We start from the raw sequence: 141,856 nt of genomic DNA on the forward strand, positions 1-141,856 counted from the left end.
AGACATTTAAATGAACTAAAATGTATGATATTATTTGTGCTACTCAGTGGTGATTTATACTGACTTTAAATCACCTTATTTCACTAAAATATTTTACATTTAGACAGCAGGATATTGAGGAAATCATCATAAGTCAATAAGGTTGCTGATTAAGGGGCACACACTGTACCATAAACCACTTTTATATATATATAACTGTTAAACAAGAACGTACAATAAAGTGTGCATAAGATACTGCACACTTTATTTTCTAAAATGTTATAGTTATTCAACTTTAAGGGATATTTTACTGCAATAGTCTATACATAGTGTATTTCTCGTAAGGTTTCCTCTCTAATCTAACATAGGATTGCTTTGGTTCATATGTCTTACTTTAACTGTTATAAATAGGAAGAATTGTACTTTATAGAAGTATTGTATACAGTTATAACATTATAAAAGTACGTTTTAAATATGTATATATGTTCACAAATTGTTGGAGATAATTAAAATACAGTAGAAACAGTAAGGGAGACTTCTGATGATTGACAGCTCTCTTGGCCAATCAGGTGCAGCTTTGTGTTTTAATGCTCCAATCAAAACGCCCGTTACGTGAACGGTAGGTTGGTTACTATTGTTGAGTCACAGGGAAAACCTCGGCCGTTAAAGCCGACACTATCGTTAGGAACTGCGCCTCCTGTCCTTTTTTCGGTGTTACAGTAATTATATCCTCCAGATATTCTTCTCGACGGGATTGAAATGTTACATTTTCGGTCAACGGTAGTGCTCAAGGAGTTATTTCAAACCCAGCTGAAGCGTCCATTGCCAGGTAGAGCCGGTGTTAAAGCGACACCTGCAGCCTGCTTCAGCACCGGCCGTCTGGATGGGAGACTGCCGGGCAGAGTGAGAGCGTTAGCCCCGCAGAGCTTTACCAGAAGGCACGCCGTGAGAAGCTTTTGCTCCAAGGGGGACAGCCACAATGAAGCCTCCAAGGACTCTTCGGCGGAGAAGTGAGTAACGTTAAAAACCAGCCGGTCTGTGGACAGATGTTAGCCGCTAGCTCCATTATAGGCCAAACGTAATAGAAAAACAGGCAATTTAATGGAGCGATATTAGCGTGTGGTGCAAACCCCCAGGAAGTGCCGGAAAGTGAAGCAGATTTGTATGAATGGTCGTAGTGGACAAACGTTGGTACTTCAGCTTCCGTAACGTCGTTGTGGCCCTAAAATAGTTACTCCCAATTGAAAGGCCCCGGATGATCCGGGTACTTTCTGACTCTAAAGTCGCTCCATTTTGGGCTTCATGCGCCTCGTAGGAATTAACGGTGCCTCCGACGCTGTATCCAATACATCCATGGTGTGATGACACCTGGGGACTTAAAGTTCATATTTTATTGAATTAAGTCCATGTTAACATACCGAATATATGCCGAATTAAAGAACGACTGCTAACATTTCATTATTAATAGGATGTTTTAATTTCTGCCCTATATTTTACGTTTACAAAGCCCTTTTTTTAATTAGCAGTTATTTACATCGTAGTTCGGCAAGCGCATCACTCAGAGGCTAGCTGTTAAATAGCAAGCTTAGATGCTGTTCTGCTGGAATAACAAACTAGCCGGCTTAGCTAAGGCTACAGTGCCAGCTAGCTGGACTTAAGGATAGTAATGGAGGGGATAGACAGCCAGAAAGGACCGGGGTCAGCAGGCTCACCTACCCAGGCTCTCAGTACGCAATCACCAGTGAACAGCTCCCTGCGTACAGGGGCGTGATGGCTATGTAGCAGCAAGCAAGATCCATTATCGGACACAGTTGCTAGATTGTATCATTCAAATATTATTCAAAACCATATGTTAATGTTATCGTGTGCGTGTAGGAGAAAGGCATACGAGTAAACGTTTCTACAGTAAAAATGTCAAGTGGAAGCAGGTGGTGTGCAGCCATCCAGAAATCGTGACCAGAAGCTGCAGCTTTCATCTCCAGCGTGTTAAACTCACTGAGGCATTAACCTGCCACCAGCTTCTCATGCATATGATCATGACAACATAACTACAACAAATATGAAAAATATATCATTTTAACTGTATGCACCATGCAGACAGACCAAGGCCCAACTCAATGTCTGATGAAGGTCAGTCATCATTGAAACCAGGAAGGCAACCTCCATTTATTTGTAATTATAGATGTATTGCTCATATGTAATTAAATCCATAATATCCCACACATGGCACTAAAGTCAGTTCTTATTTTGATCCCACTGCTATTACAGCATATAATCCTGCTTCTATTATATCATGCCCTGCATTCAAAATTGTAGTTGTTACTGTGTTCCACAATATTATAATACATGCAGTCTCCTGGTTTCTTGTACATAAATGCATAATCAAGTAGCTACTGTAATATGCACCAGCTAATATTCTGCCAACAGACCATTCTGAATGAATTAGATGGCATTATTGCCTTTATAAGTAGATGAGTATCACAGCGTCAGTATCAGTGATTATTTGCAGTGTTGTGAGTCGAGCTGATAAGGCTGTAATTGACTGACAGAGGTGTTGGTTCAACAGGGAAATGAGTGAGTGCAGATGGAGAAGAGGAGAGTCCTCGTGGTGATAGACCGGGGGCTGCACGTTAAAAGCTTTTAATGACCGAAAAGCACCATATCATCACTAACACTTTCACTCAACAGTCAGCCACTGACATCAATTAAGACAAGGATCCACTTCGTAATAGTTTATACTATATGACTAAAATAAGCATTAAAATGGAATACAAAATCTGCAACAACATAGTGATAATTTGATCCTGTCCAAGTCTTTGAACTATCAGTTGACACATAATAATATGCAAGTACTTTAAATGCCTGTAGGCAAGACAAGAAAAGCAGCAAATCCTCACATTCAAACAACTGTGACAAATGATATATATTTGTTAGTGGTACTGTATATTATTATTAACAGCTGAGTCGTGCCAGTTCTCTTTATGAGATGTTTGTGTCTCTCAGATGTGTCACTTTCCCCCCATGTTGCTCTAAAAATGAAGTTATTCCTGCTTTTAGCATTCAAAGCAGCTGTGCCACCAGCCTGTATCTACCCTTCAGACATTTTCCCTGGTGATAAAATGCCTCATTGCTCCTGCAGCCTGGATGTCTCATTTGTTTCCATTCACGGACCATTTGCTTAAGCTGTCAGTAAGGTTGTCGGCCACATCTCTTTTCCCCTGGAGGATCATAGCAGTTTCAGTGACGCTGTTAAACATCCACAGCACAGATTAGTGTTTGAGAAATCATCAACAGGCAGCGTTTGGCTTTAGTGAGTCAGCAGAGGAGCAATGTGCCTGCTGCCGACCAACGCTTTGGTTATTTATCAGCTTTAAGAAGTTTTAAAGGGATCTGATCATGTGGATTTTTGTTGGTGATCAAGGGACAACAAATAAACTACTGTAATGTCAAATATATTTTATCTTGAGTCAAAAGATTATTACTTGTGCGTGCACGTTTTTCTTTTTCTTGTAGGAACTCTCAGGGGCTCTGTACTAATCTACTAATCAACTAATTAAAAAAAGAAGTCTTCAGATAATCCAAGGTCCTTATATATAGAATAACTCTTTAAATATAATATCCAAGGCGTTGCGTTTGAGGTCTTCCAGACGGCCTGCAGCTCTGACTCCAGTCTGTGATTACGAGGGTCCTCCGGAGGCTGTGCTCTGGTTAATAAGGGGTTACAAATGTTGTAATGCAGGGGGAGATTATCCCGCCTACGTCGCTTTTCCGCGCTTTTTTGCACCAAAGCCTGGATGCTGGCGTGCTGCCCGGGAGTTGTCGGGGCCTGCAGGAGCAGATGAGTCACGGATGGATTTGTGCAGCGCCGCCTCTCAACAACTCCCTCTTTAATGTCTGCCTCCACAGCAATTTATTATGACATCTGTGAGCGAGCACTCGGGTCAAACACACTCAGCACAAACTACAGACACACGACTGACTGTGTGACGTGTCAAGTAGGCTGGTGGTGATATTTATTTAACTACATTAAAACTCCTAACTTCATTGGATAATAGGCACCGTTCCCAACGTCTCAAAATAACATCAGAACGATTGATCTGTCTGCTGGATATCATGGTAATCATACACTAACAAATATTGATTCCCACCCCTGCATCTCTACATTTAATGACATTTGATGCAGACTAGTTCCTCGGTTGTGGAGATAATGTAGCATTTCAGAGCAGCAGCAGCAGCAATCTCATGCCACCTTTCTGTATGAGCTGTGTGTGTTGTACCACAGCTGACTTTTAAAAACACATGGCGCCAATGAGAGCGGCTGGATTAATGAGACGATGCTGCAGGATCCAGATGTTCCAACCTCTGACCCCTGTGGGGGGGGGGGGGATACTCCCTCACAGGCCTCATTAACTTAACAAGAATGTTACTTCAATACCGTTTCATGTCATGTGTGTTTAAAATGTACTATACCGAGATAGTTTGGATGTTTTGAAGTGTGTTTGTCGGACGTACTTTTTCCTAATCTGTGTATTACTGCAGTGGATTTAAAGAAACAGATAGAAGCTAAGCAATGCACATATATCTACAAATCTACTGCAGTAATACATTACAAATATAAGTACAACATACAACCCTACTTTAAAACAACTAAGCTTACCCTTTAACATGCCATCCCCAGTATGCAAAGTGCTTATTCTGATTGATCTATTAATGTTATTTTGATATGCCATATTCACAACTCCATTACTTACCTAGTGTAATGGTCTGCTGCTGATGTGTTCATACTGTGCTTTAATGTGGTTTCCACTGTAACTAATTCAGTATTATTCCCTCTGTTCACTCTCTCCCTGTTGTTGATCTGCTTGCTTTGCATTTGTAAGTATGTTTCTATTTTTTATTTTAGTTTTTAGTTGTTGTTTTTTTCTGTTTCCCAGTAGATGTAGAGGTTTTCTGCGCAAAGCCGAATAACTGTGTTCACTTTGAAATGACCTCACTTCCTCCCAGCGGCTGCGCTTGTATTCCCTCCCCTCTACCTCACCTCCGTCCCTTCTGTAAAACACACACACACACGCACACGCACACGCACACACTCTCTGGTGTGTATTCCTTCCTCACCAGCAGCCTTTATTAAGGAGGATGGAACTAGCTATGAAAAAGTGGCAGCGTCTTTAGGGACGCGACAACATGCTTATGCGAAGTGCATGAGAATAACTCAGTAAACATGCAGCGTTCCACATCCAAGTCGGGAATTCAGATATCCTACTCTTCTCAGAACTTTAAAAAGTTGTAATCGTCCACAATTAATGACACCAAAAAAAACACATTCAGGTGCAGAGTAATATAAATTCAAATCAAATCAAATCAAGTTTTATTTATAAAGCACATTTAAAAGCGATTTTTGGTCGAGCCAAAGTGCTGTACATGTAATAAAAACACATTATTACAAATGTTCTGCATCCATATTTGTTTCCTCCTTGTATATCTGGAGCATGCATTGGCTGCAATTACAATTTTCACACTGGGAATTTCTGACTTTCTGAGTGGAATTGTTAATAACAGGGCATCTTGCTCCAGGTTTTAATCTGTATTATTCTGCAGCAGCAGGGCCAGGAAATTGTTTGACTTTCAGATTTTGTTGAAGTGGCTTTAAAACGTATTAATTTAACTGATCCTGCTTACTAGTTTGGTTTTGTTTCTGGTCTTTTTATGGGATTTGTTGTTGACAAAAACGTAGAACAAGCTGCAATCAGCTGACTGATGATGACCAAATGTTTGTCCAATGCTGTTTTATCAGAATCCCTTTACCTTGGTACATCCTCTCCTAGCACACAGGCCAGTGTCCCATAATGCATTGCAGGTCAGGGTGCGCTTGGGCATCCAGAGCTTTGCACAAATCCGTTCTGGAGTGAAAATGAATCACAGCAGAGAGCCTGCTGTGAGCCTGCTGCCTCCTGACATGCTACTAACTTTCTCCCATAGACGACTCGGTGTGGAAGTGCTGCTCAGAATACCAGCCAGACCATAATACTACAAGATGAAAAATGTACTGTTAAGATTATGTCATTTATTGATCTCCATCGGGAACAAAAGATATTAAAGCAGCAAATCAGAGGACTGCAGCAGCACAAAGAACTGAGATAACACACATTGATTGATGCCTTCAGAAGTTTGCCATATAAATACAAAATGTTTCTTAAGCTAAGATAGCATTAGTATAAAATTGTTCAGACTATATTACCCAGCCCCAGTGTGTGAACTGGAAGTCCTTGCTGTGACTTTGTGATGTCATAGCTTGGGGCTTTATTTGAGTCTGCACTGTTGCAGTGTGAGGCTGGCGGTCGTTTCTCCTTCTGCTCCCATCACCCCGTCACCATAATTCACACATTATTATTATTGTTCTTGGCTGAATTACTGACACTGCGACCCTCACACACACACACAGCATAGATGAAGATGTCTGTAAGGCGGCGTCCTTCTCAGACGGTGTTATCTGTCCTTCTGTGCTGCTGCCCACTCTCCCTTTTTGAACACTTTCCTGGCTGGTATTCTAGCAAAATACACAATTAACCGTTTCCATTCCAGTGGCCTTATGGCAGCATATTAACCTATGGAAAAGCACATGTGCACGTCTTTTCCACAGGTTATAATACTGAAGTAAGGTCATGTTTTGCAGTGCAGTATTACTCTCTGCTTCTCCTTGCAGTCAAAACGCTTTTCTTCTCCTCCCTCTGCTGCAGTTCCCCCTCCATGTTTCCACCACATATTCCCTCCGAGTTGTTTTTTCACTTTTCTGTTTGTATTTTCTTCTGTCCCGCAGGAGAAGGAAGGCGGGCATCCTGCCTAGTCTGGAGGACCTGCTCTTCTACACCATCGCAGAGGGCCAGGAGAAAATCCCAGCGCACAAATTCACCACAGTGAGTCCTCAGAGCGGGAATGATCACATGGGATTTCTGTTTAAATATCAGCTCAGATGAACCATGAGGATTTATAGCACGTAGATACATGTGATTCCTCCTTGTCTCTGGTTGATTTATGAGCAGGTTAACTCCTCTTGTTAGCTCTTCAGGAGCCTCTCTTCACGGCTTGTAGATTTATTGATTTGGTGTCCGGGGTCTTAATCATGATGTCACCCCCTCACACCTCCCTCTCTCTGCAGGCTCTTAAAGCCACAGGGCTACGCACAGGAGACCCCCGGCTGAAAGAGTGCATGGAGATGCTCAAACAGACCGTGAAGACGACCTCTGATGGAGCTCTCGACCGACACCTCTTCAAAAAGTAGGATTTCTAACTATTTTTAAAATCCAATGCTCTTGCAATAAAGCCTTGGAAACTGCAGCCTGGTTTATTTGCACACAATTTCTTTGTATTTCCTACAAATGTAAGTCCTAAAGAATTGAAAAACGGCCACACTGGTTAATAAAAGCATTTTACAAATTGTAAATTATAAAAATTCGTAGCTTTATTTGAGGTGACAAGTAGGAATGATGTTTCAGTAAATAAATAGATAAATTACAGGTGTTGGTGCAATGTTAGGCTCACAAATCTAAATCTAAAGTGAGTTAAAGCTGCTGTCTCTCTCGGTTACATTCTGCTCGCTGTCCCACCTTTTTATTATCAGCATCCATGTTTCATCAGTCTATCACAAGGACTGTTGATGCTGGTCGGAGTCCTGCTCTCTCCTGCAGCAGAACAGGGTCACGGCATTAATTATGCATCACTCCTCCGTTTGCACGTCATCAGCATCTTCAGGAGGTTTTCATCCAGCTGCATTCAGAGCACGACTACTGGGGGGGAAACCTAGCACATGTTATTGATTTAGCTTTAATAAAGCATTGAAATATCTTCAAAATGTGCCATAACATTCCAGATAACAAGGCTGTGTAGGAAGCGACATGATTTAGAATTGTGATACGATTGTTCATTTGTAAAAGGCACAAATCCTCTAAACGTCTGGTAATAGCTTTCTGCTAAAGATATGATCTTAGGACAGAGCTGATAGAAGAGAATTTATTCGTTGTACAGTTGTGGCAGCTTTCAGAATGACCTTTACTAACCTTCATTAAAGGTCAAATCAATTATATTGTGCACGTGCTGTAAAATAATTACAAAACAGCAGCATGGCTTCTCTCTATGTTGGTATTATACGCAACGTTTACACATCTAGGTTCGTGTTTTTATACTTAAACAAGTAGCAGCAGATTTGTACAGTAAACAAAGGACATTTTAAAATGAAATAAAGCAAGGCTGGTTGTAGAATAAAATAACTCCTATACTGGGAGCATGGCGGCTGATCCCAGAGGAACGGATGCTGGGTGACAGCTTGGGTGAGAGTCGGGGCATATGAGAGTTCACAGGGAGCTGAGTCCTGGCTAACAGACCGGAGCGCCGCTGATGCTGCTGGCCGGGGTCCATCACTCTGCTGCTGCCGGCTTATTTATAGAGCGCGGCCTCACAGGAAGCACGTGAGCGTTTGTTTTCTCTGCAGGATCCCATGCCACAGGGATTAGACGGAGTGTGATGCAGTGAGATAGCTCAGCCACAAATCTCTGTGCTACCAGAGAGTCACACACACACACACACACACACATACTCACACACACCGTCCTGTCAGGAGGAGTCATGTGTTTACTGTCTGTGGTGCTTAGTAGCTCTGATAAAAAGGATCAGGACCAAATCTGGACAACATTTGGGAGAAAGATTAGTAGAGGAAGGGCTGTATTGTATAAATATGTGCATATTTTGGATATTTTTCAAAAGCAAACTCATTTAATCTAACTTTAGGCTGATAAAATGTGAAGACAGACATTTTATGCATAATGAAATGGAACAAACATTTTGTACAGCTCTCCCCAAAACACAACTCCACTAATGACACGATCTGTAAATTCTGTCAGCTGTAGTGTGAAGATCTGTTCAGCTAGTAAGATCTTGGATACTGCGGAGTGTAAATCCAGTTTGATGATTAGCTTAAGCAAAGGCTTAACAATAAACCAACAAGTGAGACACATTGTAAAATGTTCAGAAGAATAAGCACCTGTTAAGCTGTGTCTTGTGTCCTGTGCTTTAGGTGCGTGCAGAGCAACATCGTGCTGCTCACTCAGGCCTTCAGGAAGAAGTTTGTCATCCCAGACTTCCAGTCCTTCTGCGCACACATAGACGAACTCTACGATAAAGCCAAAAACATGCCAGGAGGACAGGTGAGGGGGGGCCACACACACTCATTTACACACACACACATTGCTGTCGGTATCTCAAACTCCTAAAATGTCTGACTGTGAACCCTGCAGGTGGCCGACTACATCCCCCAGCTGGCCCGCTTCAGCCCCGACCTGTGGGCCGTCTCCCTGTGCACCGTGGACGGACAGAGGTACCACTTGAGAATAAATCCTTTTCACAAAACCTTAAATGCACGAGTATACATCTTTTGTGTGAACATGTGTCCTTGTGTGTGTCCCTCAGGCACACAGTGGGCGACACCAAGGTCCCCTTCTGCCTGCAGTCCTGCGTGAAGCCGCTGAAGTACGCCATCGCCGTGCACGACCACGGCACCGAGTACGTGCACCGCTTCATCGCCAAGGAGCCCAGCGGCCTGCGCTTCAACAAGCTCTTCCTGAACGAGGAAGGTGAGGATCACACAACACACACACACACACACACACACACACACACACACACACACACACTCACTTTCTCCGTACTCAGAGGGTAAGAGGATCCTTGGTTGCTATGTAACTTCAGTAAGTTGTTTACTAAAGGTAGCAGCACAGCACAGAATAAAACAGAGTGGTCAGTGTGTCCTGCTGAAAGTCCACAGAGAATAAAAACCTCTTTGTGTTTGAGATGTCCTGCAAAGTATAGCTGAAAGATATCTGAAACGTACTGAGGAGCTTAGTCGATGTATTCTGTTAAGGATTATTTATTAATATTTTCATATCAGTTGAAATTGATTATAATTTTTGAAGTAAACAGGATCTGTATAATGATTTTTATTTTCTGAGTCTCTTCAAATGTCTAAATCTTATATATTTCCATCAGCGTCTTCAATTAAATCATGTTATCAGTCATTTGTCTGCGTCTATATGCTCCTCTGAAGCTTTCATTTTTGCCTCATCCGGTGCCGCAGACATAACTCCAGACTTGACGCTCAGTAAAAATAACTCCTTTCTGAAAGGAATCTTGTGTGAGAAAAGTTTCTGGTTTCCTCTCTTTGTTGAGATCTAACAGCAGATTATATTCCGGCTGTTTATTTTTGGATGGAAAAACAAAACATTGTCCCGGCCTGTTGCTTAAGAAGATTAAAACCCAGGAGAACATCACTGCACGCTGTGGGTTTTAAATTCTGTGAATGTGTGTTTTTATGTGCAGCTATCTACCACAATCTTATTTTTATTTTATATCTATAATTAACGTGTTGATTCTTAATTCAGATATTTTCCAAGTCCTCCCCTAGTGCATATCAGTAAAAGGCAAATAATATCTTAACATTTATGATCAGATTTGTGTCTTTGCTTATATTAAACCTTACGTTTCTCTCCTGCAGATAAACCACACAACCCCATGGTTAATGCTGGAGCCATTGTGTGTACCTCCCTCATTAAGGTAAGCTGCCTTCACACACCCCACCATTACAAATTATTATTTTAGAAACTCACTGATCAGCTGCGGTAGTGGATTTTAATGCCATCATCCCGTTATATTTCTAAAACATAGATTACAGACTGTGAGGTGTTTTATTTCTATGTCAGGAGTTTCTAACTGCATTCAAATCCAAAAAGAAATAGTCTGAAATGAAATGATAATCGTGTGGAGAACGTGTTTCCGGCAGATTACTGTATACGGGGGAGATTAAGGTTCTAGATAATCACGCTGAAAGGGGATTTGGTTGAAAGCAGCACCGCTCACACACATACACACACACACACACACACACACACACACACACACACACACACACACACACACACACACACACACACACACACACACACACACACACACACTCTCAAATGAAACTGCTCTTCTGCTGTTTTCATTAAACTTCCTCACACACAGGGAGCTGTTAGCACCACCTGCTGATTCAATTAAAACCTTTTAAATGTTAACTCTCACTGACCTGAGGACAGTGAAGCTGTCCCTACAGACTGACGAGCAGTTTAATTATCATTAATATAGAGAGGCGAAGTCCCTCCCTTTCCGGGGGACCTTTATTTCGGAAAAAGTATGTATTGAAGTCAATGGGGAGAGAAAGATTATCTTTCGATCCCGTTTGAATTGTGCCACGAATTACACATATGATGTTTGTCAATTTAAAAGATAATTTTGCAAGTCAAAAAAATAAAAATATGTCGTAAAACTGTGAAGTAACACTTTTTTTGTGTGAAACCGCTCAATGAACTACATCTCCCGTCTCGCACCACACACCAAGACGGCCGTCACGTTGGCACATTTCACTTCTTTCTTTCAGAATGAGGCGGAAAGTATTAAAAGAGGTGAAAATCACTCCAAGTCTGGGCATGTTGAGAGCTGTACATACACACAAGGGGAGTTAGTCGGTTCCGTAAGAGCCAGCATGCGGGACCGGGATTCTGGGATTTGTAGTCTTTCTAGTTGCGTATTTTTCATAGTCTTATATTTCAACAGTTTTACGACAAAACTGTGACTTTTTTGACATGGAAATGATTTTTTAAGATTGACAAACATCATGTGTAATTCATGGCACAATTCAAACGGGATCGAAAGATAATCTTTCTCTCCCCATTGACTTCAATACATTATTTTTCAGAAATAAGGTCCCATGGGTCGGAAGTAGATGGGCGGGACTTCGCCTCTCTATAGAGATGTTGGAATATTAGATCATAATATACACACCGTCAGGAGAGCAGTATTTAATCAAGCTTCACAGTCTTCACATTCACAGAGTTAAGGAAAATAATGTAATCCTTTAAGTTGTTTTAAGGAAATCATAAAAACCTTTGACAAGCTGCTATAATCATCCAGTCATATGTGTGCAGTCTCAGGTTGATTGTTGCTATCAGATAATTAAAAAGCTTGTGTGCATGCCCCCCCCCCCCCCCCCCTATCTGAATCTACAGATAAACTCATGTGCAATGTACCTTTTCGAGGCTCGTTGTGTGGTTTTATGTGTTGTTGCATATTTTACAGCAGTAGGATCTTTGGGAAATTATGAGCACTGCAACAGGTCAATGACGTTGGTAATTTTTCCCTTTTTAATTATTTGTATTTCCCCTCTTTGGTCTGGATTTGCTTTTAGCCTTCACATGGCTGTTTTATGAATGTTTAAATGTGGCTTTATTACTTTTCACCTGCATTACCAAACACTGTTTATACGTCCACATTATAAACAGTACAGCTGTGGCTTGAGTTCAAACAGCGGTTTAATATCATGCTCCATTTTGACTGTAGAGGAGGCGTCTTTGTTTATATTTGTATTTACTTACTCTGACTAATGAATGGCCATAATTCAGTCTCATCATTTTAGTTTGTATTTTATACAATTTAAAGCCCTTGGCTGATAACACCTTGAGCACTACTGTAGTTTGTTGAGTGGATTCACTTTTTTGTTTCACCTCCATCTCATCTCGTCTCCTCTAATCTTAATTCTCCCGATGGTTTCATTGATGATGATTTAAAAACACCAGAGATGCGTCCTGTTGTAGTTTAGTGCTAGTGTCATGACTCGGGTCACTGTTAGTTGCAGTTTGATGTGTTTTTAGATGCAATTTTAGTAAAAAAATGTAATACCCTGATTCTGTTTGTGTTTCAGCAAGGGGCAAGCAACGCTGAGAAGTTTGATTATGTGAGTATGACTGAGGTTTTTGGGTTAAAAGACGTGCATTTTGGTCATCATTGTTAAATAGGCGTGTGGCGCAGTGGGCTAGAGCGTTGGTGTTGGGATCAAGGGAGCACAGGTTCAAACCCCACTGCAGTCAGCATGTCGTTGTGTCCCTGGGCAAGACACGTCACCCCAAATTGCTCCTGTGGGGATTGCCCACAGTATTGAATATGTTAGTCGCTTTGGATAAAAGCGTCTAATAAGTAACATGTAAAAGTAGCATGTAATAAAAGTGCTTTACGAAGGTTCAATAGTGGAGTATTCACTGTCTCTGTTGCTCCTCAGGTGATGAACTTCATGAACAAACTGGCAGGAAACGAGTACGTCGGCTTCAGCAACGCCACGTGAGTACAACTACATATTACTACAGACATATACTTCACGATATACTTCACTCTGCTGCACGTGGTATTGATTTCTCACAAAGAAATCCTCAAGGACACTGCTGTATCACCGAGGAGAGCTTTATATAACAAGCTGAGTCACGCTGTGTGAAGAACAAACCTCTCCCTTTGTGTGTGTCCCAGATTCCAGTCGGAGCGAGAGTCTGGAGACAGAAACTTTGCCATCGGCTACTACCTGAAGGAGAAGAAAGTGAGGCCACAGAAACCTCCCGCCCGACACACTGCACATGTAGCGCCCATTTTGAGTACATTTAGTTTTAAAACTTCAGTTATTGTCGTGCATATCATTGCAAGTTCATTCCTAATGCTGTTTTTGCAATGCTAAAATGATTCCATGAACACTATTTCACATTTGTTGTCTAAATATGAATCTATACTTCTTATATTATTATGTTATGTTATTCATTTTTTTCAGGAGTGTGTGTTGACAGTGTTTTTGTTCCTTCAGTGTTTTCCAGAAGGCACAGACATGACATCCATCCTCGACTTCTACTTCCAGGTAAATGGAGTTGAGAAACATAATAAGGAGTAAATAAAACATTTGTTAAAACCTGTAAACTGAAAACAATAAAATCCCGGGAGCCCATAGCTCGGAGAACTTTGACAGAAGCTTCGATTTGTTTTTACTGCAGCATATTCTAATCTTTGTGTCGACACGTGCTCCTCCTGTTAGCTGTGTTCCATCGAGGTGACTTGTGAGAGCGCCAGCGTCATGGCGGCCACTCTGGCCAACGGCGGCTTCTGTCCAATCACAGGCGAGCGTGTGCTGAGCCCCGAGGCGGTGCGGGACACTCTGAGTCTGATGCACTCCTGCGGCATGTACGACTTCTCGGGACAGTTCGCCTTCCACGTCAGTATCTCTCCTCCTCAATAACATGCTTTGAATGTTCTAACTATCACATTCTAACTCTTCTTGTTCTTCTTGTGTTTCAGGTGGGTCTGCCGGCTAAGTCTGGAGTGGCCGGTGGGATTCTGCTGGTTGTTCCCAACGTGATGGGCATCATGTGCTGGTCTCCTCCGCTCGACAAGCTGGGCAACAGCGTCAGAGGCATCCAGTTCTGCACGGTAACCCGAAATCATTTTACTGTTGAGCATTTTGTAGATTCAATAGTGGTGATAAACATGTTTCCTGGCTATTAAAAGGACACTATCTCTGAAATCATGTCCTAAAATCATGAGTTGATCTGCTGAGTTTCCTCCTGAAGGTCAGACGATGTCAAAGAGCTGAGGTTGAGACTCTATGTTTAATCATAATGTTGCTAAATGTCTTCTCTCAGGACCTGGTTTCCCTATTCAACTTCCACAACTACGATAACCTGAGACACTTTGCTAAGAAGCTGGACCCCCGCAGGGAGGGGGGAGACCAGAGGGTGAGTCCCAGCATTATCCTGACCCTGTGATATTATCATGATGACCTTCTCTGATTTTTCTATTATTATTATAATTATAATTAGTCTAAAACAGCTGCAGTAAATACATGTAATGTCTGCGTCACTCCCTTGAAGCTGCATGACCTTGTGTGTAGCATTTGATCAACAGCGCCACCTGGTGGAAAATACTGCATACAGAAACTGACACATTTCTCAGATTTGAGTCATCTTTCTCGACTTGATACAGTTGTTGTTGTTGTTTGATCCTTACATGTCATGATAGTATTATATATGAATTACTTGGTAAATATCTGGCTGTAAAAGTTATAAGTGGCTCTTTTTGCTTTGACGTGCTTCTCGTTGTGTTTCAGGTGAAGTCAGTGATCAATCTGCTCTTTGCTGCGTACACCGGGGACGTCTCGGCTCTCAGAAGGTGACACAAATGTTCACATTTAAAATCCACACGAGCACTAATAGAAAGATTCTGGAGTTTAATGTGTGTCGGGCGTTTCTCCAGGTTTGCGCTGTCCTCCATGGACATGGAGCAGAGAGACTACGACTCCAGGACGGCGCTGCATGTGGCCGCCGCTGAAGGTAAAACACAGGAGGAGATCACTGTCAGGGGGAGGGTCTGTCACTCTGACTACTGGGATGATAACGTGTGTGTGTGTTTCAGGGCATGGAGAGGTGGTTCGCTTCCTGCTGGAGGGTTGTAAAGTTAACCCAGTTCCCAAGGACAGGTAAATAGCGTGTTTTTATGAACGGTTACATGTCGTGGCGCTCCTCTCACACACCTCTCCGCTGCCTCTGCAGGTGGGGGAACACCCCTCAGGACGAGGCGGTCCACTTCGGACACCTCGACGTCGTCACCATCCTCCGAGACTACCACGCCAAGTACAGCCCTCTGGAGGTGGCCGAGGACAAAGAGAAGAGCGAGACCAACCTGGACGGGCTGCTCTGAGGGAGCAAGGGGGAGGCTGGGAGGAAACGTGTTCATCTGCATCAGAAGGTCAGAGAGCAAGAACCATAACTCGTAGAAAACAGTTAACATTACAACCGTAAAACCCCTTTAGAAACGACTTAAGGTTCCCTTTGCACACAGGACACCCCTCCAGAAGAAAAGCTCCTCCTCATGCTACTTGATGTTGTCGGTTTTGTAATATATTGTATTTACTTTAAGTGAGGAATATATTGTTGTATTTCCCCTTCTGTATTCAGCTTTGTAGCTTTTTAAGAACCAGCCGCCGCATTGAATGCTGGGTAAATTCAGCTGCGGCTGGTAAATCCCCGCACTCTTGTTATTTACTTTATAAATTATGGTTTTTATTCTGAAAAGCTTAAAAAAAACTGGAAGTATGGGGCATTTCGAACCCTGGTTTAAACCTTCGTCACTTCATCATCATGGTGGAATGTATCCTCCCCAACACTCAAGTGTGTGTGTGTGTACGTGTGTGTGATATTTATCTGTTTAAGATAAAATGTAGTGTGTGTATATTCCTGACATGAGTGTAAATACGTACAGGTGTATAGTAGTTGTTGCTTCGATCACAAGGAGTTATATTTCACTGGACAGCGTTTTCTTTTCACCGTCTTCAACTGTCGTTTTATTCTTCACTGTATGATTTGATATTTATTTTTTGTAAGGAAATATTGTCAGCCAAAGTTCAGGCTGTCTGTGGAAAGAGTTTTACATATTATAAATGACACTGCCAGCGCTGACAGCGGCTTGAATTACTGTAAACATCCCAGAGGTTTCATATGTTAACGCTTGCACTCAACAACGGACTACACACAGATTATTATAAATGTAACTGGAGATCATGAAGTTTACTAAGTATATCAAACTGAACTTGTGGAAGATATGTTTAACATGCTGATCAACACAATCACAATATGTGTATTTTTATGAATGCAGCCATAATGAACAATATGGACTTTTTCTTTATTACATTTTACAATTTAATTAAAATAAAATGTACATTTTCTTTATTTGAATTAATGACAAAGACTAAAGATCAAATTTAGTCCAAAAGAGACTTGAATTAAATCGGTGAATTTAACTAGCAGGCTCCACAAAGCTCTAATATTAACCTTCTATATGTATATGTTAAGGTTATGGTCAAGTGGATTTAAAGAGTTTGATGTTCATCCAAGTCAAAGATAATATCCTTGTTGAGTGCAGCTGTTGCTTTTCGTTACTGCTTTGTAATCCAGAGGTGTTTAAATATGTTATCATTGCTATTCATCTGAACATTTGATTGAAAGTGGAGGCTTTAATGCCTCTGTAATGTATCACAGGAAGTACGAGGCGTGTGTCACGGTTCCTGCAGAATACTCAGGAAGGTCCGGATTAGAAACACAAAGAGAAGCAGCTTTATATCGCAGAAGGATTGTTTTTGTTTATTCTGTGATGTGCAGAAGAATCTGATGTAGTGAGAGGTCGTGCAGATGTTTCCAGACGTTGTTCTGTGTTTTTGTAGCGTGTCTGAAGTTTGGATGTTGATTCTGTGCGGACAAACTGAACCAGGCAATCAACATATATTATCTACACTCCAAATGTAGTGCATTTTAGGGATCAGTTCATTCAGTTTGATTAGAATTGTTATTTGGGTTATTGATACCTCAATGAGTGTCCACCCGGTCAATATCGGCTTGGAATTGTTATTTAAAGGTTAAAAATGAGTAAAAGAAGCACAAAATGCAATATTTTGAGACTATTAGCAATACATATTTAATGATTGTACGATCAATTGAGCAATATGTGTTGGATGTGGTCCCGGCCTGCAGCGACTGAAGTATTCTGAATGTAACGTGTTTCTGTTTCATGTATATTTATGCTGCTGAGTGTCGCAGACAGTTCAGATATTTATTCACAGATCAAACGTTTAATAAAGTTATTAAAATCAAAGAAGTTGTTGTGTTTTCAGTGTACCTGCGGGGGCTCACACAGTGTCATCACATTAGGTCAGAGCTGTGCAGTGCAATGGAAGTTCACTTCCTTCAAACTCAGGAGTCACACATTGATCATTTATTCATTTCACATCTAACCAGTATTCAACATTTCAAAATACACATCATCAAACTCTGTTTCGACATGTTTCTACCTATCAAATGTTTCCTTTGCATGTGAAGAGTGTGAAAGTAGATTCTTATTTGTTAATCTAGCAGGTTGCATCCCATCGTTGGCTACAGGCGACTCAATCTGAACATGTTTGGATTAATAGCTAGTCATTTGAAATAGATTATGACTCCATTATTGTTATATGATATATGATTACCTTTCTACCTAACTGTAAGCCAGCGTCAATAAAAAAGCCATTCTAAACTTATTTTACTTGAAGACTACGTTTATTTTAAAACATATTTTTCTGGTCAACTCCTAAATTATGAATTGCAAAGAGGCTTCTAGATTAGCTGAAAATCAAAAGCTGCTGAAATACATTTTTTAGCCAACAACAAACGGACAAATCACTTTCAATATCTGATAGTCAACAAGAGTTCAAAATGAGGCAATTGAATCCAAACCGTGGTAACCAGGTAGTTTAGTTTGTCCTGTAATGGAACGTGTTCACAACTAGGAGCAAATCAGTTTCCCTAGGAACGTAATTGAGTGTACAGTTTGGTTATTTGGGAACATTATTTCATAGGACAAAGACTTGCTAGACATTTATCCTCTAAAATAAAACAGAAGGTGGATTTTAATCTGTGGGTCAGACCTGTTTTGCAGCCAAACCACAGCAGTGACTAGTTTTCCCACAATGCCCTGCAGGTTGCTTGTTGCTAGGCTTATTCTTCTTCTATTGTATAATTTACTGTAGCCCCCCTTGCTCTTTATTCGTCCTCGTGCTCGTGCTCGAAGTAGTCGTGGCAACAGACGGTCACCATGGAGATGAAGGTCATGAACTCCTGGAAGTCACACTCGGAGTCTCCGTCAGCGTCCAGAGTCTCCATCAGGCTGTCCAGAGCCGCCTGGTCCTTCACATGCTGCGGGGGGGGGGGGGGGGGGGCAGGTCAACTCAGGTCAACTCAGGACATACTGACACATTATGATTTAGTTACAAGGTTTATTTCTAGCACTTTATTCTGAAACATTTTTTATTTAGTCACAGTATTTAACTCTCCTAGATCCACAGGCCTGACACCCCTCCATTGGACTCCTTTGTTTATTTCTGTAACACAGTGACATCACTATGTAACACTCGCACCTCTATTGGCTAGCGCTCCAACACATTGAACGTGATAGGCTAATGGACGGGACATCTCAGCTTTAAATGCATATTAATACTTTATCTGGTTAAGGTCCTATTTTTTTAACCTACTTTATTCTTAAAAAAACATCTGAAGTAGTGTTATATGGAAATGAAAAGTAGGTTAGTGCACACAAATAAAAAAATGTTGTACATAGTTCCCTATTTTCCTTATTTCTTAATCCTTTAACTTTGAATTAAAAAGAAAATAGTTAAGTTTCTTCCTTCTTTCCTTAACATTGCATGCAAGTCTTTCACTTGTAGTGGAGTCACATTTTCAAACATAGTTTTTAGGAGTTAACTGCCCAAAATATTGCCAAAAAATCACTAAACTACATAAATAACACTGCAAATATGTTGAATTACAAGCAAGTCAGTTCAAACTGAAGTTATATATTTAGGATTTTGCTCTCACCGCCATGAGGTCCGGCAGCTCGTCGTGCAGCAGCTCCTTCAGCTCGCTCTTCTTCAGCTTGTGTTTGTCTCCCTCCCTCTCGGAGTACTTCTGAAACACAGCGATGATGGTCGACATCGAGGTCTCCAGGTCGGTCATTCTCACAAGTCTTTTACCCTTTTCACTACAAAAAGTACACAAATAAATCGGTATTATTCTACGTTTACTCAGAAAGTATTGCTTTGTTCCACCTAAGTGTGCAGAAAGAGTTAAATAACAGATTTATATTGTTGTAAAAATCAGTTTCATACTTTCTCCATCTAAATATTGACCTTACCTCAGTGGGAGTTCAGGTAGAAGTTATCGGGTCCTGAGGGTGGAGGATGATGATGCACGGCAGCCTTTATACTGCAGGAGGGTGTGTGTGTGTGTGTGTACTGTGTAGCGCTGAGGTCATGCACACTGCTGACCAATCCTGTATCTGTTCCTCCCCTCACTCCACTGCAGCCCTGGTGCTCCGACTCTTAATGTTCATAAGTTGACATTTTGCATGACTCAGATAACGTTTTTCACTTTTTGACAATTTATTTTAATCCTATAAGGAATAAAAAAATAAAAAATCTTCCAACTAATGCAAAACTGACTTAAACTAAGCATTATAAACAAAAATGATGACCAAAAAAATCATTATTTCCTCCAAGAGAGGATGTTCTCAGTTCAGTTTGTCTGTTTGTAATTTTTGCAATACCATTTAATTGAGTTCAGAAGTGTCCCACAGTTCACAGGTCATAACCCTCCAAAAAAAAAAAAAGACACACAAATAAACAACTAGATGTAATAAAAATTACAAAAAAATTGCAAAAACAAATACTAAAAATTACAAAAGTAAATAAAAATAACTAGATATTATAATATATTTGACAAATATTTAAACTCCTTCTGAGTTTGGCGAAAATAAAGCAAATGTATATCCAAACATCCCATAATTAATCATTATTATTTACATCTGTGTGTGTGAGTTTTCCTCTGATCAGGATCTGCCTGCGATGTGTTCAGGGGCTGCGGGACAAAGGGCCGTTTCAGAGGAAGCGGATGGCCGTGCATGTTAATGAAGACGCTCCTTTCTCTGTGGAGTTGGCCAGACGTGTGCCCTCCGCTGTCAAACACACACACACACACACACACACACACACACACACACACACACACACACACACACACACACACACACACACACACACACACACACACACACACACACACACAAAATCACTACAACTGCAGGAGACGTTAAGGTGGCCAAGTTTATACTCTCAAAATGCTGTAAACAATTTAAGGAAAAACCGACGTATTTCTACAGCATTCTTACAAAGACTATCACTGCATACATCTTAAAGAATATGTTTAAGATATCATAGCTGCAGAATAAAGCTAAATTGTGACAGAGTGAGTAAATCCTGTGAGTATGAATATTCTACACAATCTGCTGATTTCCCTCCCTGATCCCCACGACCTTTGACCTCTCCTCCTCTGTGTGTGTTTCAGGAAGAACAGTTTTGTGTATCAGATGATAAACTGAGTCTTTGTCTCGCGGATAAATTCCCTCCTCACGCGGACAAACACAAGCTGTCTCTTTGTTTCTGCAGACACTGAAACTCTGTGAGCAGAAACAACCGAAGATCCTGAACACATCTGTCATCTCTCTTCCTCCGTCTGTCAGTCTGAAGGTTTGTTTGGTCTGCTGAATATGCCTCAGAGTGAGACCTCATTTTTTGTCATTTCAGTGCATTATCTATCATATTTGAAATAAGACACTAAACTTGTTTATTTTTAGATGTTGTCATGTTTTATCTTATTTTTATTATGATATTGTTATTTTTTATTATTTAAATTGGATGTTTTTAGTTTTACTTGGATATACTTTAAAAAATATTTTGTATTAGTTACATTTGGTTTAATTGTAAAACTGTTTTTGTTTTTATTATTTAACAAAAGTGGATGTACTGTGCTGATTGTCATGTTTAAGGTCATGACGTCACCTTTCAGGTAAACTAAATATTTCGATGTGCAGATAATAAGTGCCCGAACATAAGTGTGTTTCACCTTTACTACAAGAAACATTAAAGCTAAAAATAAAGTCAGCCTGCAGGAAAACATTTTCTCAGTCCTCTCTTCTCCTCTGCTGTGTCTCGTTTAGCATTTATTTTGGTCTCCATGGACACCGCGTCCTTAAACGACCGAGGCAACCGGTCAACAGCACCAGAATGCTGAGTAATCACCTGGCAACCACACACACACACACACACACACACACACACACACACACACACACACACACACCCTTTCTAAATACGTAGGCTACTGTTGCAATATGATTACATTAGGGACAGACTACTGACGTTATAACACTGTAGCTCATACCTGGACCCTCTTGCTATTATTATCAGCATTTTATATGTTATTTATTGGACTATACGTAACATTTTTCTAGCATGCTAACTTGTACAATAGTGGGATTATTGGGACAGCACAGCAAGTCTCTCTTTAGATGTAGAACCAGGTAAACGTCGAAAAAATGTAACTTGTAGTTCTCATAGTTCACCACAAGAGGGCAGCAGTGTCATTCATAAATCATAAAGCTCCCAAAAACGTCATCTAAAATCTTTGACTGAGTTTATTTCTATATTATTCAATAATAATCAATCAAAAATATTCAGTATCGAAGTAAAAGTATGAACAAAAACATTTTTTATTATTTTATATTACTGTGTATTACTTTGTTGTGTTTTATTTCATTTTATTTCATTATGTTTTAATTTACTTCTACTTTGTTTGATTTGATTTTATCTTATTTGATTTTGCTTTATTTTTGCTTTATTTTATTTCTTAAAATATACATATTTTTAAGCTATTTAATTGTATTTATTGTATGCTTCATTTGCACTGTGGGGAGCACTGCACATTTATTAAAGATGTTCTAATATTCAGATTTTTTTTTCTGGAAAATAAAACATTAGAATCCCAATGACAGAGGGTAAGTGTCACTTTGCAAAAGGTAAAAGAAAGTGCACAAATGGAGGGTAACACTTCTCCCATGATGCTCCTCCTGGTCCTGTGTGCAGCCTTGGCATTGACTTTAAACCTGGAGGTGTCATGGCGCCCGTCTCGCTCCTCTGGATTACTTCCTGGCATGGCCTCCGTGCGCCTGGCCGCCGATCACAGAGAGTAATCTGGACAGATCCTCAATCTGTCAAATCCCATCTGGCTCATTTGGTTGTTCACTGCGGCGGCGGACAATAAAAGCTGCACAACACAAAAGAGGAGAGTGTTTTCTGCGGGGTCAGGGCCGCTGTGAGGTGTCACGGTGCGGCGTTTTACTCTGAGTTATGGCGGCAATCCAGACACTCAGGTGCTCTGTGAAGGTCAGCTGTTTGTCGCCTGCAGCTCTGAAGATGGGTGCCTTTCTTCCTGTCTGCTCCTGCCTCTTCAACACACTCACCTGCAAACAAACATTCATCCCGACGAGTCGTTGTGTCTCTGATTCGCCCTTTTGAATCAGAGTTCTACAAAACTAAGAAGAAGTGTCAATCGAGGGGGGATTATTCAACATTTTCCAATTGAAATAACTTACTTTTATTAGTGCAGCCCAGTCTGCTCTGATTGGTTATCTGGCCAGCTCTGTTGTGATTGGTCAACACCTTAGAGATCACAATGTGTTGGAGCGCTAGCCAATAGAAGCGTGAGTGTTACATAGTGATGTCACTATGTTCCGTAACACAGGGATTTTAGCCTTTGCAGACTATTTACATAAAACAGACTACAGGAAAGAAAAGAAACCAGAAAGCAGAATAGGGCCTCTTTAAGGGCCACGTAATGACTAAATGAGCATCTTTTCTGTGCACATGGAGTCATTGTATCGGATTTTACCCGGTGACCTCGAACTTGCCATCGTGCAGCTGCAGAGTGGCCATCTCATGTTGCATCTCCTCCCACATAATCCCATAATCCTCTGCTGCCTACACTCTCACCCCCCGCCCCCGCCCCCGCATATCGGATTAGAAGCTCCTGGATCAGAGCAACACACACACACACACACACACACACACACACACACACACACACATACACACACACACACACACACACACACACACCACACACACACACACACACACCTGATGGCCTATATTTTCCACTTCCTCTCTGTGGGCTAATTGGACTGACTGGAGAAAATAAACTGGTTTATAAAAGAGACTGGGCACACAGTAAAGGTCAGGGATGATTCAGCAAACATAAATAACATTATTTATATTATATTTTATTTGTTTTTGCTTCATATTGTTCGTACATCCTTGCATTTTAGGTGATTTGCTTTGGGATGTGGACATTAAAAAAATCACAAAAGTCTTAAGTAAGCTACCATGTTGTGTGAATAATTCCAAATATATCCTAATAAAGTTAATACATCTGACTTTAGAGTAAATATTTGAATACATATCAATATAAAACAATATATAATGTGGTAAGATGCTGATTTAAGACGCAAGACGGCAATGCACAACATTTGGTTTAAACTAAAGAAAGGCTTTGTGGTGTGAAACACCTTAATGCTTTGTGCACGCCACTGTGTGTCAAACGCTGGGTCATTGGGCCATTTTTAGTCGTGAGGTAATTCAGAGAATCAGATCAGGCAGCTGCTGAAATCCTGCAGGACGGGAACAGAGCGCCATGTTTGGAGAAAAGCTTGTCACGGAGATGAGCTTCTCAGGCCCAACAGGAGTGTGTGTGAGCTGAGTGAGAGCAGGAAAGTATTTCACATTCTAAAAACACGTTGGAGAAAATGTACCTCCATTCAATCCACTAAATATTCCTTTAACACACAAGAGAATCATGATCAAAAAGGCTTTAATAGGACATCTTCTTCATGACATGCATTCTTCTTCCTTGGAGCCTGCATTACCCACAATGCAACTCTTGCAGGAAGTTGACATTGCAGGTGTGTTGTGCTAGCAGAAGCTAATGGAGCCTGCAGGGATGAGAAACATGCTGCAAAACTCACTTTTTAAAACTGTACACCTCTAGATTTCATTTATTATCAATCTTGTAGTCTTCAAGTGAATTTATCAGACTTTAAGCAGCTTTCTGGAGCCACAAAATGACTGTCCTCACATTCAATTGTTGCTTCTCGAGGCCTGTAAAGTGTCAAATGAGTGGAGAAGAGAAGATGTGGCTGATCTCAGAAGAGAAGAAAAGATGGATCCTCTGTGGACCCCCGCTGCCAGAGGAGTGAGACGGTACAGGTGAGTTTACCTGTCCCTCTAAAGTCCAGTGACCTACTTCCAGATTTGGAATAAACTGCAAACTTTTCTTTCATTAATAACAAAAAAACTTTACAAGAAAAAGGTCTTGTTTGATGTTAATCTAAATGAAATAAAGAGAGAACACTCATGGTAAACAACAGTCACTTTCTCATTTCTTGTCCTAATATAAATCAGATAATATTGAACAATCCATCACCATCTTTCCATACTTTAGTTTGCACAGTTACATCTGCATCAACTGAAAGAAATGAAGTTATTTCCATCAGCAGTAAAATGGTCCTCACTGTGTTTATGTATGTGAGTGGGTGTCAGCGTGACAGCGACCACACAGAGCTTATCACACACACACACACACACACACACACACACACACACACACACACACACACACACACACACACACCATATGGTGCAGGCTAAGCTCCGTCAGGTCATAACACAACGCTTCAAACTCCCAGAGATGCCGACTTCAGAGGGATTACTGCTGTCAGACTGCTCTTCCTCCAACGCTGACACAACCCTGTCCCTGAACACATCGCTACTGTCATCATCTGCAGAGTTAGGGACCAGTATTCATACACAACTCATCATTTCTTAACATTTAAATAAATTAAATTAAATACAATAAAATAAAAAATGTATAATAAAATATGATAACAATTATTAATTAATTAAAGAAAAGTACATTTAAAATAAATACATAAATAAATAAAAATAAAATAAATAGATGTTATGGCAGATATGGTAGATGCTGAGAAATGTTGCCAATAAACCCACATAATATGTAATTATTTAATAATAATAACACTTATTACAGGTTTTATATGCACTAAAACCTGTATAACACACTACAGGTAAGGGGACACCCCAAAGAGCCGAATTGGGCCCCTTTAACCTTTTAAAAAATACAAACTATGGTTATCAGTGTATTGCTTTAATCATCACAAGTAAATAAGACTTCTTAGAAGGTGTTGTTTTCCTTCCTCTGTTCGTAACCTCTCTCAAATTGAATGTAAATGATGTGTGGACTGATTACTGCCTGCATAAATCCTGAGGCAGATTGATTATTTGAGCAAACAGCTCCAGGATGAATGGGGGACCTTTTCAGAAACAGGAAGTGCTCTGCATGCCCCTCTCATGTGAGGACTTGAAACAGAAGCAGCGAGCTCATTATGATAATAGGACGCTGCCGGGGAGCTCTTTCCACCAGATTAAAAACCCCTTGATTAACCATCTGTCAGTCAGGCAGCCGTAAGCCCCTCCGAACCCTGACAGGGAAATCAGAATCAGCCGAGGAGCAACGCAACAAGTGACACGATGAGGAGAATACACATCACACTTAATACAAGGAGGAGGTTTCGAAGCCTCCAAACTCCAGTAAATACACAACTCTTCATTTTTCATACATTCTTCTACGTTCATTTCTTCAATTTCTCCGCTTAATCTCCTAGTTATTCAAAATCACATCAGGGAATATTATTGGGCCTTTCAAGTGTCAAGTCAAATGTTTTAGCATCCGTTTTATTGTCATTTTTCATTGCATTGTAAATATTTAGCATGTTTTTGCAGTCATATTTTCATTGTGGTTCTCCTATGCCTCGTAAGGGTCATTTCCCATCTGTCTGTCGTCATTTTGTGTTGTTTCGCATCTTTCTGTAGTAATTATGATCCGTTTTTTAAATTTTTTTTCATTGCATTGTCGATTTTTAGCATATTTTTGTTCTCGTTTGGTCATTTGGTGTCTCTTGGTGGTAGTTTAGCTTCTTTTTGTGGTCTTTTGATGTCCATTCTTCATGCTAGCAGCAACAGGCGGTTTCATTAAATACTAACCCCTTCATGTATAAACCTCCTCTTACAGTGAACACAGTGTTCGGTCCGGAGGTGAAACAGATATTTAACCTTTTTACGCAGCTCTAATTCTCATTTGGCCTCGCAGTGAGCTTCCATGCTTCACCAGCTCCCCTGTTAAATCACATTTAAAGGACTTGAGGAGTTTCAACACCCTCACACTCTCACACACACTCTCACACAGGTAACACTGAAAGTGACCGGCCTCGTGAAGCGGACGTCTCCATCAATCAGGAGCATAATTATGATGGATGGGGGGTGGGGGGGAGGGGGGGGAGGGCAAATGAAGGCCGAATAACATTTAGCCGAGCACAGTGAGGAGGTTTGAGATATTAATGGAGATAAAAGAGAGAGACGGGGTGAAGGCGCAGTTTTTTAACATCAGTTCATCATTAGGGCGTTCACAGGGAGCAGGCGAGGGTGAGCAGGCAGGGTGTGAGCAGGCAGGGTGTGAGTAGGCAGGGTGTGAGCAGGCAGGGTGTGAGCAGGCAGGGTGTGAGCAGGCAGGGTGTGAGCAGGCAGGGTGTGAGTAGGCAGTGTGTGAGCAGGCAGGGTGTGAGCAGGCAGGGTGTGAGCAGGCAGGGTGTGAGCAGGCAGGGTGTGAGCAGGCAGGGTGTGAGCAGGCAGTGTGTGAGCAGGCAGGGTGTGAGCAGGCAGGGTGTGAGCAGGCAGGGTGTGAGTAGGCAGTGTGTGAGCAGGCAGGGTGTGAGCAGGCAGGGTGTGAGCAGGCAGGGTGTGAGCAGGCAGGGTGAGCAGGCAGGGTGTGAGCAGGCAGGGTGTGAGCAGGCAGGGTGTGAGCAGGCAGGGTGTGAGCAGGCAGTGAACGCAAAATTCACTGTTTAAAAATGTAATTTGAAGCTGCGTTCTTGCACCTGCCTGCAAGAAGTTGTTTAAAAAGCATTTTAATATCCATAAACATTTGATTAGGGATGCTAAATAACTGCCAGCTATAGGCACTTCTCTCCAAGTGTTCCTATATAAGTCATGAATTGAAAGCCTCTTATGTCAACAGAGTTTGTAATGTATCCCATTGTCCCACTCTTTACCACAAAATCCCTCCCAACCCCACAATGTATCATAAAGAAGCGTCACACCAACACTTTACAATCTGTACAATATACCACACCCTCCCTTAAAGTCTTGCATGGTAACAGAGGAGTGAAAACAGCATTTAAGGTTATCCTGTGTATTTCAGGAACAACTCAAGAGTTAATTGAGTGTACAATATATTACTTGAAACCCCTCGTTCTCATCTGAATTTGTATAATCTTCCTTCCGAACCTCTTAAGGGTTACTGCAGTGATTAATGGTTTGCATTCATTTAAACATTTATCATCAGGAATTACCTGTAAAGCCTAAAAATGCTGCCTAAGGACAGAAGTTGCTGCAGATTCAGGTGTGTGTGTGTGTGTGCGTGCATGTGTGTGTGTGCGCGCGCATGTGTGTGTGTTTGCCTGGAGATACGGACAGCTAATCCATGGCCTTTTCCCGCTGCTGCACCTGAGAAAGTGATGAATAAGTAATTTGCAGGGAACAGGTTGTGCAGCCTGGAGTGTACGGAGGTAGAGCATGGACAGATGGAGCAGAGAGAAAAGGGAACGGTCTGGGGACGAGGACGAATAATAATACTGTGGGAAGAAGTATCCTGCTCCATAAGCAAAATAATAACCTTTCCTGCAACTTAAACATTGTGCAATACTGTTTTCTTTACTGTATGCATGTGAAATTGGCAGCATAATGCAGATTATTCACTTTTATTTTATCATTAAATCATTATTAAGTACTCAGATATTTTAAGGTAAAGTAGAAATACAAATATTTAATCTTTTATTGCACTTTTTAGATTGAACTTTCTTTACATAAATACTTAATCTTCTGGTATCTAATTCCCACCACTTTATTTTCCAAAGATTCCTGTTTTTGCATTCAGGCAGCGTCGGAAATCAACCAAATTCCTGCCGCTCTTCCCATAACGGACGCGGTTTACACGCAGACGCTCTGTTATTCTGATGCAAAGCGGGACGGGCTGATAGCGAGGGTCCTTGATAAAGCTGTGAATAGAGGGGGGGTCCTTTCTTAACATCCCACAGTTCCCATTCACAGCAGATGAATAGACGCGTCGGATCCAGTCTGAGCCCCCAATAAGAGCTGAACCTCAGGGCAGCAACGGCCAAGACAAGTTCTACTGAAAACATTTTTACAAACCCCCCTTCTCATTCAAATGCTTTTTGGAGGTTCAATTAAGCACCATTTTCTTGCAGGGAAATGGAGGATAATCTTGACAATTGTGATCGAAAACCAGATTATCCTGTCGAGATACAGCAACAACACGATATGCTATAAAAAAAATTCAAATCTACATACGTCAGGATTATAACTCTAAACTTTATCAGGCTGTGACCTACATTTCCCCTCTTATCTCAACAACAGCTGGAACCAGAGATAACTTGACTTTATAGTTTAATAATCAATAAACCAATCACATCTACTCATAATTGACTTTGAAAAAAAGCTTTAAAAGGAAAGAAAGGTTCATGATTATGCCTCTTGAACTTTAGAAAATATGTATTTTTTTGTGGTTTAATATCATACTTAAATAGATCTAGAGGAAATTCTCAAAACAAATCTACAAAGAAAGAGGTAACGTGAATATCCAGTCCACTCAATCAATTGTTTACTACATGCAAAGTCAAATCTTTAAAGTAGATGATTAAGATCTTCGGTCCGAAAGAGAAGCAGGACGTTTGACAAACTTTACGAAACACACAAACAAAGACATGACAGGCATCCTGCACGGTGCCGATCCAGTGGGTCGAGCTTGATGGATGAACCCTTCAGTTTATTTGATTTAGCCGCGGCCCCCCTCAGCTGCAGACGCTGAAAACGTGTGAGAAATCTTTTTCTAATCGGGCAGGTCCAAGGTGACCCGCGGGTCCCTTCAGAAGAGGCCTTACAGATATCCATCACCCCCCCCCCCCCCCCACTGACCCCTGACAGTGCAGAATGAGAGAGAGGAGGGCGGTGACATAAATCATAACGCTTTCTGAAGCTGTAGCATCCATCATGGGAAGAGAAGGTATGAAATAGAAAATAGAAAACTTTTTATATATATATCCCAAAGCTTCTGGGATGTTATTGAAGTACAACAGTTTAACATTTCCTGCAGCATTTGACCCATTTTACTTAATTTTTATTGCACTATTTCTTTATTTTATTTTGCATTAATTATTATTATTTTATTTTATTTCACCTTTTACCAATTTTACTTATTTTTAATTAATTAAAAATAATTAAATTATTCTTAATTTGTATTTAATTTATTTTTAATTTCCTGAATATATTTTATTTTGAACTGTCAAACACTAAACCATAGCTATTGATTTAAATTGAATTAAAGCATGAGCTGATCAGATATAAACTCAGAAATTAACATACAATTACAGGAAACATTTCATTGCAGGAAAAGAGATCAAAACAACGTGTCTTAAAGTAAAGGGGTTGTAGAATCTAAATCTGGTGATGCACACTGAAGCTGCACACACACCTGATTTAGTTTGTTGCATGATTAAGTAGGACAGTTGAATTCAATCTGTTAGAGGGGGTTCTCCTCTCCCAGCTGTTGCTCCAATTATCCGCCTTGTTGTAAACTTTGGTCGCTGCTTACAAAAGTTCCCCCAGGCATCGCTGAAGGGGAGCCGATCCTGCAGCATGTTGCAAAAGACTGGATGTATATCTTCCCTGAGTTGAGCAGGACGTTCTCTCATCATTTGTAATGTTTTTGAGGTCATTATATTCAGTAACTGTTTCCGAATGTTGGCTTTTGCTCATTTTAGATACCAAGCAGTTTGAAACTCTTGTCTTTTTTTTTAGTCGAGTGTCTGTAAGTCAAACTCATGATGCACAGAGGTCACGACCTTTGACTCAACCCTTAAAAATACAGTATGAAACAGCAAATATATGTGACTTCAAAGCCAAATCAGTCAGCTATTTCCCTCTCAAACACAACTGTCTTTAGTTCATCTTCACATGCAGGGAATCTTCTCTTCACTGCCTTTCGAAGCTTATTTTGAGACATTTTGTCTTCCTCCTGTCGTCTTTTCGCTGCGCTGTGTGCACTGACAGCAGCTTTATTCAGCGATTGAGTCAATGAGATGAAAGAGGAAGCTCTATTTGGCTAATGTGTGGAATAAAAAACACTCAAACTCCTTTTTATGCACTTTTGAATCTTGTGATTGTCATTTAAAGCGAATAAATATCCATCAGGTACCAAGGTGGTTAAAATATAATCAACTTTCTTAGATGAAATCACACCATTTTTGCATGAAAAGGACAAACCATTTCCAGATAAAGCTTCTGCTGTTATTATTATTATTATGAATAGTGCGCAGTGACAGCGTTTTAATCACCAAAGCTTTAATGAGCAGCGCCTCTTTATCAGAGCACCACGAGTCGTTTCCCTGCAGCTCCACTCCACTTTATTTATTGAGCCTGTTGATCGTTACTGTCTCCAGGGCCGGTTTGATCACGTTTCTAAAGCTCAGTTTGTGGAAATATGTTACTTTATTGATAATAAAAAGCTAAGAAGCAGCCAAAATATGTGCAGTCTGATTTTATTTCAGTTTTTAGCTGTGTTTCCTCTATTGGAAATGTCTTTAAAATCAATCAGGAGTGGATTTAATGAATCAGTTCAGGCTCCATATTGAAATGACCACTATGTATTGACAAGTAGAAGAAGAAATAAAAAGAATATGGAGCAAGAACAGAGTTTACACTAAAGGCCAGGTCACAGTTAAACTTGGGTGAACTTTGACAGGCAATCCGCGCCGTTGACCAACAGCTGACCTTTCAAAGGACAGAGTCCAAAATAAGGTTAGCTAATTTTGGCTTCGCCTATATTAACCATGCATCAAGTAAATGTACTACTGTAGGACATTATTTAACTAATTAATTCAGTGTCAACAATGGGCTTCAACGCCTTGCTTGACAAGAAGTACATCGTATAATGAGTTTCTTCACTTTTTTAAAGCCCTTAGATTATAACAAAATGAAATGTGCAATAACTGTTGAGCACAATTGAGCCCTTTGTTGTATTTTGGTTGTAGTGGCCTATCAAAACAACACTTAAAATAAGTGTGTGTGTGTGTGTGTGTGTGTGTGTGTGTGTGTGTGTGTGTGTGTGTGTGTGTGTGTGTGTGTGTGTGTGTGTGTGTGTGTGTGTGTGTGTGTGTGTGTGTGTGTGTGTGTGTGTGTGTGTGTGTGTGTGTGTGTGTGTGTGTGTGTGTGGCCACGCCCCCTCCCAGTGACGTCACACACTCCTCTCCACCACGGTGCTTCAGTCCTCCGGCAGACCGGAGCAGAGACGGACGTGAACCGGCGTGTGTGCGCGTCTTTCACCGCTAAAAACTTCCAGAACTGTGGAATAATACTCTTAGTTTGACCTTTTAAGTACTAATGTTATTTGTTTTGGTCGTTAAGCCAAATGACACGGGGAAAAAGGAGAAGAATTCTCTCCATCAGCTCTTCACCTTCTCACTTTCCCACTGCGAGCGTCTTCCAGCCAGCAGGAGGTCAGTTCACATTTCACACTAATTTACATTTAATTACTTCTAATTATCTTTTTACACCAAGCATGTGCTCTTTTTGTGGTTAATTTAGCAAAACAGAGTGTGGAGAGTAATTCGGATTCACTCAAGTTAAAATATTCTATCGTATTATTTTGATATTGTCTGTTTCCATGGCATTTTCATGCATCTTTATAGTTACATTAAATGCCTATTATGACTATTTAAGTATGATATCTGTGTTTCTATATTGATATCATGATTTTATAATGGTTTATTCTGAGTGTATGGTGCCTAATAATGACATGTTTTGTTCATTTTAATGTGTTATGATGCTGTATTTATTCTCTAAACACTATTTATATATTTAAATTCAAAGCTTTCTGCACATTTGTTCCATTCTTTACTTATTTTATGAATCAATGTGTCTATCTGAATACACAATATATACAGAGAATACTGGATATTCACATATTAGCATAGGCAAACACCGTTTTCTTTTAGAGGAAAGCTCATTAGCAGATGGAGGCAAAGTGAATTATAAGTTTGATAATTAGCACTATACGTCGTCAAGTGTGTGCACGCGGTCAGGCGCACGTGCACGCCCCCTCAGCCAGTAAGGTCATCAGATAATCGGAAAATCCTCCTCTCTCTTTCTATCAGCAGCACACACACTGCTGCCGCCTGCAACTCTGCCTAATTAGATGCAGAGTGATTTTGTGTGTGTGTGTTTCCTGAAGAAACTCTGATATGGCAAACTCTTCCTCCACTTCTTCTTCTTGTCCTTTTCCCTCTTCCCTCTTTTTGTCTCCTCTTCTTCACTTTTATACCTAGTATTTCTTTATCTGCTTATACCTGTTCTTCGTCGTCTCCTCATTCTCTTTCTCTCATTCCTTTCCCCCATTTTTTTTAAACTATTTGACTGTGGACAACATTTGCTTACTTCCCTCTTCGTTTCCTTTCATCTCCTCTTCATCACATCCACTTCCCCTTCCTTTCTCTTTTTCACGTTATCCTCCTCTTTCTCTGCTAACCAACACATGCACACAAACTCATTTAAAAGTGACACAAAACACCTTCACACACACAGCAAACAACTCATAGTATACCCCCCCGCCCACACACACAAACACACACACTCTGTTGTCTTTCCCCCCCTCGAGGCTAAGCCTGAAAACTAGCATGTCATCGTTTTCCTGCTCCGCTCGAAGGTGCGCTCCATTTTGTAATTAATGCCCTCTCAGCACAACACACACACACACACACACACACACACACACACACACACACACACACACCCCGCTTACACACACAGTATTGTTTTTCTCTGTGTTGATATAAAACTCATAAACAAATATATCTTGATTATAGTGATTAAGTAAGATGTTAAATACGAAAACTAATGCTATAGAACAATGATAATATACACAAACACTTTTGTAAGGTTGAGAACAACTATAAGAATAATGCAAAATTCAAATTAGGGTGAATAATTTGGACCAACTGGTGTAATATATCTTCTTTAAAACTGCGCCGCATTAGGGCGTAATGATTTAACAACACAAGTTCTCCTCACTTCATTAATCCCCATTATTACACCATCAGTTAAAAACAGTCTTTTCATGGAATTATAAATGTGAAATCTAGCTGTTTTTTCAGAATTAATTACATTTCCATGCACAGTTTATCAAATGAATGCTTTCCCCCCTGCTGAGAATAGACTTTGGAAGTAAATTATAGCTTTAAAAACTCATTTTCTGCCCTAAAGTTGACTTGCTGACTTGTTAAAGGGGACATGTTGGGCTCATTTTGGGTTCCAGTCCTGCAGCTCAGAGGTGGAAGCAGCACTAAAACCAGGCACTTAGCGGCCTCATTTACCTGGAAATCCATCCTGAGGAGAGCGCAGAGATTGTAATATTTTACGGATGAATTTCCCCGGTGATGAATGGTGGCACACTAATGTAGTTGACCACATGCCAACTGCAGATTTTTTCTTTATTTCTTTATCTTCTGATACTCTGCAGAGTAAAAAATAAAACCTGGTAATGTTACAAAGCTGCAGCAGGGCAGTGTGGACACAATCTCCTGGAAATAATAGATTTATTTGGAAATAAATCCTCAAAAATGCATGAAATTAAACTCCTCAAAAGTCACATGTATGCAGAGTTCACTCATAAGCCTCAGGCAACGGTGGCCCATAAGGGACAATCTGTTGCAGACAGTTATCAAACTTCCAAGGACATCATTTCCCTGAGCCCCTTTTTCCATCCATTTCTTCTGCTGGTTCACCGCCCCCACATTGGAGGTGTGAACACTGACCAGATGCATGCTGGGAGCAGAGCTGCATCGCCTGAGGCCACAACAGGGCAGTCGTTTAGGTACCTGTCTCAAAGTGGACCTAATGTTTTTATTTCCCTGAGGAAAGGACAGAATTAAACCCAAGAGCCTGCTCACAGTTTCCTGCAGGATAAATGAAAGAGCTGACCTTTAATGGACTTTAAAATCAAAAGGAATTTTTGTTGCATCACGTTTAAGATAATTTATTTGGTCTTGAGGCGACAACCTGCAGCAAAAAAGAGGGAAAGACTGATCTTGCAGACCTCATCACACTGACTAAAGAGTATTTTGGTTTGTTCGATGGTGATTTAACTGTAGCTTCCTCTCTTTGATCTGGGATTCGTTTTTGTTGGTACGCTTCAACAGTGGATGAAGTCTGAATATTAAACACTGTTGGTTAGGTTTGACACGATTCTGTTGTTTCATTCCCCCTCCTGTAATCTGCTCATTTTAAACAGCTGTGATGGCAAAGTGATAAACTCTCCTCGAGCATACGGAGGCTGGAAATGGTTATTATAGTGATATTCATCCAGGGATTAGACCAGGCCGCCGCTCGGGTAATTAAACTTTCTACTCCCCGCTTCGCCTCTCCGTCAGCCTGACTGAAATGAGTTTATAACGCAGTGTATTTCACAAACTCGTGGGGGGGAAACATATATTTCCAATCTTGAGGAAGGCTAACCAGGAGCCCTGCAGCAGCTTTCTTAAATCTCCTGAGAGCATCTTTCTTTTCCTCCTGTAATAGAAATGTCTCTTCCAACGTGAAGTAAAGCACGTTCATTTCCCCAAATGCTGAATACACTTTGTCTTGTTATTCTGTATCCATGCAGGGTATCACAGTCTTGTTTTTGCAATTATTATAATTTTCACTCTGCTACATTTATTTTACTTTCATATCATGTGTTTACATATAAACTATGCTGATAAGATCTCATGCAGTACTAACTAATAACCCAGTATTTTATATAAAGCTGTCTCCCCATTGACAAACTACAGCATTACAATGCTCTTACATGCATGTCATGGTAATGAAAACATAAAAAACGTTGTTCTGCACACTGAGGACTTTTACTTTACCCAAAAGCATAATAGGGCCTCTTTAAGTAACATTTTGAATGCAGGACTTTGATTTGTAATGAAGTAGGTATTTCTACTTTTCTACCTCTAGTGTTTTTTATTGTAGCTTGTGTCGTCTCTCCTCTTCAAATCAAGGAAATGAGTTTTCGAAGAATCCAGTGTGCTTTGAACTGAACCTCCTGCTGTTCCCAGCTCCAGTTCCTCCTCTTCCCTCACCTCCTGCTGCATGCAGCGGGGATGGCCTCCATGTTATATCAAAGCCGGGGACGCTGTCTTTGTCTTCTTATTGATCGCAGCTGCCCGCTGAGTGTTCATTTTAAACTAGAGGGGCTTTTTTTTTATCGACGGGCAGGCGACACGCTCCCTGATGAGCAAGAAAATAAAATGTTTGACTGGATTTCAGCTAGAGCTCAAACAGATGCAGCCATTAAACAAAACCTACTTCAACTTCCCAGAGTGCACCTCTGCTCTAAAACCATTCCACTTTTTCACTGTTTGTCATTTTGAGGTAAGAGAGATAAGAAATATTACTGCATCTGCTCAATGGGAGGGGTTTCAATAAAGGGTGAAGTTGGCTGGGAAGCAATGAAAGCACAAATAGTCAAGCTTTTCGTAGACATGGATTAAGATTAATATGGCAAAAAAAGCAATTTCTTTTAATATCTCTCCTCTACTGTGTGTTATTCTCAGTTATGTCTGGAAGCTGCTATAACAAAGTATACTGCTGTCTTTTATGAAAGGCAAACACCTGCAGCTGAATTAAAAAACCTCAGCATTTAATGTGAGCAGAAATTCCTCTCTAAGATAATGAGTGAAAGGGACGTGGCAGCTTCTGCACTCTGTGTTGCTTTAATCAGATTCAAATGGCATCATTAGTGTGGCAATGCAAATGTTCTCAGTGTCGCAGCTCAACACTTCCTGCAGGAAGAATACAAGTCTCTGGTGACTGAAGGAACGGCGTTTTGCTGCAAAACAATTTCTGGCTGTCTCTCTAATCAGATTACTGTCCTCTGCTGACTCGGTGTTTTCATACACAAATTGAATCACAACTCAATTCGGACAAGGAAATTGGTGACTTGCTCAACACAATCAGAGATGTAAATAGTGAAAACACAGAGCAGCCGGAGGGAGAGATGTTTGCTGCTTTTAATCCCGTGTTGGAAAATATTTTGCAGCTCACAATAATGTGTCACACAACAGTGTTTCCAGCTTTGTGTGATAGTTTGATGCAGAGGACATTTTTTGTATCATCTCCCCTTTTCTTGACAAGGTCCCTTTGCTTTTTCAACCCCTATTCAAGCATTCAAAATAAGTTGTTGAATGCAACTGGCATTAAGGAATGATACTGGCACATCCATAATGGGGATACCATTTTCAGCTGTAAAGAAATACGGTTTCCTGAGATGTGTTTGCCTCATTCTGCACACTATGTTTCTGACCTTCCTCACTGTCAAATCACTCAGAAATTCAATCTTGTTTTGTGTCATATATTTATTTATTCTCCATTGCACTGCTCCTCAATCAAATCTCTCTCCTTCTCCTTCTCCAGCGTACTGCTCATGCTCTTTGCATCGATTTAGAAAAAAGCTGCAAGTCATTTCTTTCCCTCAGAACACCCTTCATAACGGCAGTGATATTTGTCAAGCTTATTTTCCGCAGCTTTGACCTTAGCAGACGTAAACTCTGTTACTGATCTAGAAAATGATACTTCATACAGTAGCGTTGCTTTAAAATTCATTTGGGCATCAAACTGATCGATCCCAATTGAAAATGCTTTGTTTGTTTCCAATCCAGATGAAAAGCTGCCGATGAGCGAATTCTGTGCTAAGTAGCGGCCATGGCTGCCCATCGCATCGTCAGAGTGACGAGCAACAGTCACGTCCTGCCTCGCTGCAAGTCTGAAGGGACGCTCATCGACATTAGCGAAGGGGTCAATGGGGCCAGTCTCAACGATGTTAAAGGTCAGTTTTTTACTGTATTCACAGCAGTTTTGATGTCTCTACTCTACTCAGTCATATGTGGAAATGAAACCCTATTATCCTCTCTCTGGCTCTTTCACTTCACTGGTTGCACTGCATTAAAGCTTTGTTTACATGCTCCATATACGCTAATGATGTCAACTAAAAATAGAGAATTGTGCAGTACATTATGCAGTTCATTTGCTCATATGTTTGCTTAGTGATCTAGAAAATGTGTCCTTGCTTTCGGAATGAGTAAAGGTTTAGTTTTTTGGGGCAATTTTGACTGTTTTTTATCACATATTTCGTACTTCCTGAACCCTTTGTTAGACCCCTGTCTGATCTGTAGTGCCCTCACCTCATTACTGGCCCATTACATGTGTCTGATTAAGAGCATTTAACTGCAGTAGTTTGATTAATCAGCCATTGAGTGCACCACTTTGTAATCAAGTTAGAAGACCATCACTCATTTTAGTAGATTATATCTGTCTAATATCTTCTTTCCTTTTCAGTGCCTTCTCCCAGTGCCTTAAGGCTGGACACTTCCTCCTCCTATGGAGCAGCGCAGGAAGTGGTCGCCATAAAGGATTACTGCCCCAGCAGCTTCACTACGCTGAAGTTCTCCAAAGGGGACCGCCTCTATGTGTTGGACACGTCAGGGGGGGAGTGGTGGTACGCGCACAACAACACGGAGATGGGCTACATCCCTGCCGCCTACGTGCAGCCGCTCAACTTCGGGAACTCTTCGCTCAGCGACAGCGGGATGATTGACAGTCTTGGGGAAGGGTACGAGGATGGGTCGAAGGAGTTTGGAGGCCGAGGGGAATGGACAGGGGTTTCCCTTAAGCCTTCCCCAATTTACAACAATACTCTCTTTGCTGTGAACCCCTTTATCAAAGATCAAAACTGCAAAGATTCTGGCGTTAGGAACTCAACGGACCTTATTCTGTTTGATGCACTGGCATCTCCGTCATCTTGCTCAAACTTGACCTCTAGTACAATCATGACCAATGGGTTCAGCAGCTGCCACATTAACAGTACAACCCCCACAAGCCCAAATCAAGAGGTTGTACCTAACCTCCACAGGGATAATCCATTTTTCAGGAGCAAACGTTCCCACAGTCTCTCAGAACTGTCCGTCCTGCAGGCGCAGTCCAATCCATCCTTACCTTCTTCGGGGTTCTTCTCAGGCCTTAAGGCTCCTTCCCCGGAGCAGTTTCAGAGCCGGGAGGACTTCAGGACTGCTTGGTTGAACCACAGAAAGCTAGCCAGGTCTTGCCATGACCTTGACTCTCTGGGTCAGAGTCCAGGGTGGGGCCAGACGCAGCCGGTGGAGACCAACATCGTGTGCATGTTGGACTGTAACGGAGGCGTTGTTCAGCTCCCGGACACCCAAATCAGCATTCACATCCCTGAAGGCCACGTCAGCAATGGAGAACACCAGCAGATCTCCATGAAAGCCTTGCTAGACCCTCCTCTGGAGCTCAACACCGATCTCTGCTCCACAGTGAGCCCTGTGGTGGAGATCAAGCTGAGCAACATGGAGACAAAGTCCTTCCTCACGTTGGAGATAAAGGTATCGGTAACGGTCAAGAAGGAGAGTTGTCACACTGCGGATGTGCTTTGCGTTCGCAGTGACTGCAAAGAAGGGCCTTACACGCCGATCCCTAATGCGTACCTTTACAAGGACACAGTCCAGGTGCAGCTGGATGGTCTGGAGCCGTGCATGTATGTGGCTGTTGTTGTTAAGTCCCAGTACATCAGCCACAATACAACTGTTTGGGATCATGTGCAAAGGAAAGTAACTTTGGCCGTCTACGGACCCAAGCACATCCACCCGTCGTTCAAGACAGTCGTGGCCATGTTTGGGCATGACTGCGCCCCTAATACCTTGCTGGTAAACGAGGTGGGTCGCCTGGTGAGTGCTAGCCCGCCGGTGGCCCTCCAGCTTTGGGGCAAGCACCAGTTTGTGCTGGGGTACCCTCAGGACCTCCTGCTGGGGTTGTACTCCAACATGTCTAACTACGAGGTGAAGTCCTGCGAGGGGACGGGGGTGATTCGGGGGTTTCAGGTCAAACTGGGGAAAGTGAGCAGGCTCCTTTACATGATCACATCGCACAGTCCAGACAGCATTTCAGATTTTACACTCAGGGTCCAAGTTAAGGACGCACTTGACTGCATCCTCACGCAGTTCTGCGTCCAAACACCACCACCGCCACCCAAAACCGAAGCAAGGATATCAGGCCAGAGGAGGTTTCTAAAAAAGAGAGAGGTGGATAAGATCGTCTTATCACCGCTAGCCGCCACTTCCAAACACCCAAAGTTTCAGGACCGGTGCATCATCAACCTGAAATTTGGCAAATTGATCAAAACAGTGATCAGGCAGCACAAGAGCACGTATCTGTTGGAGTACAAAAAGGGGGATGTTGTTGCTTTGCTCAGCGAGGAGAAAATCAAACTGCGAGGGCAGCTGCGGACTAAAGAGTGGTACATTGGATACTATCAGGGGAAGATGGGACTCGTCCATGCCAAGAACGTTTTAGTTCTGGGTAAAGTCAAGCCCATTTATTGGATCGGGTCGGATCTAACGACCACAGTGCTGCTGGAGCAGATCCTGAAGCCTTGCAAGTTTCTTACGTACATATACGCAACAGTGAGGACGGTGTTAATGGAGAACGTGGGCAGCTGGAGGGCGTTTGCAGATGCACTAGGATACGGGAATTTGCCGCTGAATTATTTTTGCAGAACAGAGCTGGACAACGAGCCGGAGAAAGTGGCTTCGGTACTGGAGAAACTCAAAGAGGAGTGTACGGACACGGAGAGCAAGGAGAGGAAGTCCTTCCAGAGAGAATTGATGATGGTAAGAGCAATCAGGTTTTTATTTCTTAAAACTTTCTGTTCCTCAACCAGATTGTGTTTTTTTGAGAAACAGACAAGTCTTTTTGAGCAGCAGTTTGAATACATCTAGGACATATGGATATCCAAGCTTTGTGTTTTGGTCAATGAGACTTAGGAATCTCTTGCCTTCCAGGTGGTATTAAGCAATCATGAACTTTGAAGCTGAATCCTTATTTCCCTTAAGTTTGAAAGTACACAACTGACCTTTAAAAGTGTTTCCAGGGGGATGAATACTGTACTGCCCCCTGCATAAAGCAATGGGATGCTGCCTAAATGAGGTCTACATTTCAATAGTAATTCATCCATGTCTTGAACAGTGAATCCGATGATATTAAACAGAGAAAAGCTGTAAATGCTCCCACTTGAGACCTGAAAACAGGCTGTATATTGCATCTTTGCTTATTGAATTACTTAATTTGTTATTCTCTTTGTATTTGAGTGTAAATTCAGGATCACTAATTTGTCCTTGAACAGAACAATGGCAGTCATTAAAGTCCTAGAAACACTATCATTGCCCTCCAACTGTTAGATTGCTGTAAAGGCATTCATGCTTGGCAAAAGCATTTCCTGCACCGATAAATGTTAAAGTAAATTGTCCAGCATTATTGTGACACTGCTGCAACAGCTATTATGCTCAAATGATGTCCATTAGAGAGAGAGCATTCCTCGGATGGCTGCTTCATCGTTAGTTAAGCTTTGTTGGAGCGAAAAAAGAACAAAAATGTAATTTCATACACAGTCAGAGTCAATCGCTGTCTGATTGATTAAAGCTTCTCTGCAACATGATTTCTTTCCCCTTCAGCAGTCGAGACACAGTCTGAGTGTAAACTGGAAGGATTTCATTTTAATGCTCCATCACGTGAATGGTAAATAACTTGTGTGCCTGAGGAGGCTGACACAGGAGGAGTGAAGCGGGGAGAAAATCCTTTAAAGGGAAGCGAAGAAATAAAACTTCAATCTGCAGTTTGAGAGAAACACACGTCGGCCTTGATGTGTTTTTCTAAGTCAGCACCCACTCCCTGCGGGAAGCAAATAGTCCTGGGATTTACACTGCATCTGAAACTTGTTTCCCGCAACAAAAAGTTGCTGCTCAGTTCCCTGCCGCACTATCAACCACTCCTGGATCCGGATGTGTGTGTGAAAGTGTGTGAGTGTGTGTCCCCTGCGACATTTTCCCCAGAGAGCATTAAATTGTCATCATGCCGCAGGATCAGGGTCCAGTGAATCACACAGGCTTGAGTTACTAAATCTTCCAGAAAGAGAGAAAAGCCGTCTTATGTAATTGTTGCTCAAGAATAAAACCCTGCAGTGAAGAACCTCTGGGTTCAAAATCCTCGATTAACAAACAAACCTTTCATTCTTCTAATAATGAGGCTTTTATTCTGCACTTCAAAAATTCACTGAGAAATGTTCAGAATAAAAGTTACCCAATATATTATTCTGTGTTTCCCAGGAGATATTATGTTGCTTTATTTGAGTTTATTGGAATGAAATAGTCTTTTAGAATCAAGGAGTGATGTGTTTTCTGTAATGAGAGAGGAGGCAGACACTCTGTTGTGATTGGTCCCACCCCTTAGCCTATCACGCACAATCTGTTGGAGCGCAAGTGTTACACAGTGATGTCATAATGTTACAGAAGTAAACAAAGGAGTCCAACGGATGTGAGGGAAGAATTTAAAGTAAAAACGAGCTATAAGAGAATACATTTAAAAAAGATATTGATATGATCAGTTGAATCAGTGTGTTGGTGTTTCTGTGGGAGAGGTTCTCAGGGTTTGTGTTTTAAAAGCAGCGACAGGTGTTCTCAGGTGAAATGTGAGCAGGCATTGATCAGGACGGGCTGGGGGCCTCGGGGGCATCCGACACCGCCCTGTGGATCTTTTATCACCACGGCTTGAGTTACTGGGGCAGAGGACAAAGTAGAGAGCCTCCGCTGTTTTTCAGCTGGAGGAGAGAGCTGTTTAATAAAACATCCTGCAGGCCGTAATCCATCCTCTGCCTGGAGACTCCCGTTAAACCAATGACTTCAGTCAGAAGACTCAACAGATAATTATCTTTCTGCTGTGACACATAGTGAACATGTTGATCAAGCGCTGAATATTTCAGTTAAGTGCACCAAACAATAAAAATGTGTCTGAGAAATTTGAGCTCTTCTGCATAGCTTCAATGTGAAGTATGTCATATTACAATGAAACTGGGGAGTTTCAGAATTGCAAAATAACTTCTCATTCTTCTGGGTTTTCCCTTTTCTTTGCTTCTCTACCTGTGAGTGTTATCCCATAATAGCTTTTGGAGATGCAGCTCGCTCAGTGACAGGCGTGCGGTCAGCTGTCAGCTCCGTCTGTCCGTCTGCTCCGAGGCTTCCTGCAGGTCTCAGCATATCGGATGATTTTCAGACGCTTTGGTCTCAAACGGAGCAGATTTATCTATTTTTAGAGCAGAATCATGTTGTCAGCTAATAACGTGGACCACACCGACCAAAACCAGGCTGCAAACGGAGATAAAATATGTGTGATGTGTTTACTTCTAAATGTATGGCATGATTCATACATGCAACAACCTTATGTCATATATCAACGTTTACTAGCATGAATTAATAGTCATGCATTGGTCAAATTTGGCATTTTGCTGCTATTTCGCTTCCATAACATGTCGTCTTTCAGGAAAAGCAACTCAAATACACCTTTATTTTAAAATGTCTATTTGCTTCTGATTCCACATTTTCTCTATTATTTGCTCAATGTTTTCATTTAACAAATGACCAAAAAACACAAAAATATGAATGTAACAAGGGAGGGACAAATCAGTATAAAGTGTTGTCTTTTTAAATCAGATTGGAGTGATTGAGGACATCTCTCGAAACAGACCCTGAAATAAATGTATTTTCTATATTCTCGTGGATGTGAGTAATCAGACGGGATGAATCACATCGTGATGCGTTCAGGGTGCTGCTGTTTATTATTTTCCTAAAGGCCATTAAGACAAATCTTTTCTGAGGAGTTTCACGCAACTGCTGAGCTGGAATGAAGAGTTATTTATTTCATAAAGCAGCGCATAATCCATCAATATGTTCCCATGCTTATTATGTTGACAACTGAAGTCCCATTACATTTACCATCACTTCAGATTCCTCCATTTTTATTAGTGCATCATTTGATTCCTGCATTTTATTGCTCCTTTGCAGTATTTTATTTCTTCTTGTGCCATTTTATTAACGCATATTGAAATTCTTACATTATTGTACATCCTGCATCTTTTTGACTGCCATGCTTTAAGCACCAACACTGTATAATTGTCTGCAAAACTAAATGCCGCACCTCATCTGTGAACTTCCCTGGAGTCTGGGCTGCCTTGTTCTTGATATTTAGTCTCAATTTCTAGCTTTTCATGTATATTTTTGAGTATAATTTGAAATATCTTTTAGTAAAATCCCCTGAAATGTTTGTTAGAGCTTGGCCGGATCACAGTGAAAAAGGAGGAGACACATTTCCAGAGTGTATCCGCTCGCTTGCTGCTTTCTGCAGAGAGAAATCTCCTGCAATGAGCCTGAAAGGTATCACTGCAGGACACAGCTTCACTTTGAAGTGTGTGTGTGTGTCCTTGTGTGTGTGTGTGAAGATACAGTATGCCTGCAGCAGCTGCTTTTTTATCTTATCTCCGGGTGGACACACGCTGCCTTTTCTGCTTTTGATAAAACTTTTTTTTTTTTTAATCTCGCCTACAGTGTGTTTTGCAGTCAGCTGCTGTTGTTAACTCTCAGACTCTACTTTAAACCGGGTTAGCTGCATATTTACAGCCTGAGGGTCAGCACTACTTACAGCAGGGGGATTATATTCATAAAGAGGTTTTTCTTTAGAAACTGTGTTTAACCTCTTAACGTTGACATTTAGCCCTGTGACAAACAGGACTCTATCTAATGAGGCATCATGCAGGATAGGAGAGGACCACAAACACACATTTCCTACACAAATGTTGAATGTATCCCTCTGTGTCTCTCCCCTCCTCCAGGCGCTGCTGAAGATGGACTGTCAGGGTCTGGTGGCGAAGCTCGTGCTGGACTTCGTGCTGCTGACCACGGCGGTGGAGGTGGCGTCCCGATGGAGGGAACTCGCAGAGAAGCTGGCCCGAGTTTCCCGACAGCAGATGGAGGCGTACGAGGCTCCGCACCGAGACAAGAACGGACAACTGGACAATGAGGTGAGTGCTATGTATTGATTTCTCATTCAGTTTGTGACTGCTGCGGTGTTCCTGTATCGGTAAACAATACAAAATACAATCCCCTCTGTCTCCTTCACCGTTTAGTCCATGTGGAAGCCGGCCTACGACTTCCTCCTGACGTGGGCCGCCCACGTGGGGGACAGCTACCGGGACGTGATCCAGGAGCTGCACCTGGGCCTGGACCGGATGAGGACCCCCATCACCAAGAGGTGGAAGCACCTGACGGGGACGCTGATCCTCGTCAACTGCCTGGACCCGCTGCGGGGCGCCGCCTTCTGCCCCACCGGGTACGGCGACTTCGCCGTGTGAACATCCACCTGCAGAACTTTTGAAAAGCCTGTCTGCTTCGAGGGACACTGGAGATCAGCGTCTTGGACTTTGAAGACAATTTCAGGGCGGAAAGTCTTCAATTTTCAGGTCAGATCTGCAGGTCCTGGTCTTCTTTTTGGAGTATTGGATTCAGTATCATCGATTAATAGATGTTCAAACACCGTCGAAAGGTAGTTGGTAATGAAAAAGTCAAAGTGAAAGTGATGCGTCTTGTTACATGAATCCTTCTACCTTTTTACTCTTCTTCATCTCTTTGTCAACTCACTGTTTGTCTGTATATATTTTTCAAGATTTCGAATTTATTACAGTTTGTTTAAGTCGTTTTTTCCGTCTCCAAACCTTCCTCAGGACAACAGCAGAGACCTCAACCACTGCAATACATAACCTCACAAACTGTGACCTTTGGCCATCTGTAAACATTCATTTGATCCCCATACTGAACATTTGTTTGCAAGCCAAACAATGCTAACTCTACATGTGACCCAGTGTCGTTTTTACAGTTTATCTTATGCAAGATATACTTAGAAGAAGAACAATACAGAGGATGTGTTATCCACAGTGTTATTGTGGACATGTTTTGTGATTCACACCACGTTTCAGCTGTGTTACAGAATCACAATCGAAATTCTAATATGTTCTTTCCAACTAAAAACCAAAAGGAGCATGCACACCTGGATGTTAAGCCAACAACATCCAGATAATAAAATGTTTGAGTATTAAATTCTTGCATTTATTCGTAGTGCATCCAATATTTTCCAGATTTCCAACTTTTGCACACACAAATGTTCTCTTTAATTAAAGATGATGTGATAAAGATAGACCTTAAATGCATTTAAGTCCTGCTGAAGGTGATTTCATGTCACTTTTTTCATGCAAAATCAGTATTTTCTAAACTTCTGACTTAAAGTGCATCTTAAAAGTGCAGCATGAATACAATTGTTATCATTTCATGGAGAGTTCATGTTTGAATTAAAACAGTATAAGTCAGAATTAACAGGCGACCACAGTTTATTGCTTAAATAAATGAAATATGTGACTTTAAACTGTGAAAACTAGTATCAGAAAATATCTAGTTTTTGTTAACTGTATATTTAAAGAAGCTTAACTTGTGTTTTTGAGCATTTTCTCTGATTTTGTGCTCTCAGCAAGTATAATGAGTTGTCTTTGATGCTTTTGTTGTTCATTTCGACATCTGTTTTCATTTCTCATTCAGTATTTGTTGTTCTTGTTTCATTTCAATATGTTTTGTGACTGCTGCAGTGTTGCTATCTGTTTGGATTATGAACAGAGAAATGTGCGAGGAGTTTATATATTTGTACTAAAGCCTGTCTCTGATCTGTTTCTGTTCAGAAAGTTTCAATAAAACTGGAAATGAAAAATAATATGCAAGAACAATCACTGTGTGCATGCAGAAGAGGAAAAGGCCATTTCAACTTTATTTTAAGTTTATCTGGACATTAAATCACGCTGATATTTTGTAATATTTGTAGTAAAACTACATGAAGATCTAATGAAATTGTCCAAAACAAAGTTGGCTGTTAAAGTTCTTGTTTTTACACCTTTTAAGTGTTTTTATGACTGGAATACATTTTTTTGCATACTATAATTGCATTTGAAGTTTGCATGCATTTTGCATATGTTCTTGTTGCCATGCTAGCAGTTTCCCTCCTATGCAGTCTTTATGCTAAGCTTATACCGACATCTCTGTATTTATGAGATGAAACTGAATTCCATCTACTCCTCTAGCTGTGCCTAAAACAGCAAACATATGTTGCTAAAAATGTGACTGACAAAGGGTTGCAGAATGTGCAGATTATGCCTCCACTGTGACTGCCTGCAGGAGAGCGTTCATGAGTGAATTGTATCATGTTTTTCTATCAAATCCTCACAGACAATACAGCACATTCCTGCATGTAAACACACACAGAAAACACGTCAAAATATCACACATGCACAAACACTACATGTGAACGCACCCGAATCCATCCTCATATGCTCTCTTTCCCAGCCACACAATCATCCTCTACACACACTCACACACACTCAGACTTAATGTGCTTTAATTAAAGCAGATAATTATTCACCCTGAGAGGACAGGCCACCTTGACCGAGCCTCGCTGACTCACCCTCAGCATTCCTTCCTGTTGCCTGGATACTTGAAACCCTTTTTATTGCATGCACAAGGGAATAAAAAAGACACTTAATAAGCTGCTATATATTAAAAAGAGTGCATCAATCTCCTCGCACTGTGCGCAGACAGGCATGCTGTTTACAGATTCCCTTTGCACCCAAAAAGAAATATGTATGTGGAGATGGAAACTTAAACCTGGTGCTTTCTCACCTCCTGAAGATTCTGCATGAATTAAGAAGATGCACATTGTGCAGAAATCAATTAATTGATCACAAAATCTACCCACAGGCTCACAGGTATTAATCTGCAGTTCATCTAATCAGACGATCAGAGTGATGTGAGAGGGGACAACGTGATTTTTACAAGCCGCTCTATATTCTGGACAAATTGGAGACACAGTTGAAAAGGAGAGCAGGTGGTGAGATGAAAAGCTTTGGGGCGAGCCGCCGGCCTGTTTCATCTGCTTTTATCAAGTGTTTGTGTGGAAGCAGGCCAGGCTGGTTTCACCTTGTGGGTCTGGAGAAAGAATAAAGAAAAGCCCTTTATCTGCTAAAGGAGTATTGGTGCTGAAAACTTGACTTTGAAGGGGCCCTATTCTGCTTTTAGGATGTTCCCTTTCCCGTGGTGTGTCAGTAAGGTGTTGCTGGTCTGCAAAGGTTCAAATGCTTTTGTTCCCTCCAGGTTTAGTCTTTAAATCTTCTTGTGCTTTTTTGTATTGCTTTGGGTTTTCTTTCAAATATTTCCAGTATGATCTTAATTATTTGTATATCCCCCCTTGTTGCATCAGGTGAAGCACAGAGGGTTAACCTGCTTGTAGTGGGAGAAGCATGTCGTGTTTTAACCTTTCTCAACATCTGCCAGCCGCTTGTCGTCTGTTACCTGAGGAACAGCGAGGACGAGTGGAATACATTAGAGGTAAATAGGCCTCTTGTTTTATGGATGAGACGATGTGTGGGCGGTGGGTGAGGAGACACATTCAGGAGCCTTGTTAGAGGGAAAGTGTGTGAGTTTATAAAAGCAGGGTGTGTGTGTGCATGTCTACGCCCTGCTTATAATTCCTTTCATCGATCTCACACACTCTCATTAGCAGGGGGATCGATGGAGGAGGAGGGCAGGGGGGACAATTAGCGTCAGTGTTATTGTCTGTTTGTGTGTGTGTGTTCAGGGACTGCTTTAACTTATTAGAGCCTCTCCAGGTGTTTTACTCCATTCTTCAACATAATGAGAGCGTGTTGAAGGTTTCATTTGTGCATTTGGAGCAAACGTAATGTACAGATGGCTGCAAAGACACTCGAACCTGCTGTAATGCAAAGCAGTAGTCTGAAAGTTGCTGTTTAAATAAAGTTATAAATCATCTAACAGGAGTCTGTCAATCAAGCCGGATCTGACCACGCCCACATAGGCCAATGCGGAAGTAAATAAGCCAGGTGAAAAAATCCTCCGTGTGTGTGTTTTGGGGGATTTAAAGCTACATTAAAGTCAAGTTAATAACAATTATACAGCCTTAGAGTTTATTTACAGTCTGTGTCCTGCACTATGAGGCCCCATCTATCTGCAGACCCTCGATTTGGACACGTCTTCAAACACCAAAGAAAAACTTGACAGACAGGTGCTGTATGAACACAGAATTCACATAAATGTTGTTTTCACATTCCCAAAATCTCCCCAGGTCGATGTTATCATTTTAAGTCTAACTTTAATGCAAAAACTTAAAACTTTGAATCAAAAATGGTTTGGTTTCCTGTGGTTGATAAGGGTCTAATCCTGTTATGCAACATACTGCTGCTCTCTAGTGGCAGACACATGCAAGGACACTGAACAAAAAAAGTGACATTTTTAAATTAGATGGTTAAAATCCTTTTTATTGTTGTCAGATGTTCCAGTATTGTATTATATGCATCCTCGGCAGTTTATTTCATGTACGACAAGGTCATTCCCCCCCCCAATAGTATTAGTTAGACCAGTGCAAACTGATAAAATGTATTGACCTGTATTGCCTAGACTAGAGGATATGAGCAGCAGAACAATTCTTCCTATGGAAAGAGTAACTAAATGCGTTTTCCAAATAAACTAATACGAATTCAATATAATTATATCTATTACAAATGCGCAAACTATAAAACAATTGTTTAAAAAGTATTTCCAACTAGTTTTGTCCTTTTCCTTTTCATGCAAACATGGGGTCCTAACTGGTTCTTTGTCACATAAACTATTTAAACGGTATGTTATTATAAAAACACACAGCATCAGCAGCCTGCAGTTTATATAGTTCACCACGAAGTGTCAGACTTTAGCAACTCATAGTGCGCAGAGGAAACACGAAAACCAAAACAGGAATGAATGCTTTCCAAAATAAAACCCTGTCCAAGATGCGTCAGGGAGGTTTACATCAGAACAGGAGAGGCTTTTATTTTTTAGGAGCCATTGCTTAACCAGAAGTCTTATTTTGTAGTGTTCTACTTCAGCTTTACGCATCTTTTCATGGCATAATTTAGAGGCTGATCCACGCGTCACACACCATCACTCGTGTTTGTCTGTGTGTGTTATTACACGAGGACAGCTGCTACGCACTTGGAGACACGATGTGACATTTGGCCACGCGTAATTTGGCGCATTTGGAGAGCTGTGCGCACCGTGCATGCACCGCTTTGCATGCGATGTTTTGACTGTGTCTGTGCGCCTGTTGGAGTGAGTCCAAGGATGCTGCGGCTTATCTGGCTGCCGGAGTGCCGCCGCGCAACACGGGGCTGCACCATCCACATGTGCTGAGCAGGAGAGGCGCGGATCAGGCGCGTTGTCACACCTTGTGGTCTGGTCGCACTATGGATCACTCCCGGGACATTTGAGCATCTCCTGCGTGTCCTTCCCAGGCTGCACCATGGGGAACAGCTTCACTAACCTGGGTGCCTTCCAGTCTTTGCACATAGTCATGCTCGGTTTGGACTCTGCGGGGAAAACCACCGTGCTGTACCGGCTCAAATTCAACGAGTTCGTCAACACGGTGCCCACCATCGGCTTCAACACGGAGAAGATCCGGCTGGGAGGAGCGGGGGCCTCCCGGGGCATCAGCTGCCACTTCTGGGACGTGGGGGGCCAGGAGAAGCTGCGGCCCCTGTGGAAGCCGTACAGCCGCTGCACGGACGGCATCGTGTACGTGGTGGACTCGGTGGACGCGGAGCGGCTGGAGGAGGCCCGCACCGAGCTGCACAAGATCACGCGTTCAGTGGAGAACCAGGGCACCCCGCTGCTGGTCATCGCCAACAAGCAGGACCTGCCCCGGGCTCTGGATGTGGGGGAGATCGAGAAGCAGCTGGCCCTCTCAGAGCTCCCCCCCTCCACCCCCTTCCATGTCCAGCCGTCCTGCGCCATCATCGGCGAGGGGCTGGAGGAGGGCATGGATAAACTGTACGAGATGATCGTGAAGAGGAGGAAGTCTCTGAAGCAGAAGAAGAAGAGGCCGTGATGGCGTAGACATATATAGAACTTTGCAGAAATATAGATACAGCTCCAGTTAAAATAAAGTGACCACTGCAACTGGTTTGACTATCTATAGGAATCTATTTGAGTAAATTAACATTTTTGTTTTATTCTCTAAACTTCTGACAACATTTCTCCCAAATTCTCCTTTTTGCTTTAACGTCAAATACAGTTATGTTTACAATTAATATAAGTATGTTTTTATACATCTATATTTATTTATCTTTTATTTTATTTATGCAATTTTGATTGGCATCATTGCATTCATTTATTTATGCAAATTGAATTACTATTTTTGGAAATGTGGGAGCGATGTCAGTAGTTTAGAGAATAAAACAAAAACGTTAATTTAACTCAACTTTATACCTATAGATAGCAAAAAAGTGGTTTCTTAATTTCACAGCTTTACATATAGCAGATATATTAAAAAAAAACACAATGAAGCAGAAATATCATCATAGTCTCCATATATTACATAAATATATTAATATAGTGATGCTAAAACATATTGTCACTCATTAGGATATATGATTGTATATGAATGTTTTAGAGGGACATAAGGAAAGAGAGCTGTCTTAACTCCATTTACCAACATTTAAATGGACAGAAAACAACTAAATCAAAAATATGATTGACAGAAACACACAAAAAAGTGATTATAAATGTCATCTTCTTGCCTTGTTAAACAGTTTGAACCTTTCCTTACAGGCAGATAGTGTCTCTAAGTCCCTGATGTAGAAATATACAAATAAGACTGTTTTATTAGGGATACTTTATAGATAATATAACGAGACTGTTGTTAATGTGATGCTGAGAGATGGTGTTGCACCAAAGAAGATTCCCAGAGAAGACAAACCTCTTCCATCCATCCTCCACTTGTATTTGTTCCTGTCTGACTTTGACTGTTTCCCTCAGTCCATAACAAGCGTTTTATATTTTACATGAGCATTTAACTCCTTGATTTTAGCAGCAACACTTCATTTCTTCCAAGAAAAGTAACAACTAGTCGCACAATCTGAATTTGCTGCACCATCAATTAATGCTAACTAATCTCCAGAAGCAGTTTGCTGCCAAATACTTGCAGAGAGCTCATCCAGTGGCCATCAAAAAAAGCTTGATTTGTTGCAAATGTATATACAGGGATATGGAAACTCAGATTAATGTAGCTATATGTGCAGAAGATTCTCATTTGTACGGTTTCCAACAGGTGCAAACGCATTTGAACAGTCCTTACATTAGGAGAAACACACTGCAGCTTCAGAAGCGATGCAAATAGAAAAACACAAAAGTGTCAAAGTACATGCAAATGAGGAAACATCTTCTGCAACTTGACAAAGCATGCGCAGCGTTTACTAAAAGCGCTGCATATAAACACTGCAAGAAGGAAACGGGGACGGAAACGGGGACACTAAAAAGTGACGCACACAGCTGGGAGCGGCTTGTTGATGTTCTGGGATTATAATGTCGTCTAACTATCAATGTTGGCAGAGTTAGTCAGTCTCTCAGTATATTTGAAATGATTAAGTTAGTTAAATTAGCTAGCTAGCTTACAGCGGCTATTATATCTGAAGGACATTGTTAAAATAAGACCATAAAACATTTTACAACAGTGACAGCTGGGCAGCTTTCGAATCTCCGAACCTCAACAAGCGCTCCGCTCCCAGCTGTGTGCGTCACTTTTGAGTGCAGTGTTTTGTTTATCCAGCGCTTTTAGTAAACGCTGTTCATGTGTTGTCAAGTTGGTGAAGATGTTTCTCCATTTGGATGTGTTTTGGCACTTTTTGTATTTGCATAGTTTCCTCCTAGTGTAAATGTTTTGTATTGTAACACGTTTGCACTTGTCGGCCACCGTACATGTGAGCCAAAAATGCAGGTGTAAAGATTAGTGCCATGGCTGGGAAGGGTCTTTTTATTCTTGTTTAAATTACCATTTTATCTCATGATAAGCTTCCGAACAAATGGACTTCAAATGCAAACTATGATTGTGCATTGTGAGTGTTTCACACAAGAAGAAATCACAGTGTAGTCGTGATTTTATCAGAAAGATCAAAGTGTCTTCCTGTAACGATGAAACACAGCGACAGGCTGGAACCTGTTCTCTTATTGAATGATATTCAATCATAAAGTGGTCTTCCAGTTGAGTTATAAACTAGTTTTAAAGTTAAATGAGTACCTGTAATTCAGTCCACAACCCTGATAATGTTGCAGCTTGCAGAAAAGATAAAGAAATGTCACAGAAAATAGAATTAGTCTTACTGACAGGACTGTTGAATGTCTCAGATGGAGTCATTTCTAATGCCGTGTTCACGTCAGAATAAAAAGAGGAATTGCTGCAGCTCCATCTTCACAAAATAATATGGATTTTAAGTGATAAACTGCAGCATGTTTTTAGGTTAATCTGGTAATTTAATATTTAAGAATGCTGAAAAAATGCCCATTTATAATAACCACAAGGGGCAAGATATTTCATGATATTCCCGACATGAATCCGACGTGAACGTAGCATCTTTTTCTCTGAAGTAATCGAGCTGTTGTCAACATTGCATGACACACAATGTAAATTATACAGTACAGTGTTACAGCCAAGATACAGCAAGACCAAACAATGTGCCAAAAATGGAAAAAAGTAAAAATATTTTTGGGATTAAAGTCTTTGTAATTAACGTGTGTGTGTGTGTGTCTGGCGCGTGTTTTATTATTCTAAAGCTTCAGGGCGGGAATTTCCCAACAGATAAGTGCCAGTTGTGTGTACTGTTGTAAGTTATTATTAAACATTATTTACTTTATTACTCACAATATAAAGTACATTCTTCATATGACCCACTTTAACAACATGCTATAACTTTCAAATTGAATAAAATAGTAATACAGACATAAGAAATTAGGTTAAAAACGTGGACATGTGCAAAAATAAAATATTTAAATACACATAAGAAGATCTGATCAAAATGTGTACGCTGTATAACAGTAAATGTAAAATATATGTATGCTACAAATATGCAGTGTCAAGAATTTCCAGGAACATGAATAACATGTTTTCTGTCTCGAGATAAATGTGCCTCCCCTCCGTCTCTGCAGTGTCTGCTGCGTGACTTCCTAACCTCTTATTATTATGGTCTGTGAGACTGTGAGCCGCTGTCATGTCAGAGTGGAACCACTGACGTGTGAAACGACTGTTATTTACTTGTTTTGGGAAATTGCACCATGTACTTTGTGTTCCTAGAATAAGACGTTTTATCTCTCCTCAGGGATGTAAGTGTCTGGAAGTAAAGGAGGGGACGCATTTATCTGGAAATCAGACATATTTAAAATCTCAGGAACTGTGTTTATAGACAAAACAACACTGGTTTAAGTCTAGAAAAGGCAAAGAAATCTGCTTTGATCGCTTTTTGGAGAACTCACATGCAACCTTATTGGGAGTCAAAGGTCAAAGCAGTGTTTTAGATTCACAGATTACACATTTACACAGAAATGATCTACAATATCATCATATTTCTCCATTAAACTGCAATTTGATTAGTTAGCGATTCAAGTTTTTTCCCTAAGCTTTTCTTGATCTTGATAAACGTTAATCTCTGCTTTGCTTCTGTTTCGATGATTTCTCCAATAACACTGTCCTAAAAATAACCAATGTTGCATATACATATGGAGAGAAAATCCTCTTTATTGTGCAGGCTGTTTAAAACCCACTCTGAAAGCTTTACAGACTCTTGTTTGTTCCAAATGGAGACACGTTGGAAATGAACTCTGCGTATTAAAATGCAAATTGTGCTGCAGATAGATCCAGTTGGTTTTGCATCAGAATTCATTCACACACACACAGAGTGAGGAGTGTGTGTGCAGTTCAGGCGGAGGATAATCCAGCTGAGTTTTCAGGGTGAACCCAGAGTCAGTGCTGACGTCACGCTGCATTTAAAACACGTTCATTATCATTTTAATTACAGGCTGCGAGCAGAGGAGAACGGGAGGCGCTGAACGTTTACAGCTGAAAAATGTCACTTATTTTTTAAGTCAATTACTGTCTATAAGAAAATAGATCAAATCAAAATTGCAAGTTTAAGATGTGTTCAATTCTTAATGTTTTAGCATTAGATTTTTTTTGTATTGCTTTTTTACAGTGTATGGCGGGCCAAAAGAGGACAAACAAAAAAAGAGATAACTTAATAATTTAATATATTTTTATAGAAAACACAAAGTATTCAAATTTAAAAAAGAATATAACAAAACATTTTTTTTAATATAATATATAGTCCAATCTAAATCCTTTTTAAGACTGAAGATGTATGACTTTAATGACGACTGTTTTGAGGAGCGTGTCATTAGCGTGTTAAATTACACGGCACACCTCTGTAACCCAGAGGGCGGGACCCTCTCCCAAAGGATGCTGGGAGTTGACAGAAACAAACCTCAGACTGTCTGTCACTGCGTCAGATTATTTTAAGTGAATTTGTCTGGAGAGGATACCGTCTCTGAAACAGATTTATGGCTATATATATAACCTGTATTTTAAACCAAGAAGGGCTTTATCATGATTGCATAAATAAATGTGAAAAACTGAAGACATATCTTAATAGCTGCAAAAAGTCCAGAAGGAAAGTAGCAGGGGTAAAGTCACATAACTGATCATATCTGCAACAGGAAATACAAGAGGAGGAGAAGGTTTATTCATATTAACTGATGACAGATAATATTCAACTAAATCTCATCCTGGAATAACTTAATGTGACGGAAATGGAAAAACAACCCCCCACAGGAGCGGACAAATAATCACAAATGTACATGAGCAGTTTGTTTATAATGTAGGCCTACTTAATGTACGGAGTGAAGGTAAAGAAAGCATCTGTGCATATACAAACTTTATATTTGTTTAGATTTGAGGGGTTAGAGTTCACTGTGACCTCACAAAAACATCTGTATGGACCATAACTTTAAAGATACTTGCTCATTATGACAATATCCCACAAAATATCTAATAACAGGATGTAATGATAAAGTGAAGTCTTCCCCAAAGTTGCACAGTTTGTATACATAAAGTAAGACTTAAGCATTAATCAGTGAAACAACAGAATAATAGAATATAAATTCTATTATTTGATTTATTTGGGAGGCGTGTGGTGCAGGTTCAAACCCCACTGCAGTCAGCATGTCGTTGTGTCCCTGGGCAAGACACGTCACCCCAAATTGCTCCTGTGGGGATTGTCCACAGTATTGAAGTCGCTTTGGATAAAAGCGTCTAACAAGTAACATGTAATGTAATGTAATATTTCTATTTACATTAAACAGACTTATGATACTTTAGCTCCTTCTTGTGGCCACACTTATGTCCCGCACCCCGAGTGGCAATAAACTGCCCTATGTTGTTTCCCTTTATCTTAAAAATATAATAATATATTATAACAATGCATTATATGAACCCTGCAAGGACAAAACAGGAGTATAAAATAAGGTTAATGTCAGGAATGAACAGGTTACTTTTAATCGCAGGATGTTGCTTTTGTTTAAAATCCTGTTGTTATTATGATAAATTGCACAAAACTACTTTAATATGTGCATCCTAGATTATATGTTACTATCAACTGGAAAAACAACATAAAAAACAATTGTTCTTGTTGGTTTTTGTTGTAAGCTTCACTGTCTGGATGTCAAAGCTCACTTTATTAATAAACTGCCTAAAGTCACTAGCTATTTGCAAATGTCTGATACTGTTTTTCTTTCTAGGGTAGGGTAGAGATACGATATAAACTGTAATTTGATAATAACGGATGTCTTAAGATCAATTATTTTGGCATAAATTGGCATTTTTGTTCTCATGACACACAGCAACATAACCTCAAATGACCTGAAAAAGACTGATGTTTGCCTGCCAAACACAGTGCAGGTTAATTATTTATTTATTTTATCACATAACATGCTGCAGAGGAATGTAGGCCATCTACAGAAATGTTTGTAGGCCTATAGGTATATATTGTATAACAATCTTTAACTCACAGAGCCAAAATAAACACTTTAAGCAGCAGTGAAGGGGACGTGAAGCGCAAAAGCATGAGATAAAAAAAGTACAAAAACACTAGAATTACAGTGAATGTAGTAATTCACTGTGAATCATTAAGCTAATTCTGTGTCTTTGCAGGTCCTTTAAGGTGAAAGGTGGGCGTTTGTGGATCAAGTCAGAAGGAAGCAGCCGTTCAGTTATAAACAGGAAGTTGACTGAGAATGAATCCAAAATAAAAGCATCAGGTTTTCACTGTGAGCGCTGACCAAAAAGATACATTTATTTCACAACAACATACACTTATGGTTAAATAGTATAGTTTAGTGTATCATGTAATGAACAAATGAGTGAACATTGAAATGAATGTCACTAAAGAATACTTAAGAAAAGTTCCAGTGTCGTACAGTATTTGAAAATGCTGGACACAAATTAATGTATTTCCCAGGTTCGTTGGTTTTATTTTGAAAGTTCCGACAGCCAGAAGTTCTGTTTTATTCACACTGACTTTATCTAGCGTTGACAAAGTCGTGTCTTGCATTTGGAAGATGTCTGCAGAGAAAGAGGGAGATATGTTGTGCTTTTTTATCAACGGGAAAAAGGTACGCATTTAATAAACAGATAACCATGTTTGAGGTAGTTTTAGCTGTTAGCCAGTAATTTTTTCAGCTAAAGTCTGTCACAAATGCTGCAAATTAGTTTACACGAATGTTAAAAGTTGTATTTTTGACTCATAAAACAGTGTGAGGGATTTAGAGAATTAGAATACACGCTTAAATTGAACTAAAAGTAGTTTTTAAGTCATGAACTGCAAACGGTGACCCCTCAGAATCTGGGACGGAAATGGATTTAAAAAATAATAGCTCCAGAAAAACAGTTTTAGCATCACACAACTGTTACATTTTATGAAGAAATACTTATATCTGACAAACCTAAACTACTTTTTGTTATATTTTCTGAGAAAAAAAAGGCCCTTGTGATACAAAAACCACAATAAAGTTAATATTAGATTGCAATATATTACATTAGGTTCAAGGCTCAAGGCTTGTATTGTCTTTATAGCTACAGTTAGGACAATGATATTCTGAGGTCACAGGCTCCTCCAACAGTGCAACACAATACAACAGATAACATAGTACAGGTAAATAAAAATAAAATACAATATAATAGAAAATGCAGAATAGCAGAATTCATTGAGATTAGATGTAATTAATTGATCTCAGATTGGGAAATTATATTGGTATAAGAAGCAGAATTTAAGAAAGCATTTAATACAAACATATCAATATAAATGTATGTGTATCTATTGATTATATAGACATCCTTGCAATACTTTAAGCTCGGGAAGCTCTGGACATTGAGCATGTTTCTCAATGTTGTTCTTTTTTTTACTTAATGATAGAGAAAATATGTTTTGTCTCAACTGTATTCAGTTTTCTGTCAAGGTGGGATTTGGTTTGCATGTGTGATATTTTCTTTGGATGCAAAGTAAGTTTAATAAGAGAAATATTTACCTTGTGTTAAACAGGTAACAGAGAAGAATGCTGACCCTGAGACCATGCTGCTGTCCTTCCTCAGAGAGAAGCGTATCCTTTCAGACCAAACACACACACACACACACACACACACACACACACACACACACACACACACACACACAAAATAACAAACTGTAACACTGTGCAATAACAATGAAATGTGCAATACACAGGCTTCTGCAATTAATTTGTATTACTGGCTGCAACAACACTACTTTGTATATGTTCCCCTACTTTAAAAAAAAAATAATGCTGCTACTTATTTGTTTACATTGCATGCATAGTTATTTGATTTTAGTTTATTAAGTGTGCTTGCATCTTGGTTATTTCCCTTGACGGTGGCTGCAGTGAGGTTAACGGGAACTAAGTCTGGCTGCGGGGGGGGAGGCTGCGGGGCGTGCACCGTCATGGTGTCCCGCTACCAACCTGCCACCAAAACCATCATGTATCCTTTCTGATAACAATGGAGGACCACTGGAGTATATTGAAAGGTTTTCTGCAGAACACACAGTTTCCCTTCACCTTACTTTCAGGCATTTCTCAGCGAACGCCTGCCTGCTGCCGCTCTGCTCACTGCAGGGAGCCGCTGTCACCACCGTAGAGGGGGTCGGCAGCACCAAGAGCCGCATCCACCCGGTGCAGGTCAGTGAGGGACGCCTTGCTCATGAGCACCTCAGCATTAAGTGCTGAGGGGGAAGAGAGCGATCATTTGCTTCCTCCATTTCCCAAAGTTATGTGCATGCATGTTACAGCAACTGTAAATGCCTCTGGATGTACAGCCCCAAACACACTTCCCTTTTAATGCAAAACACACCTTCGTCAAGGAACAAATGTATGAGTTAAAGATTTTCTTTTTGATGCTGTGCTTTTTTAGGAGCGGATAGCGAAGGCTCACGGCTCTCAGTGCGGTTTCTGCACCCCGGGGATGGTGATGTCGATGTACACCCTGCTGAGGAACAAACCTCAGCCCAGCATGGAGGACATCACACAGCACCTCGCCGGTCCGTCTGCTGGATTTTTATTCATAATAAGCATATATAGCGCACCTTTAAAAATACAACACACAACAAGAATTACATGTTAAAAGCAGATCTGAAAATGTGATTTGTGATTTTAGAAATTGGTGCAGTCGTGCCTTTTCCATGAATCCAGCTATTTATATCCATGTGAAAACACCAGGTGATTATTAATGAAGTCTCACAAATCTGTCATGCCTCCTTATTCTGTGTTTTGTTTTTCCAGGAAATCTGTGTCGCTGTACTGGATATCGGCCCATTATCGACGGCTGCAGGACTTTCTGTCAGGTACAAAGCTCCGCTCTGCAGGGAATACAAGTTATATCATTCTGTTTTTGCATGACTGTGTCACCATGCATGGGCTAGCAAACACAAGGAAAAACATTAACATAAGTATGTGATTAATTTAACTGCAACTAAAACCAACAGGAAGAAAACTGCTGTCAAGCTAATGGAGCTAGAGACTGTTGCCTCAATGGAGACACAAATGATGATGAAGCAGAGCATGTAAGTTTAAGTAAAAATAAATGTCTTGCTTTTCTAGTTATTTGTCTTTTTTCTATTTCCCTTTTTTTAAGCATTTTGAAAAACAAATAATGTTTTTTAAGGATCTGAGGAATGAAAAAATACATTCACTTACTAATCTTGCCATGGTGTCCCATGTATCATATTAAATGCTTGTTTTATCTCCTCTCTCAATGTTCTGCAGGAAAAGCCACGGTTGTTCAACAAGGATGAGTTTCTTCCTCTGGACCCGACCCAGGAGCTTATCTTCCCTCCTGAACTGATCGTAAGACATGAGATCTTTTTTCAGGCAACAATAAGTTCAAATGTAACACACTGCTCAGAGTGTTTACTCACAGAGGGTCATTCCAGGTCGTGTTTATCCAATATTGTTCCCATCATGAAGCTGCAGTATTAAAATGCAACTTTCTCCACAGCTGATGTCAGAGAGCGCGAGCCCACTGAGCCTCACCTTCCAGGGGGAGAGGATGCGCTGGGTGTCCCCCTCCTCCCTGCAGGAGCTGCTGCAGCTGAAGACCAGAAACCCTGCAGCTCCTCTGGTGATGGGGAACACAAACATAGGTCAGATTGTTTTTAGGTTAATTCAGACTTTCTGCAGCTGTTCCTTTGACAGTTTATCACAAGTACAAAACAGTCATAGGATCATAAGTAGGCATGATGTAGTGAGTCATTACTGTCCAAGTTGACCTACACTCTGATTCCTGTTAAAGGTCCAGATATAAAGTTTAAAGGCACCGTGCATCCGCTGATAATCTCTCCAACCAGAGTGATGGAGCTGTTTGAGGTCACTCAGACTCCACAAGGTGGGTAAAACACATTTACAATTTATATTTGTACATAATTATCATACAGATAATAATTCTGCCTGCCAGTGCAGAGTATAAAAGTACAGAGTTTTTTTTCTAAACTCCTCTCCACAACTTTTCAGGTGTTTGGGTGGGGGCGGGCTGCAGTCTCTCTGAGCTTCAGTCTCTCCTGGAGAAGCTGCTGCTTCAGAGTCCGCAGGAGAAAACTGAGCTGTTCAGAGCTCTGATCCAACAGCTGGGGAACCTGGGAAGCCAGCAGATCCGTAACGTTGCTGTAAAAACACTCTACTAATTTATTATCTAGTATCAGAGAAATATTAGTCCCTTCGATTTAGAGGATGTATTTACAAAGCATGAAGAAGAATTATAGATAATATATTTTTATTTTTGCTTTTACACGTTTAGTCTCTTGGAGGCAACATCATGAGCGCGTTCCCAAACTCAGACCTGAACCCTGTTTTAGCTGCTGGGAGCTGCAGAGTGAGCGTCATTTCTAACGGTGAGTAGATTTCTGGTAGAAGATCCGCAGTTCAAACTTTCAAAAAATGAAGATTAATATCAGACACTTTTGCTCCTTTTTACCAGGAGGAAGACGAGAGGTTCCTCTGGATCAAAACTTCTTCGTGAGCTTCGGTAAAACCATCCTGAAGCCAGAAGAGATTGTGCTTTCTGTCTTTATTCCCTTCTCCAGGAAGGTACACATATCGTTTCTAAGAGTCCTCCCATTTGCAGTGTATTCAAATAGATAAGTAGTTTTTTTGTAACAGCTGATAAGAAGGTTAAATCTGATCTCCTCTGTGTGTTCCTGCAGGGGGAGTTTGTCCGAGCTTTCCGTCATGCTCCGAGGAAGGAGAGCAGCTTCTCCACGGTGACCACCGGGATGAGGGTGTTCTTCTCTGAGGGGTCCCGGGTGGTGCAGGACGTCAGTATTTACTACGGTGGGATGGGACCCACCACTGTTAGCGCCTCCAAAACCTGCCAGGCTATCATCTCAAGGTGTTTGATTATTAGAAGTAGATAAGCAGGATTTTTTTCATTAGTCATCCTTGATTTCTTTATTCCATAAAATGACCAGGCATGACTATAGAGCGTGTTTCCTTCAGGCGTTGGGACGAGGAGACCCTGAGCCGGGCGTATGACGTCCTCCTGGAGGAGTTGGTGCTCCCTCCTTCGGCTCCTGGAGGAAAAGTGGAGTTCCGTCGCTCTCTGACTCTCAGCTTCCTCTTCAAGTTCAACCTGGAGGTCCTGCAGAGACTCAGAGACATGGTAGGACAAGGACTGATAAAAAAAAACATGCTTTAATTCCCTCGAGAAACCAGTAAGATATGTATACTAGAGTTTCTGTGTGCAGAATGTGATTACAGATGAGGTTCCTGAGAAAATGCAGCCTCTCCCCAAAGAGATCCAACCCAGCCTGCAGGAGTTCCAGGTGAGAAAATAAATGTTAATCTAAAGCATTTTGCATTTTGATAAACCACTTTTAATATGCAAACCTGACTTCTTCTTCTGCTTGTTCTTCAGCATGTGTCAAAGAGCCAGAGCGAGCAGGACCCTGTGGGGCGTCCCATGATGCATCGCTCCGCCCTCAGCCAGGCCACAGGAGAGGCGGTTTACTGCGACGACATCCCGACGACAGACGGGGAGCTGTTCCTCGCTCTGGTCACCAGCTCTCGAGCCAAGGCTCGAATCACGTAAGGAAAAAGTAAGGATCTCTGACTACAATTTAGATTTCTTGCATCGTTTTTAAACTTTAACTTTTAATCCGACAGAGGGCTGGATGTGAGCGAGGCTCTGCAGCTTCCTGGTGTTGTGGATGTCATCACAGTCAAAGACATTCCTGGGAAGAAAGTCCGTGAAATGTGCGGGTATGAAGAGGAGCTGCTTGCTGAGAGCGAGGTACAGTGTGAGCGTGTGCACACCTCTTTTTAATGGTGTGTGTGTACACTTTGAAAACAGTGATAGTTAGAAAACTGACTGATGACATATCATTTACACTCAAGTCTTACGGTACGTCCACACAGCAGCGTTAAAAAAATCTTCCAACGCTTCTGCCCATTCACTTTGAATGGGGTGACGTCACTTTGCCTCACTTTTCGCCGAACTGCATTGTGGGAAGCAGAGCGGAGCTTTGCTGGCGTTTCAGGTTGCAAAAGTTGAGCAATGTTCAACTTTTGAAGCTTCTGAAGCTTCGGTGGAAGCGTCAGCCAATCAAATCCTGTTTATGCAGCCAATCAAACCGTGTGTATGCTGGGAGAGACACACCGCAGGTCATTTCCTCATATTCCAAAAAATGGAGCAAGCTTCAACGCACGCCGCTGTGTGGACGGGCCATCACACCCTCTTTACTAATAATACTGTGTAGATCCTTCAAAAAGCAAACAGAATTCCAACTTATTTATGGGAAAACACTTGAATTTCAAGGTTCCCCATGTTTATACACTGATTAATGTGCTTTTTCTGTGCAGGTGTCGTGCGTGGGGCAGATGTTGTGTGCGGTAGTCGCTGATACGAGGGCTCACGCCAGAAGAGCAGCAGCGGCGGTGAAGGTCGGGTACGAAGACCTGCCGGAGCCCATCTTCACCACAGAGGTGAGTTGAGTCCAGATTTACTGACATATAACAAATCCAACCCGAGATGCGCTTTTTATGTGGATTTACCACGACAGTTTGTATACAATTATGGAGTTTCTTGCAATAATGTAAACACAAAAAGGCATAGTTAAGACAAAATGTAGTAGCTGTAAAAAAAAAAACTATCTCAGGAGTTGTAAATCGATTCAAAGTCTTAGAATATCCATTAATCAATTTTCTGCACAATCAATTTTTTTCCATAATTTTTTATTGTCACTCCCTGTGACAGGAAGCCATTGAGAAGTCGTCTTTCTACGAGCCTCTGAGGAGCATCGAGAGAGGAAATGTGACCGAAGCGTTTAAAACTGTCGATCAGATTCATGAAGGTAAGAGTCTGTGCTGAAACATATTAGTTATATTAATATCTGAACATAATCAAACAGAACCAGGTTTTGTATTTGTCCAAAGTGTTTGCACGTCACTGTGTTTCGCTAATTGTTTCCACAGGAGAGTTTAGGATGGGAGGTCAGGAGCATTTCTACATGGAGACGCAAAGCATGCTGGTAGTTCCCGTTGGAGAGGAGACTGAGTTCAACGTTTACGTCTCCAGTCAGCATCTGTCATTTACTCAGGTACACAGACGATTTTTAGACCTTTTAACAATTAACACTTGATGACGGCACATACAAAAGATATCTGGGGTTTGATGGATTTGTCTCATTTTCCTGGGCGCAGTCTGTGGTTTGTACTTGTTTAACTTTTGTCTAGTTTCTGAACATATATGAGGAGCTGTGAGCTCTGAGTGCTAACAGCTAACGGCTGTGTTGTTTTTCTGGGGTTTCTCTGAAGATCACGTCACGGCTCCGCCTACACTGCGTTACTATAGATACTACCCCAGTTCCTAAACTGTAATGGAAATGCGCCATAAAGTGAGCCAGTCCTAACGAGGCCCAGCCATACCGAGCGGGGCCGAGCGAGGCCGTGTAGTGGAAACGCGCCATTAGTGATCATCAAAACATTTCTATTACCAATCTTTTAACAATTAACACTTGAAATGATGACGGCACCTACAAAAGATATCTGGGGTTTGATGGATTTGTCTCATTTTCCTGGGCGCAGGACGCTATAGCAGAGACGTTGGGCATCCCGTCCAACAGAGTCACATGTCACGTCAAACGGATCGGAGGAGCTTTCGGAGGGAAGGTCTTCAAAACCGCGATCCTGGCTTGTATTACGTCTGTGGCTGCGTGGAAGTAAGTCACAATGGAAAACAACAACACACAGCATCAGAATATGTCTGTTTAATACAAAAACAAATAGGTGTATTGAAATTAAATGAGAAACAGAGTAGACTTAAATTCTTCTTTTTATTTATGGTAATTGCTTTGACTGTTTCTGTTTAGGACTAATCGAGCAGTGCGCTGTGTTTTGGAGCGAGGAGAGGACATGTTGATCACAGGAGGCCGCCACCCTGTCCTCGCCAAATACAAAGTAATAAAAAACACTTGCCAGAAGTTGATGGATTGAACATTGTGAATGTTTTCAGGAAAAGTGATAAAATATTGTTGGTTTTTTTCAGGTGGGTTTCATGCAAGATGGGAGGATCGTGGCGGTAGATATCCAGTACTTCATCAACGCTGGAAACGCAGTGGATGAATCTATCCTTGTGCGTAAAATATTTTTATATTTATTTACCAGATGAAGAGACTAAATGTAACCCTCGAGTTTCTTCTTCTTCTTCTTCTTCTTCTTCTTCTGGCAGGTAGTCGAGAAGATTCTGCTCCACTTTGACAACGCCTACAACATCCCCAACCTGTGGGGCCGTGCCGCCGCCTGCAGGACCAACCTGCCCTCCAACACCGCCTTCAGGGGCTTCGGCGTGCCACAGGCCCTCATGGTCATGGAGAACATGATCAACGACGTGGCCATGGCGCTGGGACGCCCTGCAGACCAGGTCATTATCCAATCAATATGCTTAGTATTAATCATCAGTGGTACAATCACTAATTCCTGTTTTCAAATGGTGTATCAGATCAGGGAGATGAACATGTACGAGGGTCCGTCCATCACTCACTACAAGTTTGCGTTCAGCCCGGAGAACCTGCGGCGCTGCTGGCAGGAGTGTAAGGAGAAGTGTGAGTTCAGCGCCCGCCGCAGCGCCGTGCAGGAGTTCAACCTGCAGCACCGCTGGAGGAAGAGAGGCATGGCCATCGTCCCCGTTAAGTTCGGGGTTGCATTTTCAGAAAGCTTCCTAAACCAGGTCAGTTTGTTTTTTTTTAGGCATGGTTAGGTTCAGCTTATTATGCTTTATATCAGTATATCTCCTAATATACACTGATGGTGATTGTGTGCTTGTTTGTGTGTAAAGGCTGCAGCTTTGGTGCACATCTATAAAGACGGCTCTGTTCTGGTCTCTCACGGGGGGACGGAGATGGGTCAGGGGCTGCACACTAAGATGCAACAGGTACAGGAAGTTCTTCAGTGTGAGTGAAAAAGACTCAAAATGTGTGACATCTGCCAGCCCAAAATAAGTCAAGAAACACGATTTTGAAAACAAAAAAGGTCCGGTTCTGTTCCCTTTTTCCTGTCAGGTTGCGAGTCGGGAGCTCCACATCCCCGCTTCTAAGATCTACATCAGTGAGACCAGCACCAACACCGTCCCCAACACCACCCCGTCAGCTGCGTCCTACGGCACAGACGCCAACGGCATGGCAGTGAAGGTAACATCACTTCCTGTTTGTTTGTTTTAGTGTTTTTTTTATTTTTATTTTTTTAAATGTCTCTTAAATGAAACGATTTAGTTGTAAGTTGTAGTTTATTTGACATATCATTTACGTGTATTGTTTACATTTTTCTGTTATTCAGGATGCCTGCCAGATTCTGTACCAGCGCCTGGAGCCAATCAGGAAGAAGAACCCCAAAGGATCATGGGAGAGCTGGGTACAATTGCACAATAATGGAAAACATGAATTAGATAACTCCTTGATTGAGCTTTAAAAATAGGTATTCTACCCAACAGTAAATAGCATTTTTATCACAAATTCTGTTTTCTTTTATTTATTCTCAGGTCATGGCAGCATTTATGGATAAAATCAGTTTATCAGTTACTGGATTCTACAGGTACGACTTCACATTTTTGATCATTTTATATGTATTTATTAAGTGACGGCAGAGGTGGGGGTCAGACTCGAGTCGCATATTTTTGGACTTAAGACTTGCTTGAATAACATTGATAAAAGACTTGACTTGACTTTGACTTGATATTCATGACTTGAGACTTGACTTGACTTGAGACAGATGACTTTTTAATTAAATATTTGCATTTGTTTTTGTATTGTACGGAGCCCCTAAAGGGCAATGAAAAAAAAACATACTGTATCTCGTTCGCACGAGAAAGTTACCGCCCAGTAGGAAGTGGAGCACACAGGAGACAACCGTTTCATTACAGACTGTTATGTTTATGTTGGGAAATGGCAGTGCATACATTATTTTAGATATATTTTGAACTCGGACTCTCATTCACTTCATGAAATCTCTACAGCACCAGGAGGCAGCGGGACGTGTAACTCCGCCTCTGAGAAGTGCAGCACCAGCGCGCAAAGAGCTGTGCCTTTTACGCAACGCCTTCACTGTGTTTACTTTCATTAGAACAGCCAAAGAGCGACCGCAGGCTGCTACGTTTAACCACACACACACACACACACACACACACACACACACACACACACACACACACACACACACACACACACACACCTTTACACACATCGAACTGCCCGATTAATCCCCCTATTACTCGTTTTATGAAGGAGATGTCCGGTCACTAAGGTGCATGATGTGTGTGTTTGTGCTCTGCTCAGCTCTGCTCTGTGTGTTTGTGTGTGTCCGACAACGGCATTTGTTTTCAAATGACCATGAACAGTAATTTACACACATCTGGCCAACTCCATATGTATATGTGGGTGTTCCCAAATTAAAGAAATTAGTTTAATCTTAATGTCGCACTGTCTGCACACAAACACACACACACATATCATGCACCCTACATATTCCGTTGTATTGGCTTTGATGCAATATTTCTTTGTGCACAGACACAGTTAGGAAAACAATGAGACAGTGTCATATGGGAGCACCTTAGACAGACCATGGAGAAATGCTGTGACCCTGCTGAAGGGGAGCCAGGGCAGGAGGCTTAACATGTTGATGTAAAATATTTGTGTTGTACTTCTGTTATCACTTTAGAACCCTTTTAGAACTTATAGGGTTATCATTTCAGCGCCCCACTCTCCATTGCTGTTTATGTTGAAAATAAAACTAAACTTTCCATAACCACAATATTTTAACTGATTTAAATGCGGAGACTGGGGTTATTCATCAGAATTTCGTATGACTTGACTTGTGACTTACTTGACCTGAGCAATGACTTGAGTTGCTTGACTCTCACCACAGTGACTTGGGACTTGCTTGAGACTTGTAGGTTAAGACTTGAGACTTGCTCATGACTTGCACATGTAGGACTTACTCGCACCTCTGAGTGACTGTAACACATCCCTGTCCTCAGAGGACCGGACCTGTACATGGACTGGGAGAAGATGGAGGGGCAGCCGTACGCTTACTTCACCTTCGGAGTGTGTTGCTGTGAGGTGGAGCTGGACTGCCTCACAGGAGACTACAGGGTCAGGACATGTTTTATGTTTTAAGAGATAAATCTGCATAAAATAAATAAATAACATTGGTTCTTTTTATCCTGCAGACGGTAAGGACAGACATTGTGGCGGACATCGGGAAGAGTGTGAACCCGTCAATGGACATCGGCCAAGTGAGTGGCTGATTTAAATGCAACAATAGATCATAATTAGGATAACTAGGAACAGATGCTCTTCAGAGTTTACTCGAGTTTACTCGTTTCTTTTATTTGTATTTTGATCTCCATTTCCCCCTTTTTCTTTACTGTTTAACATATTATCTTTTGTCTCTTCCTCCCTTCCTTTCCTGTCTCCTCTCTCCTCAGATTGAAGGAGCCTTCATGCAGGGTCTGGGTCTGTTCACTCTGGAGGAGTTGAAGTTCTCCCCCGCCGGGCTCCTGTACACTCGCGGTCCGTCTCAGTATAAGATCCCGGCGGTGTGCGACATGCCGCTTCACTTCAACGTCTACTTGCTGTCGAACTCCGACAACCCCCACGCCATCTACTCCTCAAAGGTTCAATATTTATTTTGCATTGTTGATGAGAAATAATACTGTGGTTTTGTCTTGACTTTTTCTCACTTCTCTGATGTGTGTCAATTAATAAAACAATAAATGTTCCTGGTGTTTGGTTCTGCAGGGTATTGGAGAGCCTGTCCTCTTCCTGGGCAGCACTGCGTTCTTCGCCATCAAAGACGCCGTGTCTGCAGCTCGCTCTGACTCCGGGTTATTTGGCCCGTTTTCTCTAAACAGCCCTGCGATTCCGGAGAGGATCTGCCTCGCCTGCGCCTCCCCGTTGACTCAGAAGGTAAAAACTGCAGAAATATGGGTGTTTCTACACAGAAACTGCAGTGGTTGAGATCAGTTGAAGTGTTTGTTTTACATTGTACCTGCCTAATTTACTGTGATTTCTCCAATAGCAGGTATTTATTTAAGGTCTGCTATTCTGTCATTGGTTTTATTTGATTTCAAAATGTTATTCTGCCATGGTGTAAATTTCCAGAGATTTTACATTTAGCATTCTCCAGTGGTGATATTTGTTGGTTTGTGTTTTATTTTGTTCCCAGATTCCAGCCAGCAAACCAGGATCTTTCACACCATGGGCCTTAAACATCTAAAACTCAACCTGTCAATCTTTGTATGTGAATACTAAAGCAGTGCATGAACGCAACAAACAATAATGAAGTAATACAGTTATACTCAATGATCTATAAACCTTCTCTGTTCTTTTGAACCAACCAATGAAACGTTTCTAATTTTTATTGTTACATTTTTTTATTGCAATTTAATTGTTTGCCCTTGCTCTCATCCTCCAGTATCACTATTTCAATAGAAGAATACATAATTAAGCACAATATTAAAATCAACATATTATCTCAGTGTTTCCTCTTTATTTATTCAGTGGTATCAAGGTTCAAGGTTCTTTATTTAGTCATACGAACATAGCTACAGTGTAGTTATGCCGATACAAATCTCGTGTCACAGGCTTCTCCAACAGAGCAACACAGATAAACAGAAAAATATAATATAATATAATAAGTAAATAGTAAATAGTAATACAAAAAGAAAAATAGTTTAAAAAAGTGAAATAGTGCAATAAGAGTCTATATGCAAGTTATTGGAATAGGATATATGGTAAATAGATAAATACTTTTAAAATAACTTTTAAGTAGCAGCCAGATGAATATTAAGGATGTTGTTTCAACAGTTCAGGTGTTTAGCAGTCTTATTGCCTGTGGGATGAAACTGTCCCCGAGTCTGGTGGTTTTAGTCCGGATGCTGCGGTAGCGCCTGCCAGACGGCAGCAGACAGAACAGTTGGTAGCTGGGGTGATGGGGGTCTTTTATAATCCTAAGGGATTTCTTCCTGAGGCGCTGGGAGTAAAGGTCCTCCATGGATGGCAGCTCCGTCCTGGTGATGTTCTGTGCAGTTTTCACCACCCTCTGTAAAGCCTTACGATTGAGGGCGGTGCAGCTGCTGTACCAGGCCGTGATGCAGCCAGTCAGGATACTCTCTATGGTGCACCTGTAGAAGTTGCAGAGTATCCTGGAGTCCATGTTGAACCTCCTCAGCCTGCGGAGGAAGAAGAGCCGCTGTCAAGCTTTTTTAGAATTAGGTTAATGTCAGGAATGAACAGGTTACTTTTAATCTCAGGATGTTACTTTTGTTTAAATTGATCATATCTTAAGATATATTATTTTGGCATAAATTGGCTTTTTTTCCTCGTAAAACACAACAGCATAACCTCAAATAACCTGAAACAGACTGACCTTTACCTGCCAAATACAGTGCAGTTTAATTATTAAAAAGGAAAAAGTATCACATTAACATGCTGCAGAGGAAAGTAGGGCATCTACAGAAATGTGTGTTTAGTTGTTTATCTTATAAAAAACGTTAACTCACAGAGCCAAAATAAACACTTTAGGCAGCAGTGAAGGGGACGTCAAGGGCAAAAGCATGAGATTTAACAAGTACAAAAACACTAGAATTACAGTGAATGTAATTATATACGTCATAATCATTAAGCTAATTCTGTCTAAAAAAGTAGGTTATATTTGTTTAAGTTTGCAGGTATTTTAACCCTCCTGTTATCCTCAGATTGACTTTACAACCCTTTATCCTCTGGGGTCAAATCTGACAGTAGTTTAAAACTCAAGACAATTATCATATTCCACATTTTAACCAACATGTATGTCTCTGGTGCTTTAGGTATCTTAGTTCACTACCTAAATAACCATTTAAATAAAACATTACCCCAACCTTCCCCCCCCACAGACCCCTTTATACATCCAGAATTCCTATTATGTGACTATCGAAAAATATATAAATCACCATAAAATCTCCCTGACCCTGACTGATATAAAATGTTAAAGTAATATCTTTTTGATGTTGTTAAAGGACCAATAACTAAAGCAGAGGGTAGTTTTTTTTACAATGATACATTTACAACAAATAATGAACCATTTTCTTAGATACGTTAAACATTGAATGGGGTCAGAGAGAAGCAGCAGTTCAGTTATAAACAGGAAGTTGACTGAGAATGAATCCAAATAAAAGCATCAAGTTAACGCTCACCAAAAAGATACATGTATTTCACAACACACCGACCTACAGTATGGTTAATAGTATATAGTTTAGTGTATCATGTAATGAACAAATGAATGAACATTGAAATGAATGTCACTAAAGAATACTTGAGAAAAGTTCCAGTGTTGTAAAGTATTTGAAAATGCTGGACAAAAATTAATGTATTTCCCAGGTTCGTTGGTTTTATTTTGAAAGTCCCGACAGCCGGAAGTTCTGTTTACTCAGACTGACTTTATCTAGTGTTGAGTCCCATACAGTCTATGGTTGAGGCCTAGGCTCCACGGGAACGAAAACGGGTTGAATCCGCATATTTCTCATGCGTATAGCCCTTTAAGCTAGACGACGCCGTAGCGGAAACGTAGAAACAGGCCCTGCAAACGACAACGGGTCCAAAGGTGGATAGATCTGGGAACGGAGCGCTCTGGGGGGTCCAACGGGGCCGTGTGGTAGCCTATACGGTCATCCGTTTCTGATAATGACGACGCAATAGCCCCGCCTCTGCTGCTCACCCCCGCAAAAGTACACTGTACACTGAATTCAGATTATTTATCTTTATCTCGATATGGACATAAACGCGAGTGAAGTCTAATCTGACAGGACAGAGACACGCAGCTCCTCCCGCTGTGATGCAGCGGGAGCAAAACACACACTTCAAGTCAGATCATCACCCTTAGCTATTTTAATTACCTCTCAAACTACCTAAACTAGTTATAAATATGTTTATTTTTACTGTCGGGTCACCAGTGGGTTCGCCTGGCCTGGGCATTCGGGGCTTTAGCCCCGAATGTTTTTTCTTTAGCCCCGGACAATTCTCCCTCCAATAATATAATACATTAACCGTGTAGTGATGTGTCGGTCGCGAACGAGCCGGCTCAAAGAGCCGGCTCTTTTAAGTGAACGACGGGAGCCGGCTCGCGCCCGCGAACGAGCCGTTTTTTTTTTGTTATTTTGTTGTTAAGTAATACAAGACAGAATGATATGATGATCTCCGCGCTACAGCTGCTCCGTGCATGCATGCAGTGACATGTAATATCCAAGGATTAGAGACTGTTGGATGCTGCTGTACTGAGCATTGCAATATATTTATTTTCACTATGTCATTTATTTATGATTATCCTTGGGCTCAGCAAGATTTGATGTCAGCTGTTACTGTCTTTTTTTCTATAGTTAATACTGAAATAGAGCCCTGCTGTTTAGTCAGGGCCTTTTCTTTAAATATAATTTTAAAATGTCGATACAGTAGCCCCTTTATTTAAATGTCTATGCTTAAGTTTTTTATCTCAATCTCAATCTTTATTTATTTATATAGCACATTTAAAACAACCTTCAGTTGACCAAAGTGCTGTACAGGCAATACATATTAAATAACACAATGGGAGTACAATAATAAAACAATAATTAAAAACATGATAAAAAGCACAATAACTAGAAAAATATTTAAAAAAAACACATACAAATGTAAAAATGTAATGTTCAACTAGTATTAAAAGCCAGTGCAAAGAGGTGAGTTTTTAGCTGAGATTTAAAAAGTTCAATAGACTCAGCAGTCCGGATATATACTGGGAGGCTGTTCCACAGTCTAGGAGCTGCAACACTGAAACCCTGTCACCTCGGGTTTTTTTTATAGGTGTTTGCTATCTGCTTTGTGTAGCGTGGTTCAAGCAAGTCAGTGCATTCATTGGGTGGTATCAGAGAGATACAAGGGTCTGTAAATGCAATGAAAACTGGCCACAGCAAATAATTGATATTAAACATGTAATTTTTACTTTTGAATACTTCAGTACAAAGGATGTATTGAATAATTTAAGTGATATGTTGTACACATATAAATCATGAGTCCAAAACAGGGCTACATTTGATTGAATTATAAAAGGTATAATATGTAGTAAACTGAAGAGCGTTTGGGAGCCGAAAGAGCCGGCTCTTCTTGGTGAGCCGAGCCAAATGATCCGGCTCACCAAGAAGAGCCGGAATTCCCATCACTATAACCGTGCTTTACGTGAACCTCATCATGACACAAGAGAGGGACGGCAGGACTGTAAATTTCCCGTGTTCAGTGAATGCAACAGAGGCATGACACCAGACCAATCAGAGAGTTGCATGGAAATAAACGTGTGCTTGTACAGACATAAGGAGCTGTTTGTTCCACAACAAGCTGCTGGAGGAGAGTCCCTCTCCTGTCAGACTGAGAGACTCAGGTGAGCTAAAGGACTCTCTGAGTGTTTAGATCAGACCTGGGCATCGTACGGCCCCCGGGCCACATACGGCCCTTTGGTTGACTCTGACCGGCCCGTGTAAGGCTAATTGGAAATTACAAAATAAACATATTTTCTAACTTTACCTCATGCATGGACTAAAGCTGCATTGCTTTTATTTTGAAGTTGTTTTTTATTCACGTGCATAATGACGCAATACGTATATCAAGACGTGCACATTATTGGATCCTTGTCACAAGACGACTTTAGCCCTCAAAAAAATGTCCGCTAAAAAAAAGAAAGGTAGATGCTGAATGCAGGGTTTTCAACAAAAATTGGACTGCTAAGTATTTATTTACTGAAGTCGGAGGTAAAAACCGTGTGTTTAGTTTGCGGGGAGCAAATCGCCGTGTTTAAGGAGTACAATGTGAGTCGACATTACGAGACGAAACACGCGGAGAAGAATATAAAAAACTTGACTGACGCTGAAAGGGCGCGGACATCGGAAGCTTTGCTAGCTAAGCTGCAAAAGCAGCAAGGCTTTTTTACCAAGCTTCACACATCCAGTGATGCAGCAACCATGACCAGCTTTGTGATATCCCACAAAATTGCTAAAAACAGTAAGCCGTTCTCGGAGGGGGAGTTTGTCAAAGAGTGCTTGGTGGACTCTGCAGCACTAATATGCCCTGAAAAAAAAGCCGCATTTGAGCAAGTCCCGCTGTCCAGGCGAACCGTGACTAGAAGGATCGAGGACATTGCGGGGAATCTGGAGCTTCAGCTGCAACGTGAAGTGGCAAGTTACGACTTTTTCTCCTTGGCTTTGGACGAGAGCTGTGATGTCCGCGACACAGCCCAGTTACTCGTATTCGTCCGCGGGATAACACCGGACTTCAAGATTACGGAGGAGCTGGCAGCAATGCGGTCGATGAAAGGGACGACGACAGGGAGCGATCTGTTCACGGAGGTAAACGAGTGCATGGACACGCATACATATGTGAACAAACATTTTCAATTATGAAGTTTACGAAATCCAGGTATAGATCCTCTCTCACTGATGATCATCTGTCAGCTGTGCTTCGCATCTCCACCTCAGACATTCAACCTGACTTTGATGCACTCGTTAAAAGCCCAGCAGAGACTAGATTTCTCTCACTGAACAAGAAAAGAGAACTTAAAAACACCAAATGAGGTGGTTAGACTACAAATGTTGGCATGTAAAGGCACCAACTAGCAGTGAACTGGGACACTTTCTTTGGAAGCCTTTTTCTCAAAATCACAGTTCAGTGATGTTTAGTGACAGTTCAATATGATGTATCTTGCTTAATATTTGGAGTACAAAGACAATATTGTGATGTCTTTAGAATGCTAAGAACCTCTTTCCAACAGTAAATGAAACTCAAAATGTGTTTGAGTGAATGTGACTGAAAATGTTCACTAATATGAGTCACAAATGGTGAAAAACGTTCATTTTGTTTACCATTGTTTTGGGAAATTTGATTTAATAAATGACATTTTTTTGTAAGGCAACCTCACTTTTTCATTGCTTAACTATAACATATACTCTTACCAGCTTGTCAAAACAATGCTATTTACTGCTTTTTATAAAGAAATACAATTAATATTATGCAGAATTGAGTTCAGCCTTTTGGCCCGGCCCTCCACAATATTTTCAGTTTCTCATGTGGCCCCATGGAAAAAATAATTGCCCACCCCTGATGTAGAGGGTAGAGCTGGCTGAATCAGATGGAGTTAAACTTCTTTTTTTTTTTCAACAAGATATCAAGACACAAAATGTGCTCTACCAATTTAAATAGGCTTTAACCTCCTGCAGGTCAATCCTGGCTGCTTACATTTTTATTTAAAATCATGTTGATTTTACTGTTGGGATCAATTTTAAAAGGTTATTTTTTTTTTTTTAAGCAGACCAGCTTGAATAGTGCCCCTCTGATTTTCCACATGATGTTCTGTTCAATAAATGTTCATTGAGGAAAAAGGTATCAGTGTCTTATTGTATATTCATCACAGTGAATGCAGTGAATGCTGAACTTGCCGGACCATATACTGTAGTTGAAAGTACACAATGAAACACTGGCTTGCTTGTCAATACAATTCCCACATGCCCTACCCCGGAACCTGCGGTCTTCAGACTCTGGGCCCCCCGCACCAACCTGCGATCCTTCGGGGACAGAGCCTTCAGTATGGCAGCCCCCACTCTCTGGAACGCTCTCCCTGCGGAGATCTGCAACATCCCCACGCTTGACGCCTTCAAAAGGGCCCTCAAGTCTGCCAAGGTCTTTGGCCCCAAATCTATTGTTTTGTCTGTCTAACTGTTCGTCTGACTGCCTTTTGTTATGTTTGTTTTCTACTCCTGTTCTTTTTAAAGCGACCTTGGGTCTCATGAAAGGCGCTATATAAATCCAAGTTATTATTAATACATCATTGGAACGGTAAGAATCTCAGCTACAACACTGACTAAAGCCTTCCCATCTCCAGTATGCTTACATGACAAGCATTTTTATAATATACAGTAAACATATCTTTGACTTATTGCAAAATTATAAAATGAAATTCACCCCTGCTGTCATTCTGGCTTTGACTGTTCAAATGAGATGTCAACCATCAAAATGGGATAAGGGGTTCCAGAAATATCACTGTGCAAAACACACCGGCCAATTTTGACCAATAATAGTATGGGAAGGGGGGTATGACCGAACGCAAGAGAAGAGACAATCATCAAGCCAGATACCAAGGTATTTACAACAGGCAACCACTTCAATTACTTTTCCTTTATGTTATTGTTATTTGGTTTTTATTAGTGCTTTTGTCGTTTTGAAGGAAATTAAAATACTGTTATTGAGTTGGTTTCTTCTGTTTTGGAAGCCTTGTATATCTTTTTGGTCTTGTTAGAAATACCCCATGGTAAAACTGTGTTCTAGCAGCAGTTAAAGAAGCTTAGTTTGCTGTCTTAGACTGCCAGATGTATTAAGATGGTTTGTTCACAATTTACACATAAATGTTCATCTGTTTATTGTTCTTCTTCCTTTATATTCAAAGCATGTTGATTGTCTATTGGCTATATCTTGACATTATGTTAATTTGATCATACTTGCCATACATTTATTTTAATTGATGCGATTCCTTCAAAGGTTTTGTAATAGACCCCTAGTACTTTTAATTTATAAAGTAATAATACATGTGCAGTGGCGTTTTTATATGTACAAAAGTGGTGGGGCACAAAAAACTTAGATGTCTATATATAAGCTTCTGCAGTGACGTGCAGTGAGGTTCATGGCTGGTGAGGCACTGGCACTGACTCTTCAGGTTTACAATATTATATTTGACCTAAACCAAAATATAATATTATTTTCAAAAGCTTTTTTTGTCTGATGCTTCGATTAATTTTAAACAGACAGTTCAACAAAAGGATACCCAAAAAATGTAATTTTATCATTTAAATATTGAATTGTTCTCTCTTAGTAAGATCCCATTTTCAATAAAATTGCGGTCTTACCTTGACTTGAAGATGAAGTCCATTTGCCTATCCTTCTGGACAAAAAATTCTATAACTTTTTTGTAAAAGTCCTCCTTATCTTCTTGTAGTTTCAAAAGTCTATCATAAATCTAATCGATAGATATTATCCGGCTGATCAAAACGTGCATTTATCTAACAGGTACAGTACGTTTCCCACAGATCTTATTTCGAGCTATTTTCTAAAATCCTATGGAGAAACCTCATTGCTTTTTTGCAGCTTACTTCCTGGTTTAGGACGCGTCACTGCAGCTCCTCTTCACACAGCACACTTTTCGCGGCACACGTACTTACAGCCAATCAGCTCTGAATGATGTGAGATGACGTATGGTGGGGGATGGCAGCTCTGTGCCCCTATGGTCTTTTTTTTTTTGCCACACACATTACATTGAAAAATACTCTGAGCATGCGCAGTGTAGTTTTACAGTCACCGTTCACTTTGACAGTGAGTGGGTGGGGCATGGTCAGGTTTTGTCCCAAATGGCTCAAAATGGCACTGTAGACACTAATTAGAAGAACACAGACTAAAACAGCAATGTACAGACGAATCAGATGATTAAACATGACCTTAAAATATATTTTATATATTTTTTAATTTCTTTTTTTGCATCTCTTTGCATTTTTTGTAATCATTATGTGTAATACTTTCTGCTGACACTAGGTGGGGCTGTGCCAGTCGCCACTGTACATGTGAATGATTGAGCTCATTAGTGGACTGACTGGCCCTCCTAATTTGTTCCTTAATGACCCCATGATGTGATTATGTATATCTTAAAACCTTTAACAACTATATTTAGATGTTCACAAATATCTACATTTATGTATAAAATACATGTGTAGCAGTTAGACAAACATAATCAATAGATTATCTCATTAATACCTATTTTTTAATATATAAAAAAAAGTTTACTAAACCACCGTTTGTTGACAAAATGATTTGGGTTGAAAGTTATACTGTTGTGTCTCAAACGGATAGACTAGGTTATTAATTTATTTGCCTAATAGTTGCTTAAAATGCTACAATAACATTTGCAATTCGTTTTTAATCTGCCATGTACGATCTCAATAATAAGTGTCGTCAATTCGCTTTTAATCTGCCATGTACGGTAATGTCTCTCAGCCACCTGTCGTGTCAGGTGGGCGTGTCGTGTAGGGGGCGTGTCGTGTAGTGTCGTGTACTGGCCGCGGGCCGCAGCTAGACCATATTGCAATATACACCGGATTGTGTCAAGCTCAAGCAATAGTATGAAGCTGCAGCGTCGGCCAAAAGAGGACAAACAAAAAGAGATAACTTAATATTTAATATATTTTTATAGAAAACACAAAGTATTCAAATTTAAAAAAGAATATAACAAAACATTTTTTTTAATATAATATATAGTCCAATCTAAATCCTTTTAAGACTGAAGATGTATGACTTAATGACGACTGTTTTGAGGAGCGTGTCATTAGCGTGTTAAATTACACGGCACACCTCTGTAACCCAGAGGGCGGGACCCTCTCCCAAAGGATGCTGGGAGTTGACAGAAACAAACCTCAGACTGTCTGTCACTGCGTCAGATTATTTTAAATTAATTTGTCTGGAGAGGATACCGTCTCTGAAACAGATTTATGGCTATATATATAACCTGTATTTTAAACCAAGAAGGGCTTTATCATGATTGCATAAATAAATGTGAAAAACTGAAGACATATCTTAATAGCTGCAAAAAGTCCAGAAGGAAAGTAGGCAGGGGTTAAAGTCACATAACTGATCATATCTGCAACAGGAAATACAAGAGGAGGAGAAGGTTTATTCATATTAACTGATGACAGATAATATTCAACTAAATCTCATCCTGGAATAACTTAATGTGACGGAAATGGAAAAACAACCCCCCACAGGAGCGGACAAATAATCACAAATGTACATGAGCAGGTTTGTTTATAATGTAGGCCTACTTAATGTACGGAGTGAAGGTAAAGAAAGCATCTGTGCATATACAAACTTTATATTTGTTTAGATTTGAGGGGTTAGAGTTCACTGTGACCTCACAAAAACATCTGTATGGACCATAACTTTAAAAATACTTGCTCATTATGACAATATCCCACAAAATATCTAATAACAGGATGTAATGATAAAGTGAAGTCTTCCCCAAAGTTGCACAGTTTGTATACATAAAGTAAGACTTAAGCATTAATCAGGGAAACAACAGAATAATAGAATATACATTCTATTATTTGATTTATTTGGGAGGCGTGTGGTGCAGGTTCAAACCCCACTGCAGTCAGCATGTCGTTGTGTCCCTGGGCAAGACACGTCACCCCAAATTGCTCCTGTGGGGATTGTCCACAGTATTGAAGTCGCTTTGGATAAAAGCGTCTAACAAGTAACATGTAATGTAATGTAATATTTCTATTTACATTAAACAGACTTATGATACTTTAGCTCCTTCTTGTGGCCACACTTATGTCCCACACCCCGAGTGGCAATAAACTGCCCTATGTTTGTTTCCCTTTATCTTAAAAATATAATAATATATTATAACAATGCATTATATGAACCCTGCAAGGACAAACAGGAGTATAAAATAAGGTTAATGTCAGGAATGAACAGGTTACTTTTAATCGCAGGATGTTGCTTTTGTTTAAAATCCTGTTGTTATTATGATAAATTGCACAAAACTACTTTAATATGTGCATCCTAGATTATATGTTACTATCAACTGGAAAAACAACATAAAAAACAATTGTTCTTGTTGGTTTTTGTTGTAAGCTTCACTGTCTGGATGTCAAAGCTCACTTTATTAATAAACTGCCTAAAGTCACTAGCTATTTGCAAATGTCTGATACTGTTTTTCTTTCTAGGGTAGGGTAGAGATACGATATAAACTGTAATTTGATAATAACTGATGTCTTAAGATCAATTATTTTGGCATAAATTTGGCATTTTTTGTTCTCATGACACACAGCAACATAACCTCAAATGACCTGAAAAAGACTGATGTTTGCCTGCCAAACACAGTGCAGGTTAATTAGTATTTAGTTTATCACATAACATGCTGCAGAGGAATGTAGGCCATCTACAGAAATGATTGTATAACAATCTTTAACCCTCCTGTTACATTCAGGGTCAAATTGACCCGTTTGAAAAGTTTGAAAATCTACGAAAAATACTTTCAAGTATTTTTTTGTATGAAACTTCTTCTACTTACTTAATTAGTGCAATAAACAAGTAAAAGGAAAATGGTTCATGTCATGCATTTGGAAACCACCCCCCTACATGTCTATATCACAGAGATGGTATTCGGGTCATCTGACCCAGCAGTGCAAGTGGAGGCTAGAGGCTAAACTATGGGTTAACCCTCCTGTTATATTCGTGTTTTTGTAACAGCAATAAATATTCGTGGGTCAATTTGACCCAGTGCATGTTTAATTATCCAAAAATGGTCAGAAGCCCCAAAATCCAGATTTTTTTTGTGTACATAGTTTGTACCTTTTATTACTATCAATGAAATCAATATTTAGTGCAATTGTGTTATTCACCTTCTCACAGATCATGGTTCCATTAGAATAAGTCACTCGTTTTTCACAAAACATATACATTCAAACACATTTTTCTATTTCTTTTTTACATTGGAAAAACTTGATATAAAATACATTAGTTTTGCATAACATAACATTTTTTAAATTACTTTTAAAATGTTCCAACTTGTTTCCAATTGTTGATGTTGATAAATAGAGACGAGACACCTCTTCTGTTCAGGGTCAAATTGACCCGTTCACTTACCAAATTAGTCCGTGTGTGTGTGTGTGTGTGTGTGTGGTGTGTGTGTGTGTGTGTGTGTGTGTGTGTGTGTGTGTGTGTGTGGGTGTGTGTGTGTGTGTGTGTGTGGTGTGTGTGTGTGTGTGGTGTGTGTGTGTGTGTTTAGCCTCCACTTGCAACTGCCGGGTCAGATTGGACCCGAATACCATCTCTGTGATATAGACCAGTGGTTCCCAAACTTTTTGTGCCAAGGCACACCAAAGGACAAGTAAAAATCTCAAGGCACACCTATTGTGCGAAATAGCCCTTATAACACGTGTTATCACTCATATCATGTAAAATATCTGTAAATGTGCATAATTATTTACTAATGCCAAATAAAATGTGACAAAGACAACTATATTACTCCGTGAAATATTTCAGAAATAATTTGAAACTTTATCAAATTAGGCTTCATCAAAGCACAGGGATGAAATGTATACCAATATAATCTGTGGACTCTCAGGGCTCGACATTATAAATGGCCCGCTGGCCCGGAAGCATAACGTACTTTCAACTCGCCCCACAGCTGTTTGCTGCGGAGCGCAGCGCGAGCAGTCTCCCGTGAGCGGAGCGCACTCCTTCACTACAGACTGTGTCTGTGTGTCTGTGTGTCTGTGTGTCTGTGTGTGTGTGTGTCTGTGTGTCTCTCTCTCTCTCTCTCTCTCTCTCTCTACCTCTCCTCTCCTCTCTCTCTCTCTCTCTTCTCTCTCTCTCTCTCTCTATAACTATCTATCAATATATCTATCCATCTATCTCTCTCTCTCTCAATCTATCTCTCAATCTATAAGGAACCGCAGTAGACAAAGCGTTGCTATAGCAACACGTCATGTTTATACGAAAAGGGGTGGGGGTCAATATGACCCGCTGGGCGGAAATAGGTATAAATGGCAATTTTTTGGGCGATTTCTTCAATCTTACTTCATATGACAATTTTTAACAACATAGGGTGCTACATAACACACTTTCAGGAAAAGTCACGGACTGGAAGACTTTAATATTTATTGAAAAAAGTTACACAGTTCTAGTGTTGTCCTTCAGCCTTCGATGTGTCACGGTCTTATAATTCCCCACCTGCAACTGCGTTTAACAGCGAAATATGGGGTTCTGTGAGGATTTTTTTTGTAAGAATTGTATTTAGGTATAGAGTTTGGCCTCTGTATTATGAATGAGTGCATACAAAGTACTGATATAGTAAATTAAAAAATAATATTTTTGTGTAGTTGTATATTGCAATAATAACGTATGGTTGTCACAAAAATCCCACGGCACACCCGGACTTGCCTCACGGCACACCGTTTGGGAACCACTGATATAGACATGTAGGGGGGGGGGGCTTTGCATATGACGTCACGTTACCCGTGACGTCATATGCAAAGCCTCTATACAGTCTATGGTTGAGTCGATGTCTTGCACTTGGAAGATGTCTGCCAGAGAAAGAGGGAGATATGTTGTGCTTTTTTATCAACGGGAAAAAGGTACGTTTAGCATTTAATAAACAGATAACCAATGTTTGAGGTAGTTTTAGCTGTTAGCCAGTCGTTTTTTTTCAGCTAAAGTCTGTCACAAATGCCTGCAAATTAGTTGCACGAATGTTAAAAGTTGTATTTTTGACTCATAAACAGTGTGAGGGATTTAGAGAATTAGAATACATGCTTAAATTGAACTAAAAGTAGTTTTTAAGTCATGAACTGCAAACGGTGACCCCTCAGAATCTGGGACGGAAATGGATTAAAAAATAGCTCCAGAAAAACAGTTTTAGCATCACACAACTGTTACATTTTATGAAGACAATACTGTATATTTGACAAACTTTAACTACTTTGTGTTATTATTTTCTGAGAAAAAAGGCCCCTAGTGATACAAAAACACAATAAAGTTCATTTTGATCTAACAAAGACAGACAGAAAAACCAGAACTTATACACACAAGACTAATCACACAACAAGACACAGGTGAGGAGGGGAGGAGATGGCCTACCTGCCTGTACAGCCTTCCATCTGTTCACAAACTTATCTCGTGCCCTCATTGGTCATGTGCGCGTTCGTGTGTGTTGGAGGAGGGGCTCTGTAAGGAAGTGGCAGATTTTTTCCGGCTGTGTATTTTCAAATTCTAGCACACTCGAGCTGGTTTCTCCAAAATTACATACCCCACCTTTAATAAGAGAAATAGTTACCTTGTGTTAAAAGGTAACAGAGAAGAATGCGGACCCTGAGACCATGCTGCTGTCCTTCCTCAGAGAGAAGCGTATCCTTTCCGACCAAACACACACACACACACAACACACACACCACACACCACACACACACACACACACACACACAAAATAAACAAACTGTAACACTGTGCAATAACAATGAAATGTGCAATACACAGGCTTCTGCAATTAATTTGTATTACTGGCTGCAACAACACTACTTTGTATATGTTCCCCTACTTTAAAAAAAAATAATGCTGCTACTTATTTGTTTACATTGCATGCATAGTTATTTGATTTTAGTTATTAAGTGTGCTTGCATCTTGGTTATTTCCCTTGACGGTGGCCTGCAGTGAGGTTAACGGGAACTAAGTCTGGCTGCGGGGGGGGAGGCTGCGGGGCGTGCACCGTCATGGTGTCCCGCTACCAACCTGCCACCAAAACCATCATGTATCCTTTCTGATAACAATGGAGGACCACTGGAGTATATTGAAAGAACACACAGTTTCCCTTCACCTTACTTTCAGGCATTTCTCAGCGAACGCCTGCCTGCTGCCGCTCTGCTCACTGCAGGGAGCCGCTGTCACCACCGTAGAGGGGGTCGGCAGCACCAAGAGCCGCATCCACCCGGTGCAGGTCAGTGAGGGACGCCTTGCTCATGAGCACCTCAGCATTAAGTGCTGAGGGGGAAGAGAGCGATCATTTGCTTCCTCCATTTCCCAAAGTTATGTGCATGCATGTTACAGCAACTGTAAATGCCTCTGGATGTACAGCCCCAAACACACTTCCCTTTTAATGCAAAACATACCTTCGTCAAGGAACAAATGTATGAGTTAAAGATTTTCTTTTTGATGCTGTGCTTTTTTAGGAGCGGATAGCGAAGGCTCACGGCTCTCAGTGCGGGTTTCTGCACCCCGGGGATGGTGATGTCGATGTACACCCTGCTGAGGAACAACCTCAGCCCAGCATGGAGGACATCACACAGCACCTCGCCGGTCCGTCTGCTGGATTTTATTCATAATAAGCATATATAGCGCACCTTTAAAAATACAACACACAACAAGAATTACATGTTAAAAGCAGATCTGAAAATGTGAGTTTTGATTGTGATTTTAGAAATTGGTGCAGTCGTGCCTTTTCCATGAATCCAGCTATTTATATCCATGTGAAAACACCAGGTGATTATTAATGAAGTCTCACAAATCTGTCATGCCTCCTTATTCTGTGTTTTGTTTTTCCAGGAAATCTGTGTCGCTGTACTGGATATCGGCCCATTATCGACGGCTGCAGGACTTTCTGTCAGTACAAAGCTCCGCTCTGCAGGGAATACAAGTTATATCATTCTGTTTTTGCATGACTGTGTCACCATGCATGGGCTAGCAAACACAAGGAAAAACATTAACATAAGTATGTGATTAATTTAACTGCAACTAAAACCAACAGGAAGAAAACTGCTGTCAAGCTAATGGAGCGGAGACTGTTGCCTCAATGGAGACAAAAATGATGATGAAGCAGAGCATGTGAGTTTAAGTAAAAATAAATGTCTTGCTTTTCTAGTTATTTGTCTTTTTTCTATTTCCCTTTTTTTAAGCATTTTGAAAAACAAATAATGTTTTTAAGGATCTGAGGAATGAAAAATACATTCACTTACTAATCTTGCCATGGTGTCCCATGTATCACATTAAATGCTTGTTTTATCTCCTCTCTCAATGTTCTGCAGGAAAAGCCACGGTTGTTCAACAAGGATGAGTTTTCTTCCTCTGGACCCGACCCAGGAGCTTATCTTCCCCCCTGAACTGATCGTAAGACATGAGATCTTTTTTCAAGCAACAATAAGTTCAAATGTAACACACTGCTCAGAGTGTTTACTCACAGAGGGTCATTCCAGGTCGTGTTTATCCAATATTGTTCCCATCATGAAGCTGCAGTATTAAATGCAACTTTCTCCACAGCTGATGTCAGAGAGCGCGAGGCCACACGAGCCTCACCTTCCAGGGGAGAGGATGCGCTGGGTGTCCCCCTCCTCCCTGCAAGAGCTGCTGCAGCTGAAGACCAGAAACCCTGCAGCTCCTCTGGTGATGGGGAACACAAACATAGGTCAGATTGATTTTAGGTTAATTCAGACTTTCTGCAGTTGTTCCTTTGACAGTTTATCACAAGTACAAAACAGTCATAGGATCATAAGTAGGCATGATGTAGTGAGTCATTACTGTCCAAGTTGACCTACACTCTGATTCCTGTTAAAGGTCCAGATATAAAGTTTAAAAGGCACCGTGCATCCGCTGATAATCTCTCCAACCAGAGTGATGGAGCTGTTTTGAGGTCACTCAGACTCCACAAGGTGGGTAAAACACATTTACAATTTATATTTGTACATAATTATCATACAGATAATAATTCTGCCTGCCAGTGCAGAGTATAAAAGTACAGAGTTTTTTTTCTAAATCCTCTCCACAACTTTTCAGGTGTTTTGGGTGGGGGCGGGCTGCAGTCTCTCTGAGCTTCAGTCTCTCCTGGAGAAGCTGCTGCTTCAGAGTCCGCAGGAGAAAACTGAGCTGTTCAGAGCTCTGATCCAACAGCTGGGGAACCTGGGAAGCCAGCAGATCCGTAACGTTGCTGTAAAAACACTCTACTAATTTATTATCTAGTATCAGAGAAATATTAGTCCCTTCGATTTAGAGGAGTGTATTTACAAAGCATGAAGAAGAATTATAGATAATATATTTTTATTTTTGCTTTTACACGTTTAGTCTCTTGGAGGCAACATCATGAGCGCGTTCCCAAACTCAGACCTGAACCCTGTTTTAGCTGCTGGGAGCTGCAGGAGTGAGCGTCATTTCTAACGGTGAGTAGATTTTCTGGTAGAAGATCCGCAGTTCAAACTTTCAAAAAATGAAGATTAATATCAGACACTTTTGCTCCTTTTTACCAGGAGGAAGACGAGAGGTTCCTCTGGATCAAAAACTTCTTCGCGAGCTCCGGGAAAACCATCCTGAAGCCAGAAGAGATTGTGCTCTTCTGTCTTTATTCCCTTCTCCCAGGAAGGTACACATATCGTTTCTAAGAGTTCCTCCCATTTGCAGTGTATTCAAATAGATAAGTAGTTTTTTTGTAACAGCTGATAAGAAGGTAAATCTGATCTCCTCTGTGTGTTCCTGCAGGGGGAGTTTGTCCGAGCTTTCCGTCATGCTCCGAGGAAGGAGAGCAGCTTCTCCACGGTGACCACCGGATGAGGGTGTTCTTCTCCGAGGGGTCCCGGGTGGTGCAGGACATCAGTATTTACTACGGTGGGATGGGACCCACCACTGTTAGCGCCTCCCAAAACCTGCCAGGCTATCATCTCAAGGTGTTTGATTATTAGAAGTAGATAAGCAGGATTTTTTCTTTCCTCTGTTTCCCACTTCTTTTTTTCATTAGTCATCCTTGATTTCTTTATTCAATAACAATAACAGGCATGACTATAGAGCGTGTTTCCTTCAGGCGTTGGGACGAGGAGACCCTGAGCCGGGCGTATGACGTCCTCCTGGAGGAGTGGTGCTCCCTCCTTCGGCTCCTGGAGGAAAAGTGGAGTTCCGTCGCTCTCTGACTCTCAGCTTCCTCTTCAAGTTCAACCTGGAGGTCCTGCAGAGACTCAGAGACATGGTAGGACAAGGACTGATAAAAAAACATGCTTTAATTCCCTCGAGAAACCAGTAAGATATGTATACTAGAGTTTCTGTGTGCAGAATGTGATTACAGATGAGGTCCTGAGAAAATGCAGCCTCTCCCCAAAGAGATCCAACCCAGCCTGCAGGAGTTCCAGGTGAGAAAATAAATGTTAATCTAAAGCATTTTGCATTTTGATAAACCACTTTTAATATGCCAAACCTGACTTCTTCTTCTGCTTGTTCTTCAGCATGTGTCAAAGAGCCAGAGCGAGCAGGACCCTGTGGGGCGTCCCATGATGCATCGCTCCGCCCTCAGCCAGGCCACAGGAGAGGCGGTTTACTGCGACGACATCCCGACGACAGACGGGGAGCTGTTCCTCGCTCTGGTCACCAGCTCTCGAGCCAAGGCTCGAATCACGTAAGGAAAAAGTAAGGATCTCTGACTACAATTTAGATTTCTTGCATCGTTTTTAAACTTTAACTTTTAATCCGACAGAGGGCTGGATGTGAGCGAGGCTCTGCAGCTTCCTGGTGTTGTGGATGTCATCACAGTCAAAGACATTCCTGGGAAGAAAGTCCGTGAAATGTGCGGGTATGAAGAGGAGCTGCTTGCTGAGAGCGAGGTACAGTGTGAGCGTGTGCACACCTCTTTTTAATGGTGTGTGTGTACACTTTGAAAACAGTGATAGTTAGAAAACTGACTGATGACATATCATTTACACTCAAGTCTTACGGTACGTCCACACAGCAGCGTTAAAAAAATCTTCCAACGCTTCTGCCCATTCACTTTGAATGGGGTGACGTCACTTTGCCTCACTTTTCGCCGAACTGCATTGTGGGAAGCAGAGCGGAGCTTTGCTGGCGTTTCAGGTTGCAAAAGTTGAGCAATGTTCAACTTTTGAAGCTTCTGAAGCTTCGGTGGAAGCGTCAGCCAATCAAATCCTGTTTATGCAGCCAATCAAACCGTGTGTATGCTGGGAGAGACACACCGCAGGTCATTTCCTCATATTCCAAAAAATGGAGCAAGCTTCAACGCACGCCGCTGTGTGGACGGGCCGTCACACCCTCTTTACTAATAACACTGTGTAGATCCTTCAAAAAGCAAACAGAATTCCAACTTATTTATGGGAAAACACTTGAATTTCAAGGTTCCCCATGTTTATACACTGATTAATGTGCTTTTTCTGTGCAGGTGTCGTGCGTGGGGCAGATGTTGTGTGCGGTAGTCGCTGATACGAGGGCTCACGCCAGAAGAGCAGCAGCGGCGGTGAAGGTCGGGTACGAAGACCTGCCGGAGCCCATCTTCACCACAGAGGTGAGTTGAGTCCAGATTTACTGACATATAACAAATCCAACCCGAGATGCGCTTTTTATGTGGATTTACCACGACAGTTTGTATACAATTATGGAGTTTCTTGCAATAATGTAACACAAAAAGGCATAGTTAAGACAAAATGTAGTAGCTGTAAAAAAAAAACTATCTCAGGAGTTGTAAATCGATTCAAAGTCTTAGAATATCCATTAATCAATTTTCTGCACAATCCATTTTTTTTCCATAATTTTTTATTGTCACTCCCTGTGACAGGAAGCCATTGAGAAGTCGTCTTTCTACGAGCCTCTGAGGAGCATCGAGAGAGGAAATGTACCGAAGCGTTTAAAACTGTCGATCAGATTCATGAAGGTAAGAGTCTGTGCTGAAACATATTAGTTATATTAATATCTGAACATAATCAAACAGAACCAGGTTTTGTATTTGTCCAAAGTGTTTGCACGTCACTGTGTTTCGCTAATTGTTTCCACAGGAGAGTTTAGGATGGGAGGTCAGGAGCATTTCTACATGGAGACGCAAAGCATGCTGGTAGTTCCCGTTGGAGAGGAGACTGAGTTCAACGTTTACGTCTCCAGTCAGCATCTGTCATTTACTCAGGTACACAGACGATTTTTAGACCTTTTAACAATTAACACTTGATGACGGCACATACAAAAGATATCTGGGGTTTGATGGATTTGTCTCATTTTCCTGGGCGCAGTCTGTGGTTTGTACTTGTTTAACTTTTGTCTAGTTTCTGAACATATAGAGGAGCTGTGAGCTCTGAGTGCTAACAGCTAACGGCTGTGTTGTTTTTCTGGGGTTTCTCTGAAGATCACGTCACGGCTCCGCCTACACTGCGTTACTATAGATACTACCCCAGTTCCTAAACTGTAATGGAAATGCGCCATAAAGTGAGCCAGTCCTAACGAGGCCCAGCCATACCGAGCGGGGCCGAGCGAGGCCGTGTAGTGGAAACGCGCCATTAGTGATCATCAAAACATTTCTATTACCAATCTTTTAACAATTAACACTTGAAATGATGACGGCACCTACAAAAGATATCTGGGGTTTGATGGATTTGTCTCATTTTCCTGGGCGCAGGACGCTATAGCAGAGACGTTGGGCATCCCGTCCAACAGAGTCACATGTCACGTCAAACGGATCGGAGGAGCTTTCGGAGGGGAAGGTCTTCAAAACCGCGATCCTGGCTTGTATTACGTCTGTGGCTGCGTGGAAGTAAGTCACAATGGAAAACAACAACACACAGCATCAGAATATGTCTGTTTAATACAAAAACAAATAGGTGTATTGAAATTAAATGAGAAACAGAGTAGACTTAAATTCTTCTTTTTATTTATGGTAATTGCTTTGACTGTTTCTGTTTAGGACTAATCGAGCAGTGCGCTGTGTTTTGGAGCGAGGAGAGGACATGTTGATCACAGGAGGCCGCCACCCTGTCCTCGCCAAATACAAAGTAATAAAAAACACTTGCCAGAAGTTGATGGATTGAACATTGTGAATGTTTTCAGGAAAAGTGATAAAATATTGTTGGTTTTTTTCAGGTGGGTTTCATGCAAGATGGGAGGATCGTGGCGGTAGATATCCAGTACTTCATCAACGCTGGAAACGCAGTGGATGAATCTATCCTTGTGCGTAAATATTTTTATATTTATTTACCAGATGAAGAGACTTAAATGTAACCCTCGAGTTTCTTTCTTCTTCTTCTTCTTTCTCTTCTTCTGGCAGGTAGTCGAGAAGATTCTGCTCCACTTTGACAACGCCTACAACATCCCCAACCTGTGGGGCCGTGCCGCCGCCTGCAGGACCAACCTGCCCTCCAAACACCGCCTTCAGGGGCTTCGGCGTGCCACAGGCCCTCATGGTCATGGAGAACCTGATCAACGACGTGGCCATGGCGCTGGGACGCCCTGCAGACCAGGTCATTATCCAATCAATATGCTTAGTATTAATCATCAGTGGTACAATCACTAATTCCTGTTTTCAAATGGTGTATCAGATCAGGGAGATGAACATGTACGAGGGTCCGTCCATCACTCACTACAAGTTTGCGTTCAGCCCGGAGAACCTGCGGCGCTGCTGGCAGGAGTGTAAGGAGAAGTGTGAGTTCAGCGCCCGCCGCAGCGCCGTGCAGGAGTTCAACCTGCAGCACCCGCTGGAGGAAGAGAGGCATGGCCATCGTCCCCGTTAAGTTCGGGGTTGCATTTTCAGAAAGCTTCCTAAACCAGGTCAGTTTGTTTTTTTTTAGGCATGGTTAGGTTCAGCTTATTATGCTTTATATCAGTATAATCTCCTAATATACACTGATGGTGATTGTGTGCTTGTTTGTGTGTAAAGGCTGCAGCTTTGGTGCACATCTATAAAGACGGCTCTGTTCTGGTCTCTCACGGGGGGGACGGAGATGGGTCAGGGGCCCCTGCACACTAAGATGCAACAGGTACAGGAAGTTCTTCAGTGTGAGTGAAAAAGACTCAAAATGTGTGACATCTGCCAGCCCAAAATAAGTCAAGAAACACGATTTTGAAAACAAAAAAGGTCCGGTTCTGTTCCCTTTTTCCTGTCAGGTTGCGAGTCGGGAGCTCCACATCCCCGCTTCTAAGATCTACATCAGTGATGACCAGCACCAACACCGTCCCCAACACCACCCCGTCAGCTGCGTCCTACGGCACAGACGCCAACGGCATGGCAGTGAAGGTAACATCACTTCCTGTTGTTTGTTTTAGTGTTTTTTTTATTTTTATTTTTTTAAATGTCTCTTAAATGAAACGATTTAGTTGTAAGTTGTAGTTTATTTGACATATCATTTACGTGTATTGTTTACATTTTTCCTGTTATTCAGGATGCCTGCCAGATTCTGTACCAGCGCCTGGAGCCAATCAGGAAGAAGAACCCCAAGGATCATGGGAGAGCTGGGTACAATTGCACAATAATGGAAAACATGAATTAGATAACTCCTTGATTGAGCTTTAAAAATAGGTATTCTACCCAAACAGTAAATAGCATTTTTATCACAAATTCTGTTTTCTTTTATTTATTCTCAGGTCATGGCAGCATTTATGGATAAAATCAGTTTATCAGTTACTGGATTCTACAGGTACGACTTCACATTTTTGATCATTTTATATGTATTTATTAAGTGACGGCAGAGGTGGGGGTCAGACTCGAGTCGCATATTTTTGGACTTAAGACTTGCTTGAATAACATTGATAAAAGACTTGACTTGACTTTGACTTGATATTCATGACTTGAGACTTGACTTGACTTGAGACAGATGACTTTTTAATTAAATATTTGCATTTGTTTTTGTATTGTACGGAAGCCCCTAAAGGGCAATGAAAAAAAAACATACTGTATCTCGTTCGCACGAGAAAGTTACCGCCCAGTAGGAAGTGGAGCACACAGGAGACAACCGTTTCATTACAGACTGTTATGTTTATGTTGGGAAATGGCAGTGCATACATTATTTTAGATATATTTTGAACTCGGACTCTCATTCACTTCATGAAATCTCTACAGCACCAGGAGGCAGCGGGACGTGTAACTCCGCCTCTGAGAAGTGCAGCACCAGCGCGCAAAGAGCTGTGCCTTTTACGCAACGCCTTCACTGTGTTTACTTTCATTAGAACAGCCAAAGAGCGGACCGCAGGCTGCTACGTTTAACCACACACACACACACACACACACACACACACACACACACCACACACACACACACACACACACACACACACCACACCTTTACACACATCGAACTGCCCGATTAATCCCCCTATTACTCGTTTTATGAAGGAGATGTCCGGTCACTAAGGTGCATGATGTGTGTGTTTGTGCTCTGCTCAGCTCTGCTCTGTGTGTTTGTGTGTGTCCGACAACGGCATTTGTTTTCAAATGACCATGAACAGTAATTACACACATCTGGCCAACTCCATATGTATATGTGGGTGTTCCCAAATTAAAGAAATTAGTTTAATCTTAATGTCGCACTGTCTGCACACAAACACACACACACATATCATGCACCCTACATATTCCGTTGTATTGGCTTGGATGCAATATTTCTTTTGTGCACAGACACAGTTTAGGAAACAATGAGACAGTGTCATATGGGAGCACCTTAGACAGACCATGGAGAAATGCTGTGACCCTGCTGAAGGGGAGCCAGGGCAGGAGGCTTAACATGTTGATGTAAAATATTTGTGTTGTACTTCTGTTATCACTTTTAGAACCCTTTTAGAACTTATAGGGTTATCATTTCAGCGCCCCACTCTCCATGCTGGTTTATGTTGTGAAAAATAAAAACTAAACTTTCCATAACCACAATATTTTAACTGATTTAAATGCGGAGGACTGGGTTATTCATCAGAATTTCGTATGACTTGACTTGTGACTTACTTGACCTGAGCAATGACTTGAGTTGCTTGACTCTCACCACAGTGACTTGGGACTTGCTTGAGACTTGTAGGTTAAGACTTGAGACTTGCTCATGACTTGCACATGTAGGACTTACTCGCACCTCTGAGTGACTGTAACACATCCCTGTCCTCAGAGGACCGGACCCTGTACATGGACTGGGAGAAGATGGAGGGGCAGCCGTACGCTTACTTCACCTTCGGAGTGTGTTGCTGTGAGGTGGAGCTGGACTGCCTCACAGGAGACTACAGGGTCAGGACATGTTTTATGTTTTAAGAGATAAATCTGCATAAAATAAATAAATAACATTGGTTCTTTTTATCCTGCAGACGGTAAGGACAGACATTGTGGCGGACCATCGGGAAGAGTGTGAACCCGTCAATGGACATCGGCCAAGTGAGTGGCTGATTTAAATGCAACAATAGATCATAATTAGGATAACTAGGAACAGATGCTCTTCAGAGTTTACTCGAGTTTACTCGTTTCTTTTATTTGTATTTTGATCTCCATTTCCCCCTTTTTCTTTACTGTTTAACATATTATCTTTGTCTCTTCCTCCCTTCCTTCCTGTCTCCTCTCTCCTCAGATTGAAGGAGCCTTCATGCAGGGTCTGGGTCTGTTCACTCTGGAGGAGTTGAAGTTCTCCCCCGCCGGGCTCCTGTACACTCGCGGTCCGTCTCAGTATAAGATCCCGGCGGTGTGCGACATGCCGCTTCACTTCAACGTCTACTTGCTGTCGAACTCCGACAACCCCCACGCCATCTACTCCTCAAAGGTTCAATATTTATTTTGCATTGTTGATGAGAAATAATACTGTGGTTTTGTCTTGACTTTTTCTCACTTCTCTGATGTGTGTCAATTAATAAAACAATAAATGTTCCTGGTGTTTGGTTCTGCAGGGTATTGGAGAGCCTGTCCTCTTCCTGGGCAGCACTGCGTTCTTCGCCATCAAAGACGCCGTGTCTGCAGCTCGCTCTGACTCCGGGTTATTTGGCCCGTTTTCTCTAAACAGCCCTGCGATTCCGGAGAGGATCTGCCTCGCCTGCGCCTCCCCGTTGACTCAGAAGGTAAAAACTGCAGAAATATGGGTGTTTCTACACAGAAACTGCAGTGGTTGAGATCAGTTGAAGTGTTTGTTTTACATTGTACCTGCCTAATTTACTGTGATTTCTCCAATAGCAGGTATTTATTTAAGGTCTGCTATTCTGTCATTGGTTTTATTTGATTTCAAAATGTTATTCTGCCATGGTGTAAATTTCCAGAGATTTTACATTTAGCATTCTCCAGTGGTGATATTTGTTGGTTTGTGTTTTATTTTGTTCCCAGATTCCAGCCAGCAAACCAGGATCTTTCACACCATGGGCCTTAAACATCTAAAACTCAACCTGTCAATCTTTGTATGTGAATACTAAAGCAGTGCATGAACGCAACAAACAATAATGAAGTAATACAGTTATACTCAATGATCTATAAACCTTCTCTGTTCTTTTGAACCAACCAATGAAACGTTTCTAATTTTTATTGTTACATTTTTTATTGCAATTTAATTGTTTGCCCTTGCTCTCATCCTCCAGTATCACTATTTCAATAGAAGAATACATAATTAAGCACAATATTAAAATCAACATATTATCTCAGTGTTTCCTCTTTATTTATTCAGTGGTATCAAGGTTCAAGGTTCTTTATTTAGTCATACGAACATAGCTACAGTGTAGTTATGCCGATACAAATCTCGTGTCACAGGCTTCTCCAACAGAGCAACACAGATAAACAGAAAAATATAATATAATATAATAAGTAAATAGTAAATAGTAATACAAAAAGAAAAATAGTTTAAAAAGTGAAATAGTGCAATAAGAGTCTATATGCAAGTTATTGGAATAGGATATATGGTAAATAGATAAATACTTTTAAAATAACTTTTAAGTAGCAGCCAGATGAATATTAAGGATGTTGTTTCAACAGTTCAGGTGTTTAGCAGTCTTATTGCCTGTGGGATGAAACTGTCCCCGAGTCTGGTGGTTTTAGTCCGGATGCTGCGGTAGCGCCTGCCAGACGGCAGCAGACAGAACAGTTGGTAGCTGGGGTGATGGGGGTCTTTATAATCCTAAGGGATTTCTTCCTGAGGCGCTGGGAGTAAAGGTCCTCCATGGATGGCAGCTCCGTCCTGGTGATGTTCTGTGCAGTTTTCACCACCCTCTGTAAAGCCTTACGATTGAGGGCGGTGCAGCTGCTGTACCAGGCCGTGATGCAGCCAGTCAGGATACTCTCTATGGTGCACCTGTAGAAGTTGCAGAGTATCCTGGAGTCCATGTTGAACCTCCTCAGCCTGCGGAGGAAGAAGAGCCGCTGTCAAGCTTTTTTTAGAATTAGGTTAATGTCAGGAATGAACAGGTTACTTTTAATCTCAGGATGTTACTTTTGTTTAAATTGATCATATCTTAAGATATATTATTTTGGCATAAATTGGCTTTTTTTCCTCGTAAAACACAACAGCATAACCTCAATAACCTGAAACAGACTGACCTTTACCTGCCAAATACAGTGCAGTTTAATTATTAAAAAGGAAAAAGTATCACATTAACATGCTGCAGAGGAAAGTAGGGCATCTACAGAAATGTGTGTTTAGTTGTTTATCTTATAAAAAACGTTAACTCACAGAGCCAAAATAAACACTTTAGGCAGCAGTGAAGGGGACGTCAAGGGCAAAAGCATGAGATTTAACAAGTACAAAAACACTAGAATTACAGTGAATGTAATTATATACGTCATAATCATTAAGCTAATTCTGTCTAAAAAAGTAGGTTATATTTGTTTAAGTTTGCAGGTATTTTAACCCTCCTGTTATCCTCAGATTGACTTTACACCCTTTATCCTCTGGGGTCAAATCGACAGTAGTTTAAAACTCAAGACAATTATCATATTCCACATTTTAACCAACATGTATGTCTCTGGTGCTTTAGGTATCTTAGTTCACTACCTAAATAACCATTTAAATAAAACATTACCCCAACCTTCCCCCCCCACAGACCCCTTTATACATCCAGAATTCCTATTATGTGACTATCGAAAAATATATAAATCACCATAAAATCTCCCTGACCCTGACTGATATAAAATGTTAAAGTAATATCTTTTTGATGTTGTTAAAGGACCAATAACTAAAGCAGAGGGTAGTTTTTTTACAATGATACATTTACAACAAATAATGAACCATTTTCTTAGATACGTTAAACATTGAATGGGGTCAGAGAGAAGCAGCAGTTCAGTTATAAACAGGAAGTTGACTGAGAATGAATCCAAAATAAAAGCATCAAGTTAACGCTCACCAAAAAGATACATGTATTTCACAACACACCGACCTACAGTATGGTTAAATAGTATATAGTTTAGTGTATCATGTAATGAACAAATGAATGAACATTGAAATGAATGTCACTAAAGAATACTTGAGAAAAGTTCCAGTGTTGTAAAGTATTTGAAAATGCTGGACAAAAATTAATGTATTTCCCAGGTTCGTTGGTTTTATTTTGAAAGTCCCGACAGCCGGAAGTTCTGTTTACTCAGACTGACTTTATCTAGTGTTGAGTCCCATACAGTCTATGGTTGAGGCCTAGGCTCCACGGGAACGAAACGGGTTGAATCCGCATATTTCTCATGCGTATAGCCCTTTAAGCTAGACGACGCCGTAGCGGAAACGTAGAAACAGGCCCTGCAAACGACAACGGGTCCAAAGGTGGATAGATCTGGGAACGGAGCGCTCTGGGGGGTCCAACGGGGCCGTGTGGTAGCCTATACGGTCATCCGTTTCTGATAATGACGACGCAATAGCCCCGCAGCCTCTGCTGCTCACCCCCGCAAAAGTACACTGTACACTGAATTCAGATTATTTATCTTTATCTCGATATGGACATAAACGCGAGTGAAGTCCTATCTGACAGGACAGAGACACGCAGCTCCTCCCGCTGTGATGCAGCGGGAGCAAAACACACACTTCAAGTCAGATCATCACCCTTAGCTATTTTAATTACCTCTCAAACTACCTAAACTAGTTATAAATATGTTTATTTTTACTGTCGGGTCACCAGTGGGTTCGCCTGGCCTGGGCATTCGGGGCTTTAGCCCCGAATGTTTTTTCTTTAGCCCCGGACAATTCTCCCTCCAATAATATAATACATTAACCGTGTAGTGATGTGTCGGTCGCGAACGAGCCGGCTCAAAGAGCCGGCTCTTTTAAGTGAACGACGGGAGCCGGCTCGCGCCCGCGAACGAGCCGTTTTTTTTTGTTATTTTGTTGTTAAGTAATACAAGACAGAATGATATGATGATCTCCGCGCTACAGCTGCTCCGTGCATGCATGCAGTGACATGTAATATCCAAGGATTAGAGACTGTTGGATGCTGCTGTACTGAGCATTGCAATATATTTATTTTCACTATGTCATTTATTTATGATTATCCTTGGGCTCAGCAAAGATTTGATGTCAGCTGTTGCTGTCTTTTTTTCTATAGTTAATACTGAAATAGAGCCCTGCTGTTTAGTCAGGGCCTTTTCTTTAAATATAATTTTAAAATGTCGATACAGTAGCCCCTTTATTTAAATGTCTATGCTTAAGTTTTTATCTCAATCTCAATCTTTATTTATTTATATAGCACATTTAAAACAACCTTCAGTTGACCAAAGTGCTGTACAGGCAATACATATTAAATAACACAATGGGAGTACAATAATAAAACAATAATTAAAAACATGATAAAAAGCACAATAACTAGAAAAATATTTAAAAAAAACACATACAAATGTAAAAATGTAATGTTCAACTAGTATTAAAAGCCAGTGCAAAGAGGTGAGTTTTTAGCTGAGATTTAAAAAGTTCAATAGACTCAGCAGTCCGGATATATACTGGGAGGCTGTTCCACAGTCTAGGAGCTGCAACACTGAAAGCCCTGTCACCTCGGGTTTTTTATAGGTGTTGCTATCTGCTTTGTGTAGCGTGGTTCAAGCAAGTCAGTGCATTCATTGGGTGGTATCAGAGAGATACAAGGGTCTGTAAATGCAATGAAAACTGGCCACAGCAAATAATTGATATTAAACATGTAATTTTTACTTTTGAATACTTCAGTACAAAGGATGTATTGAATAATTTAAGTGATATGTGTACACATATAAATCATGAGTCAAAACAGGGCTACATTTGATTGAATTATAAAAGGTATAATATGTAGTAAACTGAAGAGCCGTTTGGGAGCCGAAAGAGCCGGCTCTTCTTGGTGAGCCGAGCCAAATGATCCGGCTCACCAAGAAGAGCCGGAATTCCCATCACTATAACCGTGCTTTACGTGAACCTCATCATGACACAAGAGAGGACGGCAGGACTGTAATTTCCCGTGTTCAGTGAATGCAACAGAGGCATGACACCAGACCAATCAGAGAGTTGCATGGAAATAAACGTGTGCTTGTACAGACATAAGGAGCTGTTTGTTCCACAACAAGCTGCTGGAGGAGAGTCCTCTCCTGTCAGACTGAGAGACTCAGGTGAGCTAAAGGACTCTCTGAGTGTTTAGATCAGACCTGGGCATCGTACGGCCCCCGGGCCACATACGGCCCTTTGGTTGACTCTGACCGGCCCGTGTAAGGCTAATTGGAAATTACAAAATAAACATATTTTCTAACTTTACCTCATGCATGGACTAAAGCTGCATTGCTTTTATTTTGAAGTTGTTTTTTATTCACGTGCATAATGACGCAATACGTATATCAAGACGTGCACATTATTGGATCCTTGTCACAAGACGACTTTAGCCCTCAAAAAAATGTCCGCTAAAAAAAGAAAGGTAGATGCTGAATGCAGGGTTTTCAACAAAAATTGGACTGCTAAGTATTTATTTACTGAAGTCGGAGGTAAAACCGTGTGTTTAGTTTGCGGGGAGCAAATCGCCGTGTTTAAGGAGTACAATGTGAGTCGACATTACGAGACGAAACACGCGGAGAAATATAAAAACTTGACTGACGCTGAAAGGGCGCGGACATCGGAAGCTTTGCTAGCTAAGCTGCAAAAGCAGCAAGGCTTTTTTACCAAGCTTCACACATCCAGTGATGCAGCAACCATGACCAGCTTTGTGATATCCCACAAAATTGCTAAAAACAGTAAGCCGTTCTCGGAGGGGGAGTTTGTCAAAGAGTGCTTGGTGGACTCTGCAGCACTAATATGCCCTGAAAAAAAAGCCGCATTTGAGCAAGTCCCGCTGTCCAGGCGAACCGTGACTAGAAGGATCGAGGACATTGCGGGGAATCTGGAGCTTCAGCTGCAACGTGAAGTGGCAAGTTACGACTTTTTCTCCTTGGCTTTGGACGAGAGCTGTGATGTCCGCGACACAGCCCAGTTACTCGTATTCGTCCGCGGGATAACACCGGACTTCAAGATTACGGAGGAGCTGGCAGCAATGCGGTCGATGAAAGGGACGACGACAGGGAGCGATCTGTTCACGGAGGTAAACGAGTGCATGGACACGCATACATATGTGAACAAACATTTTCAATTATGAAGTTTACGAAATCCAGGTATAGATCCTCTCTCACTGATGATCATCTGTCAGCTGTGCTTCGCATCTCCACCTCAGACATTCAACCTGACTTTGATGCACTCGTTAAAGCCCAGCAGAGACTAGATTTCTCTCACTGAACAAGAAAAGAGAACTTAAAAACACCAAATGAGGTGGTTAGACTACAAATGTTGGCATGTAAAGGCACCAACTAGCAGTGAACTGGGACACTTTCTTTGGAAGCCTTTTTCTCAAAATCACAGTTCAGTGATGTTTAGTGACAGTTCAATATGATGTATCTTGCTTAATATTTGGAGTACAAAGACAATATTGTGATGTCTTTAGAATGCTAAGAACCTCTTTCCAACAGTAAATGAAACTCAAAATGTGTTTGAGTGAATGTGACTGAAAATGTTCACTAATATGAGTCACAAATGGTGAAAAACGTTCATTTTGTTTACCATTGTTTTGGGAAATTTGATTTAATAAATGACATTTTTTTGTAAGGCAACCTCACTTTTTCATTGCTTAACTATAACATATACTCTTACCAGCTTGTCAAAACAATGCTATTTACTGCTTTTTATAAAGAAATACAATTAATATTATGCAGAATTGAGTTCAGCCTTTTGGCCCGGCCCTCCACAATATTTTCAGTTTCTCATGTGGCCCCATGGAAAAAATAATTGCCCACCCCTGATGTAGAGGGTAGAGCTGGCTGAATCAGATGGAGTTAAACTTCTTTTTTTTTTTCAACAAGATATCAAGACACAAAATGTGCTCTACCAATTTAAATAGGCTTTAACCTCCTGCAGGTCAATCCTGGCTGCTTACATTTTTATTTAAAATCATGTTGATTTTACTGTTGGGATCAATTTTAAAAGGTTATTTTTTTTTTTTAAGCAGACCAGCTTGAATAGTGCCCCTCTGATTTTCCACATGATGTTCTGTTCAATAAATGTTCATTGAGGAAAAAGGTATCAGTGTCTTATTGTATATTCATCACAGTGAATGCAGTGAATGCTGAACTTGCCGGACCATATACTGTAGTTGAAAGTACACAATGAAACACTGGCTTGCTTGTCAATACAATTCCCACATGCCCTACCCCGGAACCTGCGGTCTTCAGACTCTGGCCCCCCGCACCAACCTGCGATCCTTCGGGGACAGAGCCTTCAGTATGGCAGCCCCCACTCTCTGGAACGCTCTCCCTGCGGAGATCTGCAACATCCCCACGCTTGACGCCTTCAAAAGGGCCCTCAAGTCTGCCAAGGTCTTTGGCCCCAAATCTATTTGTTTTGTCTGTCTAACTGTTCGTCTGACTGCCTTTTGTTATGTTTGTTTCTACTCCTGTTCTTTTTAAAGCGACCTTGGGTCTCATGAAAGGCGCTATATAAATCCAAGTTATTATTAATACATCATTGGAACGGTAAGAATCTCAGCTACAACACTGACTAAAGCCTTCCCATCTCCAGTATGCTTACATGACAAGCATTTTTATAATATACAGTAAACATATCTTTGACTTATTGCAAAATTATAAAATGAAATTCACCCCTGCTGTCATTCTGGCTTTGACTGTTCAAATGAGATGTCAACCATCAAAATGGGATAAGGGGTTCCAGAAATATCACTGTGCAAAACACACCGGCCAATTTTGACCAATAATAGTATGGGAAGGGGGGTATGACCGAACGCAAGAGAAGAGACAATCATCAAGCCAGATACCAAGGTATTTACAACAGGCAACCACTTCAATTACTTTTCCTTTATGTTATTGTTATTTGGTTTTTATTAGTGCTTTTGTCGTTTTGAAGGAAATTAAAATACTGTTATTGAGTTGGTTTCTTCTGTTTTGGAAGCCTTGTATATCTTTTTGGTCTTGTTAGAAATACCCCATGGTAAAACTGTGTTCTAGCAGCAGTTAAAGAAGCTTAGTTTGCTGTCTTAGACTGCCAGATGTATTAAGATGGTTTGTTCACAATTTACACATAAATGTTCATCTGTTTATTGTTCTTCTTCCTTTATATTCAAAGCATGTTGATTGTCTATTGGCTATATCTTGACATTATGTTAATTTGATCATACTTGCCATACATTTATTTTAATTGATGCGATTCCTTCAAAGGTTTTGTAATAGACCCCTAGTACTTTTAATTTATAAAGTAATAATACATGTGCAGTGGCGTTTTTATATGTACAAAAGTGGTGGGGCACAAAAAACTTAGATGTCTATATATAAGCTTCTGCAGTGACGTGCAGTGAGGTTCATGGCTGGTGAGGCACTGGCACTGACTCTTCAGGTTTACAAATATTATATTTTGACCTAAACCAAAATATAATATTATTTTCAAAAGCTTTTTTTGTCTGATGCTTCGATTAATTTTAAACAGACAGTTCAACAAAAGGATACCCAAAAAATGTAATTTTATCATTTAAATATTGAATTGTTCTCTCTTAGTAAGATCCCATTTTCAATAAAATTGCGGTCTTACCTTGACTTGAAGATGAAGTCCATTTGCCTATCCTTCTGGACAAAAAATTCTATAACTTTTTTGTAAAAGTCCTCCTTATCTTCTTGTAGTTTCAAAAGTCTATCATAAATCTAATCGATAGATATTATCCGGCTGATCAAAACGTGCATTTATCTAACAGGTACAGTACGTTTCCCACAGATCTTATTTCGAGCTATTTTCTAAAATCCTATGGAGAAACCTCATTGCTTTTTTGCAGCTTACTTCCTGGTTTTAGGACGCGTCACTGCAGCTCCTCTTCACACAGCACACTTTTCGCGGCACACGTACTTACAGCCAATCAGCTCTGAATGATGTGAGATGACGTATGGTGGGGATGGCAGCTCTGTGCCCCTATGGTCTTTTTTTTTTTGCCACACACATTACATTGAAAAATACTCTGAGCATGCGCAGTGTAGTTTTTACAGTCACCGTTCACTTTGACAGTGAGTGGGTGGGGCATGGTCAGGTTTTGTCCCAAATGGCTCAAAATGGCACTGTAGACACTAATTAGAAGAACACAGACTAAAACAGCAATGTACAGACGAATCAGATGATTAAACATGACCTTAAAATATATTTTATATATTTTTTAATTTCTTTTTTTGCATCTCTTTGCATTTTTTGTAATCATTATGTGTAATACTTTCTGCTGACACTAGGTGGGGCTGTGCCAGTCGCCACTGTACATGTGAATGATTGAGCTCATTAGTGGACTGACTGGCCCTCCTAATTTGTTCCTTAATGACCCCATGATGTGATTATGTATATCTTAAAACCTTTAACAACTATATTTAGATGTTCACAAATATCTACATTTATGTATAAAATACATGTGTAGCAGTTAGACAAACATAATCAATAGATTATCTCATTAATACCTATTTTATATATTAAAAAAAAGTTTACTAAACCACCGTTTGTTGACAAAATGATTTGGGTTGAAAGTTATACTGTTGTGTCTCAAACGGATAGACTAGGTTATTAATTTATTTGCCTAATAGTTGCTTGAAATGCTACAATAACATTTGCAATTCGTTTTTAATCTGCCATGTACGATCTCAATAATAAGTGTCGTCAATTCGCTTTTAATCTGCCATGTACGGTAATGTCTCTCAGCCACCTGTCGTGTCAGGTGGGCGTGTCGTGTAGGGGGCGTGTCGTGTAGTGTCGTGTACTGGCCGCGGCCGCAGCTAGACCATATTGCAATATACACCGGATTGTGTCAAGCTCAAGCAATAGTATGAAGCTGCAGCGTCGGCCAAAAGAGGACAAACAAAAAAAGAGATAACTTAATAATTTAATATATTTTTATAGAAAACACAAAGTATTCAAATTTAAAAAAGAATATAACAAAACATTTTTTTTAATATAATATATAGTCCAATCTAAATCCTTTTTAAGACTGAAGATGTATGACTTTAATGACGACTGTTTTGAGGAGCGTGTCATTAGCGTGTTAAATTACACGGCACACCTCTGTAACCCAGAGGGCGGGACCCTCTCCCAAAGGATGCTGGGAGTTGACAGAAACAAACCTCAGACTGTCTGTCACTGCGTCAGATTATTTTAAATTAATTTGTCTGGAGAGGATACCGTCTCTGAAACAGATTTATGGCTATATATATAACCTGTATTTTAAACCAAGAAGGGCTTTATCATGATTGCATAAATAAATGTGAAAAACTGAAGACATATCTTAATAGCTGCAAAAAGTCCAGAAGGAAAGTAGCAGGGGTAAAGTCACATAACTGATCATATCTGCAACAGGAAATACAAGAGGAGGAGAAGGTTTATTCATATTAACTGATGACAGATAATATTCAACTAAATCTCATCCTGGAATAACTTAATGTGACGGAAATGGAAAAACAACCCCCCACAGGAGCGGACAAATAATCACAAATGTACATGAGCAGTTTGTTTATAATGTAGGCCTACTTAATGTACGGAGTGAAGGTAAAGAAAGCATCTGTGCATATACAAACTTTATATTTGTTTAGATTTGAGGGGTTAGAGTTCACTGTGACCTCACAAAAACATCTGTATGGACCATAACTTTAAAAATACTTGCTCATTATGACAATATCCCACAAAATATCTAATAACAGGATGTAATGATAAAGTGAAGTCTTCCCCAAAGTTGCACAGTTTGTATACATAAAGTAAGACTTAAGCATTAATCAGTGAAACAACAGAATAATAGAATATACATTCTATTATTTGATTTATTTGGGAGGCGTGTGGTGCAGGTTCAAACCCCACTGCAGTCAGCATGTCGTTGTGTCCCTGGGCAAGACACGTCACCCCAAATTGCTCCTGTGGGGATTGTCCACAGTATTGAAGTCGCTTTGGATAAAAGCGTCTAACAAGTAACATGTAATGTAATGTAATATTTCTATTTACATTAAACAGACTTATGATACTTTAGCTCCTTCTTGTGGCCACACTTATGTCCCACACCCCGAGTGGCAATAAACTGCCCTATGTTGTTTCCCTTTATCTTAAAAATATAATAATATATTATAACAATGCATTATATGAACCCTGCAAGGACAAAACAGGAGTATAAAATAAGGTTAATGTCAGGAATGAACAGGTTACTTTTAATCGCAGGATGTTGCTTTTGTTTAAAATCCTGTTGTTATTATGATAAATTGCACAAAACTACTTTAATATGTGCATCCTAGATTATATGTTACTATCAACTGGAAAAACAACATAAAAAACAATTGTTCTTGTTGGTTTTTGTTGTAAGCTTCACTGTCTGGATGTCAAAGCTCACTTTATTAATAAACTGCCTAAAGTCACTAGCTATTTGCAAATGTCTGATACTGTTTTTCTTTCTAGGGTAGGGTAGAGATACGATATAAACTGTAATTTGATAATAACTGATGTCTTAAGATCAATTATTTTGGCATAAATTTGGCATTTTTGTTCTCATGACACACAGCAACATAACCTCAAATGACCTGAAAAAGACTGATGTTTGCCTGCCAAACACAGTGCAGGTTAATTATTTATTTAGTTTATCACATAACATGCTGCAGAGGAATGTAGGCCATCTACAGAAATGATTGTATAACAATCTTTAACCCTCCTGTTACATTCAGGGTCAAATTGACCCGTTTGAAAGTTTGAAAATCTACGAAAAATACTTTCAAGTATTTTTTTTGTATGAAACTTCTTCTACTTACCTTAATTAGTGCAATAAACAAGTAAAAGGAAAATGGTTCATGTCATGCATTTGGAACCCCCCCCCTACATGTCTATATCACAGAGATGGTATTCGGGTCAATCTGACCCAGCAGTGCAAGTGGAGGCTAGAGGCTAAACTATGGGTTAACCCTCCTGTTATATTCGTTTTTTGTAACAGCAATAATATTCGTGGGTCAATTTGACCCAGTGCATGTTTAATTATCCAAAAATGGTCAGAAGCCCCAAAATCCAGATTTTTTTTTTGTACATAGTTTGTACCTTTTATTACTATCAATGAAATCAATATTTAGTGCAATTGTGTTATTCACCTCTCACAGATCATGGTTCCATTAGAATAAGTCACTCGTTTTTCACAAAACATATACATTCAAACACATTTTTCTATTTTCTTTTTTACATTGGAAAAACCTTGATATAAAATACATTAGTTTTGCATAACATAACATTTTTTAAATTACTTTTAAAATGTTCCAACTTTGTTTCCAATTGGTTGATGTTGATAAATAGAGACGAGACACCTCTTCTGTTCAGGGTCAAATTGACCCGTTCACTTACCAAATTAGTCGTGTGTGTGTGTGTGTGTGTGTGTGTGTGTGTGTGTGTGTGTGTGTGTGTGTGTGTGTGTGTGTGTGTGTGTGTGTGTGTGTGTGTGTGTGTGTGTGTGTGTGTGTGTGTGTGTGTGTGTGTGTGTGTTTAGCCTCCACTTGCACTGCCGGGTCAGATTGACCCGAATACCATCTCTGTGATATAGACCAGTGGTTCCCAAACTTTTTGTGCCCAAGGCACACCAAAGGACAAGTAAAAATCTCAAGGCACACCTATTGTGCGAAATAGCCCTTATAACACGTGTTATCACTCATATCATGTAAAATATCTGTAAATGTGCATAATTATTTACTAATGCCAAATAAAATGTGACAAAGACAACTATATTACTCGTGAAATATTTCAGAAATTAATTTGAAACTTTATCAAATTAGGCTTCATCAAAGCACAGGGATGAAATGTATACCAATATAATCTGTGGACTCTCAGGGCTCGACATTATAAATGGCCCGCTGGCCCGGAAGCATAACGTACTTTCAACTCGCCCCACAGCTGTTTGCTGCGGAGCGCAGCGCGAGCAGTCTCCCGTGAGCGGGAGCGCACTCCTTCACTACAGACTGTGTCTGTGTGTCTGTGTGTCTGTGTGTCTGTGTGTCTGTGTGTCTGTGTGTCTCTCTCTCTCTCTCTCTCTCTCTCTCTCTCTCTCTCTCTCTCTCTCTCTCTCTCTCTCTCTCTCTCTATAACTATCTATCAATATATCTATCCATCTATCTCTCTCTCTCTCAATCTATCTCTCAATCTATAAGGAACCGCAGTAGACAAAAGGCGTTGCTATAGCAACACGTCATGTTTATACGAAAAGGGGTGGGGTCAATATGACCCGCTGGGCGGAAATAGGTATAAATGGCAATTTTTTGGGCGATTTCTTCAATCTTACTTCATATTGACAATTTTTAACAACATAGGGTGCTACATAACACACTTTCAGGAAAAGTCACGGACTGGAAGACTTTAATATTTTATTGAAAAAAAGTTACACAGTTCTAGTGTTGTCCTTCAGCCTTCGATGTGTCACGGTCTTATAATTCCCACCTGCAACTGCGTTAACAGCGAAATATGGGGTTCTGTGAGGATTTTTTTTGTAAGAATTGTATTTAGGTATAGAGTTTGCCTCTGTATTATGAAATGAGTGCATACAAAGTACTGATATAGTAAATTAAAAAATAATTATTTTTGTGTAGTTGTATATTGCAATAATAACGTATGGTTGTCACAAAATCCCACGGCACACCCGGACTTGCCTCACGGCACACCAGTGTGCCGCGGCACACCGTTTGGGAACCACTGATATAGACATGTAGGGGGGGGGGCTTTGCATATGACGTCACGTTACCCGTGACGTCATATGCAAAGCCTCTATACAGTCTATGGTTGAGTCGTGTCTTGCACTTGGAAGATGTCTGCAGAGAAAGAGGGAGATATGTTGTGCTTTTTTATCAACGGGAAAAAGGTACGTTTAGCATTTAATAAACAGATAACCATGTTTGAGGTAGTTTTAGCTGTTAGCCAGTCGTTTTTTCAGCTAAAGTCTGTCACAAATGCTGCAAATTAGTTTGCACGAATGTTAAAAGTTGTATTTTTGACTCATAAAACAGTGTGAGGGATTTAGAGAATTAGAATACATGCTTAAATTGAACTAAAAGTAGTTTTTAAGTCATGAACTGCAAACGGTGACCCCTCAGAATCTGGGACGGAAATGGATTAAAAAAATAGCTCCAGAAAAACAGTTTTAGCATCACACAACTGTTACATTTTATGAAGAAATACTTATATTTGACAAACTTAAACTACTTTGTGTTATATTTTCTGAGAAAAAAAGGCCCTAGTGATACAAAAACCACAATAAAGTTCATTTTTGATCTAACAAAGACAGACAGAAAAACCAGAACTTAATACACACAAGACTAATCACACAACAAGACACAGGTGAGGAGGGAGGAGATGGCCTACCTGCCTGTCAGCCTTCCATCTGTTCACAAACTTATCTCGTGCCCTCATTGGTCATGTGCGCGTTCGTGTGTGTTGGAGGAGGGGCTCTGTAAGGAAGTGGCAGATTTTTTCCGGCTGTGTATTTTCAAATTCTAGCACACTCGAGCTGGTTTCTCCAAAATTACCTACCCCACCTTTAATAAGAGAAATATTTACCTTGTGTTAAACAGGTAACAGAGAAGAATGCTGACCCTGAGACCATGCTGCTGTCCTTCCTCAGAGAGAAGCGTATCCTTTCAGACCAAACACACACACACACACACACACACACACACACACACACACACACACACACACACACAAAATAACAAACTGTAACACTGTGCAATAACAATGAAATGTGCAATACACAGGCTTCTGCAATTAATTTGTATTACTGGCTGCAACAACACTACTTTGTATATGTTCCCCTACTTTAAAAAAAAAATAATGCTGCTACTTATTTGTTTACATTGCATGCATAGTTATTTGATTTTAGTTTATTAAGTGTGCTTGCATCTTGGTTATTTCCCTTGACGGTGGCTGCAGTGAGGTTAACGGGAACTAAGTCTGGCTGCGGGGGGGGAGGCTGCGGGGCGTGCACCGTCATGGTGTCCCGCTACCAACCTGCCACCAAAACCATCATGTATCCTTTCTGATAACAATGGAGGACCACTGGAGTATATTGAAAGAACACACAGTTTCCCTTCACCTTACTTTCAGGCATTTCTCAGCGAACGCCTGCCTGCTGCCGCTCTGCTCACTGCAGGGAGCCGCTGTCACCACCGTAGAGGGGGTCGGCAGCACCAAGAGCCGCATCCACCCGGTGCAGGTCAGTGAGGGACGCCTTGCTCATGAGCACCTCAGCATTAAGTGCTGAGGGGGAAGAGAGCGATCATTTGCTTCCTCCATTTCCCAAAGTTATGTGCATGCATGTTACAGCAACTGTAAATGCCTCTGGATGTACAGCCCCAAACACACTTCCCTTTTAATGCAAAACATACCTTCGTCAAGGAACAAATGTATGAGTTAAAGATTTTCTTTTTGATGCTGTGCTTTTTTAGGAGCGGATAGCGAAGGCTCACGGCTCTCAGTGCGGTTTCTGCACCCCGGGGATGGTGATGTCGATGTACACCCTGCTGAGGAACAAACCTCAGCCCAGCATGGAGGACATCACACAGCACCTCGCCGGTCCGTCTGCTGGATTTTATTCATAATAAGCATATATAGCGCACCTTTAAAAATACAACACACAACAAGAATTACATGTTAAAAGCAGATCTGAAAATGTGAGTTTTGATTTGTGATTTTAGAAATTGGTGCAGTCGTGCCTTTTCCATGAATCCAGCTATTTATATCCATGTGAAAACACCAGGTGATTATTAATGAAGTCTCACAAATCTGTCATGCCTCCTTATTCTGTGTTTTGTTTTTCCAGGAAATCTGTGTCGCTGTACTGGATATCGGCCCATTATCGACGGCTGCAGGACTTTCTGTCAGGTACAAAGCTCCGCTCTGCAGGGAATACAAGTTATATCATTCTGTTTTTGCATGACTGTGTCACCATGCATGGGCTAGCAAACACAAGGAAAAACATTAACATAAGTATGTGATTAATTTAACTGCAACTAAAACCAACAGGAAGAAAACTGCTGTCAAGCTAATGGAGCCGGAGACTGTTGCCTCAATGGAGACAAAAATGATGATGAAGCAGAGCATGTGAGTTTAAGTAAAAATAAATGTCTTGCTTTTCTAGTTATTTGTCTTTTTTCTATTTCCCTTTTTTTAAGCATTTTGAAAAACAAATAATGTTTTTTAAGGATCTGAGGAATGAAAAAATACATTCACTTACTAATCTTGCCATGGTGTCCCATGTATCACATTAAATGCTTGTTTTATCTCCTCTCTCAATGTTCTGCAGGAAAAGCCACGGTTGTTCAACAAGGATGAGTTTCTTCCTCTGGACCCGACCCAGGAGCTTATCTTCCCTCCTGAACTGATCGTAAGACATGAGATCTTTTTTCAAGCAACAATAAGTTCAAATGTAACACACTGCTCAGAGTGTTTACTCACAGAGGGTCATTCCAGGTCGTGTTTATCCAATATTGTTCCCATCATGAAGCTGCAGTATTAAAATGCAACTTTCTCCACAGCTGATGTCAGAGAGCGCGAGCCCACAGAGCCTCACCTTCCAGGGGGAGAGGATGCGCTGGGTGTCCCCCTCCTCCCTGCAAGAGCTGCTGCAGCTGAAGACCAGAAACCCTGCAGCTCCTCTGGTGATGGGGAACACAAACATAGGTCAGATTGATTTTAGGTTTATTCAGACTTTCTGCAGTTGTTCCTTTGCCAGTTTATCACAAGTACAAAACAGTCATAGGATCATAAGTAGGCATGATGTAGTGAGTCATTACTGTCCAAGTTGACCTACACTCTGATTCCTGTTAAAGGTCCAGATATAAAGTTTAAAGGCACCGTGCATCCGCTGATAATCTCTCCAACCAGAGTGATGGAGCTGTTTGAGGTCACTCAGACTCCACAAGGTGGGTAAAACACATTTACAATTTATATTTGTACATAATTATCGTACAGATAATAATTCTGCCTGCCAGTGCAGAGTATAAAAGTACAGAGTTTTTTTTCTAAATTCCTCTCCACAACTTTTCAGGTGTTTGGGTGGGGGCGGGCTGCAGTCTCTCTGAGCTTCAGTCTCTCCTGGAGAAGCTGCTGCTTCAGAGTCCGCAGGAGAAAACTGAGCTGTTCAGAGCTCTGATCCAACAGCTGGGGAACCTGGGAAGCCAGCAGATCCGTAACGTTGCTGTAAAAACACTCTACTAATTTATTATCTAGTATCAGAGAAATATTAGTCCCTTCGATTTAGAGGATGTATTTACAAAGCATGAAGAAGAATTATAGATAATATATTTTTATTTTTGCTTTTACACGTTTAGTCTCTTGGAGGCAACATCATGAGCGCGTTCCCAAACTCAGACCTGAACCCTGTTTTAGCTGCTGGGAGCTGCAGAGTGAGCGTCATTTCTAACGGTGAGTAGATTTCTGGTAGAAGATCCGCAGTTCAAACTTTCAAAAAATGAAGATTAATATCAGACACTTTTGCTCCTTTTTACCAGGAGGAAGACGAGAGGTTCCTATGGATCAAAACTTCTTCGCGAGCTCCGGGAAAACCATCCTGAAGCCAGAAGAGATTGTGCTTTCTGTCTTTATTCCCTTCTCCAGGAAGGTACACATATCGTTTCTAAGAGTCCTCCCATTTGCAGTGTATTCAAATAGATAAGTAGTTTTTTTGTAACAGCTGATAAGAAGGTTAAATCTGATCTCCTCTGTGTGTTCCTGCAGGGGGAGTTTGTCCGAGCTTTCCGTCATGCTCCGAGGAAGGAGAGCAGCTTCTCCACGGTGACCACCGGGATGAGGGTGTTCTTCTCCGAGGGGTCCCGGGTGGTGCAGGACATCAGTATTTACTACGGTGGGATGGGACCCACCACTGTTAGCGCCTCCAAAACCTGCCAGGCTATCATCTCAAGGTGTTTGATTATTAGAAGTAGATAAGCAGGATTTTCTTTCCTCTGTTTCCCACTTTCTTTTTTTCATTAGTCATCCTTGATTTCTTTATTCAATAACAATAACAGGCATGACTATAGAGCGTGTTTCCTTCAGGCGTTGGGACGAGGAGACCCTGAGCCGGGCGTATGACGTCCTCCTGGAGGAGTTGGTGCTCCCTCCTTCGGCTCCTGGAGGAAAAGTGGAGTTCCGTCGCTCTCTGACTCTCAGCTTCCTCTTCAAGTTCAACCTGGAGGTCCTGCAGAGACTCAGAGACATGGTAGGACAAGGACTGATAAAAAAACATGCTTTAATTCCCTCGAGAAACCAGTAAGATATGTATACTAGAGTTTCTGTGTGCAGAATGTGATTACAGATGAGGTTCCTGAGAAAATGCAGCCTCTCCCCAAAGAGATCCAACCCAGCCTGCAGGAGTTCCAGGTGAGAAAATAAATGTTAATCTAAAGCATTTTGCATTTTGATAAACCACTTTTAATATGCAAACCTGACTTCTTCTTCTGCTTGTTCTTCAGCATGTGTCAAAGAGCCAGAGCGAGCAGGACCCTGTGGGGCGTCCCATGATGCATCGCTCCGCCCTCAGCCAGGCCACAGGAGAGGCGGTTTACTGCGACGACATCCCGACGACAGACGGGGAGCTGTTCCTCGCTCTGGTCACCAGCTCTCGAGCCAAGGCTCGAATCACGTAAGGAAAAAGTAAGGATCTCTGACTACAATTTAGATTTCTTGCATCGTTTTTAAACTTTAACTTTTAATCCGACAGAGGGCTGGATGTGAGCGAGGCTCTGCAGCTTCCTGGTGTTGTGGATGTCATCACAGTCAAAGACATTCCTGGGAAGAAAGTCCGTGAAATGTGCGGGTATGAAGAGGAGCTGCTTGCTGAGAGCGAGGTACAGTGTGAGCGTGTGCACACCTCTTTTTAATGGTGTGTGTGTACACTTTGAAAACAGTGATAGTTAGAAAACTGACTGATTTACACTGAAGTCTTACACCCTCTTTACTAATAACACTGTGTAGATCCTTCAAAAAGCAAACAGAATTCCAACTTATTTGTGGGAAAAGACTTGAATTTCAAAGTTCCCCATGTTTATACGCTGATTAATGTGCTCTTTCTGTGCAGGTGTCATGCGTGGGGCAGATGTTGTGTGCGGTAGTCGCTGATACGAGAGCTCACGCCAGAAGAGGAGCAGCGGCGGTGAAGGTCGGGTACGAAGACCTGCCGGAGCCCATCTTCACCACAGAGGTGAGTTGAGTCCAGATTTACTGACATATAACAAATCCAACCCGAGATGCACTTTTTGAGATGGGTTTTTATAAGATTATGGAGTTTCTTGCAATAATGTAAAAACACAAATAGTAAGGTCAGTTAAAGGGGACCTATCATGCAAAATGCACTTTTGTACATCTTTTATACATGAATATGTGTCCCCGGTGTTCCAGGGAACTCACCAAGTGTCAGAAAACACAACCCTCTCTATTTTCCTCCATACCCAAATCTCTAAAAAAGGGGCTGCAACGGATCTGATAAAAACTGATCCAGATTTGAACACTGTCCGGACGTCAGGACAGTGGCGCTACGGCTATTGGGCCAACTCCACCAATCAGGAGGAGACAGCCATGGCCATTGCCGTTCGAAAGCGCTGGAGACGCTGTAGTACATAAACATTTTCAAATTGAGCGAAATGAGGCATGGCTAAAATGCATGATCTGTTTGGTATTTTGAAAAAAAAAAAAGTATAAATATGCCTTATATAGGTATGGTCCTACACTATATTATTCAAATATAGCATGATAGGTCCACTTTAAGTAAGCATAATTAAGACAAAATGTAGTAGCTGTAAAGAATTTTTTTAAGAAGTTGTAAATCAATCAAAATCTTAGAAGATACATTAATCAATTTTCCCCACAAAATCTATTATTTTCCAATACTTCTTTTATGTGAATCCCTGTGACAGGAAGCCATTGAGAAGTCGTCTTTCTTCGAGCCTCTGAGGAGCATCGAGAGAGGAAATCTGACCGAAGCGTTTAAAACTGTCGATCAGATTCATGAAGGTAAGAGTCTGTCCTGAAACATATTAGTTCTATTAACATCTGAACATAATCAAACACAGCGGCGAGCCGTGACTTTTATACCTAAGCCCTCTGACCTCGAAAAAAAGAGAGTTATTACGTCACAGCCTATACTTCAGCGGAATATCAAAACAACGGCCCGGGGTGCAAAAGGCATCAATGACAGCGACCCTCTACCACACAAAACAACACCATTTATATAAACACCTATCATGACAGGGCACCCACAGCCAAGTAACAATTAAAAATGAATTAAGTCGGCACGGCGGCCCATATTGAAAATGACTTACCTTTTGAGAATCAGATCACTTAAACACAAAGTCCATCCTCCTGTCCTTTTGGATGAAGCACTTGATGGCGGGGTTATGCAGCTGATCCTTTGCCACTCCAGTTTATCAGTGTAACTCAATCTTGAAAATGACTCTGTTAATAATTTCGCAACGATGTCATCACTATCACTGACATGAGCCATCATGAACTAACTTATGCTAATCATAAATCTATCGACTAGATTTATGATTAGAAAATTATAAAAGTAGGGTAGACATGTGGATATTATCCGGCTGAACAAAACGTGCATTTATCTAACGGGTTCGTTTTCCACAGACCTTATTTCGAGCTATTTTCCAAAATCCTATGGAGAAATCCCATTGCTTTTTTGTCGAGGTAACGATAGTTACTTCTGTAACTACGGTTCTATGAGTCCCGGATGACCACCAGAGGCGGTGCTTTAGCACTGGATATGTCCATCGCACGCATGCGCAGCTCGAGTACCAATAACAACAAAGTCACCTGTGACCCACGTGACACCGGCTTTATATGCCAGTGTATTAAATATTTGGCTCGCCACTGATCAAACAAAACCAGGTTTTGTATTTGTCCAAAGTGTTTGCACGTCACTGTGTTTCGCTAATTGTTTCCACAGGAGAGTTTAGGATGGGAGGTCAGGAGCATTTCTACATGGAGACGCAAAGCATGCTGGTAGTTCCCGTTGGAGAGGAGACTGAGTTCAACGTTTACGTCTCCAGTCAGCATCTGTCATTTACTCAGGTACACAGACGATTTTTAGACCATTAGTGATCATCAAAACATTTCTATTACCAATCTTTTAACAATTAACACTTGAAATGATGACGGCACCTACAAAAGATATCTGGGGTTTGATGGATTTGTCTCATTTTCCTGGGCGCAGGACGCTATAGCAGAGACGTTGGGCATCCCGTCCAACAGAGTCACATGTCACGTCAAACGGATCGGAGGAGCTTTCGGAGGGAAGGTCTTCAAAACCGCGATCCTGGCTTGTATTACGTCTGTGGCTGCGTGGAAGTAAGTCACAATGGAAAACAACAACACGCAGCATCAGAATATGTCTGTTTAATACAAAAACAAATAGGTGTATTGAAATTAAATGAGAAACAGAGTAGACTTAAATTCTTCGTTTTATTTATGGTAATTGCTTTGACTGTTTCTGTTTAGGACTAATCGAGCAGTGCGCTGTGTTTTGGAGCGAGGAGAGGACATGTTGATCACAGGAGGCCGCCACCCTGTCCTCGCCAAATACAAAGTAATAAAAAACACTTGCCAGAAGTTGATGGATTGAACATTGTGAATGTTTTCAGGAAAAGTGATAAAATATTGTTGTTTTTTTTCAGGTGGGTTTCATGCAAGATGGGAGGATCGTGGCGGTAGATATCCAGTACTTCATCAACGCTGGAAACGCAGTGGATGAATCTATCGTTGTGCGTAAAATTATTTTATATTTATTTACCAGATGAACAGACAAACTGTAACCCTCGATTTTCTTCTTCTGGCAGATAGTCGAGCAGATTCCGCTCCACTTTGAAAACGCCTACAACTTCCCCAACCTGCGGGGTCGCGCCGCCGCCTGCAGGACCAACCTGCCCTCCAACACCGCCTTCAGGGGCTTCGGCGTGCCACAGGCCCTCATGGTCATGGAGAACATGATCAACGACGTGGCCATGGCGCTGGGACGCCCTGCAGACCAGGTCATTATCCAATCAATATGCTTAGTATTAATCATCAGTGGTACAATCACTAATTCCTGTTTTCAAATGGTGTATCAGATCAGGGAGATGAACATGTACGAGGGTCCGTCCATCACTCACTACAAGTTTGCGTTCAGCCCGGAGAACCTGCGGCGCTGCTGGCAGGAGTGTAAGGAGAAGTGTGAGTTCAGCGCCCGCCGCAGCGCCGTGCAGGAGTTCAACCTGCAGCACCGCTGGAGGAAGAGAGGCATGGCCATCGTCCCCGTTAAGTTCGGGGTCGCATTTTCAGAAAGCTTCCTAAACCAGGTCAGTTTGGTCTTTTTTAGGCATGGTTAGGTTCAGCTTATTATGCTTTATATCAGTATATCTCCTAATATACACTGATGGTGATTGTGTGCTTGTTTGTGTGTAAAGGCTGCAGCTTTGGTGCACATCTATAAAGACGGCTCTGTTCTGGTCTCTCACGGGGGGACGGAGATGGGTCAGGGGCTGCACACTAAGATGCAACAGGTACAGGAAGTTCTTCAGTGTGAGTGAAAAAGACTCAAAATGTGTGACATCTGCCAGCCCAAAATAAGTCAAGAAACACGGTCCTGATGCTGAGTGCATTTATAGAGGAAATTAAAGCTAATGAATAGCTAATGTTTTATTTTGAAAATCCAACTGAATTGGCATATGCTGTCGATTTAAAGTTAAAGAAAGGAACAAAATCAGAATTGACCCTCTCCGGTTCTGTTCCCTGTTTCCTGTCAGGTTGCAAGTCGGGAGCTCCACATCCCCGCCTCCAAGATCTACATCAGTGAGACCAGCACCAACACCGTCCCCAACACCTCCCCGTCAGGTGCGTCCTACAGCACAGACGCCAATGGCATGGCAGTGAAGGTAACATCACTTCCTGTTTGTTTGTTTTTATAATAAAAGTCTCTTTTAATGAAACCATTTAGTTGTAAACTTTATTTGACATATCATTTACGTGTATTGTTTACTTTTTTCTGTTATTCAGGATGCCTGCCAGATTCTGTACCAGCGCCTGGAGCCAATCAGGAAGGAGAACCCCAAAGGATCATGGGAGAGCTGGGTACAATTGCATAATAATGGAAAACCTGAATTAGATAACTAAAGCATTTTTATCACAGATTCTGTTTTCTTTTATTTATTCTCAGGTCATGGCAGCATTTTTGGATAAAATCAGTTTATCCGTTACTGGATTCTACAGGTACGACTTCACATTTATGATCATTTCATATTTATTTATGAATTGACAGTAACACATCCCTGTCCTCAGAGGACCGGACCTGTACATGGACTGGGAGAAGATGGAGGGGCAGCCGTACGCTTACTTCACCTTCGGAGTGTGTTGCTGTGAGGTGGAGCTGGACTGCCTCACAGGAGACTACAGGGTCAGGACATGTTTTATTTTTAAAGAGATAAATCTGCATAAAATAAATAAATAACGTTGGTTCTTTTTATCCTGCAGACTGTAAGGACAGACATTGTGGCGGACACCGGGAAAAGTGTGAACCCCTCAATTGACATCGGCCAAGTGAGTGGCTGATTTAAATGCAACAATAGATCATAACTAGAGAATGCAATTCCTGAAGAAATTGCTAGTGGGAATGCTTTATGCTGAAAAGCTGACGCTGAATTGCTATGCTGAAATGTAATGTGTAAGAAGAAAGTGAAGAATTTAGATTGAAATGATACATGAACACTGGGGGCTTGAATGTGTGATGAGAGAAGAAAAGAAAGTAAAAAAGGCTTGGAAAAGCAGCAGAATATTTGAACTGCAAACTTTTGAACTAACTTGATGGCGAATGATCTGTCGCCATGCCAACGGCATTTGATGACATCCCATAATACGCTTAGATGCGTTGATGGCTGCATCGTTACCAAACCTGTGAAGTTTTGGGCCGTTTGGAGCATTTTCACTGAAGTTATGAGAACCGTGTTTCATGGTGAGCATTGTGTTGCCATGGCAACAGCATTTGAAGAAATCTCAAAACTGTCCCGTAGATGTCTTCACGGCTGGACTGTTAGCACACATGTGAAGTTTGAGCACTTTTTGAACATTTTCATAGGAGTTATACATTACATTAGGAGGTTACATTACTCTCTCTCTTCTCTTGATCGCCCTCTCAATCTTCTATCGCCCTCTCTCTCTTCTCTTGATCGCCCTCTCTCTCTTCTCTTGATCGCCCTCTCTCTCTTCTCTTGATCGCCCTCTCTCTCTTCTCTTGATCGCCCTCTCTCTCTTCTCTTGATCGCCCTCTCTCTTCTCTTGATCACCCTCTCAATCTTCTATCGCCCTCTCTCTCTTCTCTTGCTCGTCCTCTCTCTCTTCTCTTGATCGCCCTCTCTCTCTTCTCTTGATCGCCCTCTCTCTCTTCTCTTGATCACCCTCTCTCTCTTCTCTTGATCGCCCTCTCTCTCTTCTCTTGATCGCCCTCTCTCTCTTCTCTTGATCGCCCTCTCTCTCTTCTCTTGATCGCCCTCTCAATCTTCTATCGCCCTCTCTCTCTTCTCTTGCTCGTCCTCTCTCTTCTCTTGCTCGTCCTCTCTCTCTTCTCTTGATCGCCCTCTCTCTCTTCTCTTGATCGCCCTCTCTCTCTTCTCTTGATCGCCCTCTCTCTCTTCTATCACCCTCTCTCTCTTCTCTTGATCACCCTCTCTCTCTTCTCTTGATCGCCCTCTCTCTCTTCTCTTGATCTTGTGTACTTTCGGGTTAATAATGTGGCCTTTTTGGCAGTTTAAGAAAGGTGTGCGGCTGCTGCTGTGAGGAAATATCTGCCTGAAATTACAATGGGTTTTAATGGAGACATGTTGAAAGTTTTTGTCACTTCATGCCCTCAAGAGGCATTTTGTTTAATTATTTTTGCTTAATTATTTGTCATTTTTCAAGCTACGAGATGTTTTCCTACGTTTGTCATGAAAAATTATGTCTCAGGAATGTAGGGTTTGGGAATTATGGCAGTTTAAAGAAAAATATGAAGGCAAATTTCAAGATTTGCTCCACTCTAGCTGTGACATCACGCACTCTTTACCTCTTTACCAAGGTCTGAACAATGTTTAATATCTCTAAAAGTAAGAATCAGATTTAAAAGTTGTGTTACACGAATAATGTCAGAAAGATGTGTAACATTTTAAAGTTGGAATGAGGTTTCTGAGTGAAAGTATGAATGAACAGTTAGCAGTTGAAGTCGCATGAAGATTGTTCAAGTCTGAAGAATTTCTCCATTGACTTCAATGGTTAAAAATGTGATGAATTATGGGATGTATCTCTGGAATTATGAAAGTTATGAATGATAAAAGTAATAGCCATCGATTCCCGACCGAGCTGAACGTTTTGATGTTTGAACGGAGTTTCTGCGATGTTCAATGCAGGAGGAGAAGGCCGGCAAAATAACGGGCGGAATAATAAGAATAAAGAATTTTGTGCGTAGAAGAACAGATAGTGGGAATGCTGTTAACAGCATTCCCACTAAATTAGGATAACTAGGAACAGATGCTCTTCAGAGTTTACTCGAGTTTACTCGTTTCTTTTATTTGTATTTTGATCTCCATTTCCCCCTTTTTCTTTACTGTTTAACATCTTATCTTTTGTCTCTTCCTCCCTTCCTTTCCTGTCTCCTCTCTCCACAGATTGAAGGAGCCTTCATGCAGGGTCTGGGTCTGTTCACTCTGGAGGAGTTGAAGTTCTCCCCCGCCGGGCTCCTGTACACTCGCGGTCCGTCTCAGTATAAGATCCCGGCGGTGTGCGACATGCCGCTTCACTTCAATGTCTACTTGCTGTCGAACTCCTACAACCCCCACGCCATCTACTCCTCAAAGGTTCAATATTTATTTTGCATTGTTGACGAGAAATAATACTCCTGTGGTTTTTTCTTGACTTTTTCTCACTTCTCTGATGTGTGTCAATTAATAAAACAATAAATGTTCCTGGTGTTTGGTTCTGCAGGGTATTGGAGAGCCTGTCCTCTTCCTGGGCAGCACTGCGTTCTTCGCCATCAAAGACGCCGTGTCTGCAGCTCGCTCTGACTCCGGGTTATTTGGCCCGTTTTCTCTAAACAGCCCTGCGACTCCGGAGAGGATCTGCCTCGCCTGCGCCTCCCCGTTGACTCAGAAGGTAAAAACTGCAGAGATATGGGTGTTTCTACACAGAAACTGCAGTGGTTGAGATCAGTTGAAGTGTTTGTTTTACATTGTACCTGCCTAATTTACTGTGATTTCTCCAATAGCAGGTATTTATTTAAGGTCTGCTATTCTGTCATTGGTTTTATTTGATTTCAAAATGTTATTCTGCCATGGTGTAAAATTCCAGAGATTTTACATTTAGCATTCTCCAGTGGTGATATTTGTTGGTTTGTGTTTTATTTTGTTCCCAGATTCCAGCCAGCAAACCAGGATCTTTTACACCATGGGCCTTAAACATCTAAAACTCAACCTGTCAATCTTTGTATGTGAATACTAAAGCAGTGCATGAACGCAACAAACAATAATGAAGTAATACAGTTATACTCAATGATCTATAAACCTTCTCTGTTCTTTTGAACCAACCAATGAAACGTTTCTAATTTTTATTGTGACATTTTTTTATTGCAATTTAATTGTTTGCCCTTGCTCTCATCCTCCAGTATCACTATTTCAATAGAAGAATACATAATTAAGCACAATATTAAAATCAACAAATGATCTGTGTTTCCTCTTTATTATTCAGTGGTATTCCACAAACGTTTTATGACTGATACAAACAAATATTTGTATTGTTTTCTTTTTAACCTTTAATCAAAAAAGTAAATTGAGTAAAACTATTGCTAATTAAAACAGATCAGCCTACCTGGTAAAGACAGCTGAAACTTCATGTCTAGAAAAATCAGAAAGGGACACAGAAGCACTTCTAGAATGGCCCTATAATATAAAACAAGTGATGTAGATGTGACTCAATATTTGTAAAATAAACTGGCTGAATTGATCAAATTAAAATGTTGATATAATACTTAAAATGAATATGAAGTATGTATTTGTTATTTCCATGGAACAGTGTCACCCCGAGATATGCATGCACCTCGCGGGAGCGCGCACAGCTTCAAGCGAAAACTTCCAGACATTTCAATGATTTGTACGGCAAAGCACGGTTTGGAAACGATATCATTTTCTTTTTGGTTCATCAATGGTGATAAATAATCTGAAGTCTATAGTTTAAGAGTCATTAATATTTTATTTTAGTAGCATTTCCTTGATGTGATTGGTCTAAGTTTGCAAGGTTTGTTTGATTAATTATCATTATTTCTCAGGGCAAATTCTCTTGTGTTCTTTTCGCTGTGTTTTTAACCATTTCAGAGAGCTTTACTAAACTGTTATTCTAAAATGAGGTTTTGAAATGTGAAAATAATAATGTAACGTCCACTTCAAAACAGTACAACATATCAGCTGGTAAAATTGTTTAATCCTCCAGTGTATGTAAAGGAACTTAATAGGTGGATGCATTATTTGGCAACGCTGGTTTTGTTTTTTAAATCCTGTCAGCTAAAAAACCAGCGAGAGATGTTGCACACTAGCTTTAGTCTTCGGGTCCCATCGAGAGATGGGACGAATGTCAGAGAAAGCTCAATCATGGTTTCCAGCTTTGTGGACATTTCATAAAGCGCTTCATATTTGTTTTGGGAGAAACACTCCTGCAGCATCCGTAAACTCAGAGTGCGGGTGAGTGATAATCTTCAGATTATCTGAAGGTCATGTCTGAGGTCAGCTGCTTTTTACAAGTCAATTTATGAGAAACATAACTTTTAGGAGCACATATGGACACAGTTAGTGGGAGATAACAGCAAAACAGCAACAAACAATATCAGTCCACTTAACATAAATACATACCTATTTTTGAATTTTTTCATTAAGTATTTCACATTTGACTTGATATATCATATTTATGTTCCCAATATTTATGATTTCAAAGTATATTTTATTGAGATATCTTGTTTTGTTCTTCTCTCAGATCAAAAACACTTTGCTGCCATCTAGTGCAACGTTACTGTAAGGCCCCCGGTTCTTATTTTACAACATCTGTTTAAGCTATCCTAAAAAAAGTCAGTAAGTGTTTTGTTTTTTTTAAACTATATTGATATAGTCAAAAGGTCCTTTTGTTTAGCCTCACAATGCTATTGGGTAGTAAATGTGTTTATAGGTCCTGCCCTCTGGCCATACACTCACACAACTTCCAAATCTTCAAAATCTTCAAACAAGCAACATCTCTCTCATCAAACCAGAGGTGAAAATCTCACATAGGCCAGGGAACATCTAACTGTGTCACACCGAATGGCTCACTGTGATCTGGTCTCCAAGACACCCGTCTTGGAGACCAGATAACGTGAGTTCAAACCTCTGGTGGAGATTTAAGATGTCTTCTTCAAAACGAAGAAGTCAAAAACAAGTAAAAGCAGAGAAATGTCATCAGGTCTCATAGCTCAAGGAGATGGAATGGTGGTTGGTATACCGGAGGTTGTAGGTTCGAGACTTATACGTTGCAGAGATTTAAGATGTCTTCTTCAAAATGAAGAAGTCAAATACAAGTAAAAGCAGAGGACTGTCATTGGGTCTGATAGCTCAAGGAGATAGAAGGGTGGTTGGTAGGCCAGAGGTTGCAGGTTCGAGCCTTATACGTTGCAGAGAGTAGATAAGGATAAGGATAAAGGGGTAATGAATACGTTAATAGGGTTAATTGGTTAATAGGATGCTATTTAAGGGAATAGAAGAAAGGAGGGTTAGGAAGTAAGAGAGTAGTGAATAGGATACTATCTTAGGAACTGGAAATGAACAAAGGAGACAAATGTATTTAAAGAAACTTTTGCTTTATTCACATTTATTCATTTTATTCATACATAGCAGAGCAGCCTTGTCCCCAAGTCTGCTAAACGTCCCTAAATCTGCTAAATGTCCCTAAGTCTGCTAAACGTCCTCAAGTCTGCTAAACGTCCTCAAGTCTGCTAAATGTCCCTAAGTCTGCTAAACGTCCCCAAGTCTGCTAAGTCTAATAAGCGGCCGATAGGTGGCTGCCGGCTCTTACTGCACTCCTGTGCAGGGCCCTTCAGTCACTGCCGATAGTCTGCTAAGTCTGTAGGCCTGCTGAGTCTGCTAATGGCGCGTTTCCACTACACGGCCTCGCTTGGCCCCGTTCGGTATGGCTGGGCCTCGTTAGGACTGGCTCACTTTATGGCGCATTTCCATTACAGTTTAGGAACTGGGGCAGTATCTATAGTAACGCAGTGTAGGCGGAGCCGTGACGTGATCTTCAGAGGACCCCAGAAAAACAACACAGCCGTTAGCTGTTAGCACTCAGAGCTCACAGCTCCTCATATATGTTCAGAAACTAGACAAAAGTTAAAGAAGTACAAACCACAGACTGCCTGTGTCATGGTGAATACAGTCGCTGCTTTATTTATGTCTGTATAGGCCGTTGTTGTGAGTGTGGACGGTCGGAGCATATACTGCGTTAGCTTAGCCAATCTCCATTTAGAACACACGCATTTTAAAAGGTTTTTCGCCTGCCGTCTGTCTGCAGACTTGACAAAGCATTAATTCATGGTTTTTACTAACCGGTATCAGTATGTTGTTACTTCGGCATCATTTTGAAACGTGTATTACAATTAAATCACGGTCAAATATGTCCATCTTGTTTTAGTTGTAGCCCCCTTGCCAGCGATGCTCTCTCTAGTTTAGCATACTCAGCCCGACTCAGCCTCGTTGTCTCTGGCCCTAGACCCGCGATTTTATGAGGCCAGAAAAACTGTGAATTAGGACCCGCCGGCGGTACTAGGCCAAGTGGAAACGCAACCAAAGACGGGCCGCTGACGTCACAGCCCTCTTAAACCGTGCTCCGCGCTGTAGTGGAAACGCGCCATTATGGCGCGTTTCCACTACAGCGCGGAGCTCATAAGGCAGGTCATAAGTGTATGACACTGTTCTAAGCTTTGGTTACCTTGGGCTATATCAGCTCCTGCGATCCTGGCCCTGATCAGACCCTGACGCTCCTTCAGACGAAGAATTCGCACTTTGGGAAACTGAGCCATGTACTTGTCTAGCTGCTCCATCAGATAGTCTGCCGGAAGAAAATAAAAAATATGAACACTGACAGCAGGAAAATATTCATATAGCTTGAAAAAGTCTGCTAAGTCGGGGGGGCTGACGTGGCTGGGCGTGGCTAAACATCCAGATGAAAGAAGAGCAGAGTTTTACATTTACTTGTGTCCATGGTAACTGTTCTAGGCACAGCTTTATGACAAACTATGCAATTGCTTTTTTTACATTTCCTTTTTGAAACAAAGTCTTGGACAGTTGGACAATGACCATTGGCTGTCTCAGATCTGATAGCTCAGAGTGATACTACGCTGCTCAGGTAAACTGAGGTTTAAGGTTCGATCCCCATAAGGTGCAGGGATTTTCTGGAGTCCAAGACCCAAAGTGTGGAATTATATTACCAAACGCAACACATATGGGCCAGGTCAAATGGCTGGCTGGGATAAAACACTGCCTTGAAGACTGGAGGTTCTTGATTCAACCCTCTTTATTTGCACTGGTTTTTCAGGTAAAACATCCAAAATGGTGTGAAAAAAGCCTAGAGAAGGGTTTTTCATTTTAAAATGTTGGTGGCACAATTGTGTGACATACTTACAAGGACAGTTTTTTTCAGTTTTTACATTTTTATTCGTCACATAATCTACCAAACAACAGGTCACTGTCTCAATCTAATAGCTCAGGGTGATACAACGCTGCTCAGGTGAGCTGAAGTTTTGGGTTCGATCCCCATGAGGTGCATAGATTTTTGGAAGTTTAACACCCAAAGTGCAGAATTACATTACCAAACAAAAGTTTATTGGCCCAGGTCAAATGGCTCACTGGGAAGAAACACTGCCTTGAAGACTGGAGGTTGTGGGTTCAATCTTCTTTATTTGCACTGGTTTTCAGGTAAAACATCCAAAATGGTGTGAAAAAAGCCTAGAGAAGAGATTTTCATTTTAAAATGTTGGTGGCACAATTGTATGACATACTTACAAGGATAGTTGTATTGGATGCAATGCACAATAACTTGTTCTATTTCCTTTTTTACATTTTCATTGTGACATAATCTACCAAACAACCTAAGACTTTCATAAATGAAATAGTTCAGTGGGATACAACGCTGCTCAGGTGAGCAGGAGTCTTGGGTTCGATCCATGTGAGGTCCATGCATTTTCTAAGTCTAACCATCCAAAGTAGAGAATTAAGTTACCAAATTAAATGTAGCAGTCACTGGTCAAGTGGTTCAGAGGGATAGAACACAGACTGTGAGACAGAAGGTTGTGGGTTCAAGGATTTTCAGGTGCAGTAATATTTAAGTTTCAAAAACCCAAATGAACCGGTCATAAGCTCTTCGAAACGTAATCATCTCAGGACAGATAGCTCAGAGGGATAAGTGTCAGGTCAGAAGACCTGAGGTTGTGTGTTCGAGTCCTCGTGAGCTATAGTGATTTTTAAAGTGCTTTACTCAAAATGAAGAAGATAAATGCGCCCGGAGCACAGGTCTTCATGTACATGTGATGGTGGCCGGATTGGGTCTGTTCTCGGCATTAAGGCGCTGGTGTCGAGTTCGGGTCTGTCGCTTAGCATGTACGGGGTTCGATACTCGGAGTAGCTGAGTTAGGCAGAGTAGCTGCAGCAGTTAGTGCACAGTAGATGAGGCAGGTAGTTCATAGCAAGTGAGGCAGGTAGTTCAGGTAGTTCATAGTAAGTGAGGCAGGAAGCGTAGGGTCACGTAACGTTGGAGTGTCGCGTAACGTAGGAGAGGCAGGTAGTGTAGGATAAGAGTAGGAGAGGCAGGTAGTAGAGGGAGGTAGCATAGGAGAGGGAGATAGCGTAGGAGAGCAGAACGAGTAGATCAGAATTGCAGAAATTCTTTTTTTTTTTGCTTTTTTTCCAAATTTTTGCTTTTTTTGGTCCTGAAAAGCAGCACTGCAGCCGCAGGGGGGATACGAACCCTGGCATCTAGGATTCTTCCTGGCTCACTGTGCACCTGCCCTACCAGGTGAGCCACTGGGTCATACAAAGAGGAAAGGTTTAAGTTATATTTATCATGACGAGTAATAATCACTTTAAAAAAAAAAAGAAAAAAAAAGAATGAAATTTATTTTATACGTCATTATTAATGACTTTTAGAAACTATTTATGATTTTCTAAAGGCATTTCACATTTTAAGGACATTATTTGCTAATTATTGTCAATTTAATTTACTTTTCTATGACTTTTTGCAGTTTAATGATTTTCTGCTCTGACTTTTTAAACAACTTTTTATGAAATATGTCATTGTTTTTTGTAACTTCTCTTTGGCAAACATTGTAATGAAATTCTTGTGACTTTTAATCACTCTTATGAATTTTTTGCTATACTATATACTATGACTTTCCTATGACTTTTATTATGACACAAAAAGTAAGGCGTACAGAAGGGTTGATGTTATCTCAGGGACTGATGGCTGCTGTATTTCTCTACGTGGTAATTGTTTCCCTTTTAATTATTTATAGAATATTTAGAGTGGTTAAATGTATTCTTTCTGCATTAAGTACTTAAGTACATTTGACTGATTAAACATATATTTTCTCAAGAAACATCAACATGATTTTTTATGACAAATACAATAATACATTTGTCACGGTTTCCTAAACTATGAAATTAAATCAAGCCATTCTACATCAGCTCACCTTCTACTCATACTTCAAATAAAGGGTCCAAAATAACCTCCTTCACCACTGGTTTCAGTGATTTGAAGATGATAAAACAGCTTTACATTTGTATTAAAGTCAATACTTCATTTATTTAAAGCAATATCTTTCTTGATTCTTTGTACAGTATGAAAAAAGAGTCTTTATACCTGTGCTGAAGTTCACTGCTGTGAGGAGTCCAGTTCTGTCTCTCACTCTCTGGTCCAGCCTGTCTGCATCACCTGGACACTTTAAACAAACAGATATATGTAAAGTACCATGTGTACAAACAATATAACTTATTCTCTTCTGTTGAACATGTTGGATTGTGTATTGGCCGAGTCAGGGTCCTTTTTATTTTACTGTAACTTTGGAAGTGCCGACAATATTATCGTTTATCGCAATAATTTCCAGGAAAATGTATCGTCCAAAATTAATGAAAATTAATTATCGTGACAGGCCTAGGCACAGCTGGCACATCATGGGTTCCTTCTTTTATTGATTATGTCTACCAAACATGGCATGTTGTTGGTCAATCAATACATCCACAAGTCTTTAAATCATTGAGTAAACTCATATGCCATCACTGGAATATGTCCGCCTTCTCACAATGGCAACATGGACATATTTAAGCAACTATATATATAAGTACTGCAACTGTGAGGGACTTGTACTTGTTTTGCTACTTTGTACTTTTACTTCACTATATTTATTTAATACCTTAAACAACAGCTTAATAATATAATCAAGTGTGTTATAGTTATAGTTGTATCCTCTGAAAGCAGGTTAAAGAAAGAGAAAACTAATGGAGAATCATGTTTGAAGTGTGTACATCAAAGCCTGTCAACCGGAAGGACTGTACCAACTATATTAGCCATTAGCATAGCTGCTAGCTAATAGGACAAAGCAGTCACGTGTGTGTTTGTTTGCATATTTTTTTGTTTGCTTCTTTGTTTGTGAGTGAGTTCAGCCTTTGACTGACCTTTTAAATCACAGGAAACTCCAATTATCGCTGTTTATTCCCTCCAGTCTCTCTTCTGTGTACATCTCGTCGGCGCGTGCGGTTGCTGAGCTGTTGCGCATGTGTCATCCGAGCGGTCAGCTGACTGTACCTAACACCTAACAGTTATTTCTGAAATGCTTTGGGACACTTGAATATATCCCTTTTACTATAATAATTAGCCTATTACCATTAGCCAGACAGTATTTTGTGACTTGTTAATAATAATAAGAGATGTATTTTGTTAGCGCTTTTACATGTGCTCAAAGTCGCTTTACAGAGATAGTGAAAGGAAAAGATGAAAAGAACAACAAATACATATAGAGGTGCATGCATATTTCGGCACAACAACGGAAAGCCTCTTTAAGCGCCTGCGCAGTGGGCGGAGCCCGCGAGGACCTGACGAAGAGCTCTTTTTGTCGGAGCCGCCGCGAGTCGAATAGTTTGATTCTCCTGGTTAACAACAGTTATTTATCTGCATTACTTTCGGTGAGTTTTTGTATTTCCACTTTCACACCGTTTTCTTGCACCTTAACCTTATCGTGAAGACGCTATTATGTCGGAATATACAGTGTAAAATAAGTATTTTTTTCTGGTTATGTTACCATCATGGGCGCTGCTTTAGGGCAAATGTCTTCACCTCGGCAACCTAGCTTAGCGTTAGCCTCAATTAGCTCACAAACCTGTCAGCTAAGCTTGTGTTAATATGAATGCAAAATGAGTAGTGACATTTCGACTAGAAGTCACCTTTAATGGCTGTTATGCACATATTGTTGTTTTTAAGTGTGAACGCATTGGTTAATTGCAATTTTAACAAATGTGATTAGCAGGCCGGGCTAGGAAGCGCAGCCTCGGCGCATGGTGAGGCCATGGATGTCAAAAGAGAATTGGATACACCGTTCATTCCTATGAGAGTTGCTCAGTGGCGCATGAAGCCCAAAATGTACTGTAACATCCGGGTCTTTTTGCCTTCAGTGCATGGGCACCTCCCTCTCGACTCTGAAGGGAGACAGAAAATAACTCTGGATTTAACTTAAGCGCACTTGACAACTTTTAGACCCTAATGATTTAAATAAGGGCTATACAAGTGTTGGTTCTGTGTTGTTTATTTAGTTCAAAAATAACTACAATGATTTACAGACTCCTCTTTCCCTATGTAACTCAATGGGAGAAAGGCAAAATGACGTCACTGAGGCTGTAGTACCACCGTTTGGCCACTTCTGTCATTCCACAAATTGGCTTCAACGGCCGGCGCACTTCACTTTAGGGGCTGGACTATGGCCAAAGTTAGCCGATGCTAACCTACACTTAGATACTTGTATTTTGGATCATTTCTTGTTATACTCGAGCCAAAACTTAACTTATTACCCTTTAATATATCACCAAAAATATGTCTGATAAAGGGTGACACTTCTGGCACATGGTTAACGCTTTAATCTCTCATTAACTACAGCTTGCTACACCCATCATCTCCCTTGTACCACTCCGTATTGTCTTTTGTCTCTTTATGGGTATCCATTCAATCTTCCTCTTGTTATTTTGCACAGGTGACAATGGGGTTTTTACATATTTTTCAGTATTGTATTAGTGATTGATACACGAAATCACTTTAATATAGCATTTAAAATGTAGTTTTACGATGATCTTAGACCAATACAATGCATAGGGGACATGCATCCCCATCCCTGCATTGTTAAAAACACTCACATCAAATCAAGCTGACTTTATTCTAGGTTTTTATCTTTTCAAATGCATCCCTTGTTAAAAAATTACCCCGATACTTTCTAACTTCCTTATCCCTCTATTATAGCCTCAGATCTTCAATGTTAATGTATGGTTTCATTTATATAGATGGTTCAGAAACTTCCCAAAACATCCATGCATGATAGTTTTTGACCAATATGTTTGTCTACATACCTAGTAATGTATATTTGGTTAATCAAGAGACATGTGTGGCTCTTGATGTGTTTGTTATTATTTTTATTAATTTATCTTTACCAGAGTTTCTAAGGTTTTTCTCATTTCATGTGATCATTTAGTCCATATCATCAGCTTTGTTATTTAGTATACCAAGTGTTGTCTTAAAGACTTAATCTGTTGTGTTAGAATACTTTTACAAAGCCATGGAGCTCACCCAAGTTACACCCAAGTGCTGGAAACGCAACACATAATTAAAGGAAGCATTGTGAACCGGTACTGTAACGTGTACTCTGCAGAGCTTCAGATAACATTAACTCATTAACTGTCTCTCCCGTTTCAGGTCGTCTTTTATGAGTAATCAAAAGCAGCAAAAGCCGACGCTAACAGGCCAGCGGTTCAAAACGAGGAAAAGAGGTTTGTCTTCATTGTTGCTGCTCTACACATGTAACAGTTAACCTGACGTTTTTTTTTTCGAAATGCAACATCTGTGTCGTCTTTCAACAGATGAAAAGGAGAGATTTGACCCTACTCAGTTTCAAGAAAGTATCGTACAAGGCTTGAATCAAACTGGCTCTGATTTGGAAGCAGTCGCAAAATTCCTGGATGCCTCTGGCGCCAAGCTTGACTACCGCCGGTATGCTGAGACGCTCTTTGACATCCTGGTGGCCGGCGGCATGCTGGGTGAGTTGTGCTAAGAAATGCGTTATTTACATATGCTTTGTTTTTTATTGAAAGCTGACATTTCTATAAAAAAGAAAAACGATCTCTGGCAGTTTAATCAGGAAATGTATTCAATGAACTTTGTATTTTCTGCCAGAAGTGTTTCGAACTCTGCACAATCTTTTTAAATTGTGGATTTGGGCTTGAAAATGCTTGTTTTGCTAGTTATTGCAAGGGTAAAAATCACCTGTAAGCAAACACCTTTTAACATTTGTTTTGCTTGTGTAGTAGGTGTTAAGATGCAGTTGAAAGCAAAATAAAATCCTTGATTTAATGTGATGCAGACAGAAAGAAGACAATAGATGTTTATACAGCAGGAAGCTCCTATTTTGACTCCAATTTCTACTTTTTGATTTCCTCTCGTTCAGCCCCAGGCGGGTCTCTCTCCGACGACATGACCCGCACTGAGTTCTGCCTCTTCACGGCACAAGAAGACCTGGAGACCATGCAGGCATATGCTCAGGTAAAAGGCACACCAATGACTGTTTTTAACTGTTTACAAGTGATTTGTTAATATCATCCTCCATTGATCTGCAAATGACATTTGATATCATGCAATTGTTTAAGTACTGTGTGAACTTTTTGGCTTTTTTCCACCTCAAACAGGTTTTTAACAAGCTGATCCGGCGTTACAAGTACCTGGAGAAGGGTTTCGAAGAGGAGATCAAGAAGGTGAGACATTTCTCTGAGATTGGCGTTTTGTAATTTTACTGTGCAGTAGGTTCAAGTACAGTGTTCATTTTGTATTAAGAAAACTGTTTATGTCTCGATGTAATGCCTTTTCTGTTGTCTTAGTTATGTAAGAAAACAAGCATCGACACACTTTCACACAGATTGTTCTCCAGGTGCAAAACAATCAAATACAAAAGCCACACATGCAGGCTTGTAAACGGCATGAATTGGCCTGCAGTCGTTACAGAACGCAACAGGACAAACCTGTATTTGTTTTTTCTTTGGGGCCTCTGCAGTTGCTGCTGTTTCTTAAAGGGTTCACTGAGTCTGAGCGCAACAAACTGGCCATGCTGACCGGCATCCTGCTGGCCAAAGGAAACATATCAGCCTCCATCCTTAACAGCCTCTACAACGAGAACATTGTCAAAGAAGGTGAGCAGAAATACTCCAGAAATGAGTGAGAAAGAGGGTTTTGTTCAAGAGCTTTGAATGTTTCTTCAAACGTTCATGCTAATAACGCCCCATTGAATAATACTGGCTTTTCAGTCAGCTTTGTGTAACAGAAACCACTCTTGTCTTTTTTTAGGAGTATCTGCAGCCTTCGCCGTTAAGCTGTTCAAGTCATGGATCAACGAAAAGGACATCAACTCTGTGGCCAGCTCTCTCCGCAAAGTGGGCATGGACAACAGGCTGATGGTAAATCAACTGTTTAATCAAAGATGGCTGGAAAACCATCTATTTGTTAAGTGTCAAGTCCAATTATGTGTGTGCATCAACTCTGACCTAAACCATCTCCTCCCCTCAGGAACTCTTTCCTGCCAACAAACGGAGCTGCGAGCATTTTTCTAAGTACTTCACCGACGCCGGGCTGAAGGAGCTTGCTGACTTCGCCCGTAACCAGGAATCCATCGGTGCCCGCAAGGAGCTGCAGAAGGAGCTCCAGGAGCAGATTGCCCGCGGAGACCCTCAGAACGAGGTGAATAGTCATTATTGTTAAACAACTTTCTCATTAGTCTGGGATCATAAGGCTGAATTTAAAGCGATTTAAGAGGGTGACAAACCTGCAAATATTGTAAAATAACCTGAATCTCTGCAGTAAAAAGCTGTGGTGTAATTCTGGTAATTGTCATAATCGTTCTTCTTTTTGTAGCAGCTTTGACTGTTCTCCTCATTGTCACTTTTTCCATGTTTCATGCTTTGTGACTGACGCATTAGCAGTAACTTCTGAACATCACTGTTACGCCCCATCCTTGAAATGGCCCTATGGGGCTAACAACATTCCACCACTGACCCAGATAGAACACAAAAGACACATTTAAAATCATCAAACCCATAGGATGTGACATGTTCAACTACACATCCTAGATGGCAGAAACACAGCTACGTACTACGTAATCGAGTGGCGCCGAAGGACTGTTTAAATGCCCAGCATTCGGTCCCACTCGATGACGTAGTATACTTGAAATAGTGGCTCTGCAGCAGCTTTACTCGACATTGAGAAACGGACAATGAATACATAGAAAACTAACTAACAAAGGTGGTGCCACCATGAGTCATGGAGTTCATAACAAATGAGCTGTTTGTCCGTGTTATCATTTGGAAACTAAACAACATACTAAATATTCAATAATTATCTCTAAACCCTGTGGAAACGTTCCTTTATTTTCCACCTGCGGTTGTGTTGTTTCATGACTGATTTTCTCTCGCCGTCTGTTCAGATTATCGTCTTCGCCAGAGAGGAGATGAAGAGGTCCAACCTGTCGGAGCAGGCCTTGATCAGCATCATCTGGACCAGCGTGATGAGCTGCGTGGAGTGGAACAAGAAGGAGGAGCTGGTGACCGAACAAGCCATCAAACAATTGAAGGTATGCAAACCTTCAATTGTTCAAATGCATGTACTGGAAACAGTTAAAAATGCATTGAATACAGTTTATAAATACAACACTAATATGATGTCATGCGTTGGGCAATAAGTTGTAAACCTTGCCACAGTGACTGCAAGTTCCTGCAAGTCTAAAAATGTTATTCAGTGCTGTGAAACAAAGTTGTCTTATGCGGTGTGCATCTATTGACATTGGATTTTATTTGACTGTGCATAAAATACCTATTAAGTATTTAGTTTGACCTAAAAGTTGGTACATTTTTAATTTGGGTTAGCATATTTATGCAGGGTTCTCATTGGAACTGTAAATACTTGAAACATGAAACTTTGATCATGTTTTCCTTGAATTTGTCACCCTTCTGTAGCTGCTGTCTGAAAGAAAAATAATCGAGAAAATGCAGCAACCATCATACTGTATGTAAAGTGTATACACATGCTATTAAACACTGCTGTGAAGTGATGGGAAAGCTTAAATGCACCTTGAATTGGCTCTAAACCGTAGGAAATGGGCTGTTTTGCCCTGAAGTGGTATATCTCAGCGCTGAGAAACTGAAACTCCAAAAAGTGTAATTTGTACTGTTGATGGAAGGTGTTAAAGTAGCTCGAGACGAGAACAAACTGAAATAAATCTGCAGCAGTGTGAACAGCAACCCATTAAGCTTCATCCTGCTGTAAATCAATACGCTTTAATGCACCAACACGCTTTTAAAAACACACATTATAACTCCTGAGAGTGCTAGAGGAGTGCATGTCCACCTCCGCCCCAGAATGCAAAGCTGTTCTTATTTTCTGACCTTGCTTCATGTTTCTGCAGCAATACAGCCTGCTGCTGAAAGCCTTCACCTCCCAGGGTCTGTCTGAGATCACCCTGCTGCTGAAGATCCAGGAGTACTGCTACGACAACATCCACTTCATGAAGGCCTTCCAGAAGATCGTGGTGCTCCTCTACAAAGGTCACTAACTCACATTTATTTTAGGGTGTTTAATGAAAGTCTGTTCACTTCTTCAGGTCATTGTTTTACATTTAATTGACCGTAAAAGGGTTTCTGATGATCGAAATGGGACTTTTGTGCGTTTTGTGGCGTTCCCTTTCTTGTAGTGTTAGATAAGTTTAAACATAACGTTATCATATTTGATTATTTTTACCAAAAGCCTCTCGCATTGATGTCATAATGCTCTAGGTATCAGAGAAATTCTGCGTAGTATTAGTCCTAAATTGCGTTCAGAGTGGCATTTACGGCGGCGTGTGGCGCAGTAGGTTGTGCGTAGGTGTTGGGATCAGGGGAGCACAGGTTCAAACCCCACTGCAGTCAGCATGTCGTTGTGTCCCTGGGCAAGACACTTCACCCCAAAGTGCTCCTGTGGAGATTGCCCACAGTATTGAGTATGTAAGTCGCTTTGGATAAAAGCGTCTAACATGTAATGTAATGTAATGTTATCTAACTTTTCTTAAGCCTTTGTAAATGTGAATTACAATGCACCTTTTCTAAAAAACAAAACACAATTTGCTTAAAAATAAGTCTAAATGTCTTTTAAAGTGATCTTTTGCTCAAGTATTTTAAATGTATGTTGAATTTATTGTTTGCAAGCTCTCAAACTCTCCTCCTCCTCACAGCGGATGTATTGAGTGAAGAGGCCATACTGAAGTGGTACACCGATGCCCACGTTGCCAAGGGGAAGAGCGTCTTCCTCGAGCAGATGAAGAAATTCGTCGAGTGGCTGAAAAATGCTGAGGAAGGTAAATAATAACACACACACACCCTCATTCAGCCTGAGGCATTAATCTGTGTTGTTGCAGCACGGGAGAAAAAGTTTGCCGATGTGCCAATTAAAACTGCGAGGATGATAATCAGTGTTTAAGAGTCCTCTTTGAAACCATATGAATCCTGAAAGTGAGCAGAATATGTCCTCTTTTGAATGTTTTCAAATATTTAATTGACTAATCCAGTATTTCCTCTCTGCAGAGTCTGAGTCGGACGGAGAGGAGACGGACTAACTCCTCCACCGCCAGATGAGCTTCTTCGCGTTTTACTTTTTTTTATAAGTAGCAGCAGGAGCAGAAGAATGTCTTTTTTCCTCCTCTCTTCTACCTCCTGTTACTATTTTAACCCTAAAACACACACACACACACACACACACCCTTCCACCTCTAAAAAGAATCATGTAAAGATTATTCAAACTAAACCTGAAAAAGGGCTCACAGTGGAAACGGTAAAACTATGAATATTTCCCAGATGTTTTATTATCGTACCTCCTTGTTTAATTTGGATACAAAACATTCCATGTGATCGATCGCTGCTGCTCGTATGAATCAGAAAAACGTGAGATATCGATATTCAAGGCGGACAAAAACTCATTTTGCCAACGTTTAGTATTTTTATAATCCCCTGCCCATGTTTCGGCTCCTCTCTCGACTTTTGGGAACCCCTGTACCGCGTGTCCATACGCCAACTCGTTACTATTGGTTTCTACTTTCTTTAATCTGATAAACCGATTGACTTTTTTTGATGAAAATAAAGATGATGGTTCCGCTGTCTCCTTTAAGCTTCATCAGTATGTTTGTATTTAGACTGGAATACTTTATATTGAATTGCCTCCGCACACATCAGGAAACAGCAGACAATGCACAGAGGACAGTTGATATTATTCTCATTTTTATTTGTGTTGTACAAAAATAAATGTCTCTTCAAGTCAGTATTTGATGTGCAAAGTGCATTCTGGTAGTCATGTGACACATTTGATTGAGAGGTAGGCCTTCGTGTTTAAACACAGCTCTGAGGTAGAGTGCAACCTGTTCATGTGTGCTGCAAAATAAATATCCAGGGATCCACTTTACTTATATATTTATGTTTTCTCCAGATTAGTGCAACCTGATGCTCTTTGCATGCCATGTGAACACAGAACGTCACAGCTGTGTGTTTTTAAAGTGACTGTGCAACAATGGTAAGTAAACATTTCAAAAATATATATATTTATCGGAACACTTCTCTTGATTTCAGGCCAAAACAGATGACAGGTACACAAAATATTAAACATTGTCCATTCATGTGGGGATTCTCTTTTTCAGATTAGGAACAAGTCTCATGTTTTTTATGAAGGTGGTGAGGTGGTAATGTATTTATTTTATAGTGCATGTGATGTCAGTGTTGATGCAGTTCCTACCTTCACCACTAGAGTTAAAGAAGCTCTCCTTAAAGTGACCCTGAATAATTGAAATGTTTTCTGACGCTCCTTGAAGGCGGTGTTAGCAGAACTGACAGCGGCAGTCGCTGCTCTTCAGTTTTTGCATGTGACTGAAGGCGGAGAAGTTTTTTTTTTAGGTGTTGGTGTGTGTGGGGGGTTAGTACTATTCGTAGGACCAAAATACCCCCCCCCCCCCCCCCCCCCTCCGTCAGGTGCAACTTTACACATGGGCTCAGGTTACAACCAAAACACAGATTCAGAGGCACACCAACCAGCGTGAGCAGAAAGTGCTTTTCAGTGTTAATTTGTTTCTCAAGGCTTATCCAAAAATAAATGTATTATTATTTATATATGTACAAAGTCCTACAGGTGTGTGTAAACAACATCCAGGTGGAGGTGTGTCCGCTTCACACTGACGCCGAGTGTTTCCCTCCATCTCTGAGCTGTGGAGACAAAGAAACGCACATTTTTACCACGAGAACACAGTTAAGTGAAAGCACCATGACATTAATCATAATATTGATCTTGATTTCAGCTGTAAATTCGTTTATTTAATCATTAACTTCACTATATCTTCATTTTTGGCATCATTTATTTAACTAATGCCAGGTAAACAAGATGTAAAATAACACCTCATCCAACTATCTAAATACAATTTTTATAAACTTAAAGAAACGGAACAGTTTAAGACTTAATGAGACAATAAGTGTGCAAATTGCCAACAAAAATACCAATACAACCTTCGTCAAATACTTCATTTATAATAAAGATAATGAAATAATTGTTATTTGGAGCTAGTGCCTGGCATCTTTTTATAACTGCAAGGTGACCAGCCAAAACACTGAACTTCACCCACATGTTTGTTTAGGACATACATTGCCAGATTTGTTTATTTAATTTACATTTTGAGTATTTAAGATAAGTTGTTTTCCATTTTCTTGAGCCTTTATTTTAGTCCATATTGGGACTTAATTTTGCATCTTAAAAGCACTCGGGATACAAATCCAAAAGCTCTTTCTGTCTTTATAAATAGAAATCACAAATTCATCAATAATCATAACAAAGTGTGCTGCCTTTCTCCATTACTCTTGATTGTGTGCCAGATTCTTTACCTGAAAGAGTTGTCTTTAAGAGTTTAGAGCAGAGGGTGCAGTGTAACTGAGTAAAGCCTTGACTCTTATTTTAAACCTTTGAAGGCACCATGGCTTGTTTTCATTTTGTGTTGTCAATCACTTCAGCAACAGGTGCCGCTTAGGGTCAAACCAAATCTCCTCTGAACCACATGAAGATACATTTCCAATAAACAGGCAGATTTTAACTTTACACTTTTTACTCACTACATTTATCTGACAGCTTTAGTAACATTAACTATTAATATATATAAACTAATAAATAAACATAGTCATATAATTCTAGATTTAGGTTTTCAGCAGCAGTATGTGATGAACACTTTAATCCATCAATAATAATAATACAGTCATTTAATTTATATGATCCCAAAAAATGGCCATTACGCACAACAAGCTATTTTCCTTTTGGTATAAGTATGTTTTTCCAATACTTGTTTACTTTGACTTAAGTTAGATTTTGAAGGCAGGACTTTTTCTTGAGTATTTCTACATGTTGTTATGGCTACTTTTACTTAATCAATAGATATTCATCCTCTGTTGTATGGACTGACGTGTGTAATATCAGAACTTTTACGCATCAAATTCTGGCTGCAGAAAACGTTTTTTAAAAACATTTGACCCTGGTATAACCTGTGCGAGGTTCCGCTCACCAGCTTCCTCTGGTTGCTGAGGCAGAAAGTGCAGATGGGCCTCAGGGAGGCGGCGCTGCCGTGCAGGATGCTCGGGTATCCGAGGCAGGGCTGCCCGTCCCCGCAGTCCTCCCCCAGCAGCAGCACGTTGGTCAGGTGCGAGATGTAGCTCGAGGCCAGGCGCAGCGTCTCGATCTTGGAGAGCTTCCTTTCGGCGGGCTCTGTGGGGATGAGCGTGCGCAGCGACGTGAAGGCCGTGTTCACGCTGTGCGTCCGGTCCCGCTCCCGCGCGTTGGCCGCCTGCCTCTGTTTGCTCACCCCGGCGAGACACCCGTCTCCCCCGCTGCTGCTGCGCCTCCGCCTTCTCCTTCTCCTTCTCCGGTCACCGGCCTCCCCCTCCTCCTCCCCCGGGTCTCTGCGCGGGCTGCAGTCTCCGGTGGACTTCCCGTCCGAGCTGTCGCTGCCGCTGTCCAGGTCCTCCAAGTCGGAGGTGAAGCCGTCGGGCTGCGCGTTGCCTGTGGACTTCATCCTCTATGTGCTCCTCGCTGCTCCTTGCTGCTCCTCTCTGACTGGAGCCTCCGGGGCAGCGCTGCACATCACTTTATCCTCAGGGTGAAAATAGCTCCGGGGCCGAGCAGCTGCCGCCGATCCGGTGACCAGAGGGGTTCTGCGCCGAGCTCCGGCCCCCATGAAATGTTAGCCTCTATCCGGTGTTTTACAACACATTATTCAGCCATTTTTTATTATGTACACCCTAATGGATCATTTAGCCTACAACACTAGACAACATTGTGCCCAAATATAATACAAAGACCATTTGCTTAAACACAGTTAAAGTAAATATCCAGCTCCAGCTTTCAAACATCATGTCTTTCACTTAAACAAAAATGGCACTAAGATTATGGTAAGAGAAATGGTAGTAATTTTAATTATCAATATCATATTGTTTTGATTATTTTGTTTCATTCTTAGAGTTCTGCGCCGAGCTCCGGCCCCCCGGCGGATCGGCATACCACAGCTGATGAATGACGGCTGCTTTCTGGGTCGCCAGCGCGCTGCGGAGAAGGGAGGACAGGTGGAGCCTAAAGGGGGGAGGAGGGGGGCACCTGTTGTGGTGTACCGTTTAAATTAGGCTGCACTCATTTGGCTGCATTCAAGGCCAATTTCAGGTCAAAAACAATGAAATGTTAGCCTCTATCCGGTGTTTTACAACACATTATTCAGCCATGTTTTATTATGTACACCCTAATGGATCATTTAGCCTACACACTAGACAACATTGTGCCCAAATATAATCAAAGACCATTTGCTAAAACACAGTTAAAGTAAATATCCAGCTCCAGCTTTCAAACATCATGTCTTTCACTTAAACAAAAATGGCACTAAGATTATGGTAAGAGAAATGGTAGTAATTTTAATTATCAATATCATATTTGTTTTGATTATTTTGTTTCATTCTTAGAGTTAGTACATACATTAAAAACATCTGATTGAACAGGAAAACTTGAGAATTATTATACATTATACTTTTTATATCTCTAAAACCAGTGGGGGAAATAAAAAAGTACATTAACTCAAGTGCTGTATTGAAGTAACATTTTGAGTTACTTTACTTTTATTAAGGATCTACTTTATACCTCAGAGAAATATTACACTTTTGACTTTTGCTCTTATTATTCAAATTCATCATTATAATCCCATTTTATAATATACACATATTATTCTGAAATCTGCATTAAGCATAACAATAATGTAGGACTATTTTAATGCATAATAAGTGAAATATCTGCATTCTTATTCTACCTTTGTCTGAAACATGTTTTAATGCTTAATATTTAGTCTAAAACTGCAAGAAAATTCGGAATATTTACACACAGATTTCATCACTTTTTTAACTTCCACTCTCAGCTCAGATGAACTATAGGGTCAGTAATTGTTGCAGGCCTGTGTCTCTGTGTCTCTGTGTCTCTGTGTGTGTGTGTGTGTGTGTGTGTGTGTGTGTGTGTGTGTGTGTGTGTGTGTGTGTGTGTGTGTGTGTGTGTGTGTGTGTGTGTGTGTGTGTGTGTGTGTGTGTGTGTGTGTGTGTGTGTGTGTGTGTGTGTGTGTGTGTGTGTGTGTGTGTGTGTGTGTGTGTGTGTGTGTGTGTGTGTGTGTGTGTGTGTGTGTGTGTGTGTGTGTGTGTGTGTGTGTGTCCGTGTCCAGGCTAGGGCTGCAGAGCGTGCACTGAGTGAACAGTGCAGGTGGACCGTCCTGTCTGTGCCCACCAGGATGGACACACTCCCCCCCCCCCCCCCCCCACAACACCACCTTGCCCAGTGCCATCTTTGGGGGTGGATATAAATATCATGTGGATTGACGATGCCTGCTGTGTGTGTTTCTGTGAGCGTGTGTATGTCTCTGTGTCTGTGTTGCTGTTAAAGGTAAGGGTCAATCTAAGTGTTATCTGCAATTCTGTGCAGATTTGTGATCATTCATAATTTATTTTAATATGTATTCATATATTTTAATTGTATTATTAATATTATCCCCATTATTGTTATTTATATTATTTTGTTTTATGTTTGTAATAAGGCCACCAGAGGGCAGTAAACATCCAGAAATGTCCACAAAGTTTTAGTTTTTTTGAACATTTTCAGCCTCTAAGCAAATACAACATAAACTATTTGATCATTTCTTAGGGTCAAAGGTTATTTATTATCTCATATTTGCCTAGGGTCCTATATTAATAAATGATGTTTTGATAACTTGCTATCATGGTTGATTCTAACAGTAGTGTATTGTAGTCCTTTTATTCTAAATATGTTCGATGGATGAGAATTAAGCTGAAAACAGTAGCAGCAAAAGTCTTGGGTAAATTTGGAAAATGTAATTGTTTTAGTTAACACAATGTCCTGTTTCTTTATCTGCAGAGAGTCAGAGTGCAGGAGTCAGAGAGAGGAGGCGGTGCGGAGCTAATGCGTCCTCATTAATCTCTTAATCCTCATTTCCTCTCCGACCCGCTGCCCGTGAACTCGTCTGGCCCCACGAGTAAGAAACTCTGCTGAAAAACTGAAGTCAAAATATAAAAATAATTGAAACTTGAACTCTTTCCAAAACCGAATCGTCTCCATTTAAAAAAATCTAGACACAAAAAGAACCTAAAAGATTACTAATGCTCATTAAATTATTCCTTTCTGCATAAATAATCTGAAGAATCATCACCTTTAAAGGATCTTTATTTGTTTTTTTATAAAACAACCAATAAACAATGCCTTAATAAGAATAGATTATACATTGATATACACAGGAAATATGTGACAATATAAAACAACCAAATAAATAAATACTCATACAGAGGTTTTATATATCCTGATAACATTTACAGTAAAAACTCTGAATACCCCCACTAACTTGAATATGATCAACCTGACTTTATAAGGAAATAGCTGCTTGTAAATGTATGCTTCATGTTTGTAGGATTTGCTTGAAATATACTATTTAAGAGGAGACAAAACAGCTGACTAAATTAGAAATGTGACTAAAATATGCATATTGGATGTTTTCTTTCACTAGTTTGGAAGCAAAATAGCCCAAGAACTTAACAAAATGACCAGTGCATGAAAAACTAAGCCTGTAGTGTGGCCTTAAAAAGAAAAGGGTGCATGTTTTACACTTTCTTATGACGTTAATAGTCAAATCCAGGTAATAATCTCCTGTCTGCTGATCTCTAGTCAGCGCCTCGTTAGCCTAGCTTAGCACAAAGACTGGAAGCAGGAGGACTGAATGTGACTCGGCTTTCTTTCCCAGTGAGGAAACACTTTGGTTTTTCCTCATCGTTTCTTCCTTTCTCCTGAAGATTTGATATGTGCTCGTTGAACTCCTGTTTCATTCTTGATGCTTGTTATTCGGTCAACCTCTGGAAACAGGAAGCTGAAAAGACAAGAGGGTTTTAAAAATGAAGTAGATTTGTGTGCATGTACAGTGGCAGGAACAAGTGGGTGAACCCTGTGTACTAAAACAGATCTTCACCTAGGTTACAATAATCAACAAACACAATCTGTTTGTACTTATCACTCACCAATTATTGTTTGTTCTTGTCCATATTGAAATCATTGTTCAGACATTAACAGTATAGGTTGGAAAAAGTACCTGTAGACTTTAACACAAGCTAACTGAGTTTACTTTAAGAAAAGGTGCAGAAGGCAGTTCAACAGCTGGATGTCTCGAGACATTGACAAATAAATGTCAGCTGAAACACAGCGCTACATTTGTCTTTGATCAGGGCACACTGTATTTCACCGTTCACAGCGCCGCAATACATCATCATCTGTCACGGATCAACTCGTGAGGTGGGACGCATTTTCACGTGTTTCCAGTTTTCCTCGAATGCTTTTGACGTGTGTGTGTGTCTTATACCAGCTGCAGAGGAATAACTGAACCATATGCATTCCTTCCTGAAAATGCTACCAGACTAGCACCTAACATGCAATTAAGTCAACTTGTTTTTGACTTTTATCTCATTCCTAAGGAGTGAAAACTGACTAGAAGACGGGAAAAGAGGAACATTTCCAGGTAGTATTTGTTATTTTAAGCTTAAGTTATTACAAGTCTTGTTTTGCATATGCTGAGCCACCTTTTATTAATAATTGATGCTCTATTTTCAGGTCTTCTTACCCTTCTGGAGCAAAGAGAGCCGGTGAATCCGCTCCTGCAGGCGCAGACGTTTGGCCGGACGCAGCGACTGCCGTAGAGACATTTGGATTCACAGATGGCTGAAGAAAAACACGGAAAACAAAAAAGAATCTGAGTATAAAATAATTGTATCTTGACAAATATCTCACTGGGAATCAGAGACAAGTTTATCATGGCATATGTTCACTAGAAACTGAGTTATATTAAGTTGTTTGTAGGAAACTCACGGATCTGGCACAGCATGCCCTGCCACCCTCGGGTGCAGTGGCAGGTGTTTGAGCCTACACACTCCCCCCCGTTCAGACACCTCTGCAGACAGCTGGCTGCAGGGAGACACGAGACACACGCATTAGACAACGGACATGCAGGAGAGGGAGGAGGAGCTGCAGATGAATCAGGTGTGCAGACGTGAGTGACAGGTGTGACACTGGTGAAGGAGGAGGGGTCACAGCACACAGCTTCAGCAGGTAAGGATTTTCTGTTCTTAATCCCCCTTTCTCAATGGATTTTATTTGAGGTCAATCCTATCTTCCTTAGTTCTTCTGATCTCCTTGTAGGTTTGCATGTATTCTACAAAGTTTTGACAGATTAACTTCACACAGATGTTCACACTGATGCATTATGGGATCCAACATGCTGTACATGTAGAGAGTTATGTATCGATACGGATGGCACTCTTGTATCACTTACGTTTATCACATCTGGTTCCACGCCAACCTGACGGACAATCGCAAACATCTGGACCCACACACCTGCCTCCGTTCATACACACCGGCTCACACACACCTGCAGATAGAGGGAGAGGGAGACATGGTTTGAAGAAGAAGAACAATACAGGAAGGAGAAGATGAGGAGGAATTTATACTGACTTTTTTCACATTGCTTCCCGGTGTATCCCTGCAGACAGGAGCACACGTTGTTCCTGATACACACACCTCCATTCTTACAGGGAGGACTGCACACAGCTGCATGGGCAAGACATTGATTACTCGTGTGATCAAAATCAATTATGTTCCTAACTTAAGCTTTATAAATGCTTGACCAGCAGAAAAAACATATTGTTTGATGTTTTAATTGATTAGTTCATTTGTACCGTTCTGACACTGTGCACCGTA

The 141,856-nt window shown here is 40.9% G+C and overlaps 9 protein-coding genes, 1 long non-coding RNA gene and 1 pseudogene across 18 annotated transcripts in view; 8 read left to right on the top strand and 3 right to left on the bottom strand.

The window, feature by feature from the left end:
- Positions 1–621: 621 nt before the first annotated feature.
- LOC117498893 (glutaminase kidney isoform, mitochondrial-like) lies at positions 622–17,754 on the top strand. Of its 3 annotated transcripts, none has more exons than XM_034151053.1 (18): positions 622–989; positions 6,797–6,893; positions 7,136–7,254; positions 9,047–9,176; positions 9,267–9,346; positions 9,439–9,602; positions 10,520–10,578; positions 12,764–12,796; positions 13,118–13,176; positions 13,360–13,426; positions 13,685–13,735; positions 13,910–14,086; positions 14,170–14,301; positions 14,514–14,606; positions 14,978–15,039; positions 15,124–15,200; positions 15,283–15,346; positions 15,420–17,754. In XM_034151053.1, the coding sequence occupies exons 1-18, from the start codon at positions 739–741 to the stop codon at positions 15,565–15,567; spliced, it is 1,863 nt and encodes a 620-aa protein (XP_034006944.1). In that variant the 5' UTR covers positions 622–738; the 3' UTR covers positions 15,568–17,754. The 3 variants fall into 3 exon arrangements, with proteins under 3 accessions (XP_034006944.1, XP_034006945.1, XP_034006946.1); XM_034151054.1 differs by having other exon boundaries at positions 6,803–6,893; XM_034151055.1 differs by lacking the exon at positions 622–989 and adding an exon at positions 1,027–4,854.
- On the bottom strand, positions 17,622–19,642 carry s100b (S100 calcium binding protein, beta (neural)). Its single transcript, XM_034151056.1, has 3 exons — positions 19,585–19,642; positions 19,269–19,431; positions 17,622–18,590 (listed from the first exon to the last, which is right to left on the bottom strand). The coding sequence occupies exons 2-3, from the start codon at positions 19,404–19,406 to the stop codon at positions 18,438–18,440; spliced, it is 291 nt and encodes a 96-aa protein (XP_034006947.1). The 5' UTR covers positions 19,407–19,431; positions 19,585–19,642; the 3' UTR covers positions 17,622–18,437.
- Positions 19,643–31,805: 12,163 nt separating this feature from the next.
- On the top strand, positions 31,806–46,160 carry sh3bp4a (SH3-domain binding protein 4a). Its single transcript, XM_034151381.1, has 5 exons — positions 31,806–31,983; positions 37,186–37,352; positions 37,862–40,209; positions 44,256–44,444; positions 44,550–46,160. The coding sequence occupies exons 2-5, from the start codon at positions 37,229–37,231 to the stop codon at positions 44,772–44,774; spliced, it is 2,886 nt and encodes a 961-aa protein (XP_034007272.1). The 5' UTR covers positions 31,806–31,983; positions 37,186–37,228; the 3' UTR covers positions 44,775–46,160.
- Positions 46,161–49,492: 3,332 nt separating this feature from the next.
- On the top strand, positions 49,493–52,196 carry LOC117498879 (ADP-ribosylation factor-like protein 4C). The gene has a single exon (XM_034151038.1). The coding sequence runs from the start codon at positions 49,805–49,807 to the stop codon at positions 50,387–50,389; it is 585 nt and encodes a 194-aa protein (XP_034006929.1). The 5' UTR covers positions 49,493–49,804; the 3' UTR covers positions 50,390–52,196.
- A 4,683-nt stretch (positions 52,197–56,879) lies between these two features.
- Positions 56,880–68,907, top strand: aox6 (aldehyde oxidase 6). 3 transcript variants are annotated; one of them, XM_034151255.1, is made up of 35 exons: positions 56,880–56,994; positions 57,921–57,978; positions 58,279–58,375; positions 58,464–58,572; positions 58,805–58,931; positions 59,173–59,234; positions 59,376–59,453; positions 59,656–59,736; positions 59,888–60,032; positions 60,182–60,274; positions 60,400–60,551; positions 60,683–60,776; positions 60,863–60,972; positions 61,089–61,273; positions 61,381–61,543; positions 61,629–61,706; positions 61,799–61,968; positions 62,047–62,173; positions 62,743–62,865; positions 63,137–63,233; positions 63,355–63,479; positions 63,967–64,100; positions 64,251–64,338; positions 64,427–64,513; positions 64,610–64,801; positions 64,880–65,107; positions 65,216–65,330; positions 65,410–65,567; positions 65,713–65,787; positions 65,915–65,967; positions 67,409–67,523; positions 67,601–67,666; positions 67,859–68,047; positions 68,172–68,339; positions 68,599–68,907. In XM_034151255.1, exons 1-35 carry the CDS (start codon positions 56,941–56,943, stop codon positions 68,647–68,649), a joined length of 4,047 nt encoding a protein of 1,348 aa, XP_034007146.1. In that variant the 5' UTR covers positions 56,880–56,940; the 3' UTR covers positions 68,650–68,907. The 3 variants fall into 3 exon arrangements, 2 of the variants coding, with proteins under 2 accessions (XP_034007146.1, XP_034007147.1); XM_034151256.1 differs by having other exon boundaries at positions 65,216–65,311; positions 65,439–65,567; XR_004557647.1 differs by lacking the exons at positions 67,409–67,523; positions 67,601–67,666; positions 67,859–68,047; positions 68,172–68,339; positions 68,599–68,907 and having other exon boundaries at positions 65,439–65,567.
- A 12,321-nt stretch (positions 68,908–81,228) lies between these two features.
- LOC117499228 lies at positions 81,229–93,219 on the top strand (annotated as a pseudogene).
- A 12,722-nt stretch (positions 93,220–105,941) lies between these two features.
- Positions 105,942–119,214, top strand: LOC117499029 (aldehyde oxidase 1-like). Its single transcript, XM_034151257.1, has 35 exons — positions 105,942–106,043; positions 106,753–106,810; positions 107,111–107,207; positions 107,285–107,393; positions 107,626–107,752; positions 108,000–108,061; positions 108,203–108,280; positions 108,483–108,563; positions 108,715–108,859; positions 109,009–109,101; positions 109,227–109,378; positions 109,510–109,603; positions 109,690–109,799; positions 109,916–110,100; positions 110,234–110,396; positions 110,480–110,557; positions 110,650–110,819; positions 110,898–111,024; positions 111,255–111,377; positions 112,090–112,186; positions 113,130–113,254; positions 113,397–113,530; positions 113,681–113,768; positions 113,857–113,943; positions 114,019–114,210; positions 114,289–114,516; positions 114,625–114,720; positions 114,964–115,092; positions 115,214–115,288; positions 115,374–115,426; positions 115,496–115,610; positions 115,688–115,753; positions 117,850–118,038; positions 118,166–118,333; positions 118,593–119,214. Exons 1-35 carry the CDS (start codon positions 105,990–105,992, stop codon positions 118,641–118,643), a joined length of 3,999 nt encoding a protein of 1,332 aa, XP_034007148.1. The 5' UTR covers positions 105,942–105,989; the 3' UTR covers positions 118,644–119,214.
- Positions 119,215–126,276: 7,062 nt separating this feature from the next.
- On the top strand, positions 126,277–133,825 carry LOC117499128 (basic leucine zipper and W2 domain-containing protein 1-A). 2 transcript variants are annotated; one of them, XR_004557661.1, is made up of 13 exons: positions 126,277–126,423; positions 128,195–128,268; positions 128,359–128,535; positions 128,943–129,037; positions 129,181–129,246; positions 129,543–129,678; positions 129,833–129,942; positions 130,052–130,222; positions 130,965–131,111; positions 131,494–131,542; positions 131,943–132,081; positions 132,744–132,866; positions 133,093–133,825. XR_004557661.1 is itself a non-coding variant. In XM_034151455.1 (12 exons), the coding sequence occupies exons 2-12, from the start codon at positions 128,205–128,207 to the stop codon at positions 133,122–133,124; spliced, it is 1,260 nt and encodes a 419-aa protein (XP_034007346.1). In that variant the 5' UTR covers positions 126,277–126,423; positions 128,195–128,204; the 3' UTR covers positions 133,125–133,825. The 2 variants fall into 2 exon arrangements, 1 of the variants encoding a protein (XP_034007346.1); XM_034151455.1 differs by lacking the exon at positions 131,494–131,542.
- Positions 133,826–134,525: 700 nt separating this feature from the next.
- On the bottom strand, positions 134,526–137,997 carry si:ch211-246m6.4 (basic helix-loop-helix transcription factor scleraxis). 2 transcript variants are annotated; one of them, XM_034151501.1, is made up of 3 exons: positions 137,045–137,997; positions 136,092–136,735; positions 134,529–134,754 (listed from the first exon to the last, which is right to left on the bottom strand). In XM_034151501.1, the coding sequence occupies exons 2-3, from the start codon at positions 136,596–136,598 to the stop codon at positions 134,719–134,721; spliced, it is 543 nt and encodes a 180-aa protein (XP_034007392.1). In that variant the 5' UTR covers positions 136,599–136,735; positions 137,045–137,997; the 3' UTR covers positions 134,529–134,718. The 2 variants fall into 2 exon arrangements, with proteins under 2 accessions (XP_034007391.1, XP_034007392.1); XM_034151500.1 differs by having other exon boundaries at positions 134,526–136,735.
- Positions 137,998–138,239: 242 nt separating this feature from the next.
- The window catches only part of LOC117499168, a 10,108-nt gene continuing 6,491 nt past the window's right edge, over positions 138,240–141,856 (top strand). The window contains exons 1-4 of one of the 3 annotated variants that reach the window (XR_004557668.1): positions 138,240–139,097; positions 140,578–140,621; positions 140,714–140,856; positions 140,960–141,208. This is a non-coding gene — a long non-coding RNA (uncharacterized LOC117499168). Of the gene's footprint in view, positions 139,098–140,577; positions 140,622–140,713; positions 141,209–141,856 lie in introns of all 3 variants that reach the window. The other 2 variants (XR_004557669.1, XR_004557667.1) reach the window with 2 other exon arrangements.
- The window catches only part of si:ch211-246m6.5 (von Willebrand factor D and EGF domain-containing protein), a 22,426-nt gene continuing 19,837 nt past the window's right edge, over positions 139,268–141,856 (bottom strand). Inside the window, exons 28-33 of the mRNA XM_034151521.1 lie at positions 141,835–141,856; positions 141,611–141,706; positions 141,432–141,527; positions 140,969–141,064; positions 140,724–140,821; positions 139,268–139,979 (exon numbers count right to left, since the gene is read on the bottom strand). The exon at positions 141,835–141,856 is cut by the window's right edge and continues 74 nt beyond it. Coding sequence (XP_034007412.1) covers positions 139,959–139,979; positions 140,724–140,821; positions 140,969–141,064; positions 141,432–141,527; positions 141,611–141,706; positions 141,835–141,856 — 429 coding nt within the window. The 3' untranslated portion in view covers positions 139,268–139,958. The remainder of the gene's footprint in view (positions 139,980–140,723; positions 140,822–140,968; positions 141,065–141,431; positions 141,528–141,610; positions 141,707–141,834) is intronic.

The sequence above is a fragment of the Trematomus bernacchii genome, unplaced genomic scaffold (assembly GCF_902827165.1).
Source record: "Trematomus bernacchii unplaced genomic scaffold, fTreBer1.1, whole genome shotgun sequence".
In the NCBI taxonomy this organism is placed as follows: Eukaryota; Metazoa; Chordata; class Actinopteri; order Perciformes; family Nototheniidae; genus Trematomus; species Trematomus bernacchii.

Excerpts from the sequence above, each read along its gene's own strand:
- LOC117498893 (XM_034151053.1), top strand. The coding sequence starts at position 739 with ATGTTACATTTTCGGTCAACGGTAGTGCTCAAGGAGTTATTTCAAACC. Across the intron at positions 9,603-10,519 it reads GCTCTTCCTGAACGAGGAAG|ATAAACCACACAACCCCATG; the intron begins GTGAGGATCACA and ends TCTCTCCTGCAG. Across the intron at positions 14,607-14,977 it reads GGGAGGGGGGAGACCAGAGG|GTGAAGTCAGTGATCAATCT; the intron begins GTGAGTCCCAGC and ends GTTGTGTTTCAG.
- s100b (XM_034151056.1), bottom strand. The coding sequence starts at position 19,406 with ATGACCGACCTGGAGACCTCGATGTCGACCATCATCGCTGTGTTTCAG. Across the intron at positions 18,591-19,268 it reads AGCTGCCGGACCTCATGGCG|CATGTGAAGGACCAGGCGGC; the intron begins GTGAGAGCAAAA and ends CCCCCCCCGCAG.
- sh3bp4a (XM_034151381.1), top strand. The coding sequence starts at position 37,229 with ATGGCTGCCCATCGCATCGTCAGAGTGACGAGCAACAGTCACGTCCTG. Across the intron at positions 37,353-37,861 it reads CAGTCTCAACGATGTTAAAG|TGCCTTCTCCCAGTGCCTTA; the intron begins GTCAGTTTTTTA and ends TTTCCTTTTCAG. Across the intron at positions 44,445-44,549 it reads ACGGACAACTGGACAATGAG|TCCATGTGGAAGCCGGCCTA; the intron begins GTGAGTGCTATG and ends TTCACCGTTTAG.
- LOC117498879 (XM_034151038.1), top strand. The coding sequence starts at position 49,805 with ATGGGGAACAGCTTCACTAACCTGGGTGCCTTCCAGTCTTTGCACATA.
- aox6 (XM_034151255.1), top strand. The coding sequence starts at position 56,941 with ATGTCTGCAGAGAAAGAGGGAGATATGTTGTGCTTTTTTATCAACGGG. Across the intron at positions 60,973-61,088 it reads TTATTCCCTTCTCCAGGAAG|GGGGAGTTTGTCCGAGCTTT; the intron begins GTACACATATCG and ends GTGTTCCTGCAG. Across the intron at positions 68,340-68,598 it reads CCTCCCCGTTGACTCAGAAG|ATTCCAGCCAGCAAACCAGG; the intron begins GTAAAAACTGCA and ends TTTTGTTCCCAG.
- LOC117499029 (XM_034151257.1), top strand. The coding sequence starts at position 105,990 with ATGTCTGCAGAGAAAGAGGGAGATATGTTGTGCTTTTTTATCAACGGG. Across the intron at positions 107,394-107,625 it reads GCCGCATCCACCCGGTGCAG|GAGCGGATAGCGAAGGCTCA; the intron begins GTCAGTGAGGGA and ends GTGCTTTTTTAG. Across the intron at positions 115,289-115,373 it reads AAGGATCATGGGAGAGCTGG|GTCATGGCAGCATTTTTGGA; the intron begins GTACAATTGCAT and ends ATTTATTCTCAG.
- LOC117499128 (XM_034151455.1), top strand. The coding sequence starts at position 128,205 with ATGAGTAATCAAAAGCAGCAAAAGCCGACGCTAACAGGCCAGCGGTTC. Across the intron at positions 128,269-128,358 it reads GTTCAAAACGAGGAAAAGAG|ATGAAAAGGAGAGATTTGAC; the intron begins GTTTGTCTTCAT and ends GTCTTTCAACAG. Across the intron at positions 132,082-132,743 it reads CGTGGTGCTCCTCTACAAAG|CGGATGTATTGAGTGAAGAG; the intron begins GTCACTAACTCA and ends TCCTCCTCACAG.
- si:ch211-246m6.4 (XM_034151500.1), bottom strand. The coding sequence starts at position 136,598 with ATGAAGTCCACAGGCAACGCGCAGCCCGACGGCTTCACCTCCGACTTG.